At 42.6% G+C, this 108,635-nt stretch overlaps 1 protein-coding gene and 1 long non-coding RNA gene across 2 annotated transcripts; both read left to right on the top strand.

Annotated features, from left to right (window-relative positions):
* The first annotated feature begins 20,444 nt into the window (after nt 1-20,444).
* Nucleotides 20,445-62,850, top strand: LOC147898447 (putative membrane protein At3g27390). Its single transcript, XM_087378933.1, has 10 exons — nt 20,445-20,814; nt 23,599-23,707; nt 35,630-35,822; nt 59,234-59,370; nt 59,575-59,863; nt 60,574-60,680; nt 60,849-61,062; nt 61,279-61,483; nt 61,797-62,040; nt 62,285-62,850. Exons 1-10 carry the CDS (start codon nt 20,721-20,723, stop codon nt 62,574-62,576), a joined length of 1,884 nt encoding a protein of 627 aa, XP_087235059.1. The 5' UTR covers nt 20,445-20,720; the 3' UTR covers nt 62,577-62,850.
* A 35,706-nt stretch (nt 62,851-98,556) lies between these two features.
* On the top strand, nt 98,557-99,177 carry LOC147898446 (uncharacterized). Its single transcript, XR_015541586.1, has 2 exons — nt 98,557-98,699; nt 98,793-99,177. It is a non-coding gene; the product is annotated as an uncharacterized LOC147898446 (long non-coding RNA).
* Nucleotides 99,178-108,635: the final 9,458 nt, after the last annotated feature.

Raw genomic sequence — 108,635 nt, 5'->3', positions numbered from 1 at the left:
TCTCTGAAGAGGCAGTGGTAGCGACCTCGAATCTCGTAGTACACTGGGCATCTGAAAATAAAATGCTCTTCCGACTCAACCTCCTGATAGTCGCACAATATGCATAAGCGATGCTCCCTAGGAATCTCCTTTGCTTTGTCGCTCTCTACGCGGAGGCGGTGTGATGATATCCGAAATTGTAAGATGGAGGTCCGTAGTAAGGCATATGAAGCTCAGTGTTTCACGGTGGAGTAATGAATCTCTCCTCCAAAATGCGAAGATAGTAATCTCTGTAGAAACTCAGCTTCACTGGAAGCTCTCTCGGCTCCAACCAGGTCCTAAAGGTGTGTAGTTGCAAGAGATCCTCTCGAATGACTTGGTTGGTATACGGCCCCATCGGGATAGTGGGTGGGAGTACCGGAGGGGCATCTAAACTGTACTGAAAAGGAGGTACCCTATCGATGTGGAACCCTAGTCTCAGAAGCCATCTATGAGTCCGTGCATACCAACATCGCTCGTCTCCCTCTGCTGCCAACCTCATGGAGGAATCAAGAGCCAACCATGGCAACCTCTGTCTCCCTGATGTGTGTAAGGCGTAGTAAGGCATATAAAGCTCCGTGTTCCACGGTGGAGTGATGAATCCCTCCTCCGAAATGCGAAGACAGTAATCTCTGTAGAAACTCAGCTTCACTGGAAGCTGTCTCGGCTCCAACAAGGTCCTAAAGGTGTGTAGCTGCAGGAGATCCTCTCGAATGACTTGGTTGGTATGTGGCCCCATCGGGATGGTGGGTGGGAGTACCGGAGGGGCATCTAAACTGTACTGAAAAGGAGGTATCCTATCGATGTGGAACCCTAGTCTCACAAACCATCTATGAGTCTGTGCATACCAGCATCGCTCGTCTCCCTCTGCTGCCAACCTCATGGAGGTATCGAGAGCCAACCATGGCAACCTCTATCTCCCTGATGTGCAGTCCCCATATGATCTAACCCGGTGTAGATATGTGATGGTCTGAAAGGCTTCATCTAGCTGGAGTGGAGAAGCACCAAACTCGGCCTGAATGATGTGATGTGGTACAGACGGTTTCCCTCGGATCATCCGTGAGAGCATGAGGATCTACAAGCGCTCCACCCGTGTCCACTCTATCTCTGACATGTCAGGCTTCCAAAAAGGGCTTCCATACATACCGGCTGGTCGGACCAAGGAGTCGAAAAGAAGAGCCTTGGTCCGAGGGTCTTGGAAGTGGGAGTGAAAGCACTATCTCTCTAGCCGAGCCAGTGAGGCGTATCCCCTGCTCAGTCTGGCCTACATTGTTGGTCTCATCGTGAAGATCGGGCCGGAGAAGATGACCCCCAAGTAAGTGTATGAGGATACGATCTCAACTAGTGACCCACCCAAAGTAAAAGTAAACTGCTTCCGTTGCATGTTTGCTCGAGAGGTGTTAAAGATCATGACCTTGGTCTTGCCAAGGTTGACCTCCAAATCATGGGATAAACAAAAAGCCTGCAGTGCATCCAGGTGTCGCTAGAGCCCCTCGCGTATGGACGACAAGAGTGCCACGTCATCTGCATAAAGAAGAATCTTGATAATGATCCCGGCAAGTGAGCAACCGGTCCCTCCAAACGTCCCCATGAAAGTCTCAAGCTCATCGATGTAGAGGCCAAACAGGGTCGGTGATAAGGGACAACCCTGTTTGATCCCTATGGTACTCATGATCTCATCTGTCCAACCTGCGCCTATACGAACTCGGCCTGAGACACTCTCATACAGTGCCATGATTGCCCAGATGCTCTCCTGATCAAATCCCAGTGTCTGTAGGCATGTGATAAGACGAGCTCGAGGTACTGTGTCAAAGGCTTTGTGGGAATCCACAAAGCAATAGTATACCCTCTCCTTCCGTGATCTGGCCTCCTCAATGACACTCCTAAGTGTGAGTATGTGATCCATAGTCCCATGGTCTCACCTGAAACCGGCCTGACCCTCTGCTCTGAGCCCTCTCATCTCTGCGAACAGGCTGACCGATGCATCCAATACAACTGCATAGATCTTGGACATCACATTTCCAATCATGATAGTCCTGTAGTTACTCGGGTTGATGGGATCCCCTACCTTATGGATGGGGGTGATGATGTTGAGTGTCCAAGTGCGAGGGAAGCCAAGGCAAACAACATCATTGAATAGCTTTCCTAGGATCGGGGCTAACGTGTCGATCCCATATGCGATAAACTCAGTGCATACCCCCTAGTGATCCTTAGCTCGGCCATTGTGCAGTTTCAATGTCGCGTCCTTGACTCCCCCTCTGGTGAACAACGTGCAAGTGGTGGGACGAGGTGTGTGTATGAGGTCTGGAGTGGGCTGGTGTGGGACATCATATAGATGGTGTGCATACGTGTGCCAGACTCTCATGTCAGTGAGGGGTGATGGGGACCTACGCTCAAGGAATCTTTGCAAAAAATCTTTAGAGTTGTTGCTGTATAAGATGTGCAGTAGCTCCTCCTCATTTTGACGAAGAAAAGCCTGCTTCTTCCGATGTACTAGACATCGGTACTTGCGTACTGTGTCTGGTGTGTTCGGGAGGTGACATCTGGTTTCAAGTCGAAGCTGTCAGCGATAAGCCTTGCACTCGGCATCGTACCAATTGTTATAGGGTACAGAACCAAGAGGTGGTGGTCTAGTGGATCGTGTGGTGTGGGGGAAGATTTGGAGGGCAGCATCGTGGAGTGTGCGACTAATCAGGGCAGCACAGTCCTCTATGAGTGGTATGTGATCGATGTAGGTTAGGAGTCTGTTTAGGCATCTAGAGTAGGCCAGTTAAAGGCTGTGATCATCAAAGTGTATGTCGTGGTAGGTGTTGTGCTTCCTATATGGTATGTGTTGTGTGGCTAAGCGTGGGGTGGCGATAGTGAAGAATAGGTATGTGTGATCAACTCCTGGAGGGAGTGGTACTACGGTGAAGTCGGTGATACATGAAGTGAAGGTAGGGGATCCCATGATGTAATCTACTACACTAGTGCCCCCCCCCCCCCGTGTGGGAAGCAAGTAAAACCACCTGAGGTGGGCCATAGGTCGAGCCCATTGTAGATGATGAGATCATGCATCCTGCCCAAATCAAGGAGCGCATGTCCATATGGTGTAACAGGCCTGTGTCAGTCCGATGAGGACCTGGTTATACCTGCTCTGTCTAGGTCCTAGCGTTGAAGTCCCCAACAAGGAGAACTTCCCCACGGGCTGAAAGGTTTGGGATATCCTGATGTAAGGGTGCATATGGCGATGTCTCACCCTCTTCTCGTGCCACTTTGGCGAAGTGGGATGTGTCTGGCGGGAAGTAGCATATTGCTATGAAAAGGTCACGGGTGTCTGTGCGTCAGATCCAGATCCACATGAATCGGGAGTGTGCATCCTTCCTCTCAATGAAGATGGCTCCAGCAAGGGAAGACCTGTACAATACTGCGACCTCGCCTAATCCTCGGACTCCTCCTGTATTGCTCATCTCATCCCTGAAGGCTGACTCCCATGTGTAGCCACTGGCTATCGGTAGTGGACGCTCTGGGCTTTGGTGTGTCTCCATGTAAAAGACTATGTCTTGTCCTGTATAAGACTCCGAGAAGTTCCCTAGATTGGACCATAAGGTACCATTACAGTTCCAAATGGTGCAGTCTAGGGTCTCGAAATCCTGAGTCTCATAAGCCCCGTCCCCCTAGGGGATACGAATGGGAGCCTAACAGGTGCCGGTCAACAACCTACCATCTCGGACCACGGCCCATTTCTCCTCCTTGCGGGCAACATCTCGCTACTGCAGAAGAAGTCGTTGCTTCTCAATCTATAGTGGTGTCAAATCCTCGTCCATGGACATGGTGGGATGCTCGTAGAGAGGCTCGGCGTCGGAGTGTCGCTAGTCAAGCATGTGAATCTCTGAAGCAAATGACTAGGGGTTGCTCTCGGTTGGGATCTCTCCCAACACGCCATGGTGGTGGTCACAAAGGTGATCGCCTCCTCCATGGGCGTCGTAGTGGTGCTGGTGCTGTCTCACGTGATCCCTTGTATCTGGATGTTGAGGGCCTTCGAAGCCCTCTGCTGCTGCTCCTATATGGCGGCTAAAACGGTTGCCTTTCCGGGCTCCCGTTTTGCCACGTCCACCCATCTAGTCGTCTCTGCTATAGCCGACTGTATCGTGTCTATCTGTGCATCCATCTCTGTGACTGGGGTCCCTCCAGCACTGCTCTGAGGGTCCCAAGCTTCTCTTGAAGCTGTGTGATGTCGTGTCTGAGTCCCTAGATAAGGGTGCCCTACTTGTGTATAATGCGGGCTTGCTCGTGGGTGTATCGGGCCTGCTCCTGGGTGTAATGTGTCAGCTCTGCTTGACCGGGCCCGGATGCTGTGTATCTCAGCCAATAAGGAGTCCCAAGCATCTGGCAGGGGCCTAAGATGTCCTAGTCTAGGTGGGAACTGGATCTCGAGAGGGGTTGGAATGAAGGTGGGCTATTGAGGTTGTACTGAGGGTGGGGACAGTATGATTTGGGTGGGGGAGTGATATGTAGGAGTAGCGAGGTCGGACGAGGTAATGAAGGGTGGCTGATTGAGAGGTAGAGGTGATACGAGGGGAAAGTACTATGGAGCCGTGGCTGGTGGGGCAAGTGGTGAGGCTACTGGAGAGGTGACCTGTGATGATGATGCAGGAGAGGGGGAGGAGAGAGGTGGCGTAGATGATGAGGTGGATGGTGGTGGTGAAATAGTGGTGGTAACCATAGACGTCGAGGATGTGGTGAGCAGCATGGGCTTAGGCCCCTTTCTTCTGCGCCGCGGTGCTATCCACTGTCAAACCGCTCTGGTTGCTACGTTTATTGAAGTCCTCCATATTGAGTTTCTTTTGTGTTTTTTCCTTGTCACCGTTCCCCTTCCCCATCTCCACGCGTATTCAGATTTGGATCGAGGGGTCTCCCGCCTAGTCTCCTATCCTCATCCCCCTGTTCCCTTCATTATGGGGGCAAAGAAGGGACTGCAGGAGGTCGAAGCTTCTGTTTTTTTTTTCCTTGGGCGAAAAAAAAAACAAGGGGGGAAGGGGGGGTAGCGAGGGGGTGCGGAGGGGGTAGCGGGGGGTTAGCGGAGGAGGTAGCGAGGGGTAGAGAGGGGTAGCAGAGGGGGTAGCGAGAGGGGTAGCACGGGGTAGCGAGGGGTAGCGAGGTAGCGGGGGGTAGCGAGGTAGCGGGGGGGTTAGCGAGAGGATAGCGAGGTAGCGGGGGGGTTAGCGAAGGGGTAGCAGGGGGTAGCGAGGTAGCAGGGGGGTTAGCGGAGGGGGTAGCGGGGGGTAGGTAGCGGAGGGGGCTAGCAAGGGGGTAGCAGGGGTAGCAAGGGTAGTGGAGGGGGTAGCGGGGGGGTTAGCAGAGGTAGCGGGGGGGTAGCAGAGGTAGCGAGGGGGTACGGAGGGGGTAGCGAGGGGTAGTACAGGTAGCAGGGGGTAGCGGGGGGTAGTAGAGGTAGCAGGAGGTAGCGAGGGGTAGCAGAGAAAGGGTGAAGATTGGAGAGAGAGAGAGAGACAGAGAGAGAGATAAGGGGGGAGGGAGAGAGGGGGGGAGAGAGTTAGAGAAAGAGAGAGAGTATGCATGCACACGCACGTGTGCATGTGTGTGTGTGTGTGTGTGTGTGTGTGTGAGAGAGAGAGAGAGAGAGAGAGAGAGAGAGAGAGAGAGAGAGAGAGTGTGTGTATTGGGGGGTGGGTGGGTGGGGGTGGGGGTGAGAGAGAGAGAGAGAGAGAGAGAGAGAGAGAGAGAGGGGGGGGGGGTAACCAGAGTGTAAGACAGAGAAATTGAGATGAAAGAGAGAGATATAGAGAGAAGTAGGGAAAGAGGTATATATATTTATATTTATATTTATATCTGTATATTTAATATTTATATGTAAACAAACACACACACATAAACACATTTAAATTTTAATTTATATTTATTTATATAAAGAAGTCTTAGAGAGAGAGAGAGATTTTATATATTATATGTATTTATATTTATATTTATTTATATATATGTAGAGAGAGAGAGGTAGAGAGTGTGTGTGTGTGTGTGAGAGAGAGAGGGAGAGAGGTTAAGTAGAGACTAAGAGAGAAATTGAGATGAGAGAGAGATATATAGAGAGAAGTAGAGAAAGGGGTTTATATATATATATATATATATAAATAAGTCTTAGAGAGAGAGAGAGAAGGGGGAGAGAGAGAGAGGGGGGGTGGGGTAAGAGTAAGAGAAAGGGAAAAAAAAAATTTCCAAAAAGAGACTTCTATTAAGTATTAAAGAAAACCGTTAGAGCAAGCTCCATACGGATACACCATGCAATGCATGAAAAGCTCAAGAGCCAAAAAGAAAGAATTGGGGCTGAGAGTGCCATCTCAATCTAGAAGAAACGCAAATAGTCCTCACCTGACTGTAGTCCCAAAGGCAATGTCGCACTGACTCCTCTACAGAATAACAACGAGGGCAAGTGGGATCAGCCCCAAAACGTGATCTCCACAGGTTCACTGCAATCCCTCCATGAATAGAAAGCCAAAAGAAAAGAGTGATCTTTCTATTTTTGAGGGACTTCTAGAGCCTCCTCTAGAAATTCCTATGCAAATCTGCAGTGATGAAGAAGCTGTCCCAATGGGGGGCTCTAGAGGGAACCCAAACCCTACTGTTCAGCTAAAACCTCCTGGCATTACCAACCGTGAAACAAAAAAAGGGAATTCCCCTCTCTCAGTAAGAGAAAGAAATTGAGATGCGATAGATATATATATATATATATATATATATATAGAGAGAGAGAGAGAGAGAGAGAGAGGGGGGGGTAAAAATCCACTTGACACGTCATGTTTGACTGGCATCGCGCAAATTTGCAAAAGCAATTCAAACGCCACGAATCCTAGGCCATTAGATCTTCTTGTCAATCCTACGGTCAAGATTAGGCACTCTTCGTGGACCATTGAATCAACATCATGATCCTACAATAGCGTGCGACAAGAGATTGTCTTCTGTGAGTTTGATACTAAAGTTGTTGTAGAGGTGGTAAGGGTGGACTCAACAGATGACACAACAGTAGTTTCTCAACCTTATAGTAAAGGTGGTAAGGCAAACTACTCTCCATAGCCATCAACTGCCCAGAGGTTAGAAGTTATAGATTTGAAATCACTCTCTTTGAGATTGTTGTAGGCCATATGATAATGTTTAAAAAATTCAAGCATTATCATGTTTGTAAAATTTTTACATTTTATTAGTATATAACATATTAGCGAGTGTAATTGCCTTTTGCAAACAAGCTTGTTCTTTATCTCTTAGTGCTTCCATTTCTATTGTACTTGAATTTATAAATAAGTAGAGCGAACTTGGCAACTGAAAGACACATTTTGACACTCCATGTAAGTACAATATTGCAAGATTGGTTTATTTTTAACCAAAACACATTCAACACTGGATGTGCTCTCCCATGTGCTACACCTCCAACACTGATGGTGATCTTTTTCAAAACAATGGAAGGGCACGTTCCCCCTATGATTATAAATTTACACAAAGAGTTGTGCCAACTTTTCACCATATATTATGTATGGATCCCCCCCCTTTCCCCCTCTCTTCCCCGTCCTTGTGCACGTATTCTAATGAGCACCTTCTTCTCGTGTACGCATATTTTGCTTTAGCTTTCCATGCCAACCCCACTAATCTTTTTTTCCCCCCTTTGTGTATTCAACTTTAAAAAACAAACATCATACTTTGGACGAATATATTCTTTCAAAGGTACATATAAGACAACCTTTCACCTATGTCATAACTTTAAATAGAACATTAGAAGATAGACATTAAACAAGATTGTTTTTACCATGTCGATTATCATGCACATTGAAATTTTAGTCAAAGGAATAAAGGTTAGCACAGTCTTGCAAGGTATGCAATCTTGTCACTTAGTGGTGATGTTGAACTTCACAATCTGTGCACATTATGACTAATTCATGTGATTAATGTTTAACCTCACTACGACTTCCTCACATCTAGAACCTTGTTTTTGGCAAGGAACATAGTGCATACCACTCATATGTAACCTCAATACAACTTCTATGCATGTTTACATCTGAACTGTCCAAGCATTATAGTTACTATGTGGAGACTTACTTTAATACCGTATTTAAATCTTGAAGCTCAGCTTTAGTAACTCTAAAACTCTTTCTAATATATTATGCATAAGCTTTTTCTACCTAAATTTTTTATTTAGAATCAAATATCTATTCATCTTTCTTTACATCATCTTTCATTTTTTCTGTATCTAGCTTCAATATTTGTATTATTGTTTTTCTTAATCTATTTTATTAGCATCAACACTATGATTTTTCTAATACCACTGCACAAATCTATTTTGCATGAATTTTGAAGACCAAAACCAAAAATAGATACTATTAAGAAACTTTTGACCATATAGTGCAAAGCAATTGAGAGTGCATAGTACATACTAGAACCTAATAATAGACAATCAAATATCATAGAGAGAATCTCAAGCCAAAGTAACACAATAAAAGAGGTAGCATAGCAAGCCATAAAGTCATGGAGACTAATCAAAATTTTGAGTGAGTGGAGGTTCACAATATGCTAGTGAAATACAACACTAGTGCTTAGTGTAGCTCATGGTATGTCCATATCTCATAAAGTAACCTTAAAGTCCTACATGGCTACAAGTGATTGCAGAAGCAAGAAAAGGCAAGGCAATGGTTGCAAGTGGCAATTAAAGTAACTAATTGAGAAAGTGAATGTGAAGACCATAGGCCACCTAGTAATTGGCAATGGACATACACACATAGTGCACAATGTAGCCATAAAACTATTGTGACCACACACTAGGTTTATGGAATCATGAGGAGGATCTCAATCAAATGTAGCACAATAAAAAAAGGTGACATAGCAAGCCATAAAGGCATGGTAGCTAATCAAAATTTTGAGGAGAGTAGAGGTTGACAATATGGCAATGAAGTACAACACTAGAGCAATGTAGCTCATGGTATGTCCCACTTCTCATAGAGCGACTTAAAGTCCTACATGGCTATAAATGATTGCAAAGGAAAGGCATGGTAATTGCTAGCACAAGTGCAAGTGGAAATTGAAGCAACTAAATGATAAATATGTGAAGACCATAGGCCACAAATTAATTAGCAATGGACGTATACACATAGTGCACAACATAGCCTATAAACCTAGTGTGGCCACACAAAAGGATCTAAAAGACACTACACATAGTAGTAGCCAAGACTAACTAAAGAGGCCTAATGGAGGCCAAGGAAAGCAACAAGATCTATGAACAATGAAGAGGATCTAGACAAGAAGAGAGTGGCAAGGGATGAGGATTAAAAAAATGCATGTAAGGAGGAAATACTCTATTGGAGAAAATAAAGCTACAAAATAAAACAGAAGAATGAATTGGGGGGGGGGCACACACAGAGAGAGAGAGAGAGAGAGAGAGAGAGAGAGAGAGAGAGATAGAGAGAGAGAGGGAGGGAGGGAGGGAGGGAGGGAGGGAGGGAGGAAGGGAGGGAGGGAGAGAGAGAGAGAGAGAGAGAGAGGGAGGGAGCGAGGGAGAGAGAGAATTGTAAAATAATGATGAAACTTAGAAGAGAGAAAGTATTAAGAAGGAAAGTTTGTTGAAAGTCTAGATACAATGAGTTGCAAGGGCAGAGCCTCTAAGCAAGCATCACCACCCAAGACGAATCCAACATAGCAATAATCATAAACACACAAATAAACAAAAAGAAATCTCTGGGCCCAAGGAGAAGATGGGAGCTATAATGTGGTATCACTATGGTGATCATCCAAAAGCTGGTAGAGTGGTCAAGCCTAAGAGGGTGCCAACAAAGTATAAGGGTTGCAGTGGCATAATGCCTATGATAGAGCATTGGTGACAATCAGTATGTGTGGTCCACTTTGGTCTCCTAGATATAGTTTTGCATCATACAAGTGCCATTGTCACCCCAAAGGGCGATGCCTCCAATCTACATAGCATGGAGGGAAGGTTCATTGTGGCCCTTGGATTTATTGTCTCCTTGAGGCATGCTACTCAATGCTATCTAGCTGAAAAAACTCAATGATCTTGCTCTACTACTCCATGCTATTTTGTTGGAAAAACTCAGGGATCATGCTCCGGGTGGAGTTTGGATGTACACATTGATCTCACCTATGTGTGTTGAGCTAAATGCTTCCTATGTGGGATAGCCTCATGAAGGAAAGTGGCCAAGCCTCTGATCTAGGCCAAGACTCTGGATAGCGATCCAAAGCCACCCTAAAGAGATAGTGATAGCTACCTCAGATCTCATAGTATATAGGGCATATAAAACCGAAGTGCTCCTCTAACTCGATCTCCTAATGATTACATAAAGCACAGATACCACCATCTTTGGGTACGCATGTCCCCTAGCCCACATCCAATCTCTATGCAAAGTTGGTGTGATGAGACATGGAATTGCCCGACTGATATCCTCAAGAATGAGGGAGATGGATTTGTGTATATCCTAGGTCAATAAAGCCCTTCTTTGAATCTACAACCAATGGCCTCTGTAGAAGATGAGCTTCACAAGAATCTTGCTAGGTGCCAACCAGGCCTTGAATGTATGTAGCTATCAGAGATTCTCCCAAATAGGCTGATTCACCTTGTGATATGTGAGTAGGTAGAGGAGTGATAAATAAGGCCCTACACAAAAGCAAAAGTTATTAATGTTCAAATAGTTATACTATTCATCTATTCCTTTCCATTGCATTTTTAATAGTTGCATCTAACATTTAACTTATTTTGGTAAGAAGAATAGTTTTCTCTGTGAATGACTTCTTCCTTTTGAAGACACCTCATCTCCTAGGGAAACTTTTGATGCACCATTAATGGATCCTCCTCACATAGTCAAACAAACATTTCCATGTGCTTTCTTGTTTTGCCTTTAAACATCTCCACATGAAGGCACAACAAAAAGGGGCTTGAAAGAGATGTTGATTTACTTTGTTTTGGGCATACAAGTCAAACCGAGTATTGTAACATTTGTATCAAGCCAAAACATGGCACCAGATAATATTGATATAAATATATCAAAACAATGGAAATCAATTGAGTATTGTGAGATGACCGAGAAACTTTACTAATGTGTAACGTGGGATGAAAATGGAAATAAATTAAGTAACATGAGTTAACTATGGAAATCAATTAAGGTGAGAAGACTGATGACTTTACTAATGAATGCTCTACGCATAAATGATGTACATGTTTGATAAGTATATATGTATGCACAGACACACAAATAGATACAATGTGTATAAGTATTTACGTATGTATGTGTGTATGCACATATTGAGTACATGAGATGGTACATCAAGTTCATGTTAGTTTAATTTGTTTGCATGATACCCATTGTGAACGATTTATATTATTCCAGAAACATATTTCATCTACATATATTACTATGCCACTTTTTGATACACAGAGATCGTATATGATTGGCACTCTGGTTTTTCATGATCTAATTGATTAGAGTCACTTGCTTTGCTTGTGTTTGATTCTATTGTCGATTCATTATGGATAATGTTTAATGGAAGATAGTAGGTTAGTAATATTTGAATTAAAGGGATTTCAAGTTTACTTAATAAATTTTTTATATCGTCACCTCCTTATGATCAAGTTCTTGTTTCAAGGATCATTTGTCAGCATATATGGGGTTTGCTAGGTGTCAATCCTTGTTTTTGGATTTTTGAAATTCGAGACATTGTTTGGTCCTTTTAGCAAATTAGGTCTTTGCATATTAAATCTTCTATTTCACTCTTAGACTAAATTTGTTCTAAGTTTTGCTATGGAATTTCTAATGTGTGATGTGGCTTTGGTATGGTGACTTTAGTTAGGTGATCATATAAGCAAGTTGATCAAAGGTCAATATGGTTGCATTACCATTGCATTCTTTGAAGTGATGTTGAGTTGTAGAGTCATTTCCTTAGATATAGGTTTGTAGTTCTTTTCGGAGGTGCCAATTCTTTCCTTTGAGGTTTTTGGTTTATCAAGCTTGCTAAAAATACGTTCCTAAACTTTTAGATTTATGCTAGATGTGTGAGTCTATGTATTGAAGGAGTGATTTAGTTTAGATAGTCCAAAGAAGAGGATAAAAGGTGGAAGGATGGTAATTTTGAAGAGGGGTGATAATGATTTTCATTGACTTCGGTTTTTATTTTTGTAAAAAATATTGAATGGTTCTATCTTGCATACCCAGTGGTTAAGATATTAAGCTAGCTTGGTTGTAGTGAAGACTCTTAAAAATTTTTCTCATCCTTCTATGTCCCAACCACCTTCCTTGATCACGCCAACCATTTCTTTGCCGCTATGCTATTTTTGAGTCTTCCCTTTGTGTGTGCCTGCTGGTTGCTAGGTTTTGAAATTTTGCAAGTAATTTTTTTTGTGAGTTGCGAGTTTTTCCAGTATTTTTATGTGTGAATTTTATAGCTATTAGCTAGTTATAATTCTTGCATATCACCATGCAAGTATAAATAATAATAAAATCAGGCAATATATTTCATAAACATAGGAACTACTCAACGGAAACCATGGAGCTAGTTCTATTAGAGGACAAGATCTCATCATAAATACCTTGGATCAATAGATCTCTGTTAAGCTATAAAGGCAAGCAAGTAGTAGCCAATCAATATTGCATTCGTGGTTGAACTAAGCATAAATAGCTGAAACAATAGCTTGCTAGTGAGCTATAGAGACAGGGTGCCAAAAACTTTTTTCCCAAATAGCATTTCAGGGTTTCATCTAAAGGTACCCATGCTTGTAGTCGTTTTCAAGGTTTTTAGGCCTTCTGATCTCATTTCTGGTATTAAAGAGGTCAAATTGTGCATGTATCAAAAAGTTTTGTTTCTTCCAAGGAATTTACACCCCTTTGGTAACATAGTTCAAGTTTTGTTTTATTCCAAGGAATTTGTACCAATGGAGTAGAGTAATGATGGTCATCCATAGGTCAAATATTTGAACATCTATAATTTCTAGTTTCTAGGGAGATGTGTTTGTTTGTATTGGGTCCTCTACATATAAGAATACAAGTTGTGCATAAAAAAATAAAGTTCTCCCAATGCTAAATGCATAGTTTGGCTTAAATTTTCCCATTTAACAAAATCATTATGGTTGAGTCAAATCAATACTTGTAGCTAGATCAAGGTGGTTGTAAGAGTTCTACACCATACGATCTTTAATGGCATGCCATGAGCTATAGAAAGAATTTAATAAAAACTCGCAAAACTCGCAAAAACTTACTCGTAATATGCCAAGCCCCTTGATTGCTTCTGGTGTGAGGCCACGGTGGAGCCTTGGTTTGAGGTCTCTATGCTTGTCTTAGGAGATCTTTTACCCCTTTAGAAGTTGGACTAGGATGTTGGCCTCGTGAGGACTTTGCTTCCCTAGTGTTTTTCATGTGCCCTTCAGCTCTGAATGGTGCAGGTGATCTGTCTACTGCATTCACGTTTGATCTTTAAGCAGGCAGTGGTCGTTCTTTTCCTGATGGAGCTTCTCTAGCCAGTTCATTTATGGTTCTCTCATCTCTTAGTGTTTGTTGGCTTTCGGATCGTATAGCTCTAAGTGGCATAACCTCCCCGTCTTCGGTAAATTTTCATCATAAGTATCATGTCTTTTGGTTGTGTTTTAGCCATCTTCATCTCCCTAAGTTAATTGTTGCTCCCTAGCCACCTCATGAAGTATTGCTTTTAAACTATATTCAATTCACTCTTATGTAAAAGTTGATTCCTTTAAGTGTCATCTATTGTTTTCTATGTATTTATGAGAGGGATAAAAACCATAAGTTGGTATTGAAGCCCAACTAACATTCATCTTGTTGGCGATGGGTGCCAGGTCAACCTTTAATATAGGGAGGACACAAAATGGGACTGGACAGCTTTTGTGAACACTTAAGATGAAAACACTAAGACAGTATGTAATTTCGCCCCTGTATAATGGGGATGATAAGAATATTAGTGCTTCAAAATGGGATACCTTCAACTTATTGGGGTTAAAATCTGCCCTAAGTAGCAAATATTATATTTGTTGTTTATTTTATGGATAAAAGATAGATATGGCTATGTTGCCTTGGGCGATCCACCTTTGATTAGAATATTATTTTGGAAAGGTTGCTTGGAGATTGTAAACTAGGAAAGAATAATTGGAAGTTTGATGAATATTTGGGTGTCCTTAAGATTGACCTTACCAAGGTAGGGGGATCTTGGTATATGATATTTGTAAGGTTGATGATTGTTGGGATACATGGTTACATTTACTGTTCTATGTGCAAATATTAATAGACTACTGATGAAAGAAATGGTTGAAGTAGTATCTCAATAGGAAATTCATAGACATGCATGCACACATGCGTGTGCGCACACACACACACATGCATGTACGCCTGTTTTGATAAATGAATTTATTTATTGTTTTGTAACCATTTGATGCATATGCAATCATATACCTAGTATTCATGGTAGCATTCCGCGATCCATCACACCCCATGACACACACTCATCAGTAAGGTATTTTGTATTTGCATTGTTCTCTCCATGTCTTTTCTACATACCATTTTGAAGTTAGTAATATCCTGGTATGTCTTTTCAATTTTCATCTTGGCTTGTGTCTGTGTGTGTGTGTGTGTGTGTGTTTAGATTTAACAATCCCATCAATAAATGAACCATACAATTAATTCAATCATTTGGATAAAAAAGCACTGGTTGGAAAATATAAATAAATAAAACTAGATTGAAGTACCTTTTGACAATATTGCAATCCAAAACTTTTATAAAAAAGAAAATAGGCGCGCTCGCAAAAGAATTTATCTTTATATTGATTTTGCTGAATAGAGTTAGTACAAATATGTCGAATCCATCAGGTAGTCCAAGCACCGAGGTCAGGGTCCACTTACCTGCCACCATCCAAACGAACCAATTGTTAGAACAATGAAGTTGAATTTGGGTAGATAGGTAATGCATGTATCCCCTAGCTTGTTATTGCTTTACCGAAGAACTTGAACAAACCTTTCGGAATTCTAAGGAAAAAAGAAACTTTAGAGGAAATTAAGCAAGAAAAAAGCAGGGATTTATATTTTAAAGCCAAACAAATTAATTGCATTAAAGATGGCGATAATCCACTCCCGTGAAAGTTAATTAAGTACAAAAAAATAAAATAAAAATTAATGTAGATAGATAAAAAATTGAATGCTTTACTACTACTGAGAGAATCCACATGGGGTAATCTACATAAAAAATGGGGGGTAGAGTGTATGGTGGAAAGCAAGGCTAAGATTAGGTTATGTTAGTAAGGGTAGTGTGTGAAAGTGTGTGAGTGTTTCTGTGTGTGCGTAAGGCATGTAAGAAATAGTTGAATGTAAGACTAGATAGGTTTGAAATTTGGCATAACTTATGAAAGAAAAATTAATTGTTAGGGGGCTAGGAATAGTGTGGAAAAAAGAGTTGTCACATTCTATTAAAAAAGACCATGACAAAGAAAATGTTAGGATAAACCACAAAGCAAGTCATTTAATCAAGAAAGGGAGGTTGGAAGGCGGTTGGGTATTTGGTATTAATACTATGTTTAATACCCAAAATGTTGGGGGGATTTAATATTACAAGATTTAGCAAATTAGCTTAATAGTGGCAACTCTTAGTATATTAACATTTATTAAAATATTATGTGCTCAAAAAAGACAATGTGCATTTATTGGTAGGTTTTCTAAAGCTCAAGGGGAATTTAAGTAATTACTACGTAATAAAGCATTATTAATGGGTGGTTTGTGTTAAACATAAAGGTTTGGGAGAAGCTTGGCAAAAGGTTACAAGCCATAGGGAGTTTAGGGAGCTAAGTTAGGGAAGGGGTTAAGGTGGTGGGTTATGGGATTAGGTTAGAGGAAGGTGTGCTAAAAATAACTAACTCCCAATGGTTAGGGTTGGGTTAAGAGTTGGTGTACTCAACCAAAGTAAGCGACAATTTAGCAACAAACATTAAAAAATTAGAAATCCTAAAAGATGAAGAATCACCTTTATGGTGATTTTTAAAATCTATCCAACTTACAGTAAAGTGGTGGTTTTGGGGCTAGAGTCAGGGAGATGTGTGCATGTGCGTGTGAAATTTTTTGAGAAAAATGTGTGTGTGTGTGTGTGTGTTGAGAGAGAGAGAGAGAGAGAGAGAGAGAGAGAGAGAGAGAGAGAAATGTATGTACATGTCCACACACACACACACACACACACACACACACACACACACACACACACATGCACACATGCACGCATGCATGCACATGTACATGCATGTGTGTGTGTGTGTGTGCGCACGTGCATGTGTGTGTCTATACATATGTATATATAATGCATAATTAGAGGTATATGAAATATACAAAAAATATACGTATATAATTTGAGTATATAAGTATGGAGGAGGAGGAGGTGGTGTTGGTAGTGGTGGTGATGGGGGAGCCTTGGTGGTGATAGTGATGAATGTGGAGGTGGTGTATTCTTGTTACATACATCTGGTGAGTGTAGAGGCAAACATGGAGGTGGAGGGAAAAAAAGAGCTAGAGAAGGAGGAGGAGAGGCGGAGGTGAACATTAAGATGGGAGGTAGACAGAGGCTTGATGGAGGTAAAGATCAAGATGGAAGGTGGGGTGTAGGAGAAGTTCCTGAGCTAGATTAGAGGTACATGAGGATAAGGACGAGTAGAACATAGATACATAATTTATGATATGTCTCACTTTTGAGCAAATGAGTTATGTAGGTATTGTAACATGAGTGCAAGATCTTGCATTTTGGAAATTTTAAAATTCAAAATTCAAAAAATGGGCCAGCTGATTTTGGTTGCCCCTTCTACCCAAAATTATTCAAGTTAGGGCAGCCCTAAAAAGTTTCCCTATAAAGTAAGGTGGTCTCTAAGGGCAACCACCTAGGTCACCTATTTATGGCTATGAAGGGTGATTTTAGGCTCCCCTATCAAACTTTAATTCTTATAGTGCCTATCTATATTAGATGGTTAGCTTTGTTGACACTTTAATAAGTACACTTGGATGACCCTGTATAAATCTCTTTAGTACTTGAGTGTCTCAAACTTGAATTGTTATAACATTCAAAAAGAATTTGTGTGATTATCATGCAAGACAAATACGCTACCTTTGCATTACCCTATTCATTCCAACAAGCAAACTCCAAAAGTGCATAGATCTTTTGAATTCTTGAGTGTCTCACACTTCAATTGAATTTTTGAGTGTCTCACACTTCAAACATTCAAAAAAGAATTTGTGTCATTATCATGCAAGACAAATACTCTACCTTTGTAAAGAAGATAACTATGGTCAATATTGTAATGCTTCCTTTTAAGGCCTCCTCTTTGTGTTTTGCCAATGCATAGGCCTAGGAGAATCCAATAGGTCCTACCTCTCTTTACTTGGAGATAGTACACCAATATTTTGCTAATGCATAGGCCTAGGAGAATCTAATAGGTCTTAACTCTCTTTACTTGGAGATAGGATAGTACACCAATGTGATAAGAAAGTATCCTTGATGTCCCATCTCGGTAACCACTATCTATTCCTATGGTAGAATAAGGACCGTCTTTTCTTTTTTGGAAGAGTGGCGGGGGGGGGGGATACCTCTATATGAGCTAGTGGAGATAGAAATGCATGAAATCAGATGACCCATGAGTCTATGATTTGCCTTTGATAGGCCTCAATGGCATACAATAACATCACCTAATTCCATTTTTTTGAATCCATAAGTAAAAATTCTAAAGGAGTAATCAATAAGTTCTACTACTCAAAATCCATCTCAAAGTTATTTTAATTGTGATACTTGAACTAAACGATTGAAAGTAGAAATGATCATATTTATGCGCATGGCGAATATGACTAGATTGGAAGTGTGTTAGTGCCCCAATTGGAAACCATGCATCAAAAAACATCTAGAGTCTCATATCCTCAATTCCTAAGGAATCACGTAATCTCATTTACATGTAGAGGGACTCTCTCTCTCTTTCTCTCTCTCTCTCTCTCTCTCTCTCTCTCTTTCTCTCTCTCTCACACACACACACACACACACACACACACACACACACACACTCCCCCCCCTCTCTCTCTTTGTGTGTGTGTGCACATATTTTTGCATGTGTGTTTTTGAATATGTTTTTATGATATAAGCATGCCATAATACTTAGGGAACGCATCCCTTATGGTAGCATCTGACAAGGTGGTGTTCTTGGTCATAGAGTAGAAGGGTTCCCACATTAGCTAGGAGAAGCCTTGTAGAGTTTTGTACCTTGATTGTCACATAGATAAGTATTTTGCTCATAATTAAGTTTGTTTGTCTTTCCCCTTGCCAATCATTGCTAGAATGTCTACTCCTTGATTGGATTATGCTTGTTAGATAAGGCAATGCATATTTTAATTTGTTCTCCAAGTTGTAGGTTACACGTTTGTCTTTGCTTGCCTTGTTGAAAAAGTTAAAAAGGTACTTAATTCATTGTACATGAGATAGGGAGCTCAAATTAAGGGTGAGGAGTGGGATGTTGTGAGGGAGAAATGAGTTCTCATTTTTAATGGGTCTATTTCCATCCATGAAATGTGCCATTCTAGCTTTGAACATGATTAAAGACTAAAATCATATATATTTAAAGAGGAGTTGCAAATGTATATTCTTTTTAAGTGGTGGGTCACATTAAATCATTCATTAACATTGACATACATGTAGTTGTATTGAATTCTTTTTTTGATGCATGTGGGTCACCTTAAGTCATTCATCAACATTGACATACATGGGGTTGTAAGGAATCTTGGTAAAGGATGAGAGTAACAAATGGACAAAAACTATAAATCAATTCTAAATAAAAAAATAATTTTGATAGTAATGGATTATGAAAAAAGATGGAATCAAAGTCATTTAAAGGGAAGAACATGAATATATATCGAAAGGAGAAAGAAAAGCAAGGTTGAAGGAGATTGAGACATGTGGATGTCACTTTTTAGTGACATCGTGTCACTTCTGAGTGTCACTTTTTAGTGATCATGTCCCTTTCCTTCTTACTAGGTAGGCGCCAAAATCCCATCTACCATGACGTGAAATTCAAGGAGGAGAAATCAAATTGTAAGAAGATTAAGGGGGAGCACATATGCAATTGAGAACATTGCAATTTACAACTTAGTACTTCCATATTATGGTTGCATGATATTGTGGCCGGGGAGGAGGGAGGAGAAATGGCCATAGATTAGGAGAATTTAGCATTGCCTTGGTAAAGGGTTGATTGCTCTAACTATAATTTGGAATGTGTTATTTGTTTTTCAAAACATGTATGTTTGACAAAGCTTTTTTAATTATATGCAATGAAACCCCCTCTGACATACACTTTGTCTTATCTTTGGCATGATCTCACCTCCTACATCATTTCTCCTAATAATTAGAGGATTTTGACTATTAACAAAGCATGTGAATGAACTCCTTTTGGCTTGGCAAGCACGACACCTGGAAGGACGAGATTATGATGATGATTTTTGGTATGAGGCAGTGGCCACGAGGATTGATGCTTGCATGTTGAAAATCACGGAATAAAGGAGAAAAAGGGGAGTGAAACATGAGGGAAAGGGTGACAGTCAAGTGGTGTAGTGGGGCCACCTAGAGTGTCAACGCGAAAGAAAGAAGAGAATGTTTGGTGAAGAGCAAAATCCTTTAATAAAACTGGGCATATTGGGGGGAGGATTGGTATTGAATACATGTATCTATATCTATTACAAATTCATGATGTAGGTGCCTAGCATATGCTTTGTGTTGCGTTTCTTTTCTTTTCTTGCCATATCCCTAGAAGCTTCAGATCCATCCCATTCATTCATCTATTTTTGTAAATTGCTCACACAATGATCTCTTAGCCCAAAGACAATAGTAGTGGGATGGCTAGCTAGTGCATTGGGCTAGCTGCTTGTTGTTGCCCTGTGTGTGCCGAGTTGTTTGTTGCCCTTGGAAGTTGCAATCCTGCGAGAGTGCCGAAAAAGCAAGAGAGAGAGGGAGTTGAAGTTGTCGGCCTACCACGTTTTGCGTGGAAGCCTTATTGATGGCCGGGCAGCTTAGAGAAGCGAAAGTCTTTTTGGAGCTATTTTCTTTTGGATGATTTCCACGTACTGTTTTCTCTGCCCCCCCTCTCTCTCTCTCTCTCTCTTCTTCTTCTTCTTATTTTCTCTCTCATCTTCCAGTTGAGGGCAGGCCTCTCTCTCTCTCTCTCTCTCAGATGCCAGGGCAGGGCTTTTGAATGTATTTTGTTTTGTTTGGGCGGGTGTGGAAGTTGAAAAATGTTAGTGTGTGTGGGGGGGATGAGAGTGTTGGTCCAAGGAGAAAGAGTTGAAAGGGGTGTGGGAGGGAGCACTGATTTTCAAATAAAGGAGGAGCTGTTGACCTTCAGGAGGAGGCTGTGCTCTTGAGGGACTGTTCAAGCATTCTAAGGGGAGGAAAAAAAAGAAAAGAAAAGAAAAAAAAGAAGATTAGAACTCCATAGCCTTCAACTCATTCCATTCCTGCATCCCTTCTATAAAAACTCCATAGCCTTCAACAGCATCAGCTTTCTGCTTGTTTCTTCCTCCTCCTCCTCCTCCAGTCGCCTCTCTCCCCTTTTATTTCAACATTCCCCTCGACTTCCTCATCAGAAATGGAATCCATCCAGTTCTTCCCCTTCTTCTCTTCCCACTCTTCCTTTTAAAGCTTTCCCCTTTTCATTTTTGACGAGTATGGATACTTTGTTGGAGTGGCCGTCTGTGCTCTGGAGCTTCCTCCTTTTCCTCCCGTTCTTCTTCGGGCTGTTCCTTCTTGGCGCTATCAAAGGTAAATTCTTCTCTTTTGTTTCTTTACATCCCCTGGACTAGTTGCTTTCCAGGGAGTTCAATTGTCCGGCGGGCAGTGCGGTTTTTACGTTGAAGGGGCCCTATTGGTTCGGGTTTTATTCTTTGGTTGAGGAAAGACATGGATGCACACACGAACCTGCGCTTTTCTTAATACAATTTTGATTTCCCGGAAAATAAAACAAAATATCAGCTGTGCTTCGAAGCACTGGCCAAACGATCCGCTGTTACGCCGCAGACGAGGTGAGGTGCGGAAACTTTTCCCCTCAGAGCCATCTGACGCAAGATACAAGCAGAAATCTATGGCTCAAAGCAAATCCCCTTCGAATGCGTCTGCCGCTTTCGCCTCCTCCCCATTGTTTGTAGAAGTCAGATTTTAGGTGTCCACCTTGAGCTCGGATGGCCGGAGAAGGGCTACAGATGGCTCAGACGGATCTTGTTAAGCTTCTCGCTTGAACTCTTCTCGTTTCTTGGGTACGTCTTGGCTTGCTGTTTCTCAACGATGGACCGGTTGTCATGTGTGCACCTGGTGATGTACCATGATAGCCGAAAAGGGTCAGTTTCCCAAGGTTTGGTTCAAATTCATGAAATGACAAAAAGTCCGTGTGTGCTCACTTGCTCTAATAGAAACTACGATCAATACTCTACTTTTAAACCTTTTTTCCTGGAGGAATGATTGACACATTGCTTTCATGTGTGCACCTTGTGAGGTACGATGATAACCCAAAAGGGTCAGGGTAGGGGCTTCTTTGGTTAGTAGAGTGTGTAAAAGATGACAGAAAATTGTGGATGGGTTCTTTAAGCTGTGCAAGGCACTTGTACAATCGTTACTTATGCATGTCTCATGCACAACGGCAGAAAATGACTTGTTATAAGCGGTATCATGAACATCAAGTGTGTGTCAAGAGTAGTGCATCTGAGTTGGACCCTATGAACCTGCAGACACAGACCTGTGACGGAAACCTTGAAAGCATTGTTGTCGTTGCAAGAGAATGCGAGGATGGAAAATTTTGCCATTTCCTTTAAGATTGAGTTGTTTTGAGGTTTGAGCACACACACCACAGGTCTAGAGCCATCTGGTCAGTATTTCTTGCTCATCAATGTCATTGCAAGAGAATGCCAGGATGAATCGTTTCAGTATTTGTTGTTCATCAAAGCCATGAGTCTTGGCTCGGCATTATGCACAACTATGAAGTGTTAAGCTAAGGTTGAATCCAAGGCTATTCTTAGGTAAAGATCTGTTATTTCTAGTAGAAGATATAGGGTTTGTTGTGTGTGAGCCACATGCATTGTTGGGGTATTATTCCATGTACAATGTAATAACAAATTGCGAGCTACTATAGGCTGCCACATGTGCAGCATTACTGGACATATCTCATATACACATGTGGAGAATTATCAAAAGGGAATATACGATTCCTAATGGGGACTTTTGACAAGTATCCATACTTGTTCCAAACCTAAGGCTTGTGGCTTTTGAGCAGCCTTGCTAGTGCCTGTTGGGTGTAGAGTCTACACTCCGCTCATGATCCAACTCCATTTGCAACCTCTATTTGTTTTTACATGATGCTGAATGTCCTCTAGAAGCAGTCTCGATAGGTAGCAGCCATTCTACTTGTGTGTAGAGCTACTGTTTTCAAGTGGCGGTAGAGCCACCCAACCGTGGTCTGAAAATGAGAGCACTGCTTGTGGACCCTCTCATTGCAACATTTTGAGTATGTGAGAGACGTGGTGAGGCTAGATGAGTAGGCTAGTTGGCCTTGAGAGGAAGTATAAGTTTCCATTGTTTGAGGAGCTACTAGTAATGGCTATTATATTTTTATTCTTTGGCAGGTCTTTTGCACAGACATGAGATTGTGAGGTCGACATTATGATGTGAGAGGACACATCACAATACGAATTTGATTGACTGGTTATTGTTATGTTATCCAATGTTGTCATTGCTATTTTATGGATTTTGTCTTTGTTCTAAATTTGTGTGCATTTTTGCTTCTAACTGCTATTTTTTTCTTAAAGTGGGGGAAAAGTTAGGTATGTTTGTGACAGGAATGATACTCGCCTTGAATCCTATGCTTGTAATGTTTGGTATAATTTCTTGTGTCCCCAATCCTGTCTCTATTCATGTTCTAGGTTCTCTTTTTTGCGTGTCATTATAGGTTCCGCATGATGATGATCCGTAGCTATAACACATTTTTTGAAATACAGATTCTATGATCTATTGAGTTGCATACTTGCACACCATAGTCACATAGAAACACGTGTCACGTCCTTTGAGACGTTTCAATGAAATGCCTGAAATGTAGGCGTTTCAAAGATTTATTTTTTAAAATAAACTTATGTATGGTTTTAATTTATTTTTGGACTTAAAATATAATTTTATGTATTACATGTATATATGTTTCAGAAGTTGTGTATGTAAATATAAATAATATAAATGTATATGTATTTGGAATCTGGATCGATGTATATCATGCGAGCACTGCATGATGTATTGATTATGTACTATCACATATGATGTAACATGCATGATGTATGGTATTGCTATGAATTAGTTAGAACTTAGTTTTTATATTTTTGAAAACTATTGAGGTTTTGACTGACGATTCAAGGTTTTACTAGTCTCTAAATAGTTGTAGGTTTGATGTTTCATTGAGTTTCAAAGTTTGGTATGGTTTTATACCTTTTGTTTATAGATGGGTACACACTTGCTTTGTATATACATTACATAAGAAAGAAAGTTTGTAATTTTTGAGTGTCTTACTTGCAGGCATAATTGTGTTGCCAATTGGCCTTGCTGTTCTCGGCATAGGAAACTCAGTGGTGCTCGTTGGACTATGGCCTGCTCATGTGATTTGCATGTATTTTAGTGTTGCCAGGTATAAGGTGGAAGCTTACAAGATTTCTGTTTTGTGGTTGTTTTGCAATTGATTATTGAGTTTATTGGTTGTTCTATCTGTGACAAGTTCTTAATTGAAATTGCATATCATGGATTTAGGAAGAAGTGGTGAACTACCGAATGCCAAAATAGTCAACTAGTGACTTTACAAGGTGGCATGTGAGTGCAAAGGTGCAACTATCCTGAATCAGTAACCCAAAGTGCCAAGTGACTCAATAAGAGTGAATTGCCCTCTGTCAAAGAATGGGTTAGGTATCGATATGTGTGAGATGAATTCCAATGATAGGTTCTACAGGGACTGATGCTGGTTAGGAACTAGTCAGGAATTTTTGGGTAGGGCTTTAGTTGGCTTGTTTTGGAGTTCTCTGCTCTATGGTAGGTAGTCCTATAACTAGTCTACACGTTAATCGAGATAAAAACTAGCAAAATAGATTTTATCTCGATTTGGTTTGTGCTAGGTCTGGAGAGGATGCGATCTGATCAGGAGGGGCTTGGTGTCGTTAATGGCATTGTCTACATTCATTGAAGGAGGCGGTTGTGTGGAGATGATGTAGTCTCCTGTTGCTGCAGATGCTGTTGTGGTGCTACTCCTTGTGGAGACTTCTGATCAAGATATGCGTTTCGGCAGCAAATGGCAGACCTAGCAATTGCGGGCCTTGTTGGGAATGTATTACGATGTGGATGTGAGTGACGTTCTTCAAGTGGTAAGCCATAAGGTGGTCGTGCACAAACCACATTGATGTTGGAGAGCACCATAGCACTAACACATAGAGTGCTATGAAGGAAATGGTTAGATGCCCTAACACGCAAATATACCATCGTTCCTTTAAAGAACTCTCTAGGTGAACGATGTCTATTAGCATAAAATCTGTCCCAATCTTGGGCACTTCTAATAGACTCCTTGGCAAACTGCAATATTTCTTGCATGTCTTGCAAGAATGTCTTTGCAGCATCATTTTGGATTCCCTTTAACCTAACCATAACTGGTGACTTAGGTTGAAACTCGTACATAAGTACATAAGGATTGTAACCAGTACTTGAATGCTTTGAACTGTTATAAGCAAATTCTATCATAGGTAGATAATCTTCCCATGAAGACTATCTCTTAGAAACATATGCCCGAAGCATATCTTCAACCAATTGGTTGACCTTCTCTGTATTGCCATGAGATTGTGCATGATCTGAGGAACTCATACTTAGAGTGTTTCCAGCTTCTCAAAAACAAGTGTCCAAAAGCTACTTGTAAACTTCGAGTCCTTGTCGCTGACTATGTCAGACGGCAAACCATACAGCTTAAATAAGTGGTGCACAAACTCGTGAGCGAGCTGAACAGTTAAGATGGTTGTTCTAAGGTAAGAATCTAGCCATTTTTGTCAGACAGTCCACTATGACCCAAATGGAGTCATGACCCTTGCGCGTTCTAGGCAATCCGGTAATAAAATCCATGGAAATACTTTCCCATTTATTACTCGGGATTTACAATGGCTGTAATAAACCCGCGCTTCTAAGGCGTTCTGTCTTAGTAACCTGACAAACTTGGCAACCTACCACATAGTTTTCAATAAATGCACGCATCTTAGGTCAATAAAAGGTATGCTTCATAAGAGACAGAGTCCGATGTATACCTGGATGTCTAGCACTAGGAGCATCATGACACTCACAGAGAATCTTGGATCAAAGATCCGAAACATCTGGCACACATATCTTTCCATTCCGAAACAACAAGCCGTTCCTAATCATCCACTGACCTCCTGCCGCCTGTACCGTAGGTGGCACAATCCCTGAGTCCTTGGTCAACCATGGAGCTCCCATCCTGGACTTTCTGCCAATAAGAATTGAAATGACTATCAGTTGCGCAAAGCCCTGTCAAGGATTGAAATAGGTCTGAGGATATTTCCGTAAATGGCATATCATTTACAAACTTGACTCGACTTACACTATTCATCAAGCCCTTTTGATAACGTATTTCAAAATCAAAATCTTGCATTAACTTTGCCCATCTAGCCTTTCTTCCTCTCAATTCAGACCCGTCACACACAAACTTGATTGACTGATGATCTGTCAATACAAGAAACTTTGAACCATACAAGTAGTCTCTCCAAAACTTCAGAGCATACACAACTGCATAAAGTTCTTTTTCGAGTGTGGGCCAACGAAATTGGGTGTCGTCTAGCTTTTTACTCTCAAAAGCTACAAGTCTGCCGTCTTGAAATAGAGTTGCCCCAATCGCAAAATCACTCACATCGGCCTCTAAAACAGAAGGCTGGGTAGGATCGGGTGATGCAAGAACGGGTGCTTCCTTGATAGTTAACTTCAAGGTTTCAAAAGCCTTGTTCAATGCATCATTCCAAGAGATCGGTTGGGTAGACTTGCGTCCATGACCTTTCAATATGTTGGTCAGGGGTGTTGTGATGTGTGAATAATCACGCACAGACTTTCGTAGAAAAACCGTGAATCCTAGGAAAGAACGAAGTTGTTTCACAGTTTGAGGGATAGGCCATTGCAAGACCTTCTAGATATGATCCAGATCAATGCTAATACCTTCAGAAGAAATCTTGTGTCCTAAGTAAATGATCTACTTCATAAAGAAGTCACATTTACTCATCTTGGCATAGAGCTTATGCTGTCTTAGAATAACTAAGACAATCCCGAGGTGTCCTATGTGATCCTCTAGCGTTCGGCTATATACCAAGATGTCATCTAAGAACACGATAACGAATTTGCCCAGAAAATCTCGGAACAAATCGTTCATCATTTGTTGGAAGGTAGCAGGAGCATTGGTCAAACCAAAAGGTAATACGAGAAACTCGTAGTGGCCATACCTAGTTCGAAATGCGGTTCTATCATGTGTTTAGCATAGATACGGATTTGGTGATAACCTGTACGCAAATCAATCTTAGTGAAATACTTCGCTCGAGCCAAACGGTCTATCTAATCATCGGAACGAGGAAGAGGGTATTGATTCTTAATTGTCACTTTATTCAATCGTTTATAATCTGTACACATTCTCGACAAACTATCTGCAATACTAGCTCTCGTAAAAGACAGCAGAGACACTCTCATTTGCTCTCCCTCTCTCCCTCTCTCAACAAAGACACTAGGGCCCAAGACAACATGTCGGGCTGGACCCCCCCGAAGGTATTTTATCTCTTGAAGAGAGAATCTGTTACAAGAGTTCAGCGTAGAGCTGTCTGATACAAAATCCAAAACGTGAATGAATAATTACAAGAGCTTCAAGCTCATTTCAAATTGGCAACATGCCACTTCTCTAAAATCTAGATTAAGTCCTATTACATGCCACTAAGGGCCATTCTGGAGTCTTCAAAGCACTTGGTCACACGAACCGCCTCCTAGATGCTTGTTCGGCTCCCATAGTGCTTAGGAAAATAGCTCTTCCTAGTACTTGCAACAATTAATTAAAGCGCACCACCATGGCACCCATTAATTGTTAGCGCTTTGCATGCAAATAACACACTATGGATTAATTCTAGTCACGGTGGGCGTCCCCACTGAATACATGTGCACACCTAACAAATATAAAAATATATATTTATTGTCTAGTTGACTGGAGTCAACACTCTTGATCATAATTAAGTAGCTTTGACCAAGGGTCGAGGCGCCTTAATTATAGCTAAGTCTCTCTAAGCGAAGTTAGCACAACTCTCCAACCGAAGTTGGCACATCTTGGTTAATCGTGGTTAACCCTCTTGGCGCGTGCCAAGTCTCGTTGATCGAAAGTCAACACTCTCTGACCGTAGTTAGCTCTGTGGTTCTCTGGTTAATCGCAGTTAACCCTCTTGTTAATAAACCAAGTCTCCCCAACCGAAGTCAGGTTTACTTGACTAGAGTCAAGTATCTTTGACCGTAGTCAATCCTTTGACCATTAAAAGAACTCTTTGACCATAATTAACACATATAAAACTCTTTAATTATGATCAAATAAATGGTCAATTGTACTTTGACTTAGGATATTTACATTGTGATGACATCCCCTCGGCTTCTATTCATTTGACCTCAACTGAAAAGCTTCCTTGTAAACATCCAAAAGCTGTGGATGGTCGGATAACATGTCTTCGTCCATCCACTTGGCAGCTAATGCCGTATAATTCTTGAATTTTACAAGATACCTGTAAAACTCCTTGCCCTGAGGGCCTTTGCGTACAGTATGGTACACAATCTGCTCTGGTTGAAGGACCTCCTCCAGCTCATCCACCTCTGGTGGATCCTCTGATACTGGTTTTGTAGGCTCTGGCCCCTGGAATTTCTTTAGAAGACTCACATGAAATGCATTGTGAATCCTCCAATGCTCTGGCAATGCTAACCTGTATGCAACCTCATTTATTCTTTCTGTAACCCTGAAAGGGCCATAGTATCTGGGAGATAACTTTGCATACACTTTCTGTTTGCCTTTAAACTTGCGGAGCCTAGCTTTTTCAAACTTCAAAACTACCCAATCCCCTTCCTTGAGATCTAACTGTCTCCTATGCTTATCTGCAGCTCTTTTATGTTTCTCTTGAGACCTTTTGATTGCTGTCCGGACTTGGCTGTAAGCTGTCCGGAGGTCTCTCACAAACCGATCAGCTGCAAATATTTCATCCTTGGTCCTGAGGAGGTGGCAAAATCACCTTCCCATAAATGACCTCAAAGGGGGCTTTCCCTGTAGAGCTGTGTACTGTATTATTGTAAGCAAACTCTACCAATGGTAGGTACTTTTCCCAGTCTAAACCTTGGTCACCCACGTAGCATTTCAGCATATCCAATGCTGTAGAATTTGCCACTTCACTTTGACCATCTGTCTGGGGATGGAAAGAAGAAGAAAAATTAAAATTCGTCCCCATGTTATCAAATAAAGCTCTCTAGAATAGACTGGTCATTCTGGGATCTCGATCACTAACAATGGACTTAGGCATACCATGATGCTTAAAGATCTGTGCCATGAAAAGCTTAGCCATATGATCTGCCTTTATGGTTTTGCGAACCGGAATGAAATGAGCTTGCTTGCTGAATCTATCAATGATAGTCCAAATCCAATCATTCCCTGACTTTGATCTTGGCAAATAAAAAATAAAGTCCATTGTGTCCATACGGATTTCTGCAGCAGGCCGTACAGTGTATCTGGCTCCCGAACGTGAGGATGTAGAGGGGCTTGAAGCATGCGCAGTCCACAGGCTAGGGTAGAAGGCAAGGTGGCCGAATTTAATAAACGGGTGAGCTGGCTTTTAGTAAAGCCCTGCTTTTCAAAAGCCCACCCTCCAAACTTGGAGGGATGGTGCTTTTTTAAGCCTCCAGGTCCCCCCGAAAAGCACCTGGCCTAGATCGCGATCTAGCCCTATCCTGTTGCGCGCCTTCCTGCGCTCCTCTTCTACCTGCCATCACGTCCCCTAAGCAGCCAATTGCATGCGGGATCCCCCTTGGTTCGCCTCAGCTCTGCATTCTCTCACGACTCCCTTATCACGCCTCTACTTGGACCTCACTACCTCCTCCTAACTACACCTCTCTCTCTCTCTCTCTCTCTCTCTCAGCCCATCACATCTTGCAATGAAATCACCCTTCTTACTCTCTGTCTCCTTCCTTTTATCCCAATCCAATATCACTTCCCTTAAACGATGAACTAGCAATCACTTGCAAGGCATGAACATGAATTTCGAAATTGAGGCATACTTGGAGAAAAATTCGTCTAAAATTCTCGTAACAGAAGTTCCTACCTTAGGAGTTGGCTCTAATACCAACTGACAATCTGACACGACCCCAGCACTCCTGAAACCTTTGATCTGCAAGCAAACACAAGAAGACACCAAACGTGAGGAAACTGAGCAGGCTGCTCACCACCCAACCATGACATCTACGGGATGCGATCCCGAATCAGGAGATGTTTCCTCCGAGCCACGAGCTGAGCTACTGGCACGAACTCCTAACCGGATACTAACCAGCTTGGTGTCCCATACCACTAGGTGGCGTTGTGAAGCTTGGGATTCGCTCCTGGGCCTTGGGCTACGCTATGATGCAGGCGCGCGTCCGCGACTCAATCCAAGATCAAACCTAGCACCTGGGAACGAGACTTGCTCCCATCGGCACATTGAGAACTGAACCTCTGGGCTCCTTATATAGACTCGGGCCCCAAGCGCCAAAAATAGCGAAGACCTCTATGTGGTTCGTACCCTTGCCACTCAACTTGAGAATCAAGCCTGCCTAGCCCTAAGCCTCCCTAGGCTACCTGAGCTTGTGTACCCAGTACACGTCAAATACAATCTGTGCACATGACAAACATCATTGGATGGAGGAGATGGGGGGTGCTACATATGCGATGCTCCATTGCAAGGAAAAAGTATGTGAGGATGGACTGCAATAACAATGTTCCATTGGAGGCAACACACATACAATCTCAACGGCTTTGATAACACCTTCCAATATGCATCAATAAGATAGTTCTTGGGTTTCGAGCTGTGGTATCATGGGTAAGAGTGATTGAGAGAGAGTGTGGCATAGAAACCTATGATGCACAACTCTTTTGAAGAATGAAGAGAAATAAGAAATAAACAACTTGCCCCTTAGGGTTAGGGCCGAGGCTAAGGCTAGGGTTCTCAACAAAGAGTCATGAATAAAAAGGTTGCAGATTGGTCAAATCCTTGATAGATTTAAGACCGAGAGCATGGAATGCCATGATATATAATCACTTTATTTGTGCGGCCTGCTGGTATTGCGATAATTCTTTCTATCTTAAATGGTGCGTTGCCCTATCAGCTAGATTTTGATTTAGATGCTCGTTTGGGAGAGACTAAAATGAAATCGTTTAGACTTCACAAGCAGTTGTAGCTTGAATGAAGTAATTTGGACTACTTTTTGATTAGCCTTCTCCTTTAGTGCTAGCCTTCGTCATGGCTGAGTTTGCCCTTCACCTCCGGAGTGCCGACAGAAACTCAGTACGAAGACTTTGTATAAATGGATGCTCAAGTATGTGTGGGTGTGTGGATTTGTATGTGTGAGAGCATACTTTTATACTATGGTCTACACCCATTGTTGGGCGCTGATGACGTCAGTGGGGATGTCATAGTAGCTAGTCCTTGCTATGCGTGATGGAGTTTATGGTTTTTAATCTTATGAGTGACTCTCGTGAGATTGAAACTGCACTATGTTGTGTTTTTAGAGGATGAGTTTGGGAATGTTCCTGGATTCATCTAGGTATATCAGATTCAAATCCTTCACTAATTAGAAAGATGTCATATGACATTGTTCTTTACATGGATGATTTAATTATCATGGGATCCAATGCATGCTCATTTGAGAAGTCAAATGTGAGCACATCAGAGTTTGACATGATGGACTTGGAAGACTTGTATTAATATGGAGAGACATGATATTATGTTGACACAAGGCAAAATACACCCAGAAAATAAGCAGCAGTTTCGCTTACATAATTGCAAACCCTTGCATACTTCCATGGAATCGATATAGTTTATGATAGGTCATTAGATACAGATCCTTAACAATACAGACAACTCATTGGAAGTTTTGATTTATTTGACTATTACGAGGCCCGGTATTTCATATTCAGTTGATGTTTATGCAGAATCCCAAAAGGCTCATCTAGGTGTAGTTAGAAGAGTTCTCAAGTATCTTCATGGTACATGGGATTATGGATTTAAATTCCACAGATCTAGAGGCTTAAACTCCTTATGGTTTTATTGATGCAGATTGGGCTGGTAGTGTGGATGACAATGAACATAATTGCTAGAAATGGACCAACAGAGGGTACACACAGCGGAAGACTGATAGAATAGCCTAGGAGCTCACACAGTGTGTGTGTGGAATGGAATCACAAACTTCTTTACTTAATATGCATCACATATATGTGTAGACTCATCAATAGACAACGATCCAGCCAGATATAGAAGCTACCAAAAGAATTTATATTTCCGTCAAAAGCTACGGACACAATACAAAAGAGAGAGAGATCCAAAGTCCCGCCAGAGTGTGGTCCTTTGATCTTACCACAAGGTACTTCTGCTATCTGCTGGATATCTCTAGACTCGAGCCCGCATGCTCCACCTCGAGCATAGTAGACTATTTGTCCAGAATATTTCTCTCTACTTTGCTGCCTGTACTCAGCCTAGGTAGGCAGCCCTTCAAGCTTAGGCTGCCGCCCTTCCTGCTCTCCTGGTCCTCCAAGAATAGGCTCCAAGAGTAGGTATTCTGCTGCTCCTTGCTGCTTGTCTTTTGCTGCTCCAGAGAACGAGTGAGGCGGCCCAAGGCCCCTCCTTTTATAGGGCCCAAGGCCTGCTCCAAAAACCAGATCTAGAGGCTTAAACTCCAAATTCCACAGATCTAGAGGCTTAAACTCCTTATGGTTTTATTGATGCAGATTGGGCTGGTAGTGTGGATGACAATGAACATAATTGCTAGAAATGGACCAACAGAGGGTACACACAGCGGAAGACTGATAGAATAGCCTAGGAGCTCACACAGTGTGTGTGTGGAATGGAATCACAAACTTCTTTACTTAATATGCATCACATATATGTGTAGACTCATCAATAGACAACGATCCAGCCAGATATAGAAGCTACCAAAAGAATTTATATTTCCGTCAAAAGCTACGGACACAATACAAAAGAGAGAGAGATCCAAAGTCCCGCCAGAGTGTGGTCCTTTGATCTTACCACAAGGTACTTCTGCTATCTGCTGGATATCTCTAGACTCGAGCCCGCATGCTCCACCTCGAGCATAGTAGACTATTTGTCCAGAATATTTCTCTCTACTTTGCTGCCTGTACTCAGCCTAGGTAGGCAGCCCTTCAAGCTTAGGCTGCCGCCCTTCCTGCTCTCCTGGTCCTCCAAGAATAGGCTCCAAGAGTAGGTATTCTGCTGCTCCTTGCTGCTTGTCTTTTGCTGCTCCAGAGAACGAGTGAGGCGGCCCAAGGCCCCTCCTTTTATAGGGCCCAAGGCCTGCTCCAAAAACCGACCAGTCAGCATCATTCTGGCCGACCAGTCTGCTGCAGGTCCAGCCCTTTAAGGGCTCTCAAAACTGGGCCAAAGGCCCTCTTTTCTATGCAGGGGCCCAGCCCCTTTGCTGGTCTGTTGGGCTGACTTGGTTTGCTAGCCCAGCCGACCTGGTTGGCTCAGCCCAACGAGCCCCTATAAGAAGGCAAGGGGCCAGCCCCCCTTTGCTCCTTTTTCTTTCCCTTCTGTCCTGCTGGTCCTGCGCTTGCTCAAGCCTGTTCCAGCCCTCAGAACTTGCTCCAACAGCTCTGTCATGCTGCCGTACTGCAGCCGTACGTGTGCTGATGTCACCCGCCATGTGTCGCCATGTTCAGTGCCTTTCTTTCTCTGATCTCTACCCCCATGGCAGCCATAGTGCTGCCCATGTGGCCGCCTCTCATGACCCAGGTCCATCTCCCCCATGCTCTCCTCATATGGGGCCTTACAGATGGGGAGGTGACCTATGCAACAATAACTAAGCAAAAAGCAACCATTATCATCTATTGAAGCATAATATAGAGGATCTACCAATGCTGCTTGTGAATTTAGAAGGTTATTGGTTGAACTTAAGATTTTATCAATGATCCTACTACACTCTACTTTGACACATCAGCATTATCTAGCTGGCAAAGAACCCAATGTTTGATGCCAAAATAAAGCATATTGATCTTGTTCATGTTCCGACATAAGAACAAGTCGCAGACATCTTGATGAAGCCACTCTTGCTCGACAAATACAGCTACTTCAGACATTATCTTGGTACTCTCTAAAAGTGGAAGTGACGGTTAATTTGTACAGATTTGTACTTATTTTTTTGGCTCATATTTTCTTATCACTTTAGTTGCCATTATGTAACTTTTTATATGTTTAAAAAATCCAAAAAAATAATTTGTAAAGGATCCTTTGCACATCAATTTAAATTAAGAGGGTGTGTCACTGTGTTGAGAATCGTGCAAAACTTTTCCACAGAGGACTACAAAGGATTCCTGGGACAAACCCTAATCCTAACCTAAAGGGGTGAACATGCTGTAAAAACAGTCCCTTCATTCTAAAGTGCAATCCCTCCGCTTCTGCATGTTCTGAGAGGCTAGTGGAGGAGCATAAGGTCCTCTCTTATAGGTGACGTAGGGGCAGTCTGACCCCTCTAGAACAGGCTGATTGGAGCTGAGTGCATTTGATATGGGTTGGCCCCTATAGCCCGGATGTGCTGGTGCAACATGTCTCCAGGGGCCAACCTGAATTTGCCGAGCCCATATGGCCTGGCATGCTTCAACCCTAGGATTGGGATTGGCTTGATTATTGAGCCTATGGTTGGGAAGTGTGCTAGGTAGTCTCCTTATTGTGGTTTTAAGTATTTTTACAGGTGTTTACAAGTAGAAAATGTAGAGCCTATGATACTCAAGATCTGATCAGCACCATTGTTTGCATTAGGTATGACCTTGCAATTATGGTTGCTTCATAGTGCATGTTTACAAAAGAACTACTTGAGAAATTCACACGTAGCATAGCAAGCCAATCTCAACACCAATGGAAACATTGAATATCACTTTTTCAGTGAGAAAGGGGAATTTAGATAATCATCTGCTCTCAGTCTATGGACCTGTGGAATTTAGATCATGATATGCATTCAGAATTATGGACCTTGCTGTACAATTATAATATGACCCAAAGGCATGCATTACCTCCTAATTGGACTACTACAAACTCCACACATAGTTTGATGACCACCTCTATGTATAGGGCGACTGAGCTTGAGCATAGGCATCCCCCCCTGAAGCTGAGGCATTGTTCTGAACGTTTTAACCACAGATCAGGGAGTGGACCACTCCAAAATAGAATAGAAATGATGTAAAGGCTACTGCAGATGCAACTCAGTGGAAGCCTGAATCCCGTCTCTTCATTCCTTGAGTGAAGTAGATATTGGACTGCTATTGTCGGCCATATCTCATGAACCTGTGACCATCAAGATGCTCATACTTTACCATGGATGAATCAAACAACTAGCAAATGTGCTAACAAAGGGCTTATCATAGCATGTAACACGTTATTTTGTTGCTTAAAACAGACTTCTCTCTAAACTCCTACCTTCAAGCCTCTTTAGAGAAATATTCATCAACACAGGTTACCAAATTCTTCCTTTTGATCTGCTTGCATATATGTGAGCATGTGTATGGGATAAAACAACGCTGATATTTTAGCCCAGCAGTTACTAAATTAACGATTGCGATATTCTGACGATTGTTGTAATGCATCTGTGTTGGAAGTGACATTTACTTTGTTCCCTGCATTTGCATTGGTCTGTATTTGAATTTGCATAAGTTACACCTTGAGGAACTTTACTTCTCATATTTATCTTTGAAAAAGCATGCATGAAGTTTTCAGCCTTGTCAACTTCTCTTTTCAGTAGGCCATCATCTTTTTCTGTTATTTGTTGGGTCACAAGCCCTTGTTTTGTCTGTCTAATCCTATCCATACAACCGATTGGGTAACTTTGCAAACTCGTCCCAATGCAATGGTCATTGTCGTAAATGCCATGTGTTTTTTTTAGATTGTGTCTGATCAGTCTCATTCTTGCAGCTGACTTGGTTTCGGTTGTTATGTGGAGGCTTGTTGAGGGCCTTAGTAGTTGATTTGCATACATGTTTCATAGGGCAGTTGCATTGAAAGGAAGACAGTTGAAATAGAGAACTAAGCTACAAATAGAGCAAAAGCAATCACTCTTCTGATTATTAATTTAGAGGATCGTCAAGTTTTCCCCCTGAGGAAGTTTTGGGGGGGGGGGGGGGGTTGGTTGTAGTTTGTTAAGTAGATTGCAACCTGCTTGTCTTTCTAATTCCAATCGTTTGTCCCCCAGCTAAACGGTTAGGTTTTTAATTTCCATGCTTTTTTCCCCCAAAGTTAACCCTCAGGTACTGTTTCTCTCTCAGGACCAAGAAGCTGGGGCCAGTGCTGAAACTGGTGTTACTTCTTAGCTTGCCAGTGCCTTTTCTTCTAGCACTGGCATTTGGAATTGCTGGCAGTGTACTTGTGGGCTTGGGTTATGGGTTTCTTACCCCATTAGTGGCAACCTTTGAAGCTGTTAGAGAAGGGAGGCAAAACAAGTTTGTTCATTGCTTTACGGTATGCTTCACTGCTTTAATAATGTCGCCCTTGTAAACCTTTTTACTTTCACATGCCGCATTTCTGGGCGTCTACTTGTTGCTTATGTTGTGGAACTCATTAGCTATGCTAGAAACCTTACCTTATCAGGTTTGGTTTTTAGGTTTTATTTTTTTCCACAAAATTTGTTTCTGTTTTAGTTTTCCAATGCAGTTGTATTAATAAGTGGGCAGCAATTATTTTAGTGACTTGGCAGTTTGTCACATGTTTCAATACTACATTTAGTACGTCATAGTTCCTGATCGTAGAGCTTGTTTGCTTAGTCTTTTGTTTTGCTGTTTTATCTGTAGACGATACCTTTTGTATCTTTGTCAGCCTTCAAATAAACATGTTTCATGTTTGAAAAGATTATGGAGGTACTTTTTACATTTCATTGGACAATTGGTTTATAGCCTTTGAATTACTGTCCCTTCCCTATCTCTCCTCAACCTCCTGACTTAACACAGCTCACGAGCTTAGCTCATTTGTGCTTTCCTTCTCCCATGTTTGCCACCTGTGGTGCACAACCCACCTCTCGTCCCCCTTCCCCTCCCCCTCCCCCTGCCCCTTCCCCCCCGTCCACTTTCCCCTTCCCCTTCCTTCCTTGCATTCTTTCTTTTGCCACTACCAAAATGCAACTTCTTTGCCTCTGTATAGTGGCTGCTCATTCTCTTGTGTTGTGCCCTCATGGCGACTTGCTGCTTCCTGCAAAATTTTCTAAATTTACTTTGTTTGTGTATGTTTATGCACTACCAAAACTATGAATTGATCCCCCCCGGCCCCCCTGTCCGGTTCTTGCCTTGTGTCAAAGGCATCACCTCTGTGTTGATGAGGCATGCTCCCTTCCAGCCACCTAGGGTCTAGTGTGTAGATGGGCTTGCCCTCATTTGTGAGCACCATTTCAGTGGGGCGTTGGAGGTAATTTTCTAATATGATGAAGATGTGTGAGGTTATTTGTCAAGGTTAAACAGCAGACGTTTGGGGGCCTTGTTAAGAATAAAGATACGAAGTTCATTTGCAGTGAAGGGAGTTGTGGGTTGCCACCTCTAGCAGCCGAAGGTGATGAGTAGGGTAGGAGGTTAGCACATATGGCTGGTGTTCAATTGCAGCCACAAGATTGCTTTCTTCCTTGGTGGGAACTGCAGATTCCATACAAGATAGGTGAATGGCTTTAATGAATGGTTCTGAAGGTAATTTTGCAGTTACATGACAGGCTCATTATAAGATAGAGAACAGATTGATGAACAAACAAGGTAAATAATTAGGGTGAAGCTTGATGGTTGACAAAGAAGATAAAGAAGTTACACTATGAAGTAGTGGCCGAATTTTTTGACACTGCAGATGATTCTCAACGCTTTTTTTGGTGGTGCCATGATTTCTGTTTAGTAGGATCAGATGGTTCTCAACGGTCCTCTTTTGGTAGTGCCATAATTTCTTCATAGCATTCTACTGGCGTAGAAATTGGAAGGCTCAGTTTATCTGTGGGTTGTGCTAGGATCGATCCAATTGCAATGCCCAGACCATCCACATGAATGTGGAATATAACGTTTATCTTGGTTAGCACTGAAATGAATTTTTGATGGTTATCTCTGTAAGTTTTGGAATGCTTTGGATGTCTTATCTTTTGCCTTCTTGACACATCCCAGCACTCCTGAAACCCCTGATCTGCAAAATAACCACACACAACATCAGAACTGAGCAGGCTGCTCACCACCCAACCATGACATCTGCGGGATGTGATCCCGAATCAGAAGATGTCCCCCCGAGCCACGAGCTGAGCTACTGGCACGAACTCCCAATCAGATCCCAACCAGCCTGGTGTCCCATACCACCAGGTGGCGCTGTGAAGCCCTGGATCTGCCACTGGGCCTTGGGCTACGCTAAGATGCAGGCGCGCGTCCGCGACACAATCCAGGATCAGACCTAGCACCTGGGAACGAGACTTGCTCCCAACTGCACCCTGAGAACTGAACCCCCTGGGCCTCTTTTATAGACTCGGGCCCCGGTGCCAAAAATAGCGAAGACCTATAAATAGTTCGTACCCTTGCCACTCAACCCGAGAATCAAGCCTGCCTAGCTCTAAGCCTCCCCAGGCTAACCTGAGCTAGTTCTGTGTACCCAGTACACGTCAGATACCGATCCGTGCACATGACATACTCCCCCTCCTCTAAGAACTCACTCCTGAGTTCGCTAAGAAATCGGGAAATGTTCTTTGGAGGTTTTGTAATGTCTCCCATGTTGCATCCTCCTCAACACGATCCTTCCACTTAATCTTGTATTCCGTGATAGTACGATTTCGAATCTGTCTTTCACGAAATTCAAGAATAGATTCAGGTTCGTGAGGAATAAAAGTTAAATCTGTAACTTCTATAATCTCATGAGGAGAAACAATTTGATCATCAACACCCAATACTTCTTTCAGTCTACTGACATGAAAGACTGGATGTACTTTAACATCAGGAGGCAATTCTAGTCGATATGCAACTGGTCCAATTCTTTTAATGACCTTGAATGGGCCACAGTATTTGGGGGATAATTTCGGAACCAAACCAGTACTTAGGCTCTTGGATTCCTTAGGAATTCTCAAATATACCATCGTTCCTTCAGAGAATTCTCTAGGTGAACGATGTCTATTAGCATAAAATCTGTCCCGATCTTGGGCACTTCTAATAGACTCCTTGGCAAACTGCAACATTTCCTGCATGTCTTGCAAGAAGTTCTTAGCAGCATCATTTTGAATCCCTTTTAATCCAACCATAACTGGTGACTTAGGTTGAAACCCGTACATAAGCATAAAAGGACTATAACCTGTACTAGAATGCTTTGCACTGTTGTAAGCAAATTCAATCATGGGTAGATAATCTTCCCACGAAGACTGTCTCTTAGATACATATGCCCGAAGCATGTCTTCAACCAACTGGTTGACCTTTTCTGTACTGCCATCGGATTGTGCATGATCCGAGGAACTCATACTTAGAGTAGTTTCCAACTTCTCAAATACAAGTGTCCAAAAGTTACTTGTAAACTTTGAGTCCCTGTCACTGACTATGTCAGATGGCAAACCATACAGCTTGAACAAGTGGTCCACAAACTCGTGAGCCAGCTGAACAGCTGAAATAGTTGTTCTTGTAGGTAAGAATCTAGCCATTTTTGTCAAACGGTCGACTATGACCCAAATAGAGTCATGACCCTTGCGCGTTCGAGGTAAACCAGTAATAAAATCCATGGAAATACTTTCCCATTTATTACCTGGAATCTGTAATGGCTGTAATAAGCCCGCGCTCCTAAGGCGTTCAGCCTTAGTAACCTGACAAACTCGGCAACCTACCACATAGTTCTCTATAAATGCACGCATCTTAGGCCAATAAAAGGTATGCTTCACAAGAGACAGAGTCCTATGTATACCTGGATGTCCCGCACTAGGAGCATCATGACACTCCCAGAGAATCTTGGATTTTAGGTCTAGAACATCAGGCACACAAATCTTTTCATTCCGGAACAGCAAGCCGTTCCTAATCATCCACTGACCTCCCGCCGCCTGTATCCTAGGTGGCACAATCCCTGAGTCTTGGTCAACCATGGAGCTCCCATCCTGGACTCTCTGCCAATAAGAACTGAAATGACTATCAGTTGCGTATAGCCCTCTCAAGGATTGAAATAGGTCTGAGGATATTTCCGTAAATGACAAAGCATTTACAAACTTAACTCGACTTAAGGCATCCGCCACACTATTCAACGAACCCTTACGATAACGTATTTTGAAATCAAAATCCTGCATTAGCTCTGCCCATCTAGCTTTCCTTCCTCTCAATTCTGATCCATCACACACATACTTAATTGACTGGTGATTAGTCAATACAAGGAACTTTGAACCATACAAGTAGTGTCTCCAAACCTTGAGAGCATACACTACTGCATAAAGTTCCTTCTCCAGTGTGGGCCAACGATACTGGGTGTCGTCTAGCTTCTTACTCTCAAAAGCTACAGGTCTGCCCTCTTGGAATAGAGCTGCCCCAATCGCATAATCACTCGCATCGGCCTCTAAAACATAAGGCCGGGTAGGATCGGGTAATGCAAGAACGGGTGCTTCCTTGATAGATAACTTCAAGGTTTCAAAAGCCTTGTTCATTGCATCATTCCAAGGGATCGGCTGAGTAGACCTGCGTCCACGACCTTTCAATATGTTGGTCAAGGGTACCGTGATTTGTGAGTAATCACGGACTGACTTCCGAAGAAATACCGTAAATCCTAGGAAAGAGCGAAGTTGTTTCACAGTCTGAGGGATAGGCCATTCTAAAACCTTCTGGATACGATCCAGATCAATGCTAATACCTTCAGAAGAAATCTTGTGTCCTAAGTAAATGATCTCCTTCATAAAGAAGTCACATTTACTCATCTTGGCATAAAGCTTATGCTGTCTTAGAAGAAGTAAGACAACCCGGAGGTGTCCTATATGATCCTCAAGCGTTTTACTATATACCAAGATATCATCTAAGAACACGACAACAAATTTGCCCAGATAATCTCTGAACAAATCGTTCATCATCTGCTGAAAAGTAGCAGGAGCATTGGTCAAGCCAAAAGGTAATACGAGGAACTCGTAATGACCATACCTAGTCCGGAATGCGGTCCTATCTATGTGTTTAGCATAGATACGGATTTGATGATAACCCGTACGCAAATCAATCTTAGTGAAATACTTCGCTCCGGCCAAACGGTCTATCAAATCATCAGAACGAGGTAAAGGATAGCGGTTCTTAATTGTAACTTTATTAAGTCGTTTATAATCTATACACATCCTCCAGGAAGAATCCTTCTTCTTTCTTAAGAGGACAGGTGCACCCCAAGGAGATTTACTTGGGCGGATGTAGCCCATATTCAGGTAATCCTGAAGCTGGATAGCTAACTCATCCTCCTCTACCTGGCTCATCCTATAAGGTGGTACACTGATAGGTTGAGCCCCTGGGACTAAGTCTATGCGATGATCTACTGCCCTTTCTGGAGGTAAACCTACCGGCAGTTGAGCTGGGAATACGTCCTTAAAATTATCTAACAACGTTCTCAATTCTCGGTGTTCAAACACACTTAATTCATTTTTGTTAATTACCGAAACAATAAATGAAGAAAGTGGAATCAAAACACACTGATAGACATCATAATGAGAAGTGTTCAATATATTCCGAAGCTGCATCGCAGATACAATAGGCCCCTGAGAAGGGGTAATCTTATCACACTGAATACAAAATTGGGTGCCTTTGTCTTCAAAAGAAAGCGTATGCTCCGTCCATCCGATCTGGATATTGTGGGTTTTAAACCACTCGATCCCGATCAGCAAGTCTACATGCTCTAGATGCATAACGTAACATGTGAGAGCTCCCGTGTAGGCTTGAATCCGGATGGGAAGCGCTTCAACCTTGCGATCCCAAAACTGCTTCCCGGCTGAAAGCTGCACCTCGTAGGTGTGGTCGCTAGGTACTGTGGACAGCCCCATCTTCTGCACAAATTTGTAATTAACAAAATTGTGAGAGCTGCCCGGATCAAAGAGAATGTGAACCCGTTGGTCCCTAACTTCTCCATAAACTCGGAAAAGATCATGGGAACCAAACAACGAAGTATTAAAGGTACAATTGCAAGAAAGGGGGCAGGTAATGACATTTACTGAAATACCTGTCATCGTAACCTGGTTGGCTCCCTTGGCTGCGGTACGCGGACCTGCCTGGAGCTTCGGTCCTAGCACCAATCTCTGGTTCTTCCACTTAGGACACTCATTCTTCGTGTGGCCCCGCTCCTCGCAATAAAAACACCGGCCCTCTTTCTTGAGCCTGAGAGTGCGAAGGAAACGGGCCTTACCATTCTTCGCAGGAGTTAAGCTTTTCCTGGAGGCGTTGTCCGTAGACTTCGTCTCCCCAATACCAGTCGCATGCTGAAAGAACTTGCGTTTGTTCTTTCCGTTGGTCTCGGTAACTGTGGTTGCCTTGGTTCCGGCCATGGTATCATCATATATGCGCGCATATGTCATGGCCTCCTGCAATGTTGTGCACTTGTTATTCTTAATCTGTAACTTATAGGAGTCTGGCAAACCATCCACGAAAAAACCTAACAAGGTTACAGAATCCATTTTGGTGGCCCTGGTTTGCAGATCCCTAAATCTCTGAAGATAGACTTCAAAAGTTAAGTTCAATTTTGACATATCGAGGGCTTTGAGCTTGCCGACGATATCATAGTCATCTTCCTTCTTCAGGAACTCCTTCCTGAAGATACCCTCAAATTCTGTCCAAGTGTCAGGCTTAGGCTGGAGTTCTTTCCACCAAAGCAAGGCTTTACCTGACATAAACCCTGCTGCTAGCTGAATCTTTTTCTCGTCTGGATAGGGGTGAAATTGGAAGTGAACTTGCCACTTGTGCAGCCAAGTGTCAACCACCTCCTTTGTTCTTGATTTCTGGTCACCTGGAAAGGGATCCGGAGTGATATTCGGGCCTAGCACGGAGGCCATGGCATCCACATGCGTGAGTGCCTGAACCGTGCTAGCCAGAAGAGTCAAGGTAGCTTGTATCCCTTGGAGTTGCTGTGTCAACCCCGACTGATTAGCGTTGACCTGCTCAAATTTACCATCTAGAGCAGTCGTGAACTCACTGAAGGCTTTCTTAGTGATCAGGTCGTCATAGAGACCCTGATCATCCTCTCCCACTGGAGTGTAGTCTAATTCCTGCTCTCCCATAGTGAACTCGGGATTCGGAGCATCAGACATGGCTGAATACTAACTCGATTACAGGCTGAGAGAAATAGCTGGGAGAATCGAAACTGGAAGGAGAAGAGTAGAGGAAAGAAACCGTCCCTCCAAGATATAGCGAAATCAGGGAAGCTGGCTGGAACAAAAAGATGTCGTGCACCAACGATCAGCGCGCGTAGGGGATGGGGTCCTTCTGCAGGTCCGCTGCAGGCCGTACCGTACGGAATTGCTGCTACTGTTGCAGCCGTTTCGTGGAGGCGGATCTCAGGCAGAGGCAGGTCGCAGAGCTGCTGCTATTGCAGCAGTAACTAAATGGCGGAATTCTGGTAGGGGCAGGCTGTTCTTGCGCTATCAGGCTTGAGGCTATGGCTGGACTTGAAGTCTCGCCAGTCTTTATAGAAGATAGCCCAGCTATTCTGGAGGCTGTGCTTCCTAGAAAAGCCTAGCCACGCTTTCCAGAAAAGCTGGCCTCCCAAAATTGGGGCTTGGGGCTAAAATTAGCATGCACACCCTCCAATCTTGGAGGGTCGATGCTTTTTCCTGCGCCACCTTCCAAGCTTGGAAGGTGGTGCTTTTTCGCACCTCAGCCACCCCTAGATGCCATCGACCGCACCCTGCTCAGCTTGACGCACCCCCTGCCTGGGCCGCTTTCTGCACCATCAGATGGCGCAACTCCTCAGCCTCTCCTACCAGCGGCACTTACCTCTGTGCAGCCCTGACCAGCATCTCGATTCCATCGCCTACTTATCAGCCCTGTTTCGCCTCTCTTCCACACTCTCCTAGCTAGAATTTCACTCCCTCTCTCACGTAGACTCTTCAGTAATTTCGTAATCAGGTCTCTCCTTCTTCCTGCCTTTTCCAGATATCTCTTTACCCCTCCTTCTCCAGGTAGACAGCAAAACATGCAGCAGGAAATCTCGAATTTCAGGGCATACCTGGAAGAGAAATCCGTCAAATTTCTCGCATCAGAAGTTCCTACCTCAGGAGTTGGCTCTGATACCAACTGACACATCCCAGCACTCCTGAAACCCCTGATCTGCAAAATAACCACACACAACATCAGAACTGAGCAGGCTGCTCACCACCCAACCGTGACATCTGCGGGATGTGATCCCGAATCAGAAGATGTCCCCCCGAGCCACGAGCTGAGCTACTGGCACGAACTCCCAATCAGATCCCAACCAGCCTGGTGTCCCATACCACCAGGTGGCGCTGTGAAGCCCTGGATCTGCCACTGGGCCTTGGGCTACGCTAAGATGCAGGCGCGCGTCCGCGACACAATCCAGGATCAGACCTAGCACCTGGGAACGAGACTTGCTCCCAACTGCACCCTGAGAACTGAACCCCCTGGGCCTCTTTTATAGACTCGGGCCCCGGCGCCAAAAATAGCGAAGACCTATAAATAGTTCGTACCCTTGCCACTCAACCCGAGAATCAAGCCTGCCTAGCTCTAAGCCTCCCCAGGCTAACCTGAGCTAGTTCTGTGTACCCAGTACACGTCAGATACCGATCCGTGCACATGACACTTCTTGACTGGTACAATAGATCTGTGATATGACTGTACAGTAACTACTAAGGAATCCAATGAGTGATCTTACGTGGTCGACAGTTTTCAAGTTTGGCATCTTCTTGATTGTGCAATTTCAGGATTGTATGCCCTAGCAATCGTAAAGATCTTGTAGAATCCTGGCTTTTCTGAAGTTTCCAAAAATGGTATGAAGATACTCTAGAGTTCTTCATTGCCATACACAGAGAAGCCGTCAAAGAATAGATACTTCAGATTTCATCTTTCTTTCCAAGAATATCACCAGAAAATCATCGAAAGTTACATGGTGGGTTACACTCACTGTCTTGTCATAAAGATAGTCTTTTGTTGGTCTCCTTACTTTATCAATTCATGAATATATACAAGTCATGACCTGTAAGCTTGTTATGTAAACAAGTGTTTCACCATTTGCTCTAATTTTTCTATAGCTAACTAGCTATGCAGGCTTGTTTGAGTAAGGATATGCCGTACTAGCTAGACTCGAGGCTCAGTGCTTTTACTCACCTTTTTAGGAATCCTAGAACCAAGTCTCCTCCCTTTGACTCAGTTGTCCGCCCAGCAATAGTTCCTTTTTGGGGGACAGATCTATCGAGACCATAGTTGGGTCTGTACGCGTATGGTTGGCTGAACCATAGGCGTATGAAATAATTATTCCATACGTGTATGGTAGGGCCAATCATACTCGGCTTTTTTGGGGGGGAAAACGGGGTTCCCAGACCTTTATGAAAAGGTTTTTTAATCAGTTTCTTGACTTAAATTAATACGAGTCTGAAGTTCGAAGTTTGAAGCTGAAAATTTTGTAGCTCTCTGTCAATTTAATGTGTACAATGTATATTTCCCTTTTTTTTGGTTGTAAAATTAGGGTCACGTATGATTCAGCCCCAGGGGCTGATCCATACTCCAATCATACTTCCATACCCGTATGCCGTATGCGTATGGTAGTGTATGGAAAAAACTATGATCGAGATAGACTAGTTCCGTACAGAGAGATGACAGATTTCGAAAATGCTCGGATGATCTAGAGCAAGTTATGGGTCCAACTTCATATTCTACTACCAGAGTTTGGGGTTAATTCTCTACAGCTCCATGCAGCCCTTCAGGTGGTCCCTTATCTCCATATAGTCAGAGACTTTGGTACCATAGTAGGCCCGAAACATGTTTCAGGACACCCCGAAACGTACGAAACGTTTCAATTTTGAAACACACGTTTTAGGGCCCCCAAGAAACACCCAATGTTCAAAAAACCCCAATTTGCCCCGATTTTGGAAAATCTGGTGTTGCGTTGCATTTTTGCCGCCCGTATGTCTCAAGTCGTCGCCCGTATGCTGAAATTAACATTCAGGCCCGTACATTTGCCTTTAGCCCATCCGGGTGCAGCATGGACATGAATCATGTTCATGATTCCATGTATCTTTTTCAATTCTGAAATATGATTGAATCTGCAATGCTGTGTTGTTATTTTTCTGATTTAGAAATTAGTAATATGTTTCAAGCATCCAATTTCAAGTTCTAAGTGACATATCAAATGTCTGTGCACTACGTTTTAAGAGTTTTTTCAAGTATTAGACTTCTGGAGGTAATAATCTAAACTGTTTTAATATTTTTGGGGAAAAACGTATATTTAAATACCCTATCATGCACGAAACGTTTTTATAGACGTTTTGGGTTTGTCCCGAAACGCCGAAACGCGTTTTGAAACTCCTCGCCTAGTATGTTTGGTACCACGACATCTGGACGGTGTATATTACCATGGCTGGCCTTGACTACAAATGGGCATAATGTCATGTTGGCAGCAATACTCATGGGGAGGAGATTGTTGATCAAAGGTCTTAAAAGGTTTAGCATGGGGTTGTTTTGTCTAGGCAGCTTCTCTAGGTTGGTTGACTCATGGGTGGCAGCATGGCTTGATTGGACCATGCACCTTCTTGGTGGCCAGCCAGTACATGGGAGACACCTGGTGGCTCTTGGTAACTTCATGAAGCACATGCAGGATTCGTGACTCTTCTTTGAGGCGGCAACTGATCCTTCTGGGTGCAACGAGTGACTATATGTTCATCAAAGGCGACGTGTTCTTTCCTTTTGTCGAGGCTACATGCCTGTAGGTGTCCCTGTAGTGAGCAGCTGCTCATAGCTGAGCGTAGGAGTCAGTCTACAGTTTTGTATTGCCAACAAACTGGGTAGGGGTGAGGCTCTTTGTGTTGAAATATATCAGAACAATTGAGTTGCGTATCTTTTGTATGTGAAGGTGTATTTTGATTAGTTATGTTGCACAGAGAGAGTCGTGAAGAAACTCGTCATTTTATGCGCTTGCATGCATGCAATTTCCTAACAGTGGTATCAGAGTGGTGTTTAGTGATCCGATGGAAGGTTATGGTGTGGATACGATCGCATGTCGAAGAAGTTTGAGATTTCCATCAAGTACACAGTCGGTTCATTCCCTCCAGCTTGTAGACGACCGCGCAGTCGTGTTCATTACTGAAGAAGAGCTCCAATTGATCTGCTGACTGAAGCTTGCTTCAGAGCAATTATCGAAGGTCCCTAAATATCGAAAGGAGGTTTCATAAGATGGAGAAGTCGTCAGAAAGCTCGCTCATCAAGTTCACGGGCTGTAACTTCACTTCTTGGCAGTTATCAACTCGGTTGTACCTAATGCAGAAAGGACTCTGGAGTCTTGTAGAAGGATCAGAGAAGAGACCTGAGAATGAACGGGATCTATTGATGTGGAACGAGAAGAATGACAAGGCAATTGGAATGATTGGAAGGGCAATCGGGCCAGATTACTTCCATCACATCGACATGAAGAAACCCGCAACCGAAAATTGGAAGATCCTAGAAATGCTCTTTGGTTTTCGGATGAAGCATTCTAAAGCAATCTTGAAGCAGGAGCTTTTCGGTCTAAAGATGGGAGAGAGTGATAACCTTGGTACATTTCTTAGTTGCATGCAATCCCTTCTCAGGCAATTACATGATCTTGGTGCTGGAGTAGAGGTGGACGACAAGAAGGCCATCCTTCTGAAGGCATTACCATCGAAATACGCAGACACTGAGCGAATTCTGAGGCTCGACAATGATGCAGATTACCTCGATTGTGTGGGACTTTTGTTAAGTGAAGAAAAGCGTGATGATTCGCTACATTCCTATGGCGACACAGCTTATGCAATCAAAGACAAGAAGAAGTCGTAGAAAAAGGATACTCGAGTTTGCCATTACTGTGGACGAGAAGGCCACATTGAAAAACACTGTTACAAGAAACAGAAAGAAGATCTCATGAAAGGTAGTTCAAAAGTTGATAAAGCATGTATAGTTGAGGGTTCTTCCTCTAAAGAGGAGATGGCAAGCTTGGTGGAGACGGATTTTAAAGACCAGGACTGGGCATTTTGAGTTACGAACATAATTTAGAGTTGAGGAGGCTTTTCGTAAGCACTCAACTGGTTTTGACGATCTAGGCTTTTTGTAAGTAGATCATGTTAGTGTGTTCAAATGTTCTTGGTCGATGGTTGATAGTGTGACTCTGTTGATTTCATGATATTCTTTTGTGATTCTCCCCATTCGGCTTCTGGGGGGGATTGTTGGCAGCAATACTTATCGGGAGGAGATTGTTGATCAAAGGTCTGAAAAGGTTTAGCATGGGGTTGTTAGCACTGCCTTCCAGGCAGCACTATAGTTACACTTTTGTAAAAATGTGTCCCACATAGTTTCTTGCCAAGCGGTCCCCTTCCATTTTGGTTCTCTCTCTCTCTCTCTCTCTCACACACACACACGTGCACGCACGCACGCACGCACACACAGAGTTTGTAAATCATTCAGACTTCCTATGCATGGGCTTCCATCACAGGTGTTGCAAAATAATCATCCAATCATCTTGACAATTGTTTTCCTTTGACAGAACCAATTTGAAGGCAGTGCTCATGAGTACTTGTACTCACTTGTTTTGTCTAGGCGGCTTCTCTAGGTTGATTGACTCATGGGTGGCAGCATGACTTTGATTAGACCATGGACCTTCTTGGTGGCCAGCGAGTACATGGGAGACACCTGGCAGCTCTTGGTGACATCATGAAGCACATGCAGGATTCGTGACTCTTCTATGAGGCGGCAATTGATCCTTCTAGGTGCAACGAGCGACTATATGTTCATCAAAGGCGACATGTTCTTTCCTTTTGTCGAGGCTACATGCATGTAGGTGTCCCTATAGTGAACATCTGCTCATAGCTTAGCGTAGGAGTCAGTCTACAGTTTTGTATTGCCAACAAATCAGGTACGGATGAGGCTCTTTGTGTTGAAATATATCAGAACAATTGAGTCGTGTATCTTTTGTATGTGTATGTGTATTTTGATTAGTTCTGTTGCATAGAGAGAGTCGTGAAGTAACTCGTCATTTTATGCGCTTGCATGCATGCAATTTCCTAACAGATAGTGTCATAATTTCAGTATGCCTTGAGGCTCCATCCATTCCGCTCATCGATCTCGAGGTGAATTGGGTCATAGAGGATTTATTGCAGCTGCACATGTACAGGACCTGGCTGGCACCTCTTAACCTTTAGATAAACCTCTGCTTCTACAGGGATCACTGTTTGTAGATCTCAAAAAGAAAGAAATTTTATCGATGTCTACAAAAGAACAAAGGGCCTATGAGACTGAAAAGAAACGAGATACAATGAAACCGAAGGGTGGGGCCACTAATATGGGCACTCCAACCCAGGGCTGATTGTTGTAAAAAGAAATAAAAGTAGTATATTTTGCTATCGCTTTGAGAGAAACCCACAACTGGAGAAGCAAACACCAAGGATAGTCCCTTGGTTGTCTATGAATCGGTCACCTGGTTGTAAGTGGTGGGACTTGTGTATACTGTCTGTGGGACCACCATAATTGGACGACTGAGGAGAGACAAGAGGAGCTCGTCTAACAGTGGCTTAGGATCTGGCGAATGGAGACTAGAGAGGAGAAGGAAGGGACCTTGATAGGCCAAGCAACAACAACAATCCATTACTTATTTTCTTCCTTGATGCTAGCCATCACTCGATCCAAAGTGACGAGCTCCTTGTCGCTCCTCAAGCGTTCAGTGGAGTTGGTCCCACAGATAGCATAGATAGCTCTAGTTACTCGGATGGATTTTCTCCCTCTTGCAACGACAACGTGATGTATTTAGTTTTTGTCGTCATAGACATCAAGCGTGGGTATTGGTGCCTGTTTAACTTTCATTGTATCTGTTTTTTTTCCTAATCTCATAGACTTGTGGTCTTTCGTAGACATTAATAAACTTTCTTTCTTTCTTTCTTTCTCTCTCTCTAGTGCATTCACAATGTGGCCCTATCACCTATATGCTGTCCTAACGTGGTTATATAAATAGAGTATGGAACTTACGAAACAACTCGTCAAGCATCCTTATATAACTAGGGTTTGTGACATCAAGCCGCAGATTACTTTTTTGCAATTTTTGTGGCTTCATCTATTGGGCCCGTAGGCCATATTTGGCTTAAATGGATGTGACAACCATCATCGTTGTTGTTGTCATCCTCCTCCTCATTCTTCTCCCCCCTATTATGTCCAAAACCGAACTAACTATGGCCTAATGATGATTGGATTATCTAGGGTCAAAGCCAAGGACACTTAATATCTATTCCATATGCGGTTAATGCATAGTGTAACTTGGGGTTGGAAATAACATAAGTTGGGATGGAGGTAGCAGAGTTGAGGTGCTGATCTAAGAGAGGCATTGCTAATCCAAATAAAAGGTAAGCTATCTTGGAAAAAGCTAGGTTTTATAGGGAAATCAATGGCCTTTATCAAATTAAAACTAGCTTATAAATACAAAACAAGGGCTTGCATCAAGGGATCATGGAGATAGATGTCTGATGTGGATGTAGACTTGTTGGGTTGAGAGTAGTGGGTTGAAGAAGAAGAAGAAGAAGAAGAAGAATATATTATCGTCCTCTGAAGACCAAAAATCGGCCTATGGGACGTGAAACAATACAAAACCTTACATACATAAAGACTCCTCCCTCAAAGGGGAGGGTAATACACAATGAGAATAGTAGATAGAGGAAGGGTCATGTGGTACATTGGTATGGGACACATAATTTGACTTTGAGGCTGACCAGCTCTCATGATAGTCTATACCTCAGGCTAGGGGGGTGACTTAATGTTGTGAGCGAGGTATTTCATGTAGTAAAGATTCTAGATCAAAGGGAGACATTCTACCTAGGTTAGAATTGACTTAACTTAGTTAGGGGTGTTTCACACTGTACATGTACATGTACATCCCCCCCCCTGCCTGCTCTCTCTCTCTCTCTCTCTCTCTCTCTCTCTCTCTCTCTTTCTCTCTCTCTCTCTCTCGTGCGCATGCTCGCTCTCGCTCTCTCTGCTCTGTCCGTCCATCTGCCTCCGCTTACACCTCTCGCATAGCGCCTAGCTCCTCTAGTTTCCTTTCCCGCTCCTGCCTTGCGGGGCTACTGTAGTCATAGCAGCACACACAACAGCAATACACCAGCACGGGGTGGCCCCCAGAACTAGCTCGCGGCGGCGGAAGCGTCAGCAGTAACAGCCCGTCTCGAACCCAGGTTGCGCAAGAAGGGGCAGCCTTCTTTTTGCACATCATCAGCCTAAGAGACAAGAGCAACCTATCCTCAGGCCCCAGGCTGAGCTGAGCCCTGGGCTGTGTCTGGGGTGTTAGAGATAGCAAGAGAGCCCTAGTTATTCACAAGCCAACATGGAACCCCCAAAGGTGAAGACCTTTGTTTCAACCCCTATCAGTAAACCCTCCTACTCTGACATTGCAGCAACACCCAGCCCATACACATTGCATTGCAAGCGGAGGGTTAGCTTAGACCCACAGGAGCAGATATATTTTCTACAGCACGAAGTATGGGAGCTTAGATTTATGGTTGCAGCTCTCGGTAAGAGAGTGAAGGAGATGGAGAACAATGGCAAACGAGACATCATACAGGAACTACTAGAGATACACAGGGAAGCAACACCTGCACCACATACACAGAAAGTACTACAGATACACAGGGAAGCAACACCTGCACCACAGTTGGTAACCAAAGTCCATGGCATGGTTACCAATGAGGTCAAATCGATCAAAGAGGAAATCTCAGAAACAATGGACAAAAAAGTCAACAACAGTGAAGTATATGGAGAGGTACAAGAACAAGAAAAAAGGGCGGCTAATGCTCGATGTCCATGCATTGGAGGATTACCTGAAGAGTGACATGAAGGGAGCCTGGCAGAAAAAATGATAATATCATAGCAGCAACCCCTTAGATTGATTGGGACTTAAAGGATATAACCATTGTGGCTCCTATTGGGACACAACCTAAAGTGGTACTCGATGACAGGAAAGCACATGCAAACAAATAAGTTGGGGGCACCAAGGTATGGATATCAGAGGAGCTCACCCCGATTCAGCTCAAGATGAAGTCCTTAGAATTGGACAAAGTGAAGGACGCTCGCAAAGAAGCTGTCTACAGAGATGGAAAAGCACTTATCAAAGATTTTAAATCCAGACCCAAGGACTCTCAGTCTTAAACTGATGTAATACAGGCTGACTATCTCACCTGGTATAATGTAGCTTATCTACATTAACTTTGGAAGTGGTATATGCACTCCCAAGAGGCTCTCAGTCTATAATTGATGTTTGGTGTTTACCCTTTTTGATGTGTGTGCTTTCTCATAGTCCCGCGAGGGCTTTTGAAGACGTTTTTCTTTCTTTTTTTCTCTCTCTGAGACCACACATGACATAGAGAGGAGCAGAATTGGATACAGAGGTCAAGGAGACCACATCCCCTGCCAAAGCGAAAGACGGCTCCACAGACATAGATCCGGGACATCTTTGCAGCCCAGTGGCCACCAAGGTTTTGGATTTTGAGCTTCAGTTTTCAGTTTTGAGTTTTAAGTTTGGGCTCTTGAGCTCTTTAGCTTAGCACGGCACTTAGCAAGGGCCCTAGCGCGCCCTCTTGCTTGAGCTCACAGAGGTGTGTATGAGTTTCTTCTCTTGATGTACTTTGTCCCATAGACCTGTGAGGCCTTCCGAGGACGTTAATCTCTCTCTCTCTCTCTCTCTCTGACACATCCCAGCACTCCTGAAACCCCTGATCTGCAAAATAACCACACACAACATCAGAACTGAGCAGGCTGCTCACCACCCAACCGTGACATCTACGGGATGTGATCCCGAATCAGAAGATGTCCCCCCGAGCCACGAGCTGAGCTACCGGCACGAACTCCCAATCAGATCCAAACCAGCCTGGTGTCCCATACCACCAGGTGGCGCTGTGAAGCCCTGGATCTGCCTCTGGGCCTTGGGCTACGCTAAGATGCAGGCGCGCGTCCGCGACACAATCCAGGATCAGACCTAGCACCTGGGAACGAGACTTGCTCCCAACTGCGCACTGAGAACTGAACCCCCTGGGCCTCTTTTATAGACTCGGGCCCTGGCGCCAAAAATAGCGAAGACCTATAAATAGTTCGTACCCTTGCCACTCAACCCGAGAATCAAGCCTGCCTAGCTCTAAGCCTCCCCAGGCTAACCTGAGCTAGTTCTGTGTACCTAGTACACGTCAGATACCGATCCGTGCACATGACATACTCCCCCTCCTCTAAGAACTCACTCCTGAGTTCGCTAAGAAATCGGGAAATGTTCTTTGGAGGTTTTGTAATGTCTCCCATGTTGCATCCTCCGCAACACGATCCTTCCACTTAATCTTGTATTCCGTGATAGTACGATTTCGAATCTGTCTTTCACGAAATTCAAGAATAGATTCAGGTTCGTGGGGAATAAAAGTTAAATCTGTAACTTCTATAATCTCATGAGGAGAAACAATTTGATCATCTGCACCCAATACTTCTTTCAGTCTACTGACATGAAAGACTGGATGTACTTTAACATCAGGAGGCAATTCTAGTCGATATGCAACTGGTCCAATTCTTTTAATGACCTTGAATGGGCCACAATATCTGGGGGATAATTTCGGAACCAAACCAGTACTTAGGCTCTTGGATTCCTTAGGAATTCTCAAATATACCATCGTTCCTTCAGAGAACTCTCTAGGTGAACGATGTCTATTAGCATAAAATCTGTCCCGATCTTGGGCACTTCTAATAGACTCCTTGGCAAACTGCAACATTTCCTGCATGTCTTGCAAGAAGTTCTTAGCAGCATCATTTTGAATCCCTTTTAATCCAACCATAACTGGTGACTTAGGTTGAAACCCGTACATAAGCATAAAAGGACTATAACCAGTACTAGAATGCTTTGCACTGTTGTAAGCAAATTCAATCATGGGTAGATAATCTTCCCACGAAGACTGTCTCTTAGATACATATGCCCGAAGCATGTCTTCAACCAACTGGTTGACCTTCTCTGTACTGCCATCGGATTGTGCATGATCCGAGGAACTCATACTTAGAGTAGTTTCTAACTTCTCAAATACAAGTGTCCAAAAGTTACTTGTAAACTTTGAGTCCCTGTCACTGACTATGTCAGATGGCAAACCATACAGCTTGAACAAGTGGTCCACAAACTCGTGAGCCAGCTGAACAGCTGAAATAGTTGTTCTTGTAGGTAAGAATCTAGACATTTTTGTCAAACGGTCGACTATGACCCAAATAGAGTCATGACCCTTGCGCGTACGAGGCAAACCAGTAATAAAATCCATGGAAATACTTTCCCACTTATTACCAGGAATCTGTAATGGCTGTAATAAGCCCGCGCTCCTAAGGCGTTCAGCCTTAGTAACCTGACAAACTCGGCAACCTACCACATAGTTCTCTACAAATGCACGCATCTTAGGCCAATAAAAGGTATGCTTCACAAGAGACAGAGTCCTATGTATACCTGGATGTCCCGCACTAGGAGCATCATGACACTCCCAGAGAATCTTGGATTGTAGGTCCAGAAGATCAGGCACACAAATCTTTTCATTCCGGAACAGCAAGCCGTTCCTAATCATCCACTGACCTCCCGCCGCCTGTATCCTAGGTGGCACAATCCCTGAGTCCTGGTCAACTATAGAGCTCCCATCCTGGACTCTCTGCCAATAAGAACTGAAATGACTATCAGTTGCGTATAGCCCTCTCAAGGATTGAAATAGGTCTGAGGATATTTCCGTAAATGACAAAGCATTTACAAACTTAACTCGACTTAAGGCATCCGCCACACTATTCAGCGAACCCTTACGATAACGTATTTCGAAATCAAAATCCTGCATTAACTCTGCCCATCTAGCTTTCCTTCCTCTCAATTCTGATCCATCACACACATACTTGATTGACTGGTGATCAGTCAATACAAGGAACTTTGAACCATACAAGTAGTGTCTCCAAACCTTGATCCAGTGTGGGCCAACGATACTGGGTGTCGTCTAGCTTCTTACTCTCAAAAGCTACAGGTCTGCCCTCTTGGAATAGAGCTGCCCCAATCGCATAATCACTCGCATCGGCCTCTAAAACATAAGGCCGGGTAGGATCGGGTAATGCAAGAACGGGTGCTTCCTTGATAGATAACTTCAAGGTTTCAAAAGCCTTGTTCATTGCATCATTCCAAGGGATCGGTTGAGTAGACCTGCGTCCACGACCTTTCAATATGTTGGTCAAGGGTACCGTGATTTGTGAATAATCACGGACCGACTTCCGAAGAAATACCGTAAATCCTAGGAAAGAACGAAGTTGTTTCACAGTCTGAGGGATAGGCCATTCTAAAACCTTCTGGATACGATCCAGATCAATGCTAATACCTTCAGAAGAAATCTTGTGTCCTAAGTAAATGATCTCCTTCATAAAGAAGTCACATTTACTCATTTTGGCATAAAGCTTATGCTGTCTTAGAACAAGTAAGACAACCCGAAGGTGTCCTATATGATCCTCAAGCGTTTTACTATATACCAAGATATCATCTAAGAACACGACAACAAATTTGCCCAGACAATCTCTGAACAAATCGTTCATCATCTGCTGAAATGTAGCAGGAGCATTGGTCAAACCAAAAGGTAATACGAGGAACTCGTAATGACCATACCTAGTCCGGAATGCGGTCCTATCTATGTGTTTAGCATAGATACGGATTTGATGATAACCCGTACGCAAATCTATCTTAGTGAAATACTTCGCTCCGGCCAAACGGTCTATCAAATCATCAGAACGAGGTAAAGGATAGCGGTTCTTAATTGTAACTTTATTAAGTCGTTTATAATCTATACACATCCTCCAGGAAGAATCCTTTTTCTTTCTCAAGAGGACAGGTGCACCCCAAGGAGATTTACTTGGGCGGATATAGCCCATATTCAGGTAATCCTCAAGCTGGATAGCTAACTCATCCTCCTCTACCTGGCTCATCCTATATGGTGGTACACTGATAGGTTGAGCCCCTGGGACTAAGTCTATGCGATGATCTACTGCCCTTTCTGGAGGTAAACCTTCCGGCAGTTGAGCTGGGAATACGTCCTTAAAATTATCTAACAACGTTCTCAATTCTCGGTGTTCAAACACACTTAATTCATTTTTGTTAATTACCGAAACAATAAATGAAGAGAGTGGAATCAAAACACACTGATAGACATCATAATGAGAAGTGTTTAATATATTCCGAAGCTGCATCGCAGATACAATAGGCCCCTGAGAAGGGATAATCTTATCACACTGAATACAAAATTGGGTGCCTTTGTCTTCAAAAGAAAGGGTATGCTCCGTCCATCCGATCTGGATATTGTGGGTTTTAAACCACTCTATCCCGATCAACAAGTCTACATGCTCTAGATGCATAACGTAACATGTGAGAGCTCCTGTGTAGGCTTGAATCCGGATGGGAAGCGCTTCAACCTTGCGATCCCAAAACTGCTTCCCGGCTGGAAGCTGCACCTCGTAGGTGTGGTCGCTAGGTACTGTGGACAGCCCCATCTTCTGCACAAATTTGTAATTAACAAAATTGTGAGAGCTGCCCGGATCCAAGAGAATGTGAACCCGTTGGTCCCTAACTTCTCCATAAACTCGGAAAAGATCATGGGAACCAAATAACGAAGTATTAAAGGTACAATTACAAGAAAGGGGGCAGGTAATGACATTTACTGAAATACATGTCATCGTAACCTGGTTGGCTCCCTTGGCTGCGGTACGCTGACCTGCCTGGAGCTTCGGTCCTAGCACCAATTTCTGGTTCTTCCGCTTAGGACACTCATTCTTCGTGTGGCCCCGCTCCTTGCAATAAAAACACCGGCCCTCTTTCTTGAGCCTGAGAGTGCGAAGGAAACGGGCCTTACCATTCTTCGCAGGAGTTAAGCTTTTCCTGGAGGCGTTGTCCGTAGACTTCGTCTCCCCAATACCAGTCGCATGCTGAAAGAACTTGCGTTTGTTCTTTCCGCTGGTCTCGGTAACTGTGGTTGCCTTGGTTCCGGCCATGGTATCATCATATATGCGCGCATATGTCATGGCCTCCTGCAATGTTGTGCACTTGTTATTCTTAATCTGTAACTTATAGGAGTCTGGCAAACCATCCACGAAAAAACCTAACAAGGTTACAGGATCCATTTTGGTGGCCCTGGTTTGCAGATCCCTAAATCTCTGAAGATAAACTTCAAAAGTTAAATTCAATTTTGACATATCGAGGGCTTTGAGCTTGCCGACGATATCATAATCATCTTCCTTCTTCAGGAACTCCTTCCTGAAGATACCCTCAAATTCTGTCCAAGTGTCAGGCTTAGGCTGGAGTTCTTTCCACCAAAGCAAGGCTTTACCTGACATAAACCCTGCTGCTAGCTGAATCTTTTTCTCGTCTGGATAGGGGTGAAATTGGAAGTGAACTTGCCACTTGTGCAGCCAAGTGTCAACCACCTCCTTTGTTCTTGATTTCTGGTCACCTGGAAAGGGATCCGGAGTGATATTCGGGCCTAGCACGGAGGCCATGGCATCCACATGCGTGAGTGCCTGAACCGTGCTAGCCAGAAGAGTCAAGGTAGCTTGGATCCCTTGGAGTTGCTGTGTCAACCCCGATTGATTAGCGTTGACCTGCTCAAATTTACCATCTAGAGCAGTCGTGAACTCACTGAAGGCTTTCTTAGTGATCAGGTCGTCATAGAGACCCTGATCATCCTCCCCCACTGGAGTGTAATCTAATTCCTGCTCTCCCATAGTGAACTCGGGATTCGGAGCATCAGACATGGCTGAATACTAACTCGATTACAGGCTGAGAGAAATAAATAACTGAAACGGAGCACGGAGGGAGATGGAGTAGAAGAAAACCGTCCCAGATAAATCTGACAGAAAGGATGCTGAAATCTGGAAGACCACGAACCCTGTTGCCTCCCCGAATCTGCAACCGGATGCGCAGTCAATGGTGGAGGCTGTACGGACTGCTGACGTGGCCTGTACGGCTGCTGACGCAGTCCGTACGGTGGCTGTAGGTGCAGGCGCAGCTGCTGTACGGAGCAGCAGCAGGTACCGAAGGTGACATTACAGTCCGTACAGGCTGTACGGCTGTAGCTCCAGCTGTACGGGCTGGTACGGGAGCCTTGGGAGCAGCGCTGGGCTGACGCAGGCAGGGGCTGCAGCAGAGGAGCTGGTCGAAACTGGGCGCTGCTGAAGGGCGAGGCGGGCTGGCTCAGATCTCAAGGTAAGATCTCGAAACTGGGGCTGCTTGTGGGTTGCCTAGCTCCCAGCCCCCACCTATATAGGGTGCAGGGCGGCCTAATTTGGAAGCTAGGCTTCCAAAGAAGGCTGAGCCCCTCCAGCTTTGGAGGGGTGCTTTTACGAAAAAAGCACCTGAGCCCCTCCAACTTTGGAGGGGTGCTTTTACGAAAAAAGCACCTGAGCCCCTCCAACTTTGGAGGGGTGCTTTTTTCGCAAAAAAGCACCTTCCTCCTGCCCTTCTTCCTGCGCAGGCTGTTCGCAGCCTGTTGCGCAGGCTGTCCTGCCCCTACAGCCTCGCCTAACTGCGTCCTTTCTACTCCCCGCATACTCTACTCCCAGGCTGTCAATTTCCTGCCCTACGCTCCTTCCTTTCTGCTCTCCTTCTCCTCCCTCAGACTTCTCTCTGTAGCCTTCAGATTTTTCGTTTCTATTTCACTCCTCTTCTTCTTCCTTTTCCAGATATTTCCTCACCCCTTCTACCCCAGGTAGACAGCAAATACGCAGCAGGAAATCTCGAATTTTAGGGCATACCTGGAAGAGAAATCCGTCAAATTTCTCGCATCAGAAGTTCCTACCTCAGGAGTTGGCTCTGATACCAACTGACACATCCCAGCACTCCTGAAACCCCTGATCTGCAAAATAACCACACACAACATCAGAACTGAGCAGGCTGCTCACCACCCAACCGTGACATCTACGGGATGTGATCCCGAATCAGAAGATGTCCCCCCGAGCCACGAGCTGAGCTACCGGCACGAACTCCCAATCAGATCCAAACCAGCCTGGTGTCCCATACCACCAGGTGGCGCTGTGAAGCCCTGGATCTGCCTCTGGGCCTTGGGCTACGCTAAGATGCAGGCGCGCGTCCGCGACACAATCCAGGATCAGACCTAGCACCTGGGAACGAGACTTGCTCCCAACTGCGCACTGAGAACTGAACCCCCTGGGCCTCTTTTATAGACTCGGGCCCTGGCGCCAAAAATAGCGAAGACCTATAAATAGTTCGTACCCTTGCCACTCAACCCGAGAATCAAGCCTGCCTAGCTCTAAGCCTCCCCAGGCTAACCTGAGCTAGTTCTGTGTACCTAGTACACGTCAGATACCGATCCGTGCACATGACACTCTCTCTCTCTCTCTCTCTCTCTCTCTCCCCCTGCACCTTTTTTTCTCTATTTCTTTTCTTATAGAAAAATGTTGGAATTCATAAGATTGGGTATGTTTTTGGTATGTCTAGAGTCTGTCTTTGCTGCATTATTTTTGGAGTTTGTCTAGCTCTTTAGGCTAATGAATCTCTTAAGAAATGGCTGGCTCCACAAAGGGGAACAGCTGGAATGACTGACTGGTGGTTATAATAAGGTTATAGTTTTTAAATAACACTATGGGGGATTCATGATAGAGAACACTGAGAAATCAGATTCTTACTTGGCTGATTCTGTTGATGTCTTGCACAACTTAACCTTTATTTTGCTGGGGATTATGGCGGTGCATTTTATTTTGCAGGATGGAGTATGGGATACGGTTAAAGGAAGTTGTACTGTGGTTCGTGACTTCACTGATTTTTGTTATCACTCATACTTCTCTTACTTGAAGGACTTTCGCAAGGAACCCCCTCAAAATTTTCAGCCATATGAAATCAAGTATGGTCATTAGATCCCTGAATTGTACAGTTGTTCCAACGCAGCTGGCTGGAACTTGTGAATTGTTTATATATTTTAAAAGAGTTGTTGCATTTTTATAAGCTACGATAAGGATATTCTTTTGCCTCATTTTCGATTGTTCCCTGCTCTTATCAATTTACTTTTATTTAAAGGATTCTGACTTTGTGGCCACTATGATGCAAGGTTACTGGACCTGCCAGGTTGTGCTTTAGTGGGAGTGCTAGGTCTGATGTTGGACATTCCTTCCATTACTTTGGTCGCAATTGTCAAGAGCCCGTATATGCTTGTTAGAGGATGGAGAAGGCTCCTACAAGATCTAGTTGGGCGAGAAGGGCCCTTTTTGGAGACAGTATGTGTACCTGTTGCTGGCCTTGCTGTGCTGTTGTGGCCATTGGTGGTGGTGGTGGCTGTAGTTTGTGCATTTCTCTCCAGCATCTTCATTGGCTTGTATGGAGCTGTTGTTGTATATCAGGTAGGCCATTCCCCACTTTCTGCATTTGTAAGTCTTGTGAAATTTCTGTTTATTGATGTAATTTTCCTTTTTTTTTGTTTGGGGGGCGGGGGGGGGGGGATCTTATGTTAGTTTTTCTTTTGGTCTTCCCTTGAGGTGGTTTTAGGTTGGGATTGGGCAGTCCTGGATTTGTCTTCAGGGAGGTGGGGGGGAGCTTTGCTGCATGCTGTGGACAATTTTACCACTGCTTCATCTACAGCATGTGTTTCAAATTTGTCTCCTTTTCACATAAGACAGACATCCTAAGCCACCTTGAGGATATTGGAGATGTTAATGGTGGTAATGCTTGCATGTTAGATAAGCAGTTTACGACGACTGCTCATGAATCTCTGACTGTTATCAGTCTTGGATCATGAAATTTATTAATCTTATTGTTAAGGAAGGCTTTATATCCTACCCTTGCTTGATTATATATATCGCTAGCTAATTGATTTATTCTTTTCTGTGCATAAGTTCAATCTATCCTTAGTGCTAGGTGGCAGCACATGTGCCAGGGCAAGCTGCATGGTTCTTTTTTCAGTAATAACCAATATGTGGGGAGTTTGAGGAATACATTTTTAATAAATATGAACTTAAAACTGTATCACTTCCTGTGACTTGAAGAGACTATGAACTTGCTCAACATGCTGAGCAGAAGGCTCTGTCTTCTTTTATCTTTGATGGTGAATCAGGAGAGTTCCTTCCACTGCGGACTGGCTTATATTGTGGCTGTGGTGGCACAATTTGATGAATATACAAATGATGTGATCTACATGCGTGAGGGCTCATGCCTTCCAAGGTATTACTTTGGTTAATGTGGTCACCATGAACTACACCATCTAGTTTAAGGTTGTCTTTAGTTGTCCTTTTTTTAGAGTGCTTGGAACAATGACAATGAGTTTTTCAAATAACAAATAAGCTTTTATCTGTTTGATTATAATGTTTCTGCGGGGTTGCTGACAGCCAGGCCCCACTACCGTAAGAAGAGTTCTTCAGATTCTGAGAATTTCTCAATCAAACCAACAGCATGGCAGCGACCTAGAGAAGACATTATATCACCTATTCCTACCCCAAAAAGCTCTGGGTCTGCAGCTTCTCGATCAGGTTCTGAAATCAGCCAACATTCTGTGACATATTCTAGATCCCTTAGGCAGACATTACAAGAAGTGAAAATGGTGCAGGTGAGCACAAACTTTGCTTTGCCTGTATGTTGTTCTAGGTTTTTGATTACCATGTGTGATCCATTTGAATATCTTACATAATATTATAGTAATCCATTGTTGAGCAGCATACAAGAATGCATGATCTTTCCCCAGTTTTATTGATGCTCTGGATCTCTACATAAATCTTTGGATTTTGCTGTTATTGTTGTCTGACTTGTGTCAACTTTATACTAGATATGGGACAACATATTTAAGACATGTGAACTACATGGAAAAGCACTTATACAAGCAGATGTTATCAAGCTTGGAGATTTGGAAGAATGGAATCGTTCCAGTAACAGTGCCAAGGGAAGAATTGTGGGTGTTGGTTTGCCTGCCTACACGATGCTTATAAACCTTCTTCGCTCAGCAAAGGCTGGAGTAGCCGGGCTCCTTCTACGTAAGATATAATTCCACTTGATACACAGAGAGAGAGAGAGAGAGAGAGAGAGAGAGAGAGAGAGTCTTGAAACTTTGTAACAACAGGGCCAAGGAGTGAAATTGACTCGGGGGGAGAGAGAGAGAGAGAGAGAGAGTCTTTAAACTTTGTAACAACAGTGCCAAGGAGTGAAATTGACTCATCCGAAGCAATTCCTAGGAATCGAACACACACACACACCTGCACAGGTTTTACAAAACTTAATGTGTGTGTGTGAGAGAGAGAGAGAGAGAGAGAGAGAGAGAGAAGCTCAAGACTTTGGTATCTCATGCAGTTGACGGGCTCGAAGTAACAATGGACAATCGCCCACAAGATCGTATGTTGGATTGGTTCTTTGAGCCACTTTTGGTTTTGAAAGAACAAATTAGGGGTGCACAGCTGAAAGAAAGTGAGGAACTATATCTTTTAAAGTGGGTCCTTACAAGCGGTGACCCGATTCGAATGGATGATTGGCAAAATGGCGCCTTGCCACCTGAGGATGATTTCAGAAGAGGGGAGCTGCATGCATGGAGTAGACGGTACTTAACATTTCAAACATAACAGTCTGCCCTCAAGAACATGCTTGTTCGGTTGTGTTTCTGCATGACTGGTTTACGCTTACAATTTACTTTTTATGGATGCAAGTTGTCTTCCTCGTTTCTTTTGTTTCTGGTTTCGCTACTAATGGTAAACGGTAATTGTTTTCATTCAAGAATATACATTCCCTTTCATTTCTGAGTGATAATTTCACATTGATCTCCTTTCCTTTGTTTTTCTTTGCAGAACGCAGGGGATTTCTACCTCTGTCTCACGGCTTCCTACTTTTAGACGACGATACCAAGGCATCGTAAAGATTTTAATCAATTTTTGTCAAGAAAATACAGCTTCCCCATTTAGAAAACCAAAAGACAGTCCTGTCAGCAGCAGCTTGTCTTCAGAAGGGAGTGTGCAATTTGTGAAGCCTCAGTTTGCACGAGCATCTGATGTTAGCTCACAAAATATCATTTCTCCAGGGAAGAATTCAGGGGGAAGATGGAAAGGATACTACACATTAGAGGGAGATGATGTTGTATAGATTTATTTTTCTCTGCCAGTATTTCAGCATCGATTCTTTTTAGGTCTGTTAATATTTTTCATGCAGAGCATGTTAAAAGGAAAAATTTCGCTACGTCCTGTGGCAACGGCTGTCTATACCCTTGATATAACACCATTTCTATCACTTCTGCGTGTGTGCACACGTGTCTGTGTGTACCTGCAGCTGATTTGCACTTGCATGAGGGTGGCCTAAGCTAATTTCCATGCACAAATTGTGTTATATTGAGTTATGAATTTGTGCCCAAGAGATAGCATTCAGCTCTACTCGAAGTTATGAAGTCGTTTATATACATAGATATAGAAACATGTGCATGTGCACATCTATCTATCTATTTATATGAGTGCATGTGTGTGTTTGGGGGGGGAGGGGGGGGCACATGCACGGACACCTATTTTTGTATGTGCACACAATAATTTGCGCACATGCATATAGGTATATACATGTATACGCAAGTGCTACACACACAGAGAGAGAGGGGGGGGGGGTGGTTTACTATGTGTGCTTGCACGTGTAGGCACACTTTATGTAGGACATGTGAACGCATTAATTCACACATGCACACTCATGCACATTGTGTGCGGGCCAGAGAGAGAGAGAGAGACCCACTATTTGGTGTGAAATATGACGGAAGAGCCTTATTTTCCCTAAAAGTAAAATGGACAATGCATTATATGGCACAAGCAAAATTGTGGTGTAGGGAGGTATTAGTCGTATTGCTTGAGGTATATTGCAATTGGCTGAATATTCGTTGTGTGTACCTTTGTGTAGAGGATGGGGAAGTATGACGAGTGTGATGGCATGTTTGTCTTTGTAGCATATTCGTGATTTGTTGTTGGTAGTCAAGTTGTGTTTAGTCACCTTAGTGTGCCCTTGTAGGTACACCTTAAGCAAGGGTGTGCAAGTTATGCTAGATGTTGTGACCATGTAATTACCTTTCAATTAATGAATGCATATCCCTTGGATGTATAAGAAAGGAGTGTGCCACATATGCAATAATAGAGATGACTTTTAAATGTGTAATAGCATCTAAAGTAGTATGTGAATGCGTGTCGGGCCACCTATGTTATTGGTCCATGGATTCTCCTCTTCAAAGTATAAGGTTTTGATGTGACTTTTGAATTTGTAATGTTATGTAAGGTAGTATGTGAATGTGTCGAGCCAGCTACAGGGTTGGTCCATGGTTTGTTCGATGACATCTCCATGTATGTCCTCTTCCAACTATATATTTGAAAGGCCTTGGAGCGCAATTAAAGACAAAGCTATTTTGAGAAAGGCAATCGAATGTTCCTAATAGTAAAGAGGATGTTTGAAGGTAGAACGATCCTCAAATTTGATATTGTGACCTATATTCAGCTTCCGACTTTGAGGCAGCCCTTGGACATCTCTCTTTGTCAATTGGTGTGATGAAACATCTATTGCTTAATGGAACTTTGTACATATTACTTGGTCAAAATGTAACGTTTTCGAAGACGTAAGTTTGGTAGTCACTCGAATGGCATGATGTTACTACTAATGCTTGAATACACGCATCTGTTGTCTCCAATGTTTGGAAGAAAAGGTTGGTAAAAGCGTTGCCTTTCAAACATGAGTTTTTAATAAATTCTTTGGTCTAGTACCATTGTAGCGAGTATTTCACAGTCACTCATACATACTTAGTCACTCATACATACTCGCACCCATCACTCATGATATTTTTAGGGTGTTGTGTCCCTCCAAAAGCATTGTATTTGATGTTAACGAGATGGCTATCGGAACGAGTGGAAATATTTTAGTTGTATAGTTAGAGTGTGAATGTGGTTTTAAAATACATAATCACGCTTATCTATACTGTGCTTACTCGTGGCTTAGGTGTGTTTTTGTGCATTGGTAGTCGCATTCAACATGATCGACTCATCATTCATTATGAGTTGGTTCTTGCTTTCTTTAAATCCCTCAAGAATTGAGCTTTTCTTCTCAATGATATCAAATAACGTTTTGCTAAATTCAATTTTTATTTTGTTATGGGGCACATAATTGCTAATTTGGAATATGATCTAATTTTACCATTTTTAAATGGAGAGGAAAAACTAGAATTTTTTTAGAGAAGAGATGTAATATATCTTAGGGATAGTGCTTTTATTATTTGTGATGGTCAAACATTAGTGGTTCTTGAAAATTGAAGCTCAATAAACACATGAATAAGAGATTGCTGGCATGATCTTGTGAGTTCTCTTTGTGATAACATGAAAGTAAAATCATCACGGCTACCTTTTAGATATATCTGGACTATGATCACATGAATGTTGGTGTTACCACCCTTTGATTTTGCATGCACCATGATAATTTCCTAGCTCTCTTTCACTATCAAGATAATGTATTAAAAAGCAAGTGTTGGTTAGGTACAATCATAAGTTTATAGGATTTAAGTTTGAATGTGTTGTAAAAATGGAGCTCTACATATTTAATTTAAGAATAAGAAGGGTTTTTCCTTTTTGAAAAAGCCCCAAAAAAGAATTGAAACTTTAAAAAGTGAGAAAAATGATAAATTTGCTAATAAGAAAGTTGTGAAAAAGAAAAAGACAATCCATATGTGACGTATGGGGAGAGGTAGCACATTTCCTCATGTTATATATAGTAGGAGAGTGTGTCTCTTGTCAACCTTGATTTTAGTTCACTTTCAACTCTTCTTTGATGTTTGCTTTTAGTTTAGTTTGTTTCTCTGCTTTTTCTTTTGCTTTACTTCGTTTAGATCTTAAGAAAGTTTACCTACAATGGTTTGCTCGTATGCCGCCTTTGTTGATAATGATCGTGTTTGAATGAATACCTACAAAGCAACACAAAGACGCGATCAACTATTGATGAGGGAAAAGATTGGTAACAAACAACATAAACAAATATGTAATCATTATTTGTGATTTTTGTTTGTTTAATTGAATTCAAAAGAGGAAGACAGATCACTAGTATATGCAAGCTAACACAAAATCGGTGCTTTTCTCCATGCAGCTAAGAAGTGGTGTGCTACAAGCATGTATAAGATTGAACGAATGACCAACAAAATGAAAGGCACATTAAAAAAATATAGGCCTAAAACCATTGCAAGCCTTTTGGTAGATCAAGTATTAGTTATAAGTTCTTGCATGCTATTATAAAAAGTGAGTTGCTTACCATCAATAGATTTTGTGGTCAAAAGCTTGTTAACCTCGAGTTTCTCGGGAAGGAGCGCTAGAACAATTTTGAGGACAAGTGGAAACTTGGTAGTTTCTTGAGATTCCTTAAAATTTTGGACTCGTGTGGGGTTTGATTGATCCATCTAAATGCTTCATCTTGGCTAGGGAATGCTACAAACGAATTTTGGAGATTATGAAGGAGCATTGCAATGGAACAACTGGAATTCGATGGCATTGTTCGGCTATATTGGATTTCTTATGGTAGTGGCAGCAGGCACGGATAGAGGGGGGCCATTAGATATGGGCATATGTTCAACAATGCATGGACTTGAGTTTGGGCAATAGCATTGGAAGTTAGAAGCTAGAGATCAGCCCCCCTGAGGGAACATGCGATGATAGATACATTATTAGCGTTTCGAAATTTTAAAGATCGATAGACTTGATCCTTAAGTAAGGAATGAGAAGAAGTTACCATAGTGTTGAATGCTAGACTTGATTATTATCCATCGCTACGCAAATGTGGGGATTTTGATAAGACAGCTGATTAGATCCAAATTTCATGGTCACGATAGAGTGACTAATCACACAATGTTGTCAACGAAGATTGATTGTTGTTGAGGAAGCAATTTGAGAGCAATATAACCGGTCTCTCTCTCTCTCTCTCTCTCTCTCTCTCTCTCAACAGTAGCATGATACAATTGTATTTTTGAATAAGTGATTTTTGAGAAGAATCAACAATTGGTGTTGAATCAGCCAAGCAGCATATTTTCAGTATGTTGGTGCTTATTGACACTAGACCTATCCCAAAAGGTTCCGCGCTTGCTTGCATGTATGTTATCCGGGTACCCTGGTAGATTGTTGATGAAAATTCCTACCTCTCCTTTCCTATTACCCTTAAACCAATACTTTTGGCAATGTACCCTAAAGTTTTGTATACACAATGAGGACAAAGATGTAAGCATAGTTGAGAGCAATGCGAATTAGTTCCAAATCCTTTCAATTAGGGTCAATGGTCATGGTATGTACCGTAACTCCATTGAGAAGGTATTAGTTGGCACCACGCTGACACCTCTAGTTTTTAGCTCGTACGTCAATAGGAAACCATTGGGATGACACTCCAATACATCCAGATTAGAATCCTAGATCCAAAATTTGTGCTAGCATTTGTGAAGTAAATTGAACCATTCTCAGCCATACTAGAAAAACTTGCATCCACCATGATTTTGGTCCAATTCTCAATGCACCCATCTGGAAGGGTGATCCTTTTCACCCACCCATCCCCATCGTAGGCAATCTAGAGAACACTAGTGCCATCAATAGTGAGGTATTAAGGATGGGGGAGCCATCCAATGCCTAGTTTTTGAAGGCGGTGAAGGTGGGACTTGGGGGAGAAGACACTAGTGCGAGCAGGGGGGAAGGGAGGAGACTGGGGAGAGGAACTTTGGGAGAAATCTTGGTGAAGCTAATGTCCAGATTTGTATCCCTAAGTCTTACAAATTGGTCATATCAGAGAAATTAGCTTAGCTTGCAAGTTAGGAGTTTTGTTAACACCTTCGCCTTGAACCTCAACATCAACATGGTCATCGAGCTTGAACAAAGCTTTTTCTAAGGATGGGTACCACATCTAGTGAAAGAATATAGAGAACATGATAAGAGGATCGCAACACTGTGTAACTTTGTATTCTCGGAGCAAGAGCTCATACAACATATGGAAAGAACAGAGATGGAATGCTAGTAATAACATGCGTACAAGAACCGATTGTCGGTTAGAGATAGTTGAAGACTCGAATTGCTTGGAGGACTGAACCGCCAACTGTTGCGGCTAACCTACCCGCGCACACCCCTCGTAGTCACTGCTGCTAACCCGCATGGTTATGCAATAACACATGGCACTCACGGCGGACTGTGCGAATACACGATAGATACCCATCCCCTATGAGAGACATCAAATAATGCATGTGCATCAGTGCAACAATCATTTTGGGCATAGCCTCAGCAGAGAACCAGGTGTAGTAAGGTCATCACAATCCTTCACGAAGTACACACGAAAAGAAGCATCTCTTTCCAAATCTATTTGAAATTGAAGAAAACATCAAACTATTATCACTTGTTTATGCTTTTTTGAACATCTTAGGCTGTCATCGCCTGCTTGTGCAATAGCACACCACACTCTGGGTGCTTTTCAACCTATGAGGCTACCCAAAAGCCATTGTTGGGAACTCTACTCTTCATCTGAACTGGAAATACACTATACAGGTGCACTAGTTACCCCAACTTTTCTTGGTCCGACATCATTGCGTTCATGCAACTCCATCCGCAACTGCTTTGCAGGCTCAGCTCCACTCGAACTTGCATCAATAGTCTCGTGTTGCCTCTTTCGCAACCAGAGCTTCAACCGTCGATCCTGCTCCATATTCATCGACCACTGCAAAGGATGCGGCCTTGACCAATCCACCGGCTGTTGATGTTCAGGCCACTATTCAGTAGGAAGAATCTCCTCAATCCATGCACCCTGTGGCAATTGATGTTGCCAGTGTTCTTCTTGTGTAGCTGGCTGCTGGATTATCAAAGGCTCAAACGAGGGGGGATCAGGCAACCCATGAAAAGTAGTGTGCTTATTATAAAACTTTTCCAAAAACCGATCCACTTCATTCCACCAAGGAGGGCGAGGAGGCAAAGACATGCTGAAGGAATGGGCACACAGCTCCAACCAAAAACAAAGAGAACGCCTTCGCTGCTTCAACATCTGAACTCTTTTGCTTGAGCGAGCAACAGCTTCTACAATGTCTTGAGCCAACTCTTCATATTTTGCGTGCCAATCTTCCCCAACATGCACTGACTTTGCAACCACTCCTTTACCCTTATGCGCACTATTGCTCCCAGTTGTGGAAGTACTGGATCCCATCAGCCTAGAAACTGTATGTGTCTGAGGACCGCTTTGCGGTCCTGACCCCACACTAGCACCCGCATCACCATCAGTTCCAGGGTGGCGTTGATGCGAAACTACATCCTAACATGTTTGTGGAACCATTGCATCGCGGCAGCATGCAAATTGCCTATACCACTCCGCACAAACATCCCCTTGGAGAGCATCAAGCAGCGAACCCATCTGCTCCATATTGACATTGATTGTGCCAGGAAAAGCCCACAAGTACTCAGCTAGCCCATTGGTAGTACATCGGCGTAATAATTCCTCCTAAATGTCAAAAACGTACTTCGAATGCAACTGTTGGGTGGCCTCTAAATGTGCCTCAACCACCTGAACTTGTGCTTTTAAGACCGCAACCCGCTCTTCCAGTTGCTGCATCCATGCATTCTGATTCTGCAAGGCTTCATTCTCACTTCGAAACTGAATAACTTCAGACTCCAAGCCCACAACTCTTGAGGAATCGGTCCCCGCAGAACACTGTGTTGCAAGTCGGGCTAGCAACTGAGCACAGAATGGAATTTGAACATGTGCTGGTTGCAGGCATAATGAAAATCCAACCAAGGGTGTCAGAGAGACCACCCTAGGCTCAAAGACCACCCAAGAAGTTCTGCTACTGTGTTGACACTTGAACTGCCCTTGTGACTGGTACCACTGTAGTGGAGGTTGCCACTGTGGTGGTTGATGTGTGTTGAAGCTGCTCGAGCCATCTTTGAGTAAGTGACCCACCAACTAATGGACTTCCTCCGAAAACACCCATCTCGGTTGACACAGGCGCTACTAACACTGTCACCCGCTCTGCCATTATTAGTGGGGGAGGCGGATGCATCACATTGAGTTGGGTTGAGGACACCCCACTACGAAACAAACTCTCTGTCACACTTGCATGGGAAGGAGTAAGGGGAGCAAGAGAAGAAACCACTCCTTGTGTGATACGAGGGCCTTGTCGTCCCTGCTTCTTGGGATCTTGACCAAATGAGCCTTTAGCCTCATCCTGCAGAGGTCCTTTGGGCTCGAGTAAGAATCAATGCCGTATTCCATTGAGGAGCAGTAGAATCAACCTGTAAGGGGAATAAAACCTTCAAAATATGGCCAATCTTTGAGTTAATAGCTTGCTTCTTATCCACTGCCATTGCTACCCTTTGTGCCTCTACATGGATGTGCTCCTTCAAAACACGTGCCCAAGGCACTGGTCGTTGCTCTGCTACTGCAATCATCTCTCAACACCTGGAAGTGATTGTGTAAGTCTTCGCTTGCAAACAAACCGACTCAAGTATCCAGTGATACAAATCCCGAATTTGAATATCTTACATGCACTGAGCTCGTACTCATCACGTTGAGCAAGATTGCCAAACTCAGCCATCATCGCCTCCACTGAACACATTGGTTGCACAAATAAGCCTCCATCCATTGGCAAATACAACTGCTGATAAATCAATTGGATGGTCAGCTCTCGATGCTTGCCCAAAAACTCGACAGCCGATCCAAGTGCAAGATGCTGTGGCAAAGCACTAATGATGTTGGGTGAATGTTCACACCCTTTGCCAATCTATGCTGATGAAACTCCGGATTCACAACCTTTGGAGATGTGCATCGATGGACTGAGAATCAATGTAGACCAACGGAATCAAGGGGTGAAACTATGCGTGTGCCATCACCATAGCTATGTGAAGCAAAGGGAAACAAAGAGCATTGAATGTAGGGAAAGGCATGGAGACGAAGGAAGCCAAGAGAATTGAGAGTACGATGAGGAATACTCAGCACGCAATAGGTACATGCAAAAAAATGACCAAAGATTGCATTCTAGATTGCCAATACCCCTCCTTGACAACAAGTTGTTGCATGGCGGCTGGGATAGGAGCTCGTAGAAGACTGCTGTCATCATGCATCTTACCCTCCTGTCACATGTCCTCCTATGATTGCTCCACCACCTCCACCTCGACCCAAGAAATCTGCGCCTCATTAGATATCATAAAGGGGCATTGAAGACTCATCATGATGATATGGACGCAGCTGAAAACCATTAACTGGGTGTGGAAGTATGTACCCTTGCAAGTCCACAAGATAGAACAATGTAGACCCGCAGTCATGAAATATCAAGAATGGTCCCGACCATCGCAGCTTCATCTTCCCTGGCATCCTCCCTAGATGAGTGTTGAATAGTAGCACCAATTTTCGGTGCTCAAATGACTTTTTCTTCGAAGCCAAATCCACCTGCCGCTTTCGCCTTACTTGAACCTCTAGAGTCAAATAGTAGCTCTCCAGCCGCAAATCATCCAACCGATCAAGGACATCTAACCGGAAAACCATGGACTCCTGTGGAAGAAGTGTGTCCTCCACTGCAATCCGCAAACTAGGCACTATATGCTCGATCGACGTAATTGCTTCTAGCCCAAATGCCAACTTGAAAGGATTCAACCTAGTTGCCACCTTGAAGGATGTGCGGTAAGCCCATAATGCTACCAACAACTTTTCATCCCAATCCATGCAATGCTCATTCACTAACAGCAAAATAATCCACTTGAATGTATGATTTATCGATTCAGCCACCCATTAGCCTACGGGATAGTAGGGAGAGGACTTCTTGTGAATCACCATATAGAAAGAATTCATCCACTTAATGACTTTGCTAACAAAGAGGGTACCCCTATCACTGACAATCTCGATTGGGCAACCAAACTGGGTGAACACATCTCGGTAGAGCACTTTGCAATAGAATTTGCGGTGTTATCTCACAAAGCCCAGGCTTCCACCCATTTGGTACAATAATCAGTTGCTATCAGTGTGTTGCTATCAGTGTGTAACAATTTCGTGTGTGGGCAACAACTGGCTTGAATGTACCCATGAAGTCTAGACCCCATTTCTGAAATGGTTCTAGTGGTAAGAGGGGGTTGAGAGGCATCCGACCACAATCTATGGGTTGACCCAACCGTTGGCAGAGATCGCAACTCTTTGCAAACCACTGAGCATACTTTTGCATGGTCGACCACCATAGGCCTGCTTGTAGACTTTTCTTTGTGGTTATTTCCCCAGCAAAATGACCACCCGAAACTTCGCAATGGGCTTCCATTAGCACTATCTCCTGCTCATGAGGCTGGACACACTGCAGCAAGGCCTCCATTAGATGCCATCGATACAGCTGGCCTAACACTACTTCAAAAGATCGGCTTTGCAATGCCAATCGCTTTCTTTGGTCTCGATTCATATACTTGGGCATTATTCTCGTAGAGTCAGGAATGAGAGCATCTCATCATACCATGACCACGGGCCTTCCAAAACCACTTCGGGCTCCACCTCGATTGGATCCAATGTCCTTCCTCTGCATCAAACTAAGAGCTAGTCGGTGTTTCTCGAATAGCTCTTTATCGAGTGGTTTGGTAAAGATGTCTGCAACATTTTCTTTGCTATAGTGTGATGTCACCAAGTAACACTCTTTCTCTGATGAAGTGCTCTCTGACATCAATGTGCTTTGTCTTGGAGTGATATATTGGATTCTTGGCCATAGATTGATTATCACAGTATATTGTTGTTGGCTTTGACTCATCAAAGTAATCTGTTTGTGACGATAGTCTTTTGAGCTATGTAGCCTCACATGCACCTGTAGTGAGTGCTCTATATTTTGCTTCAATCGAAGACAAAGAAACAGTTGGCTATTTGTTTGACAACCATGATATAGCACCTTGACCAAGGAAAAATGCATATTCTTGTGTCGATCTTTTGGTCTCATGATCTCCGGCATAGTCACTCTGTCACAATATCCATGCAACCGTGGATGACTTCCTCTGTATTCTATCCCAAACTATCTTGTACCTCTAATGTATCTCAAGACTCTTTTGGTTGCATTCCAGTGAGACTGTTTTGGATTTGCCATAAACTGTGCTAGTGAGCTTACTGTATAACAAATATATGGTCATGTGATTGTCAGATATATAAGAGATCCGATGAGCTGCCTATAGTATTTTTCATTGACTGTAGGCTTTTCTTAATCTTTAGTAAGTTTCAAACTCTGTTCCATGGGAGTGGTTGCAATCTGCCATATGCAACTTCTTCACAAGACTGTCAACATACTTGAGTTAACTCATGAATGTGCTATTTGAATCTCTCCAAAACCCAATTCCAAGACAATAGTGTCAAACTCTGCAGATAAGTCTTGTTTTAGTTTTTTAATGAAGCTATCTTGGCTTCCTATCACAATCAGATCATCTATGTATAAAAGTGCAATAGTAATGTCTTCCCCTTGAACTTTGTAGTAGAGAGTATGATTTGCATTAGTCTTCATGTATCCCAGATTAGCAAAATACTTATCAATTCCGCTGTACCAACTTCTGGGTGCTTGCTTTAAGCCGTAGAGACTTTTCTTGAGATGGAAAACCTTATTCTCCTTTCCTAGTTCAACATAACCTACTAGTTGTTGCATGTAGACGTCCTCGTCTAGGTAACCATTGAGAAATGCATTCTTGACATCGAGCTGATACACATTCCATCTACTAAGTGTCACTACTGATATCAAGAACTGTATGGAATCCATCTTTGCTATTGGAGCATAAGTCTCATCATAGTCCTGACCATATTGTTGTGCAAATCCTTTTGCAAATAGTCTAGCTTTGTATCTTTGAATACTACCATCTAGATTGTACTTCATTTTGTATACCCATTTGTTTGCTATGGCCTTCTTTCCTGGTGGAAGGTCGCATAATTCCCAAGTATCATTCTTATACAAAGCATCCATTTCTTCATTCATAGCATTTGCCATTCTGGCTTGTCTACTCCATCTTCGAAGTACACTGGCTCTTCTGTAGCCATGATGGTAGTTATAAGAGCATACTTGGTGGTGTCTACCTGAATTGCTTTGCCTTTCTGAGCATATGTCAATTTCATTGGAGGTCTACCTTCCCTAGTAGACCATCTAAGCTGCTGTGGCTCTGCTTGGGGTGTTGTTGGCAATTCTTGCTCTTCTTCATCAACTTGTTCTGTAGATGATTGTGAAGTCGATGCTTCTATCTCCTGTGTAAGTGAGGTTTTCCATTCTGATTCCTCATCAAAGATTACATCTCTAGAGATAATGACCTTGCGATTGATGAGATCATACAATTTGTATGCTTTGCTTTCTTCACTGTAGCCAACCATGATGCATTGGCGTGACTTGGCATCCAATTTCCTACAATGATCATCATGTATGTGGGCATATGCTATGCAACCAAATATGTGGAGATGCCCAATGTGTGGCTTGTGTCCAGTGAATGCTTCATAAGGAGTCATACCCTGTATCAATTCAGTACGAAGCCAATTAAGCAAATAGTTTGTAGTGGCTATTGCTTCTGCCCAATACTGATTCAGAAGATGCTTTTCACTAAGCATTGCTCTAGCACTGTCTGCTAAAGTCCCATTCTTCCTTTCAACTCTTGCATTCTACTGAGGAGTATCTGCACATGTGAATTGTCTTCGTATGCCATGATTTTTGCAAAAGTTCATGAATGTTGAAGACGTGTATTCACCTACTCTATTTGATCTCATGACCTTGATCTTTCTGCTTGTTTGGTTTTCTACCATGGCTTTGAATTCTTGAAATTTGGAAAACACTTCAAATTTCTCTTTTAGAAGTAGACCCAATAATATCTGCTGTAGTCGTCGATGAAAGTCAAGTAGTAAAGTGAACCATTAATGGTCCATTTAGGATTACTTGAACCATTTCTGCGAGGTTCATAGTCTCTCCTACTACTGCAAGTTAATTGTTGTTGTCTTTTATCTGGAGTACATAAGCATGACTGGTTTCACTATTGTTTTGGAAACTCTGGTTGATCTAGTTTCTCAGTGTGAGAATCCTGGATGTGTTCTTGGACTCGTAGAGAGGTGCAAACATATCCCATGCTTCTTTCGATGTCTTGATTATGTTGAGTTGTCCTAGCATGACATCTTGCACATTCTGCTTAATCAGATGATAGGCATACTTGTCTTTCTTATCCCATTCTGCCTGAGCTCGGGCAATGGTAGGATCTACTACAGGTGTAGAAACTATTTGTGTAGCTGTAGATCCCATTGCTGGTGCTACGACGACAAGTGGAATAGAGCTATTGGTGGCTAGATTGTCCAATGGTCTAGGTGTAGACCCATCGACATACTCCCATTTGTCCTGAAGTACAAGAATGGTCTCCATTCGGTATTTCCATGTACCATAATTGGAGTTGTCTAACTTAGTAGATGACTTCAGATTGAGGTTGCTAGTCGTAGACATGGTGCAAGAAATGTACTCAAAAGTGTCGTGAAAATCTATGTATGAATCAACTCCATATAGACTGACTGTGCGAAGTAAAATCTCTGAATCGTCGGTGAAGATAGAACTGCAATATATAAAATCTGATATGTATTACACAGCTTGTGGCAAATGATGTCGAGAATAGCCAAGAGGCTTTACAAGGTTGAAATGGTGTGCACAATGCCATGAGATAGCCGAATAGGGTTTACAATGGTGGCATGTGTGTGTGAAATCAAGTTTGGTGCTAACTGCCCATTGAAACAATCGACAATGCCTCTGAACTCTTGAAGTCTGCTTACTGAACTGATGAATGTAAGGTTTCAGGTAATGTAATGATGTGAAACCATATGTGAGCATATGGAATGACTCCGAGTAGGTACTAGTCAAGAATTTCGAGCATGGCTTAGATTGGCAACTTGGGGAAATTCAAAGCGTCCCCTCTATGTACCAATCGTCGATTGATGAAAGAACATCAAATAATTCCTTTTCTTTTGTTCTTTTTAAGTGCTGGATTAGATGCATCGATGTGTGCATGAAGTGGTTTTGTCAGCGGCGAGGCTCAAATGTGAGTGTAACTTGCACTGAAATGTGTGTGTGATGTGACAAGCGCATAGAGCACAAAAAATCAAGCGACTTTTCTTTTTGGAGCATCCTCAAATTCTTCTTGGATAAAGAGATACGACTTGATCTAGGTGGAGGGGCAAAAGGAGTGCAAATGGTGCTCAATGATGATGTGTCACTATGGGTCACATGCAATGATGATGTGGCACTATGCCTAGCAAGATGTGTCCCAGTGGATCCCTGTGTTGACGTGGTAGGAGTGGTCACATGCAATGACTGTGGAGCACTATGTGTGCCTGCAGAGGTCCAGTGTGCCACATGGCAGTAATGATGTGGCAAATGATGATGTCAGCAAAGGTGACATGGCATTGATGATATGGCATTGATGATGTGGCATTGGTGATGTGACATTGGTGATGTGGCACTGATGATGTGGTAGTGGTGATGTGGTAGATGATGTGTCACCAACGATGTGGCACAGATGACATGGCAAATGATGTGGTAGATGACGTGGTAGATAATGTGTCCCTGATGATGTGGTAGATGAGGCTAATGTGGCAGATGAGGCTGATGTGGCACTTGCTGATGTGGCAGATAGAGTGCCATGTGGTAGTTTGGTGACCAAGCTTGAGGATGACCTTAGGATAAGATTGAGTTACCTTGGGGATAAGATGAAGGCCACATGTCCCTTGGAGGACATGTGCAGTGAGGCTGACGAAATCTATGGATATTGACGGAATCTATGGGAGATTTCGATGATTTCGTCCATCTATGAGCTAGCTTCCATGGGCGTTTGGAGTGTGGCATCGATGAAGATTTGTTGGCGCTTTGTTTAGAGATTTGCATGGCCATGGGCTTGGAGGCGAGGCTGGTCGCGGGCTAAGCCTGTCATCATTTGCTGCTCACGTTGTGAAGCTGTCTCACTTGGGACATTTACCAGTGTGGCTATGCTTTGCTTTGTGAGGCACTACAGCTATCAGACATTGAGACGGAGGAGCCACCCATTGGTTGTGTAGGTGTAGGCAGGGTTGCTGCAGTCCTGCTACTTGGGCAAGCGTTTGTGTATGAGCATGAGGATTTGCTGACTGGAGTCGCCTAGGAGAGTTGAGTTGCTCCACTCTATTGGCGATATTCGGAGGCTAAGAGCTGAGTCAAAGGCCATGTGCATGGAGTGGTTGCTGGCCATTGAGAGCTCGCAATTGATGGTCGTTGGGCTAGAGCACTCGGCTAGGAGGTGGCTCATGTTGGTTGGCAATTCATTGGAGGCCCTTATGGTGGTGTAGCAACCCTTCTTTTGGAGCTTTATCGAGAGCCGTCGGTTGGAGGAGCTACTATGAAGGCTTTGATTGTCACAAAGAGAGAGAGAGAGAGAGAGAGAGAGAGAGAGAGAGAGAGAGAGAGAGAGAGAGAGAGAGAGAAGAGGGAGGGCGAGGGAAAGATAGAGAGAGGGGGGAAAAGAGAGAGAGAGAGAGAGAGAGAGAGAGGGGGGGGGGGGGAGGAAGGGGAGGGAAATGGAGGGGGGGAAGGGGAGGGTGGAGAGGGAGATGGAGAGGGGGGGGGGAAGGGGGGAAATGGAGCAGATGGTGGTGGAGGGGGAGGGGGAAAAAAGAAAAAAAGAAAAAAACTTGACGAATGGAAAACTTTGATGGAAATCCAAAGGGAGGTAGATATGGTCACATGAATGCTCTCCAAGTCTTTCTCAATGTAACGGGATTGTTGAGGACGAATGGATGGTGGGTGGATGGCTAGGTTATTGCTATGAGATGGGCTCGAAGTAACTTACCGTGTGAGGATGGGAGTAGGGTGGTGGTCGATGGAGAGGGAGGAGTGTCTTGTATAGGGCTCGGAATGGGGAAGAGGATGGAGGCAAGATGTGAAAGATGAAGTATGAGAGGGATGGGTGCACTTTTATAGGGAAGGAGGGGGAGATATGGATTTAGCCAAACACATGTGCACCTTTGAATTTGTCCACGTTTGAGTAGTCAAATACATGTGCAGCTTTGAATTTTTCCCCGTTTGACTAGGGAGGTGGTTTCAATTTTTCTTTTGTGTTCTGGCATTTAGAACCTTTAATCATTGATTGCCCATAACTTTTGGTGGTTGTGTCAGAATGTGTTTCCATAAAAAGGAGAAATGTTCAGAATTTCTGGCTCTACACTTTGACAACCATCACATGGTTTGATTTATTCCTTAAGATGCTTGTTTTCTAGAAAACATGCATTTTCCTAAACCGGTAATGAAGAGTTTCAACTAGGAATTATTATTTTTATTACTTTTATTTTTTTTACTTGAGTTGGAAAGATTTTAGCTCTCCTAGCTCGAGTGATATGTTCATGCAAGTTCGAAGTAGTTTGTTTTTTACACATACCTGCGTATGTTTACTCATTACTTGAGGCACTAGTCTCCTCGACAATGATGCCAAATGTTGGCTCTTTCCCACGGCTTCCGTAGGAAGGGTAGGGTATTCTTAGTATACGGGGTTCCGAGGCTTTTTGTCACCTACAGATATATCGGGGTTGTCATTTGTAGTATACGTGTAGCTTAGGACCTCGAGTCATATTTCGGTGAGAGACATAGGCTTAAATGTGGTAAGCAAACATAGTGCATGCATGTTGGGATAAGTGTGATCAAGGGCTTGCTCTATGGTGCATGTGTGCATCTAGGGGAGTCACATGTGTGTTTGTGTGTGTTGTAAAGGCACATCAAGTGCTATGATGTGTCTAGTGTGTGACCTAAGTGATGATGTAAGCCAAAGGCCCCCACATGGGAGGCTCCTTTGATTTAGGCTAGTCCCACTGATGTAGGGGTTAATTGCCACTTATGTAAGGAAGGTGCTACCTTCTCCCCCTTTCTATAAGAGAGAGTCCTCTCTCTCACAATCTATAATATAGAAAACTACATTTTGGTTTCATCTTGTGCTCTCACTCCTCTTCCAAGATGCATCTATTCTATCCTACGAGATTCTACACTTGGTATCAGAGCTTTAGGTTCTAGATCTAGCCTAGCCTAGCATTAGATGCTCTTTCTAGCATAAACTACTAGGTTTTTCAAAGCTTCTTCATCATCTCCATTTTCCTCTTTCTTCCCCAAATCTGTGAGAGCTCAGTTCTCCCATTATACACAACCATTGTTCAAACCCTCTGAGCTGTATACTCCTTGTGTATGGGCGACCTTCCAGCTGCAAGCAATTAGAGAGTTTTCTTCTGTATGTGCAATGCCAACACGAAGACTATCCATCGATATATCATGTAATGCTGCCTTTGTGCTTACCCATTTACAAATTCCTCTAAGCTCGAGCTAGATGACACTACAAGCAAGCTGCTGATGAAATCTGAGCCCGTTTGGTCAAGAATTGTAGGAGAAAATGTGAAAAAACTAGTCGACTTTGTTAAGCTTGGCTATGGCGACTTGGCGCAACATTGCATGCTTCCTTGGTGGAGGACCTTCTCTGGTATAAGGCCTTTCTTCCTACATAAAAATCCCCTTGAATAGACTATGAGCTATGAGAATTGCACCCTCCAATCTACTCTGGTCTCTGTTGATAGAATTCTGCATATTTTGGTCAAAGGGTGTTGAGTAATCACCATAAGTTTGGGGCTTTCATTATTTACTGCAGACTTTCATTGCTTTGATTGTACTTGAGAGTAGAACTCAGTCATGGAGCTCATAAGTGTCCTTATACTTTGCATTTAGAATGATGACTATGTGATTCTCTCTTGATGAGTACTTGAATTGTAAAGATGACTAAGCCCAAGCAAATAGAGAAGTTTGATGGAACTAGTTTCCATACTTGGCAAACAAAAGCTAAGTTTATGGAGATATGGAATGTTGTGAATGGAAAGGAAAAGAAGTCTACAAAAGAAGAAGCTAATTGGTTGATCAAAGACAAGAAGGCTCTTGCTATCACTGCTTTGGGATTAAGTGGCTCATACAATCATCACATTGATGGCTTTTAAACTTCACATGAAGCTCAGGATCATCTTCTCTCAGTATTTAGTGCACAAGGGAAATGCTTCAAATATATCTTGTTCCTACAATTGGAAAAAGGAATGTGTTATTCCATGAAGAAGAACAACTCCAAAGATAATCAAGCATTTCTTGTGAAGAAGGACTACATCAACAACAAAGCAAATCTGGCTAAAGGAAGGACTCCATCAGCAAATGAAGAATCAAACTTTGAAAATAAAGACTATGCTTTTTTGAGCACTTTGTCTTTTGAATTTTTGTTTATCATCACTTGGTCAAATTTTGAGGTTCTCTACCTAGAGTAGTACTCAAAAAGAATATCATATGTTATGTCTTTTGTAAATCACCTCTGGTCACCATATGATGTAGACCATGTGATATGTGATTTGTCTATCCCATTTCTGTGAACCTCACACCCTTGGGAACCCTTGCTAGCATGAGATCCTAGCCATAGATTTATCCTTGACCACCATGAGATGGCACGAGAAACTATGAGACTAGATGTATCCTTGACACTGCAAGAGGCAAACCCTTGAGGGAGGGTATGTTGGGATAAGTGTGATCAAGTGCTTGCTCTATGGTGCATGTGTGCATCTAGGGGAGTCACATGCGTGTTTTTGTGTGTTGTAAAGGCACATCAAGTGCTATGATGTGTCTAGTGTGTGTGACCTAAGTGATGATGTAAGCCAAAGACCCCCACATGGGAGGCTCCTTTGATTTAGGCCAGTCCCACTGATGTAGGGACTGATTCCCACTGATGTAAGGGCTGATTGCCACTTATGTAGGGAAAATGCTACCTTCTCCCCCTTTCTATAAGAGAGAGTCCTCTCTCTCATAATATTTAATATAGAGAACTACATTTTGGTTTCATCTTGTGCTCTCACTCCTCTTCCAACATGCATCTATTCTATCCTATGAGATTCTACAATGCAGGTGTAAAAGGAATGTGTATCATCATGGTTGAGGTAATCAAGGCTTTTGCCTTCATTGGGGGTTGAGGGGTTTAGGAGGAGTTTAAGGGTTAGAGGGAAGTTCAAGTTTTAGAAGGAGGTTCCAAGGTTTAGAAAGAGGTTCCAGAGTTTAGAAGAGGTTCAAGGGTTAGAAGGAGGTTCCAAGGTTTAGAGAGAGGTTCCAGAGTTTAGAAGAGGTTCCAGGGTTAGAAGGAGGATCCAAGGTTCAGGGTAGAGTACATGGTGAAGAACTCGTCTCCCTCGTAGATCATGGAGGTTAAGTGTTGAGGAACTAAGGGTTTAGGGGGAGCATAGGAGTGGAAGAGGAAGAAGGTGTAAGAGCATGGGGAAGGAAGAGAGAGGAAGGAGGAGGAGGGTGGAGGAGGAGGAGAAGGGAGGAGGAGGAGGAGAAGGGAGGAGGAGGGAGGAGGAGGAGGAGGAGGGAGGAGGAGAAGGGATGAGGAGAGAGAGAGAGGATGGGTTGCAAGGTTGGAGGAGAGGGGAGGAGGAGTTGCAAGGTTAGGACATGCCTTTGGATATGGAGTGCAAGGAAGCATGGACACTTGAGACAATTGCTTGGAATACCAAAGTAGAACTCAACACAATGCCCCAAAGAGTGTGGACTTCATTCCATTATGGGGTATTTATACAAGTTGGAGAGCTTCTCTCTTTGCATGTAGGAATTATAAGACATTCTCTCTTTGCATGTAGAACTTGCATATAGAAGTTGCATGTAGAAGTTGCAAGTTGCATGTAGGAGTTGCATGTAGAACTCGCATGTAGAACTTGCATGTAGGACTTGTATGTAGAACATGCATGTAGGAGTTGCATGTAGGAGTTGTATGTAGGAGTTGCATGTAGAACATGTATGTAGGAGTTGCATGTAGAACTCGCATGTAGGAGTTGCATGCAGAACTCACATGTTGCATGTAGGAATCGTATGTAGAACTTGCATGTAGAACATGCAAGTTGGATTTCTAAGAGGGATTATTCCTAGCCTTATGCAAGTGCAAGTGGAGCTTTGCTACTACTCTACACACACATTCTGTACTACCTAAGTCCATGTTGGCACAGAGACAACAACGATGGGGTTGGGGCTATTGTGAAGAGAGCATTGACACATGAACAACTAAAGCCAAATGGAGCCACCTTAAAATGTATTTTTTGAGGACCAACTTGTCTCATGGGGCTCAAGTCAGCTATGCATCTAAGGAGAGGAATGTAGGACGAGTGTTTTGGGAGGTTAAGGAAGGAGATATTGATAGATCTATACAATGGGACCTGTGCCATAGACACAATCCATGCATTGTATATGAGGAGCTATGCAAGGGGTTGTTAGTCAAATAGCAATTAAAAGGTTGTTGTGCTACTACAATGCTTGTATTCAAGAGTCTTGGGGATACTGCACCAGTAAGAAGCATGTGCCTAGTTGGGAATACCACATCATTTTTCCTGACGATGAAGGTGTTTTGGATATTGATGAGGAGCTCATTGAGGAGCATCTCTATGAAGGGCATCATGAAATGCTTAGCAATGCTCTTTGCATGGGGGACAACTTTGCTAGTAAATACAGAGGTAGACAATGAAGAGGGTGCTGACTTCTACATCTTGAAGTGTACAAAAGCTAAGGAGAAGAGACAAAAGGCTATGAAGGATGCTTGGGGCAACATAATTGTTGCAAGCTACTTTGTTGTGAAGGGTCCTTTAATGGTCATCAAGGTGATCACCGCTACAAGCTTCTTGATCATAAACTTGACGTCATATTCTATTTCCATCTTGTAAGGTCAATAAAGTTTCCACTGGAAGCCATTGAGGGAGAAAGAAACTTGTACTTGCTATCACTTGAAGAGTACGAGGCTGTCTATAATAGCATGGCTTATTTTCATTAGACTGCATTCTAATTACTTTATTTCCCACGCTTGCTTTCATTTTCTTTTCTATGATTGTTTATTTGTCTCCCCCCAAAAAAGAAGCCAAGTATGATTGGCTATACCAAATATGTGAGAAACCATTGTATATACATTAGTCAAGTAATGGTTGTGATCCATTAGCAAAAGTAATACTTCATGATCCAACCATAGGGCACATGATCCAAGTTACTGATCATATTTGCAAGCAGTCAGAAATCACTACAGCTAGGCAAGACATGATGCAAGTCACAAAGATAAATATAATACGATCATTATCCAATTGAATAATTACATGGTCTGGTATTATATTCATCATCTAGCTCAACAATTGTACATGATCTAATAGCCAAAAATTACACCTCATGAAACAACAACAAAGGTACATTACCAAGGTTATAGGTAGTTTTTGCAGTCCTTGAACAATTTCACAGATAATAGCTTGTAAACTATGTCCTTCGCTTTGGTCTGATAAACATGTCACGTGCCTCAGAATCAAGCAGCTCCACAATTGGGGCTATCACCCATCTAGGCTGCACATCATACTTTTTGCAACTAGCAGCCTATTTGTATCTTCCAAGCACCAAAGTAGTCTTCAAATGCAAACTGTTGGCTATTCCATGAGTTCAACCATCGCCATAACAAGGGTCCTACATGCTTAACCAAGACATTATGCTGCCAATGCAGAGGGACTGAATCTATCTTTGGGAGTACACAAAATGTCCGGTCCCTTCTAGATTTCCAGTACACTTGTAGAAGTTGTCATCTAGAAGCATAGTGCTCAACACATCATAGAAAGGGTATTGCTCCTAAAAATACCACAAGTACTTGAAAAAGATTGGTTTTGCATTAGGAGTGTGTGCGAGGAGCGAGTTTTTTGAGTGAGTTTTGGAGCAAGTTTTTATTGGCAACCCGGACATATTTTGTTCCACCTATTCCACTTATGACACACATGCATTTGTGTGTGTGTGTGTGTGTGTGTGTGTGTTTGTGTGTGTGTGTGTGTGTGCTATCAACACCTTACCAACCCCCCTCTCTATGATATATCTCTCTTCATGCTCTCTCTCTCTCTCTCTCTCTCTCTCTCTCTCTTTCTCTCTCTCTCACACACACACACACACACACATCTTTGTCCTATGTATAGACCCTCTATCTTGTCTTATTTGTCTCTTCATCCTATGTATAGTCCCTCCATCTTCATTTATGTCTAACTATGTCACATCTCTCTCTATCGCCTCTCTCATGCCCCCATTGCGGTCCCGCCGTCTCTCTCACTCTCTCTCTCTCTACCTCTCTCCTTTTTTACCATCATAACTTGTCTTTCTTTCCCACCATTTTGGATAAATTTTTAGCCCAAAATGGCTTCTAGAGGAGAGCTAGCATGCATAGAATCCCACTAGAGAAAAAATTTCATGAAAATAACAAGAGATGAGCTCATTTGATGTGTTTAGATCATTTTGATACCAAACATGACTAAATTTGGATATTTCTTGCAAAGGTTGTGATTTAAAACAAACCCCAAACTAGCATCCAGAGGAGGGCACCGGCGCCCTTCTCTAGATGCCAATTTGGGCTTTAAAAAAATTCGTTGATTTCTTTTTTGTCCCCCCTTCATTAAAAAAAAATTGTTGATTTCTTAGACACACACACACACATGAGAGAGAGAGAGAGAGAGAGAGAGAGAGAGAGAGAGAGAGAAAGGGAGGGGGGACTAAAAAAAGAAATCAATGAAATTTTTTAAAGCCCAATTTGGCATCCAGAGGAGGGCGCTGGCACCCTCCTCTGGATGCCAGTTTGGGCTAAATTTGTTTTCACAACTTTTGCTAGAAATATCCAAATTTAGTCATGTTTGGTATCAAAATGATTGAAACACATCAAATGAGCTCATTTCTTGTGTTAATTTCATGAAATTTTGTCTCTAGTGGGATTCTGTGCATGCTAGCTCTCCTCAAGAAGCCCTTTTGTGCTAAAAATTTATCCAAAATGGTGGGAAAAAAAGACAAATAATCATGGTGGGTGAGAGAGAGAGAGAGAGAGAGAGAGAGAGAGAGAGAGACAGAGAGAGACAGACTACAAAAAGAAATCAAATAACTTTTTCTTAGCCCAAATTAGCATCCATAGGAGGGCGCCGGTGCCCTCCTTTGAATGCTAGTTTGGGCTAAAAACAATTTCACAACTTTTGCTAAAAATATCCAAATTTAGTCATGTTTGGTATCAAAACAATCGGAACACATCAAATGATCTCATTTCTCGTGTTACTTTCATGAAATTCTATATCTGGTGTGATTCTATGCATGCTAGCTCTCCTCTAAAAGCCCTTTTGGGCTGAAAAATGTACTCAAAATGGTGGGAAAAAAAGACAAATTATCATGGTTAAAAAGGTGGGGGGAGAAAGAGAGTGAGAACCACAACGCATGCATGAGAGAGGGGATAGAGAGAGATATGACAGAGTTACATATAGACGGAGATAGAGAGTCTATAAGTAGGATGAAGAGAGAGAGAGAGATAGAGAGAGAGAGAGAGAGAGAGAGAAACTTTGCTATGGGTTAGAGAATCTCCAATCGAAACCTTTGCTATGGTTTAGGGGGTCTCGAATACTATGCTACATTTGTGTTAACACCTTTGAGGGCAAGCTCAATAAATTTTCTCATTTGGTTGGAAAGCAAGCTTTTTAGAAAAATGTACTTTAGACTTCTAGAGCTACTACATGGTGGTCTTTAAACTTTGATATTTGGTGAAACTTATAGCTTAGTTCACCCATAAATGGATGTACTAGAAAAAACTAAATTCATATATGTGCAATGATTTTTTAATAAACCCCACATTTTTAATTATTTTGCATTGGTTCCTGAGTCACTACCTTGCAATAAGGCCCATAAGAATGTCAAAGGTGGTTCCATTTCTTAATCCACAGCATTGAACCCACTAGTGAGGCATTTTGCCTTTTTCTTTTTTCAACCATTTTTTGCCTCTTTGCACTTGTTTAGGGGGCGTATAGTCAAAAGAGGCAAAACATCGCTACCATCTTTTCCTAAAATTTGACAACTCTCACTATTGCATTTACTTCTCTCGTGCTAGTAAGTCCTAAATAAATTACACAGTGCATACCTGTGTGTCACCTGTGTCCTACCCTATTACCCTATCACCTAAACATTCTCCCTGAATCTGTGACCTTGACTTCTTCCCCATCCTACTTTTTTAATATTGTATTCCATGCTTCCCTGCTCCTCAGTGGCATTTTCCCCCATGACATGCTCCTTAGGCTCTCTTGGAATTTGGAATGCACATAGGTTTTAATTCTTGCCATGATTATTTTAGGCAAGTCTTTCTTTTGCTTCACAAGCTAGATTTTCTAATAACAAAAATCATTTCTAGTTTCTTTTCTTTATTTCTTTATTTAAATTAACTAACCACATGGTACGATGCAGTTTGTCATGGGTTACAAGAGAGCCAGACATAGGCTATGAGATAGGAAACTTGATATACCTAGTGAAGGTAGAGAGTAGCTTGAAGATGATGGAAACTGATGGTATAATATCCAAATGGTAATGGAAGACACATTTTCAATGAATATAGAGGGAGAGACAATGGTAGGAAAAATGCTCCCTAGTAAGTAGCTAGCCTTGGAGACAGTAGATGCACCCATTCAAGTAGTGCCATTAAAACAAATAACATGAGCTATGGTTCAAAACTAGTGGGTGCATTTGAGGAGCAAACATCAGGTCATTTGGGGGGCTACTAGGTTTTGTTCTCAAAATCTTTACCTTGCACCCAAGGATTCAATGTCCACTTTTCCAATGCCTCGAGAGTTGCACACCCAAGAGGTCATCTCTCTAACTTAAGGGAATGTGTCCTTTTGCATGAGAAAAAATCTCTGAGCAGATCTTTTCCAAGTGTGTTTTTTAAGAGATCATAAAAATAGTATTTCTTTAGGAGACATGGTTTTGGAACTTTTATTTTCAGGTCCCTTTATCATAAAAATATATAGTATAGTCTCTCATTCAATTTCACATAAGAAAATTCTCTTATGTATGGACATCCTTTGTACCCCTATTATTATTTGACAAGAGTATTAAAATAGAATTTCTTTAAGGAATATCCCTCACAAATCACTCTCAATGCAATAATAATATACATATGAAATTACTTATTAAACACATTTACGTCAACATGACAAGAGCTTCCTAGTGTATCTATAGCATAAATAACAAGAATTATGGATATGTTTTTGAAAATTTTTAAAATACAATAAATAATGATTACATTGGTCTTATATATCTACTCCCATAAAAATAAATATAATATTTAAGACTATATATGCAAGATTTTACAAAATAAAACCCCATAAATGTGCTCAAATGGCCTTTTCTTGTCAATTTGAGTGGTTGAATGAGTATATTGAACATTGGATGTTAAAATTATGTTACTTTTAAATGTGTCACTACAAGAAAAAGGCCTAAAAAGGGTGGTCCCAGAGGGTAAACAATGTATTGGCCACCCATTTGAGAGGCTTAAACGGTGGCCAAAATGATTTTAATAGACAAAAGGACAGCCAAATTTTATCTGCCCTTTTTTCCTTTAAAGAGGCAAAAAAAAGGATAGCCAAAAAAGTGTATGCTTTTCTTTTCAACCCAAAAGAGCGAAAAATGTTGGCTGCCCTTTTTTGAACTTTAAAAAATGCTAGAAAAAGGACGGCCAATCAAGGTTGCCCTCTTATGAAGAAAAAAAAGGGAACAAAAAAGGGCAGTCAAATAGTCCCACCCTTTTTTTGGCAACCAAAAAGGGTGGAAAATGTTGGCCCCACCCTTTTTTAATGGTCCATGGTTGTGATTTTTTGCACCTATACACCATGTATGTGTACACATTGGGAATTTTGCATGCCCATCCACCCAAACGGTCTCTGATGAACATGAAAATTTGTGACAAGACAAAAATTGGTTAAGTAAATACAAGTGCAAATTTGTATTCCCATCTGACACTTTACCATATCATGATGGTCCACATATGGGAATTTTTCGCACGTGTGCAACATGGAATTTGCAGAAATTGGGAATTTTGCATGCCCATCCATACAACGGGTCTCCAATCAACATGAAACATGAAATTTTGCATGAAAAGATTGATTATTCAAATTAGACACATGAAAGTTGGTAACCATCACATGGTGGGTCACAAATGGGATTTTTTTGCACTTATGCACCATGCCATTGCACAAATTGGGAATTTTGCATGCCCAACCACCCAAACGGTCTCTTATGGACATGACATTTTGTGAGGACATTAATTTTATTCAAATCAATAACCATGAAAAGTTTTATTCTCAATCATGAAGAAAACACTTGGTGCAATTTAGGGAAGGATAATTTCCAAATTGTCAATGAATATAATAGATATTTTGATGTAAAAGAAGTAATGTTCAAAGAGCATAGCCTTGGCAGTGCAATGAGCCTATCTTAAGAAATTCATCTAGAGTTTCTATCATGTCACATAGCTCTAGAAAGAGAGTGACAAGGTTGGATCCTCTTCTAGAAGGACAATATTTGTAGTAGCCATCTTTAGCTACATGACTACTTCCCCCAAATATGGCTACTACAATGATCATCTACTTGAAAAAGGATCCAAACCTACTCACTCTCTTTTCAAAGCTATGTCACATGATAACAACAAGAGATGCATTGTTTAATATGGGCTAATTACAATGGTAGGGTAATGCTCTTTGAGCCAACTATTCATAGCTAAGCAAGCCACACCATGTCACATGTCATCCACTACATGATGATGGACAATGTAGTCCATCAAGTTTTAGCAAATGCGCTATGCTTTGAATTGCTCCTCATCTTCCAATGTAAATATGTGCAATTTAGGTACAAATTTGGGCCAGGGTAGAAAAGATGTAGTCCGATTTGGGAAAGGAGAATTTTAGAGACAAGATCAACACAAAAAGTGGATTACAAAAAATATATGTGGTGGTTAAAATGAGCAGATCTTTTAAGAGAATGTTGACATCACTGGCCTCCTGTCAAACCCATCTTGCTTCTTTCATCAGCACTAACAAAAGGACTACAAAAATGGTTAAAAATGAGCAGATTATATAGAGAGCTTGCAAGTGATTCAATCAACCATTCAAACATTGCACATGAAAAGATTTCTTTCAAGACAACATAGATAGTTCTGCTAAAAATATATGGGCCCCATTCATATATTTTGCACCACCTTGTTGATAGCTCTAGCTACCCAACTAGTACTCATCATAGCAGTATGCAATTCACGAGTTTCCAGCTACCTTGTTTGAAGCTAGCTAGTTTGCAAGTAGCTAGCTACTTTAGACCTAGTTTGATGTTGGTGCCCAGATAGGTAGTTTGGAACTAGCTAATTTGTAGGGTAGTTTGGAGCTAGGTAACAACATAACTAGTTTGGACTTAGTTTGCAGCTAGCTAGTGCCTAGATAGGTAGTTTGGAGCTAGCTAGTTTGCAGATAGATAGTTTGGAGATACCTAGTTTGGAGCTAGCTACTGATAATCTTGGCCTTGATTTGCCTCACTACTTGAATACAATAATCTCAACAAAAGTACTGATCAACTCAAGATGACAAGTTTTGAACCACTAGTGTCTTATAGATGCAATTTGTCTTATAGCAAGCTGCCAAGATCATTAGTAGAAGCGATAGATAGGAGGCTCAAAGCTCTAACTTTTAAGTGAAGAACATGATTACTAAAGTGAGAAGGTGGGTTGTAGTATAGACATCATATAATATTGACTTGCTAAGACTATTCTTCTTCCAGAAGGTATTTCGTACTCAACGAAAAGACTCTTCGGCTGCTACCACCTCAACTATGCCTTATCTTTTTGCTTCAACTACTACCAAGGCACGAGCACAAGCTTCCTCTGCCCAAGCTTTCTCCATTACTACTTCCACTCCTGCCACTTCAACTACTCCTATCATTCCTATTGCCATCACCATTGTCACCACAATCGCTTCCTTTACTGCTACAAGTGCCTCCAATTCGAGCAATTCTGCTCTCTTGCTGACAATCACCAATCTTCCACCCCCACTTCCATATCATTCTTCAGTATGGAGACGATGACTTACTAGGAGCTTCCACCACAAACAAGAGCCACCAATGGCACAATGGGCACATTCATATTTACAGAGCCCTTCACTCATGTGACTACAGGGTGATTGCTACTAGGACAGAAATTGTTTTCCTGGACCTAGCTAATCAAAGTAATTCGATGGCCATTAAGCTAAGTACATCTTTTGCGTTGATCTCCACATTTGCCTTGCTGATAGGTCTGAGGACCTCTGCCACTCAGCTCCGTCCAAAGGACTCCTTCTCAACTCGACCCGATGGGACTCCCTACACTTATAATTCTAGAGACCTCTACTGTTCAACTCCACTTGAGGGGACTCCTTGTCCCTCCATATTTTTGACATACTGTTGTGCGATGTATAACTTTGGACCAACTGTGTTCCCTCCTTCAAGTGCTCCAAAACACCTAAGGCATCAATGAGCTCTTCTTTTTTTTATGAAGCAGGTATTTTTGCAAATCAATACCCCAAGATTCGATGCCAAATTATTGAGGAGAGGAGCAATGTCCTACATACTCTATACTGATTTGTTTTTCATTAGGCACGCCCTTAGCACACTCAGATGATCTAAAGGGAAGTCATCACTAGGGACCAGGCATAGCAGGCTGTGCATAACTAGTAGTAGGTGGAGCATGATACCTTGACGGCTGCCTTTGCAACATTGACAAAAAATCACGAGAAGCTATAGACCAGTCACACTACATTACAATTCCAAATGCAAGAATATAAAATATTGCTTGATGATGAAAAGTGGCATATCACCACGGTCTGAAAAAGGAATAAGGAGAACAGAGAATGCATCATTGCTTTGGAAGCTAAATTGAAAGCTACCCACCTCAACTAAGGCAGTGCTACAGTGACTACCAGGTTGTATGGAGAGGTGTACATGATACTAGTTGAAGTCGCTAGATTTCAGTAAGAGAGCCATGACTACCGGGACCAGCTCCACATGTTGATGAGGAAGATAGAGAAAATGTTCATACCTCTGATAGAAGAGCACCTTGGGAAGAGGACAAGGCAAAGACAGGATTCAAATGGTGATGATCCTTCCAATCAAGGGGGCTCTATCACTGGAACACTAGGGGAACACCTTCTTGCAACCCGACCTCCCACATAAACTACCCAGTCAACTGGCTCTAAGGCCATGCCACTACAGAGGACTCTAGTAGTAGTAAGTGCCACGTAGGCCAGTGCTCAGTAGTTAGGACCCATGTTTGACACTTCTACAATATGTGCCTGGTTATTTGATGAACCAAGCCCACCAACGGGACAGATGAGCACCCAAGTACTCAACAAACTCCTCTTCCACTGGTGTACTTGAACCTCTTCTTCCAATTGAAAAGCCATTCACTCTACCAAGCAAAGTTTTGCCAATAGCCTTACAGATATTTTGAGGGTTATCCCTAGTTGAGAGGATTTTTGGGTACATATCAAGCTTTGTATGTGGCTTTGTTAAAACTTGTAGTAGCACTTGCTCTGGCTCAGTTTTGTATCAACCACCAGCCCATGTCATCCCCCTAGAGTATCTACTGGCTGAAGTATAGCTCTATGACCGGCGGGCCATGCATGAATATGATTTATAGATAAAGGCCAAGGCACATAATCGAGTAGAATATGAGTTTGAAAGGATATGCATTTCCCCCCATGCTTTGAAGATGGTGAAACTGTTCTTCCACTTCCATTGCCCATGTCCACCAGAGAAGCTTATGGTATGCATGCAGTCACATGTTGCACAATCAATTTGCGTTTTGCACCATTCCATCATCTAAACTGAACTTGAAATCCCTAAAGCGAGTTGAAGTGTCTAAAGACAGCAGTCTGTTACCACTCACGGGTGACTCCATAGTTTGTTCTTCTTGCTACTTTATCATTTTCTTGGAAGCTTGACTTCTCAGTGGCCATCATGTCGCCCATGTGACTTTGCGCTTCTTCATGCCTAGCATGAATCATCTGTCTTCAGGGAGATTATGTAATGCACCTCGCATGATGAGGAAGTTGGAGTGGATTCTAAGGCGATTGACGAAAATGAGGAATACAAACTTGCATTGAAGGATGAAATCACAGACATTGTGAGTATTCATACAATGGGAGCATGAATTTTAAAAAGGTAACCTCCACACATGCGAACGCTCACTTTCACCCTTCTGAGTACTAATGGCAACTTTTATAATCTCGAGATATCGGACTACCACATCCAAAATATCAGCCTGATTCCGATTTCTAACTACGTTGGTCTCAACTTTGACAAAATCCAATTTGTCAGATCCATTCCGAACCAATCCGACTATTTTTGACCCATCAGATCTATTCCAAAGATAGAGAGAAGGTTTGAGTCAGAATCCATTCACGGGTTTGGGCAAGATAAAACCATGCATATCCCTTAAACAAAATGTTCCCTGCCCCATATCCTCAATGATTTTAAAGGGGCCATCATATCTCAACTTCAGTTTGCTCGAGAATTTTCCCAACTTGGAGTTGAACATCAAAACCTAATCCCCTTCTTTAAACAACCTATATTTTATGTTCTTGTTCACCCACGCCTATCTTTGTGACTGAATTATTTGTATTGTATACAAGGTTTTTAACCAAACTTCTTTGATATGTACGAGTTGCTCTTGGCAAAATTCCATTAACTGTTCTTGAGACCTAATTTCTCTGTTGTCCCCGAAGACTACCAACAATGAAGTCCATCGGAATGATGGCTTCGAATCCATAGACCAGTCTTGGAATGGTGTCATCCTTGTGGTGACTTTATACGCTGTCCAAAATGCCCACAAAGCTGAATCAAGTTTGGTATCCCAGTCCTTGTTTTTTGACACCATCAATTTCAAAATGTTTTTAATTATTTTATTGGTGCTTTCTGCATGCCCATTACATTGTGGGTGATATGTTGATGCCACTTTGTGTACAATCATGTGAATTATCATTAGTTTCTTTACCGCCCTTCCCAAGTTGTGGCCTGCCCAATCCGATACCAATTCAATTGGACATCCAAAATAGGTTATGCCTGATTGGAATTTTGTCGTACTGCCTAAGGAATTATCTCTGAGTGCTTGTGCCTCAACCCACTTGGTGCAGTGGTCTGTCGCTACCAAAATGGGACTGATACCAATTCAATTAGACATCCAAAATGGGTTATGCATGATTGGAATTTTATTGCACTGCCCGTGGAGTTATCTTTGAGCCTCAACCCACTTGGTGTAGTAGTCTATTGCTACCAAAATGTACTGACTCTTTTGATCTGTGCCACATGCTTTTTTAGACCTGCAAGTGCTTGTGCCTCAACCCACTTGGTGTAGTAGTCTGTTGCTACCAAAATGTACTGATTCTTTTGATTTGTGCCACATGCTTTATCAGACCTACAAAATCTAATCCTCATTTTTGAAATGGATCGAGTGGGAGGACAAGATTCATACGTAATCGGTCTGTGTCAATAGGTTGTCCATCTCTCTGGCAATACCAACACTTGGCCACAAATTCATGAGAATCCTTGAGCACCGTTGGCCACCAAAGTCTAGCCTGAAAATTTTTCTTTCTCATGATCTTGCTGGTAAAGTGTCTGCTTGTCCCCCCTTGATGAGCTTCTTGTAATACTACATGCTGCTCATGTTGTGGGATATAGCGCCATATGACTTGGTCAATTCTGCGCTTGAACAATGTGCCTGCAATAACTATAAATGGTTTGCTCTATAAATCCAATCGGCATCATTGATCTTTCATAAATGTCTCTCAACAAACTCCGTCTGTGAGTAATAAAGTATGTTTTTGTGAGCCACAATTCATACCAAGAGCGATGATCAAACAAAAGCCCTATCAACATGTAATTGGCTAGGTACAAGATAAGGAAAAGAATGCCAATCATTCTCACGATGCAAATATGGTAGCATGATATTCAATAATTTAAAGACAAAGTATACAACATTGTCATATAGCTAGCCTTCAACTCACTTTTGTGCAATCCCCAAGAAAAGAGAAACTCTAGAAGCACTCAACAATAGGACAAGGACTACTTTGACACTATAATCACATTAAAGAAAAGTTTTCAAAACTCTAGACCACCAATCAACCTTGACATCCACAAATGCCATGTATGGAACACAATTCAAAAACATCCCACTACTCAAAGCATTAGATACCCAAGGACAAGTAATCAATTGGGTCCAGGGGAGTTGTTAATCTTGTGGTAGCAAGGGCTAGAACTCAGCTAGAATCACAGTCTAGAGAAATAAAGATGAGATCATTGTCTATGTGGAGTAGCGAATCTGCTTGTAATCTTGAGCTTGAAAGAGAGTTTGATGGATATATAGGGTAAGGTTTGGTCATACTTACAAAATCATGATCTAAAGAGAGAATGCCTTACACTTTTGTGTAGGCCACTTGCCTTAAATTTTTGTGTAGGCCACTTGCCTTACACTTTTGTGTAGGCCACTGTTAACCAATTGGTTAACAATATGCCACCACCAGTTAGTTATGCCATTTGATGGATAATGGCATGTCCATAGAGCTAGGATTGTGCCCTGTAGCCAAATAGGCCCAAGATGGTTGTAAAAGGATGAGGGAAGAGAGTGGTGTAAAGAGATTAGGGACAAAAGGTGGCATGTATAAAAGGCCAAATGTCTTCACTTGTTGGTTGCACACATTGGAATACAAGCTCTCCTTTTCCTCCTCTTTGGGATTTGTCTCTTTTTCCCTCATAGTGCCCTTTGTGAATGCCATGTTATCTTCTCCTCTTCCCTTCTTCTTTTTCTCCTCCTCCTCTCCCTTCCCCACTCCCCTCTTCACTCCCTGTCCTTCTCCTTATGAATTCATGATTGCAATGAGTTGGGAGTCGGTAGAGTGACACTAATGGATGGCATTTGCATGCATTTCTCTCAACCTAGAGTATCTCAGAGGAGCACTCCATCGGCGTTCTTGCAAGATCCCCATGACATGTGAGTCATCGTCGGAGACCACATTTTTGGTGTCACTTCTGAGAGTTCCAAGTGTGCTTTTGCATTGCATTTGCTTCTCTTGTTACCCTCCCATTTCCCAATGCCAAATATTGTAGAGAAAACCTGTTGGTTTTGGTGTCTAGGAAGGTCTGAGTGAAAGAGAGGTGTTGAAAGTCAATTAGAGTGAATTTTGGTGCTTTTTAGTGTTTATAGTTTTAAAGGTAGATCAGGTGATTGCTAAGGTGTGTATGATAGCAAATCCTAACAAAAACACTAATAAATGGTGCTAGGAGTGATTTTCAAAGTGGTTTAAAATGGGAAGACTGTCAGCTTTTGCAAAGCACCCCATTTGTCCTTCAAAAGTTGTTTTTTCTTGTTGGCTTTTGCATTGAGTAGGTAGATCAGGTAGTATCTCACCCCCCTCACATGAAAAAAACTTGAACAGAAACTCTAAAAATCAAGGAAATGCCCAAAATTAGTCACCAAGTTCTTAGGGGACGGAGACCCAGTCTCCGATGTTGAGTGTTTTGAACAGATCTGCAAGACGTTTGGTGATATCAGGGATCTAGACAAGGTCAATTCTTTTGGCTTAAGCCTTGTGGACAATGGTTTAGGGCTCTAAACCCAAAGGAGAAGATTAATTGGGACACATTGTGCAAGGCATTCATAGTAGGGGTTTTCCCTAAGTGTACTAAAATGGAGCCCTATCAACCAGCTCTACGAGGTCAAGCAAAAGGAAATAGAGTCTCTTAGAGATGACTTTGTTAGAATTAAACACTTAAACTCATGATGTGAACCTTATGAGAATGAGTGATGCAGAACTATTGCCACTAGGTTTGTGGGACTGTAAGATTCATGACCATCTTTTTACCATGAATCCCATGTCGCTCAAGTTATGCAGCAAGGATGTCATGCTCTTAGATGACAAATGAAAGAAAAGGTCCAAGTGGAAATGTCAGAGGTGGCTTCCTCCAATGTGTCCCACACTAATAAAATCATTAGTGTGGGTGAAGGCAAGGGTGCAACTCCACTCACCAAGGGCATAAGTATAGATCAGGTGGCCAGAGACCTCCTATGCATGACAATGTAGGGTGTGGGATCTATACTAGAAACCATCCCACCAAGGATTGCCCTCATTGCCTTCGAGCAACAAGGCCCACTCTCTACTGCCATTAGGAAAAGACAGAGCTCATTTTGGGGCCTTTTAGGTTAGACAAAAAATAGAGATCCTCCAATGAGAGAGAGGCCAATGTTATGTTGGAAATGCTCTTTTTAAAATAAAATAGACTTTATCTCTCTAGACACGCTTGTCACATTGACATTTTGAAGTTCCCGCTCTTGTTTTCTAGTGTGTTATAAATGCTACACCAAATCCCGAAACAGATAAACTGACATTTTGAAGTTCCCACTCGAGCTTTTTTGAGTGTGTCATAAATGTCTTCTTGGAGAGGTTAAAAAAACCAAATCAGGTGCCTGACAGGAATGTGCTTAAGAAAGCGATTTGGGCACTTGGACATAGCATTTGTGACACACTAAAGAACGCTTGAGCGGGAACTTCAAAAAGTTTGCTTATTTGTTTTGCAATTTATATCTCCAATTGAATGCTTGACCGTATAAATTTGTGCTTCTCACTCGAGAAAATTTTAATTTTGAGACAAGAAAATTAGAAAATCATGAGGTCCCCTTTTTCCTAATGACACATTAGCCAATGTACCAGCAACAACGACCACCTCTTACTTTACCCCCACCACCAAATCTATCGAGCCACGGGAAATTACCAATACAAGGAGCCACTCCTGCCATCCAAGGGCAATTTAGGGCTCAAAATCCCCCATTACTCTCACCCATATTGGGACCTCAGTCCCCACCACCACAAATCACTCCCATGAATTAAGTACTAGTGGAGGAATTACCTAGTCATTGGGAAGAATCATTTTGCACTGTGTTGACCACCTCTATAAGGATTGCTCAAAGCAAAGAGACTAGTACCCTTAAATGTAATTACAAAGGGCCAAGCCAAGGCTTTCGATAAAGAGCTACATAAGTATGCGAAAAGAGATAAGGCCAATGAATCTCAGCCTGAATCCCAGCCTAGAGAGGTAAACAACAAGGGTGCAGTTAAGGTGGAAAATGTTCTGACAAGATGATTATCCAAAATGGATCCGATGAGGACACAATACCTTTTCTACGTCATACTCCCTGAGCCTCTGATAACCAATTCAAGCAACCACCAAAAGGAGGAGATGCCACTTGGGTAGCATTAACTCATAGGAACCTATGACCCCCAAAGGTCAGGGTGAATACCGAGGCCTTCAATAGAACCCCTAAATCCTCTCCCATACTCAAAAGAGTACACGAGGAACAATCATAAGGTTCATCGGCACAACGGCAGCTGGCTGCTCACTACTAAGGCATAAGATGCATGGCAAGCCATAGTCAATTGGTTGGTGAACCAATTCCACAACTCGAGATATAGCCTAGCTACATTCTTGCCCACTGAGATTAAGATGCCCATCACGATGCTATTACAGGGTAATCCCATTCTATGGGGGACCTCTTGGATTGGATGAATGGTCAAATAATAGCTCCCAAGTTCACTGATCCTAAGATAGTCGAACACCCAATTGACCCCCAACATTTTCCCAAGCTACCTGTTACCAAATTCCAGTACTTTGAGAGTGATGACAGCAACACAGTACTTCCCATCTTCTACCAACGTAAGAGCATGACTGCAATCTTGGATGGAGGACGTGGAATAAGCATAGTCACTAAGCAGTGATGGACCAGGGGATGACCTAAAATGGATAGCAAAAATCTTGTAGTCAAATTGGCCGATGGAGCAACAGCCCAACTGGTAGGAGTTCTAAGAGACATCAAGATTAAGACCTTTGGTCTAACCTACCAAGTGTGGTTTGTTATAATGGACTTCCCCGACTAGCCGAATGGCTATGACATCATATTGGGTAAAACTTTCATGTGAACTACAGGATTGGTCCATGACTGGAGCTCAAATAGAATATATTTACGTAAGCATGAGCAAGTCATGACGGTGGAACTCCAAACTTGGAAGGCTCGACCTATGTTAGGGAATCTATTTACAGCTAATTTGACACCACCAATAGTTCGACATCAGTAAATGTATTCAATGCTTATGAGGAAGAGGACAACAAAAAGAGTCTTGAAGACTCTGGGTGTGCTCCTTTACCATAGTTTGAAGACTCACTAGATTGGATACATATATTGTGGCCTTCGACGCCACACCAAACTTGGATGGGCTGTAGGAGATGGAACATGAGAAGCACGTTCTTGCAACGTAGCAACCTTCAACTTGGTTCGATGATAATCTTAGAGATGCTTCAAGGCTATTCACTAGATTGTTCTATCCCTTCCAGTTTGCAAAGCTGGGCTAGGAAGAGCCTATAGAACGGGGTTTTAGATACAAGCTTGACAAACACGATATCACGAACATGGAGAAGTTCATAATTTATTCCCAATTTTCAGCCAAAGCAATTTACAACATTTCAACAAGAGTGCACAACTACACGTGGGCACTGCCTCCTAGTATAGCGGTAAAGCGAACGCTTTTGGATGCAAACGAGTTTTTAAAGGGCATTAGGCTATTAAAAGGCAGATTTTCTACATAGATGGCAATCTAAAACACAACTTAATCAAATTTGTAAGGACTTACACATGGAAATGCACAAAAGGACTTTTCAATCTTCCACTATAGCACTATCTCTAAGGGGAAAGTGCTAAGAGGACATTCCCACACGTAGAGTTTTTGGACGAGCGATTTCAACGGAGAGACGAAAAATAGACGGAAATCGCCTTGTTTTGGGGCTGTTGTGGAGCTGCCGTTAGCTTCAGGAAAAACCTCAACATTAAGTGCATAGATAGGAGCCTGAAAGATCTCCTCCACTCATAGTTCCAAAAACCTGGAGCTCACACGAAAGAAAAGCCCACAGGTCAAGATGAGGTGGCTAATGCTGCTTTGCTCGCGGTTCAGCTCATCCATGTTCCCCTGGACAATTTTTCAGCCTAAAAGTCCTGCACGTATACTAGGAAGAGACAAGGGAATGTGCTCTAACAAAGGAGGGGTAAGGGCAAGGCTGGGGTTAGGGGTTTAACTCTCGTAGGGTGAGGGAAAGGGGTAGGGTTAGGGTTTAGCGATCGTAGGGTTAGGGTTAGGGTTAGGGCTAGGGCTAGGGTTAGGGCTAGGGTTAGGATTTTGTTCTGAAGACGGGGGGATAAATATAGAGAGTCCATTCCTGTGTGACTTTTCCTTTTATCAGAGTCTTTGAAGCGAAGCTCGGATCAGATTGTTGCTGCGGCGGAGCTTCGTTTTTTCACCGATTTCACCATGCGTGCCAAGGTACCCCCCTCGCCTTCCTGCTTTTCTTGAATCTCTCGCCTCTTCCTCCTTTCCTCGTTTTCGTTTACCGATTTATCCATGCCCTTTGTGCAGTGGAAGAAAAAGAGGATGCGCAGATTGAAGCGGAAGCGCAGAAAGATGAGGCAAAGATCGAAGTAGCCTGGATCCCAATCTGGACCTCCGCTTTTGCCGTTTTGTCTGCTGCACAACATGGTTTTCTACATTAGCTGTACTTCTTTGTATTCCCGCGCGTGACAATGAACTAATTGATGTTCTTTAACTCTTTTCTCAATTCGTCTGTGTGTGTGCGGGGGGAAATACCGTTTATAGCTTTTGCCGATGCAGATCAGGGTCTCTCTTGTCTGTTCGGCCCCTTCCTTGGTAAATCTTTGATTATAAGACCGCCTGTAATTCTTAAATCTTAGAACAGCGGTACGGCGATTTCGAACGCTATTTTAATGCTCCTGTTGTTATTCCATCTGCGCCGCTTCAGAACCAATCCACTTCCCGATGTGGGGAACGTTCTGAGGTGAATCTTTTGTTTATAAGTCTAACACAAACTCGCCTTGCAGCTTGTATGTGGTTGATCAGATGTATTTTCTATTTGTGGTCGGTGGCCAACAGATTTTTTATCGCGCTCTCTCTGTCTCTGTGTATCTCTCTCTCTTGTACCAGTGTTTTGTACTTGCCTCTTTAGAAAATTTCAGTCGTGACGTGTCACAATATTGTGCTCTGGTGTCGAACCTTATTGCAAGGTGTTCGAAGACGCAATTCTGGCAAATGGAACAAAAGCTCTAAAGAACGGAAAAGCAGTAACAATTTCATCCAGAGTGCAAGCCGATTGGCAAAAACGTTAGAGTGTATATAAGGAGGGGCTAACAATGGGGCTTATAAGTAATTTTCTTGTTTACTACAAACAAGTGGGAAACCTTGGAAAATTAGGACCGGAAGGATTGGCATTTTGCGAGGTATTTTTTATGGAAAGGATGTGCAAATTGTGTTTGCCTGTATGTTAGTATCTCAAGTTGATTGCTCAGGCACCCGTGAAATGGCCTACTGCTTGTAGAGGGGGAATTTGGTTTCCATAAGTATGTTATCCATTAGCCCTTTAAAATGTCGACTCTGGTACAGCCTGGTCCTTTCTTGCCCTGTGGGGTGAGTTCATCATGTGGCTAACACGGCTGCATCATCACTTTGATGGCCTGATCGTCAATATCACAGAAGGAAAAGGTCGAATTGAGGTTTCAAGTGTTTTTAAATGTTCACAGTGCCAGCTGCCTCATGTTATGTAAAGGCCCCCCTTCTTTAGGCTACATGCTGTGGGTTAAGTCCATGAACCCCTTCTTCTCTGTATGCTTTGTGGCTCTAGCTTTAGGGGTGCTCACGGACATTTTTTTGTGGGCTCTCTTGACCCACTCCAATGGTAAGGTGATTGCTGGTTAAATTTTGCCCATGAGGACAATGTGTGCCTACTTCTTCCTTTGCTCATGAGCAGGGGCTATTGTTGCAATGGGTGATTTAAACTGAAGTACACTAGTGGGATGTAGCCATTGGCATCTGTGCGTGCCCTTGCTCTAGATTTCTTCCCCTCCCTTGCCGTGAGTGTACCCAGTGGCCTGCACCAGTAGCCACTATAGACTTCTTATGCATAGGGGCTGTGCAGGCATCCTTGGAGCAGGGTACAGATGTCCCGAGCTTGAATTGTTGTAATTTATAATCACTTTCAATGTGTGCCTTGGGCTGATATCAGCGATAGTCAAGTTTCTCGCTGCTGCTGATTTGTGGAAGCCTGGTCACAGAGGTAGTATACTCCCTTAGAGTGAGTAATTAGCATGCTGTGTTCCCCCCTTGTTTGTATGTAGGTGGCTACTTCAGTTTGTTCTGGCTACTTATACTGTAGTTTGCCATTAATCATGAGGTAAGCCACTTGCGCAGCATAGACCTTGACCCCTAAACCTTTGTGTTGATACCCATTAGGTGTGCCACATTGAGGTTAAATAAGATTATGAAAAGTCATCCACAAATGAGGCTTCTTGAATGACGAGCATAGGCTACTTAAATGGCCATAGAGACGGAGTCATAACTTCGCTTGTCGCAATGTGATTCTGCACACCAACAGAGGGTGGTGGTGGTGTTCCAAGAACTCAAAAAAGAGGTTAGATATGATTCTTGGTCAAAATGAGAATGTATCCCCCCCCCCCTTCGAGGAGAGGAATGACTAGCAATGCACTATTCTCACTCTATTAACTCTTGTCAATTAATCAATGTCTCATTAAAAGCAAATCCCAAACCTTGAGGACAAACTTCACATGAACCCTCTAAGTGCTCGTTGCATTTCGAATGAAAGCAGCAAGAGGGACTTCTATTAAGCTTTCATGTTTTCATGGAATGCCTATTCAATTAAAATTTCATGTTTTCATCATTAATTAACTAAAGTTAGAAAGCATTATCTTCCCCTCCCCCCTCGTTCTCCTTGCTTGCCTACACTTCTCCTTGTTGTCACCCTCAGCTTGCTCCCTGCCTTTGCTCTCCTCTCCCTACACCTAGGCCCCCCTTTCCTCTCCCCCTTCCTCTCCCTTGGCTCAAACGTCTCTTTCCCTAGACTCAAAACCTCTCCTCCCTTGGACTTAGACCTCCCCCTTATTGCTGCCTTCATTCCCCCCACCCCTCTACAGCCATTTTCCCAATTGACATGATGTCCAACCATGACTTGGATTTAGTTCCACCTCCCCTCGCTCCCTCCACTCTGTCTCTCTCTTGCCCTCTCCCTCTGTTCAGGCCCAACGTTGACCTTGTGAAGAAAGCAAATCAATTGTGATAAAAAGCAAGGGAGAGGAAGAAAGGTGTAGGGAGGGAGAGAGTGTTGTAGGGTGCGAGGCAATTGGACATTGAAGTTGAGGCAGCCATGTATTGACGAGTGAGGAGGTTGGAACTTTCCATGAAGTTGGAAACCTTTAGAGTTTGTATCTTGATTACGCTCGCACTTGGCTTATTTCTCCCCTATGTAAGGCTACTTATACCAATTCAGGCTTGTTAACTAGCAAAACTTTTTGGAGAATTATCATCCTTGGATCTACCTCTCCGAAGATGATTTTTCCTTTGATTTAAAACCAAATTGGGTTCTAATACATAAGTTTTCAACTTTGTTGTAGAGACAAAGTCGTCATGCATCCCAAGCATCTCTTAGGTATTCTTGGAGTTGAACCTTATGGTTGAATTGCTCGTTATTGTTGTGCGCAAACTCTGTCATTGGGAGATACCATTGGCTCAAGGAAAGATGTGCACGAAGCAGATCCCTCATTGTCGTAGCATATCCCTTGTGGTCTGATTGGTTTTCCTCATTTGACCATGCACTCATATTGAGGGTAAGTTTTAAGTATTGGAAATGTCGAAGTGTTAGATAGTGCCTTGGAATTTTGAAGCTTGAATCTTAATGACTACCCAAATCCCATCATGTACCTTCTTGGGTGTAGAAGTTGCCTTTAATTAGTGGATTAGCTTTAATATTTTACGATTGCTTTGCATAAGAGTAATAGTCTAAGGGAGATACTTCATCAAGAGAGATATCTCTATCTTTCTCTATATTTCTTATATTTTTGCTATGTCTGAACCTAAGTATGACAATCCTTTGGCTTGTACTGGCTCGACTAGTTCAAATTTTGTCAAACCTTCTTGTCATTCTACCATCCACAGTGTCCATGCTCTACACTAGCACGGTCCCCTCAGCTCAAACTCAGCCCACACTTCCACAACTTCCAATGCTCCTAAACTTGTTACAGTCTTCTTAGAAGTAGTTGATATACCACCCTAGCTGGTATTTTTCTTGGAGGGTCACCTTGATGGCCTGCCTGCAATTCCATCCCAATATGACCACGATGGCGACTCAATAACAATCATTTCTTCATTACTGCATGGCACTCTTTCTAGCCAAGCTGGGTCCCACAATTCTCTTGCTAACTCAATCAAGATTTGCATCAAGCATTCATCTACACCACAAATTCCATTAATGGAGATCCCTAGCTACATCTTTCTTTTGGTGCTCCTTCACCCAATCAAAAGTGTCCATTCCTGTGCAAGGCTAGCCTACTACATGCGGCTCCTTTATTGCTCTAGCACTAGATAGTTGACGGACATCTTTAAGACAATGATTTTGTCCACATTTCTAATCATCCTTCCATCACGTTTATTTGTTTGCCCTATGGCATTTGCACCATAATTGACGACATTTCTCCTTTTCAAGCCTTGTCTAAGGCTAAGGTTATGTGCAACGTCATTAACAAAATGTTTCATGTCAATGAGAATACTATTGACAAGCTTCTTCCAACATCGGCATCTTTGTCACAACTAGCGCATGCATCCCAAATGGGCATCTCTGTCAAAATCGGCAGTATCATCATAGCCATGTACATGTATTACAAGCTTCAAGCATAGAGTGCACGAGGGAGCTTCTTGAGGTTGCCATGGTGAGAGGCAAGTATGGGTTTCAAATGGGGACAACATGCATGAAAGCAAACCCCTCAAATCCTTTCACAAGTAAAAAAATTACAAGGATTTTTTTCTTCAATAGTAAGGAGCAGGTGTTGACGGGGCATTCCAATGGATAGAGAATAGGAAAAGGGTGGATGAGAGGGAGGGTTCTCTGATTGGCAAAAGGGTGGAGATTTTTGTTTTCCCTAAGAGATTAGACTATGCCACCAAGAAGTAGCTCGCCTAGGTAGGGACGAATTTGTGATGGGAGATACTTCATCGAAGGGAAAGAAAGAACAAGTAGTGATAGTTTTCTTGCATGTTGACTCCTACACTATCGCTAAAGATTGTCAAAGAGGCTAACCTCACCTCCGATATCTAGATGAAAAGGATCCTAGGACAGTTTCACCAGCGAAAGGGGATCTTGAGGCACTTGACATCATCATTATGCGACTAGGGAGTAGCCCACCCAAGCAAGGCTTTAGGAGATAGAGTGATTTTCCCATTGAGGTGTCCTCAACACCCTTTTAAAGGCAAAAGGGTGTTGGGACAACTTTGTGATGTTATAATGCACATCCACGTCATCTGCTTGTCAATCGTTCAATGCTAACACCACCATCAATCAATAGACCCTACAAGTTTTCTCTTTGGATCCCTCTTGAAGAAAAACTATAAAAGTCTACAAGGGATCTTATTGAGTTTCTTGGTCTTATTACATTCTTGGTTGACTCTGTATAGCTAGATAAAGCCAAATGAAACAATGGAGAGATAAGCCATGTTTTTCCTCTATAGGATGATTATCTCAAACAAGAAAACAATGGAAACAACTTGGAGGGATTTATGACCTCACTAATGCATTAGAAGATGGGGATAAGTTGTAGTTCTTGCTATCTCAGGATAACAAGGAAGATCAGCCATACTTTGTGTTGCAGTGTACCCTATCCAAACATAGGGTGGGAAAGCATTTCATGATCATGGGGATAACAAAACTTCAGCAATCTTCAAAATAATTCAAGCTAAAATTTCGCCTCTTACAATAGTGGATGCAAACGACTCTCCTAGGGTTTTCTTCCTCTCGCCTGTCAGCAGCTCTCCCTTGTAGGAAACATGCCTTCTTATATGAACTAATTATGGTTAATTAAAATGTAGAAGTACTTATCAAATATTGTGACCTGCATTATGGTAATAATCTAAAATCCTCCCCCCCCCCTTCTCTCTCTCTCTCTCTCTCTCTCTCTCTCTCTTCCTTAACTCTGTCATGAATACTATATCATCATATGCCTTCATGAAAGAGTTTAGGAACTTTTGAATTGATGTGAACAACCATGGATTACTAATTCACGTAGATATATCAAGCAAACTTCAAGAAACTAGAAAACATATAGCTCCACTCCCCGAGGTGTAAACCAATAAAAAACTTGAAAGGCATTACTTTCATGATGAGTGAATAAAAAGCCACAATGATGTTGATCCTTGCCACATGCCAACGAGAGACTTGCCTCACTTATCCTTGGCTGATGCACCTATTATTCTGTTTAGTATTCATCCAATTTGAATCAAAATGCACAAGCCAAAAGACCCACAAATCCAAAAACTTGATAAGCTATCTTTATGCACATCTTATCCACAAGACATAGTGTAAGAGACCATCAACTCTCTAAACTCAACATTAGCATGTTTAATGTGTGTTATGTAGACACCACACACCCATTTGAGATTGTGGTGCACTAGTGAATAGTGCCCGTAAAACAGATTCAAGCATATCTCACTGAAAAGAGAAAGAAGGCATAGTGCTACATGAATAGTTGCCGTTTCAGAGCAGTTCCTACTATAATAACCCAAAAGTTTGTTAGCTACAACAAACCTATGCGATCACCATCATAACACATCCAGACTTCAATGGACAAGACAACATGTTTGTGCGTGCGTGCGTGTGTGTGTGTGTGTGTGTGTGTGTGTGTGTGTGTGTGTGTGACAAAGTTAGTTTAGGGCCATTACTAAGCTTCAAATCTACATACATGTATTTGGCAAAATACTGGTCCATCTGATCTTGAAGCAAGAGAGGTACATGGCTCAAGTCTCTATAGAGCATCCAAATTCATCATCTATTGCAATAGGAGGTGAAGAGTAGAGAAGAAAAACCAAAGGTACACCTAGTCAGTAGATACTTACTAGATGCCTTGACACTAGGCTACATTTATATTAGAAGCCCCAGTTCCAAGCTTCTTACATATCATTGTGAAAAAACTTTCTCTAGCTTACAACGATGAAGTCCCTTAGACTATGGAATTGGAGCAAGGTTTTCTATTTCTATAGCCCCATGCAAAGAGCAAGAAAACTCACCTACTTGCATCTAGTAATGAGGATGGGCAAGGGAAAGGTAAACCAAATGATTCTTTGTATCATTATAGCTCTCTCTCTCTCTCTCTCTCTCTCTCTCTCTCTCTCTCTCTCTCTCTCTCTCTCTCTCTCTCTCTCTCTCTCTCTCCACCTAAACGTAGTCACCCTACATTAGGTGATTGGATTTATTCCATACTCCTGTAGAGGGGAAATCATGTAGAATCTAGAAGAGATGTGAGAAGGACTCAATGAAGTAGATTGTTCAAGAATTTTCTATTAGATCCTTCTCCCAAATAAGAGAATTCCACAATCGAGTGATTCCCGATCCAAATTGATATGGGTTTGATCCCATAACATGAATAAATGTAATAATCAAGGCTATATAAAGCATAGAGTTTCTAAATGGAGTGCCTAAAAGGCCTCAGCATTAGGGAGTGGTGTGAGGATGTCTTTGGTGCTTGTTTGATGTGCATGTATGTATAACAACCTCAGGTGGAGTCAATTATGTTAAAAGATGTAATAAATTAGATGGATATCGCTAAGTGCTAGTAGTATTAGAGTACCATCATTAGCCTACAATCATGCTTAATATTTTAATAAAGTATTGTGTTAACATTTCAAGCAAGCTTGGAAATTCATGTATTCTTCCCCCCCCCCCCCCCCCCCTCTCTCTCTCTCTCTCTCTCTCTCTCTCTCTCTCTCTCTCTTTCTCTGTCTCTCAACTATTTATAAGAAAGTATTGTAAAAACATTTCAAACACTGAATTGAAAATTCATGTTTTCTTCCTCTTATCTCTCTATCACTCTTATCTCTTGCCAAATCTCTCCTCTACCTATTTGTTTTGCATTTTAAAGGGCCCAACTTATTATCATTAATATCAATAAAGTCATGGTCTATCTACCTAATGATTTAACTATATCTGTAGCTCACTAACAAGACAAGCAATTTAGGATGTGCCTTGCCAATTTCACAAAGGATACAACTATTACTATGATAGATTTTATTGAAATTACTCGTTTCAAGAACAAGATGACATACAAAGTGCACACATCTATAACAAGCAATTAAATTTTTTAGTCCATCTCACTTATAACCATTTGCGTAATTCTATGGCTGCTACCAATCTACCTGCTAACTCCAAGGAATTTAGGAAAGTGCACCACACATAACATTTCTATATTCTCAATGATAGGGAACATGACACCTTGTTTTTCTAGCACGTTTTTCTAGACATGAGAATTAGTTAACCAAAGATGATCCCCATCTATAGAAAACAATAAAACCAAATGGGCTGTGATCAAATTGTGCTTCTTCTCAATTAATTTGCCCTTGAATTCTACCCTTTCTCAAGTTTTACATCCTTAACAAGCTTTGTATCGACATCAATTAACATGCCCTCTAGATAGTGTGTGATGGTGACTCGTGTGTCGTGGGGATCTTGAAGGAATGCCGATGGATCCTCCACTCTAAGCTACTTTTTGTGAGAGAAATGCAAAGCACAAGCCGTCCACAAGTGTCACTCAAGCGACTCCTAGATTGTTGCAATGTGTTTCCACAAGAGAAGGAGGGAAAGGGGAGATGGTAGAAGAGAGGGAGAAGGGACGGAGAAGAGGAGAATGAATCAGGATGGAGTGGCAAACACAAAGGCACTACAAAGGAAACAAGAGAGCACCCAAAAACAGTCTTGGAAGAGAAGAGGGAGCTTGTATTCCAAACTTATGCATCCAACAATGAAGATCAAAGTCAGCCACTTGGCCTTTTATACATGTACCCTTTTGAAGGGAGGGCCAGCCCTAATCTATGTATACCACTCTCTTTCCTCATTCTTTACAATCAATTGGCCTAATTGGCTCCAAGGAACAATCCTAGCTCTATGGACTTGCTAGTATCCATCAAATGACATCACTAACCAACAGGGGCATTTTGTTAACCAATTGGTTAACAGATAGGGTGCAAGCACCAGGTGTCTTGCATAGTACAAATACATCTAGAATAGCTCTAGTGTAGGAACACTCAAGATCTAAGATAGTTTTAGGAATAGCTCTAGTGTAGGAACACTCAAGATCTAAGATAGTTCAAGGAATAGGTCAAAAGAGGGTCAAAAGTAGCTCTACATGCCATCAACAAAGTATTCGTGGCCTACATGTGAGCATCACAAACCAACATGGCAGTTGACATGGGTCATGTGTCTTTTGTCAAGAATGAGCATGGTGTTTCGCATGGGAGGTGGAGCACCATGTTGGTCCATGTGTGCCACTGGGAACCAACATTGTAGAGTCAACATGGACCACCAAGGTAGTCCATGTGTGCCACTGAGTGCCTATGGAGGGATTGTGTCACCTATGTGTTGGTAGACATGGGCCATATGTCTCACGACAAGAACGAGTGAGGTGGTCCACATGGGAGATGAACCACTAGGCTAATCCATGTGTGCCACTAAGCACCAATGTGATGGTCAACATGGACGGTCCATGTGTGCCACTGAGCCGGGGAATTGACACGTGCCCCCCAAGGAGAAACCAATATTTGGAAGACATGGACCACTAGAGAAAATTTGTACAACTCAGTATTGCCACTAGCCCAGCTTGTTGTATTAACATTTTTTAGGGAGCCAATGGAGGAGATGATGGAGAGGCCGAAGACCATGCACAATGCCAAGACTTAGATTACAGCCCCCCCAACAAGTCGAGAGTACTCTACTGTGAAAATCCTGAGGCCTTCGTCTTGATGTTTAGGGGGAACCCATACAGCACCACCATAAATAGGCCAAAGGTGAGCATGTCGTCTAAGGTGGTGACATGCAGATATGGGGGGAATCGACCATGGGAACGAAGGGTGTCCACTAGTGCCAGTATTTCTACTCTAGGTGAGTGCAACACAATAACCTTATATGAGAAGGCACATAACATTAGGATCACAGTGCATCGAGGGGTGGTAGTAGGCATGGTGAAGATGAGAGGGTGAGTAGCAGATGAGCAAGGGAGCAGATGAGTGGCAAGAGTTGGAGGAGGGAGCATGGAGCAAAGTAGAGCAGGGGCATAAAAGAGCTAGATGAGGGGGTGTGGAGCAAAGTAGTAGAGTGTGTGGAGAAAAGTAGCAGAGTAGGGGTGGATGAGAGCAACGTAGTAA

This window comes from Dipteris shenzhenensis, chromosome 9, assembly GCF_047967505.1.
Source record: "Dipteris shenzhenensis isolate YYH24624 ecotype China chromosome 9, Dip_SZ_1.0, whole genome shotgun sequence".
Taxonomy (NCBI): domain Eukaryota; kingdom Viridiplantae; phylum Streptophyta; class Polypodiopsida; order Gleicheniales; family Dipteridaceae; genus Dipteris; species Dipteris shenzhenensis.
Note: the sequence above shows the minus strand (reverse complement) of the source record. Positions and strands in the feature narration are given on the sequence as shown.

What these genes read in the sequence shown, in the direction of transcription:
- LOC147898447 (XM_087378933.1), top strand. Translation starts at nt 20,721, where the DNA reads ATGGATACTTTGTTGGAGTGGCCGTCTGTGCTCTGGAGCTTCCTCCTT. An exon ending in CCTTCTTGGCGCTATCAAAG is followed by an intron (nt 20,815 to 23,598) that starts GTAAATTCTTCT and finishes TCTTACTTGCAG; the next exon opens with GCATAATTGTGTTGCCAATT. An exon ending in AAGAAGTGAAAATGGTGCAG is followed by an intron (nt 61,063 to 61,278) that starts GTGAGCACAAAC and finishes ACTTTATACTAG; the next exon opens with ATATGGGACAACATATTTAA.